We start from the raw sequence: 144179 nt of genomic DNA, 5'->3' as shown, positions 1-144179 counted from the left end.
TAGACATATGTATATGGGGGGGGTGTGGATTGAGATCTGTGTTAAAGAATTAGCCCATATAATTGTGGAGGTGCATGTCTGAAATCTACAGGGTAGGCCAGCAAGCTAGAAACCCAGGGAAGAGTTACAGCTCAGTTCAAAGGCCAATTGCTGGCAGAATTCTTTCTTGTTCAGGGGAGACCTGAGATCTCCTAAGGTCTGCAACTGATTGGGCAAGACCCACTACATCATGAAGGATAATCTGCTTTACTCTAAGTTTACCAGTTTAAATGTTAATCTCATCCAAAAAATACCTTCATAAAAGTATCTAGAATAATGATTGACCAGCTATCTAGGCACCATGGCCCAGCCAAGTTCACTCATAAAATCAACCATCATGAACCTGTGATACCAACCAAGATTAAGAAACGAGCTTCAAAGCATCTACAACTTTCCTTACTAAACACTATAATATAGTTGGCATTTGTTAATATTTTCAAAACCCCTGTGTAATCTGTTTTCATGTCTAGGAATAAAAATTCTTGAATATAATTTAAATATATGAAAAGAAAGCTGCCAACACTGAAATACAGAAGAATCTCATTAATTAGATTGACTCTGTCCAAGAAAAAGTCATGAATTACTGGATATTCAAAGAAATGCAAGCTTATTAAGTACAACTATATATTTCAGCCAAAAATGGTATCACTATAGAGACACCTAGGTGGCTCAGTAGGTTAAGCGTCTGCTTTTGGCCCAGGTCATGATCTCAGGTCCTGGGATCAAGGCCCACATCAAGCTCCCTGCTCAGCGGGGAGTTTGCTTCTCCCTCTCCCTCTCCCTCTGCTCCTGCCCCTGCTTATGCTCTCTCTTTCTCTCTCTCAAATAAATAAATAAAATCTTTTAAAAAATGAGATCACTACAAATTAGCAAGTCAATTTCCTTCTGGATTTGTTTTAATAATCAGATTTAAATGATGAGTAAACAGCACATCAATATTTGATATGGAAATAGGTGTCAAATGGACTTTCAAAATTGTGTTCTCAGGGGAGGTCAAGCACATGCCATGTAGCCTGGTTTTCAATATTGATGAATATAACCTTTCAAACATATGTCTGACTTGGAAAACACTCTACATCGGCGAGGCCCAAATTATTAAGATTCTTCTATGTCTAACAATTTCATCGGGCATCTGGACTTTCTATTCCTAAGACACAAAACTTTCCATTAGTGCAATGCCAGAGAAAAAGCCAGAAAATGTCCCTTGTCTTCCACAGTGAGGGATGCCCCTTTTAGTGTGGTCAATAGAATTCTTGAGGGGAGGAATATTTCAGAAGGACATATAAGCAAATGTCTAGCATAGGAATAAACAGCTGCTGGGTAACAGACCGAGTCCTCTTCGAGGAGGCCACACTGAGGAACAATGTGTAGGTTGATTCAAGTGCAGAACTGTTTCATGAGAGACAAGAAAGAGACAGAACAAATGAGGCAGTTTATCAAAGGGGAAGGGAAGGGTGATTCTAACAATAAAACTAGATTGATGGAGTCTCCTTTCAAAAGTTTTCTCTCCAAAATTCCAAAGTTCTTTTAGAAACATGACTTTGTCCATATGTAGTTTCAGGTCCCCCCCACTTTTTACTACCAGAGAGACAGTAAAAAAAAAATTATTTGAAATCTTTTAGTGTGTTTTACATGCAGGACATGCCCAGCCTTAACTTCTCGGCAACACCGTGCTTAATGCTTTTCCTGGATAACCAATCATCGTTCTGTTCAAGACTCTGTTTTTTTTAAAAGGCTTCAAATAGGTAACATATAACAGAATTACTACAGTTAGCGACACTCTTCTCAATTTCAGTTTATTCCATTCTTCATCCTTTTTGCCTTCAACTGCACTGATTGATGATTGACCTCGCATCTTCTCCATAACGTGTTGGCAAGGAGACTGGGATTCCATTTCCTATTTAAAAAAAAAAAAAAAAAAAAACTGCTGGGCGAGCAGGGGGTGTGGTTTGAAACTCTCTGCAAAGATTCTGCATCTGGATGGACCTCAGAACTGAACAGCTTTAAATATACTGCCCAGATGTTTATTTTTGTTCAGAAAGGCCCCCAAAATTCAGGAAGAGGCATTTTCTGGGCATTTCCCTGAAGTGAGGGACCCAAAATGGAGCAGGGGAGCGGGGGTAGGCAGGAAAACCTGGGTTCAAACTCTTGCTTTGGCACTGAGCAGGTTAGGTTACATAGTCTCATCACTAGTCAAGTGGGGATAACCCCACATGCTTTGCAGGCCTCGCTAGAGACAACGTAAGCGTGAATGGCTGAATGTGGTGCCAGTCACATGGTAGGTACATCAGAAATGTTGGCTTCTCAATATCCGAAAAGGAAAAATTGGGGCAGTAGAATTCAGGTAGTTGGAGAGAATGGCTGCGGGAAGAGACAGCAAAAAGAAAATAAATAATTTATTTCTCATATCGATGCACCTTTTTTATAAGAAGTTTGTCACATTCGCTTCCGGTTTCAATAAAGAGGAGAACGACAGATAACCAAACTGGCTGCCTCTGAGTTCTGCTCCGTCCTTGAAGGCCATGCTGCCTCAGAAAGGCTGGGCCCCTCGGGGTCTTTCTGCACAAGTTGCAGAGACAAAGATGCACGTGTCCTTTTAGGTAGGGGCCAGAGTGGTCTTAGAAAGCCCCGCTGATACCAGCTGCTGATGCCAATGATCTTCCTACTTTTCTTCCACTGTGCCCACCTCCCTGCTCACCTTCCTTCACCCACCAGGCAGTTGCTAAAAAATCCTGGCAGCTCGTTTCCATGCAACATTAAAAGGTTTCTGCCAAAAGGGATAGGAACATCAAAGACACCCAAACTTGGGCCTTTACTGATTGTGGGGACATGATTGCCCACCTCCTTTTGATTTCAGAGCTAAAAGAATCATCTGGCCAAGCAAACCTCCAAGAGAGAAGTGCCTTGCACACTCCGATGCTGGGCCATTGACCGTGCAGGGGTGGATGCTGAAATCCATTTGATGTATTTATGGCACCTACTCTGTGTGATACCTTCAAAGAATGTGATGACCGAATGCCACAAAGCTTCCTCAGAAATGCACTGTGGGTCCAATAAATACATACATAATTTGACATTTCTTTGACATTTATTGACTTCTCAGAGGCTCATGGTATATGGAAGACAGACCACTTGAATGTTAAACAGTATCCTACCGACATGGTTTGAGTTACTGTTTAAAACACTTTTATCGATGCACTCCCTCTCCGATACAAGTTACATAAAAGAAATGGGGATTGAAGTACTGCAAACGTGGATATTGGCAGCTGCTTGATGGTCGATGGAGACAGACACCCACCTCTTCCCCGAGAAGTGGAGAACAGTGCTGCAGAACGTGCTCCATCCCCCAGGAGACTGACCTCCCATCTGGTAAGACAGAAGCCATTACTCTAAAGGTTTAATGGCATCCAGTTCATTTGGGGTGAACTTCACAAACTGCATTAGCCAGTACATAAAGGCTCTCTTTGATATAGGTGACTATTGTGCTATGAATGACGAACATCACTTCGGGGCTCAGAATCAAGTCGAGGATTTCCATTGGAACCACCTGCTCCAAGAGTGAACATAAAAATCCCAAGGAGATGCACCAGGCGGAGGCACTGACATGCTCCCTTCTACCATCTTGCACCAATATGCTATGACCCATCAAGGAAGCCGTATCTCATCTTCAAATGGCTGAGCTTTCTACTGCAGCTCTTAAAAAAATGCTATTTGTAATTGTAACCAGATTGTCCCCCACAACGCACCATAGAATTTGGTAATAAAGGTAATATTCTTCTATAAAACAACGGTTTCATAAAATGATCAGAGCCTGGCCCAGTGTCCTAAACACTTACCTACCCCCTTAAAGTTTGGGATTAGATAAAAGTGCCATGGGGACATGACTGATGTAATGTTTCAAAAATCATAAATGCAGGGAGAGGGATTTTAAAGCTGGATAATGGAGAGAATGGAATAATGCAATAAAAGCTGGCTCAAATGCTGAGTCTGTGATATTTGATTTATTGTTTTAATATAATGCCATAGAGCCATGCTTGAATATACAGCAGTGTTTTATTTATCTGATAGTCGTGATCCTAACAATGGGTGTTTAACAACGGCTCTCCCGGAGTTGGTGACACACACAGATGAGGCTGATTTGGGGACACTCCCCGAGAAAGGTAAGCAAACAGCAAGGAGAGGTTGACAGGCTGTTTCAGGGGTACCTGAGAGCCCTGCTGAAAAACAATTCCTCACCTCTCCTGCATGGCTCTGCAGTTTTAAAAACTGCCACCAGCCCTGCAAAGCTCAGCAAATTGGGCACAAGATGAAGACCTTGGGGAAGAGTCACAGCCCACAGGACTGGCCCTGAACTCTCGGGTTCTGAAGCTGGCAGTGAGAAGCATGGGAAGAGGGTCGTGGGGAGGTGGGAAGAAAGCAGCACCCCCATGTTCCTCATCTCCCTGAAGACCCAGCTCCGCCTTCTTCGAACGTGCCAGAGAAAATACCATGAGCCGTGGGGCCAAAGTCCTGCTTTATTCTGGAGGGCTTTTCAAGTCCTCAACCAAGAGATGGAAAATTCAGCTTGATGTATTGGGCAACATCCTTCTTTCTTTAAAAAAAAAAAAAAAAAATCAAACCCCACCACCTGCAAGCTATTTCCAACAGTTCATTGTCAGACTGGCCATGGCAGGGCCCTTTACTGCTCTTCAAGCAGCATGCCACAGTGGCTAAGAGAAGAGCTGGATTCAAACCCTGTTTATCTCCCGACTAGTTTTGTGGCCTCGTGCTGACCAGTGGAAACTCTCCAAGCCTTAACTTCTTTACCTTTTCAATGGGGATTAAAAGATTACCACCTCAGAGAAGGTTCAGTAAAATATCATCTATAACCAGTAATGATGGAAAGAGAGTGTTTCGGAGGTTAGAATCAAAACTCAATACTTCCCTTTATGATTTCTTCAGTCGGGGACGTTGTGTCTTTGCACTGGGTGGAAGACTGTCTGGAGTGTGGCCCGCAACACATGCACCTGAGATCATAAAACGTCCTCAAATCGCGTCTCAAATATGGTCTCATTTCAGAAATTGGAAGGTCCAGTTCTAGACAATAATCACATTTGACTTGTCTTCAAAACTTCTGCTCTCCCTAAGCCAGTGTCCTCCCCAAGAAGAACTCAGTCCCTCCACACTGTTCTCTTGGGCAGTCTCCTTTTAAATGATCTTAGACCCAACATTATAAATGACCTAGACCCTGACCAGTCTGTACCTCTGGCCCACCCATTCATGTACCTTTGACCTACTTCCCTGCTTCCTTCCCCCTCACCTCTCCTCTCCTCCACCCTGCCCACTCTCCCATATCAGACCCAGACTCAACGTGCCCCCCAAATTCCAACCAGACAACCCCCTCTCCAAGTAGCCTCACTGAAAGCCCTCATGAGGGGAGGGTGGGGGAGGGAGGGATCTGGCACCAGCTTCCTTCAAAGAAATCCTCCTCCTCCGAGCGCCTGGGTGGCTCAGTCAGTTAAGCAACCAACTCTTGATTTCAGCTCAGGTCATGATCTCAGGGTCCTGGGATCGAGCCCTGTGTCAGGCTCTGCTCTCAGCAGAGAGTCAGCTGGAGGATTTTCTCTCCCTCTCTCTCCACCCCTCCCACCGCTCTCGCTCTCAAACAAATAAATAAATAAGTCTTAAATTAAAAAAAAAAGAAATCCTCCTCACAAACCCACTCTCTCTCCCTTTTATACCCTACAGGGGGATTTTTCACACCATCTAACGCCTGCACCCTTGAACATCTGCATATGGTCTGGCATCTCACCTTGGAATTTCATATCTACAGTGTCCTGGTGCTTCTATTCACATTTCCAGTTTCCCTCCTAACACACGTGTACAGAGTGGTCAGCACCTGCCTGGCATACAGTAAGTACTTAATAAATGTGTCTATCCAAAGTAATAATGTGAGTCATAAACTTCAGCGCTTGGCACAATAGCATCAGGTTTGAAACACAGATCAAGGCATGTCTCCACTTAGCTAAAATCCTCCATTGGCTTCCCACTGCACTTAGAATAAACCCCCCTCCCTGCATTCACCTGCCAGGCCCTGCCCACTGCTCAGACATCACCTCCAACCCTGTGCTTCTCCATGCATTTCCTCCAGCCACCCTGGACATCTGCTCTTTCCTGTCTCAGGGCCTTTGCCTTCCTGCTGCCATGGCCTGAATTCTCCTGTCAGATCTCTGCCCTCGGATCCCAGCCAAAGAAGCCCACCTGACCACCCACCTGGAGTAGGTTTCTCCATCCCACCCCAATCCCAGGCACAAATGAGCCCATTCTTAGGAAACCCTTTATTCAAGGCAATTTCAACAATCTGAATCCATCTTCTTAACTTTTCCATGCACTATTATGGACTGAATGTTAGTGTGGTCCTAAAAGGTGTAAAGCCCTAACCCCCAGTGGGATGGTATTTGGAGGCGAGACCTTTGGGAGGGAATCAGGTTTAGATGAGGTCATGAGGGTGGGGCCCTATGATGGGATCACTGCCCTTATCAGAAGAGGAAGAGAGACCAGAGTCCTCGCTCTCTCCACCATGTGAGGACACAGTGAGATGATCATCTGCAGGCCAGGAGGAAGGGTCTCACCAGGAACCAGCCACGCTGGCCCCCTGCTCTCCGACCTCCAGCCTCCAGACTATGGGAAATAAATGTCGGTTGGTTAAGCCACCTCTTATGGTGTTTCATTACAGCGGCCCAAGCTAAGACAGTTTATTATCTCTTCTCTCCCTCAGACAATGAGTGACTCCCTTATTATTTCCATCTAAAGAAAAACATCTCCCTCTTCCCAAATGCACGACATTCTCACAAGACTACTACTTGTGGTAAGGGGACAATAATAACTAACAACGGGTATAAAGGATTTACATGGGAGGCAAAAGGTCTTATGGGTATTAGTGCACTTAACAAACACTATAAGGTAGGTATTTATTATGCTCATTTTCTACTGAGGAAAGGAAGGCACAGAAAAGTTCAATAACCACTGTCAGGATTACACAGCTAATAAGGGGTGGGGTCAGAATTTGAACACGGACTGTCTGGCCCAGAACCTGGATTGTCACCCATCATGAGGTCTGCCATCTTGTTCTTCCATCACCTCTGTGCGCGGAGTGGAGGTCGGCCAAAGCGGAGACGGGCACCCTCTCCCCTCCCCGCTCCACCCACTCTCTGTCTTTCCAAATCCTCAGCACGCCTACAGATTTAAGACTGAATTTTTACACAAATGCAGAGTAGTCATAAATTTATAGATTTAAGACTCTAAGTTTTTACCATTCAAATTCTTCTTAGCTTAATCATCATTTTATGATGTTTCTCTGAAATCTTTCTATCAACATCTGCTTGGCACTAGCTTAACTGCTAGACAACAAAACATGTTAACTGCTTACGTATGGTGTCACCCACATGCCTGTTGTTCACCCATGGGATGGGGTGACTTCGAGATCAAGTCAGTGGGAACTTCTCTCTCTCTCTCTGTCTCTGTTTTTTTGTTTTGTTTTGGTTTGGTTTGGTTTGGTTTGGTTTGTTTCTGAGACAAAGCAGAGCAGAACTACACGAGCAGGCTCCAAAACACTTTTTTTTTTCTGGGATCGATGAAAACAGTAATAGTGACTATTTGGTGAGGACTTCTTGCAGAAAGACAGTGGAATATAGTGGTTTAAAGTGTGGGCTCTGTAGCCAGACATGCTCTGAACACTCACTTGAGATTCTAAGCAAGTTACATCTCTTGATGCCTCAGTTCCCTAATCTGAAAAATGAGAATATATTTATCATAGAATATTCTATTAAATGAGTAAATATATATAAAAGTGTTTAGAACAGTGCTGATATAAAAGTGCCACATAAATATCAGTTTGGGGCAAGCAAGTGCAAAAAAAGGATGTGTCAGAAGAGGGGGGAATCCCAAAAACAAAGTAGGAAAGGAGCTCAACCGGCCGGCAGATTAGTACAAATTCGATGAAACATAACCCCAAGACAATGCATTTACAGATAAAAGGTTTGCTGAGGTGAGATGAAACATTATACCACAGGGCAGAGAGGAAAAGAGAAATGCTCTCATTTTAGCCTGGTACATACAGTCTTCCCCATTGTCTCCCATTTACAATCACAGATTCTAAGTCCCCACACGTCCCTCCTAAAGAAGCTTCCAGCCAGCACAAGAATCACCCTCTGCCATGTCCCCCAAGGTATCCACATCCTAATCCTCAGAACTTATGAGCATTACTTCAAATGGCTAAAAGGACTTTGCAGGGGTGAATAAGTTAAGGATTTTGAGAGGGGGAGATTATCTTAGTTTATGCATAAATAATGAATAAATCCATCACAGGAAAAAATATTAATAATAGTTACCAGTGTTTGAAAACATAATAGCATTGTCTTAGTCCATTTGGGCAGCTGTAACAAAATACCACAGACTGGGTCACTTGAAAAACAAAAAACAAAAAACATTTATTTCTCATAGATCTGGAGGCATGAAGATCGAGGTGCCAACATGGCAGCCTGCTGCTGAGGCCCCCTTTCTGGTTCATAGCTGGCTCCTCACTGTGTCCTCACAGGATCGAAGGGGACAACATTCTCTCTGGAGCCTCATTTAGAAGGCACTAATCCCATTCCTAAGGGCTCCCTCCTCATGATTTAAGCGCCTCCTAAAAGCCTCACTGACTAATAATCATCACCTTTGGGGATGAGGATTTCAACATACAGATTTTGAGGAGACACATTCAGACCATAGCAATCATTAAGCTTTTCTCTGTATATTTTCATTATATTTAACCCTTACCATAATTCCCTTTCTACAGGTGAGCAAACAAGTTTAAAGTGGTTAAGTCATTTGTCCAAAGTCATAAACTAATAAAGTAGCCAAATGGGAATTCAAACCCAGTTTGAGTCCCTAAATAATTACATTGAATTGAACAAATAAAAATATATATAAAATTTACATAAAATTTGAGTTTTCTCTCACTTTCTTATACTTATGAGGTCTACTATCACTTACCTGTTGGCATGTGCTAGCAGAGATCCACGCAAAAGAACTAGAAAAAAATATTAATATTAACAGCAAAACTCAGAATCATCAATGCCTAAGATCAAGTCACCGCTTTAAAAAACACTAGGTAGGGGCGCCTGGGTGGCTAAGTCATTGAGCGTCTGCCTTCAGCTCAGGTCATGATCCCAGGGTCCTGGGATCAAGCCCCACATCGGGCTCCCTGCTCCACGGGAAGCCTGCTTCTCCCTCTGCCACTCCCTCTGCTTGTGTTCCTGCTCTCACGCTCTCTCTCTGTCAAATAAATAAGATCTTTAAAAAAAAATAAATAATAAATAAATAAAAACACTAGGTACTTGGACTTGTAATGTTACTTTGTTTAATAGAATGTACCATTTAGTTATACTCAGTGTTTCTAAGCATTGTAAACTGGAAACAAATACAGAGCGCCCATTTGTCTATAAGTGCCTGCTATGGTCAGGTGCCAGGCCGTGATAAGCGTTTAATTCTCACAACTACACTAGGCTGCCAGTGATTTCTTATTCTTCCCATTTCACACATGGGGAAACTGAGGCAGGGGAAGTTAAGTAACTGGCCTGAAGTCACCCATGTTATGAGCAGCAGAGCCACAGTTGAAACCAACAGCCATCTGATTCCAAATTCTGTAACCCCTCTGAGAGGGGAGAAAACTAGCAAATTCTATCCACTTGCCCCACCCCCCGACAAAAGATGTCATTAGAAGGATATTCCCACCCTCAGTCCCTTAGAGAGACTGGCAGGTAGCAGATCAACTAGCTCTGAGGAGAGACAAGGAGAAGTAGCCAGAGGAGGTGAGACAGAACAGCTCAGTCTGTTGTCTTATGGGGTTCCACAAAGAACACAGTGACTTCTAGGTATGAGGCGCCCTAAGCTAGCACATTATTCATTTTGTCGAGCCCCGAGTCTGTTTGCCTGTGACCTCAACCCCCTTCCATGGATCTTACCTCTGGGGTCACAGGCAGCAAACCTACATCCTCTCCCACCAATGGACCTGACGTGCCTCCCTAAGATTTTGTTTCTGAGCTAACCATACTCCTCTTCTTCAGATGCCCTTGACAGAATTATAGTATCTGTCACCATCAGAGGTGACTCCCTACCTGGCTGTTTCCTAGACTTTAGTCATGTCAACTCATATCACCTCAGCAAGATGGATGCTGCAGGACGTGGAGGGAGAGGCCGGTCAGAGATTTTGTGTTTGTTTTGTTTTCCTTTAGTTACTATTCAAGAGAGTATGATATAATACTCAGTTCTTCCAGTTGCTGCTTCCAGCTCCTGGCCAAGGGGGTGGTGAGTTGAACGAAGGGCAACCGGGCCCCCCCCACCTCCCCAGGGCTGGCACTGCTTATCTGCACACAGGGGGTGATCCATAGCATGGTCTGTACCTGACAGCCCACCCCGTGGGCATGACCAGGAAACTGCCACACTGGAGTCGGGGAAGGGCCCTTGTATTTCCTCCCCTAGGCAAGAACGTTCCTACCTCCTCTAAAGCATTAAGGAGTGGTCCCTCTCCGTCTCCAGAGACATGAGCAAGCATAATTTCTGGGCAAGGAGCTTCTTGTCACAACGCCATAATATCCCCTGGGAAAGGGTCCTGAGCACATGTAAAATGCCCACACTCAGTTAAGCCAATTTATTCTCACATAAAAAGGGAAAAGTTATTCCTTTGAGGGTGAGCTTCAGTGGGGTCTTTGGGTTCCTGAACAGAATTTGACCCGTGATCTCCTATAGCGGTTTCCATTTGTAACTTTTTGGTTCTCCTCTAGATGATTCCATTTAAGATGGCCTCATTCACACAGTGGTAAAATAGAGCTATTGCAGAAAATAAATGACTTATGACATATTCTTCTCTAAGAAAGATAGCAAGGCATTAAGACCTTGCCACAAATGCCAACCAAAATACCCTAAAAGATATCGTGCTAAGAGAAAGGAACATAGACTTGATCTGGATTTCATTGAAACACATATTGACGCAGGATGAAGGATGCCATGTTGTAAGCCAGATGCAAGGCTCCTGACAAGAAATCTCTGACTTTATGCCAGTTTGCTTTAGGTTCCAGGGTCCCCATGGGCTTTGGTTCTGCTGCCATTTCTGACCAGGATGGAACAGTAGAATCAGGAATCCAGGGCTCAAGGCCTGCCTCCGCTTACTTTCCATCTGGGATTTTGCACTCACCCCTGACCCTTCTGAGCTTTGATCACTTCATCTGTGGAAACATTACCTCTTCTCACACTAAGACTTACACCCCGAGGTTATTGTGAGAAATAATGACAGAATCACTACATTGCACAAGTGTAACTGGTGGGACACAATCCGGGAGCAGCTCCAGGTCTCTCTCTCAGTGGCTCTTCTGGTTCATTCTATAGGACTGGCTTTTTCTGGCTCCTGTATCAGATTTAGGGAAAGTGTCAGGATCCCTCAGACACTTTAAAGTACCGTTGGCCCTTTAACAATGCAGGGGTTAGGGGCGCTGACCCCCACCCAGTCAAAAAACCACATATAACTTTTGACTCACCAAAACGTTAACTACTAATAACCTACCGTCCACTGGAAGCCTTACTGATAACATAAACACTCGATTAACAGATATTTTGTAGGTTATATATATTCCATAACCCGTATTTTTACAATAAAGTAAGCTAAAGAAAAGAAAATGTGATTAAGAAAATCATAAGGAAAATACACTTCCTGTACTGTAAAAAATCGCTGTATAAGTAGACTCACTCAGTTCAAACCCGTGTTGTTGAAGGGTCAACTGTAATCAAAGCAGTCTTGGTTGGGTAACTCAAATCTTTGGGTCCCAAGGAATAAATAAAACTTTCCACTTTTATGTTCTCACTCACAACCTCTCTGTGTCCATGGCTGGCTGAGCCGGCTGGCCGCCTGCCTGGGGAAAGATGATGTTTGACTTCTCCTTCCTCACCTTGCACATTCATCCCTTCTCCTCAAATGTGCTAATCGTGGTTTCTGACCCTTTCTGGATCAGAATTAAGGGAAGGAGAGAAGAAAAGGTGTCTCATCTTAGGGTGACCTAGCTTGAGGCCCTCAGCTTCCCTCCAGGGGCTCTTTCCTGAGTCTCACCCCATAGGTGAGCATTTCTTTCCTGTAGCTCTATTGACTTGGGCAAATGTCTCCCTTCCAGCAACACTTGGAGATTCAGACCTCTGCTTGCTCTGGGGTAGTGGGGGGGAATGGACCTCACCCCTGCTGGCAGCCATCTTGGTCAGGATCTGAGACAGCCCCACTACTCACAGGCACAGCCCCCATCTGCTCCACAAGACACACTTCCTTTGCCTAGAGAAATGCAGGGAGTGCAGCTGGCCCCAGGGCAGTGCAATTGTTCCTTCACTCCTTTCTGTCAGCAACTAGCCAGTCAGTCTCTCACGCTGAGTTCTAGAGATGAGTCACGTGCCAGTCCATCGTGTCCACCAAACTGCCAGAGACACATGTTACATTCTCTGGGTGAATTCCTTGCAGCCCCTCTCTCTGGACCTGAGAAGAATCACCCCACCCTTCTCCCTATGGGAGCAACTCACCCCACCAACGACTCTATGCACAACCCCCTTCTCATGTCCCCACCCATACATCCATCTTTCCAGCTTCTTCCAAGCTGGTGGTCAGGAGCGAGTCAGAACCCATGTCTTGCTCACCTCCATTTGTAAGTCTTGCTTATGGTTTTGCATCTGACTTTGGACTGTAGCCTTAATTAACTTGAACGCACAACTGCAATTGGAACTGGTAGAGCTTGGTGTTAATATCTTATTGCAATGAGAGTTACAACGGCAGCCAGTGCTGATCATCACTGAAATGCACCGAGCACTGTACGAAGCGCTTTATGGGTATTCTCTTGACTCCTCACTGTCCCCTATGAGGGAACTTTGATACTTGTTTCACCTGACAGATGATGAAAGCTGAGGTCCAGAGAGCATCTGTGACTTGGCTGGGATCACAGAGTTTGTAAGGGGTGATGGTGAGAATGAAAAGCGGGTCGGTCTGATTCTGAGGCCAGGGCTCCTCCAACCTCTGTCCTCACACTGGAATGCTGGTGAAGCCATCAAATCAGTCATTTATTTGATGGTCTATGAGAAAGCTTTTTGTAAAACCATAAAGTATTCCTCAATTATTTATATTGTTATTGTAGTTATAAAAAAACAATAATTTTTATTATTCCATTCTATCGGTATGGCTTTAGGCTGCTTATATAAGATACATTAAACACTCCAGAATGATTTAAATGGGGGCTGGGGATTGGGAGGTGATAGAGTAAGTGTTACAGTGGCCATTAAAATGTCTTAGACACTAAGGTGCCTAAAAATGGAATATTTAACTGTATTAAGATCGCCAAATTAAATTGGCTGTCTTCCCAAGCATGATCTGTAGCAATTGCCACTTGACTGAACCAACAGAATGAAATGTGGGCAACACAAATGAGGTTCAAGCCCCCCTCTGTGCAGCACACATAGCTTTACTGATTACTCAGAACCCAGAACACCTACGCTTTGCTTTGCATTCACACAAACATCAGAAATATTTGCACAAGTTTCCCTAACCCCTCAAGAGGATTTAAAAAGATAGCTTTCCATTAAAACATGACATGCATAGCGTGTCTGCAGCCAACAGGTCATGAGTTGCTGCCGTGTGTGGGACACCAGCCTGAGCTCTTCATGAGAATGACTTCCTTCAACCTTCTCAACAACATATGTAAGACCATGAGGATTCCTGCATTACACAGGGAGCTTAGGATAAGCACTGTGGGAGGTGGAATAATTCCTTGAGAATGATTCTTGCCCTGGGAAGAGGATACTAGATTATCCAGGGGGTAATCACAAGGCTCCTTGTAATCACAATGGGATCACAAGGATCCTTGAAAGATGGAAGAGAGAGGTAGAAGGTCAAGGTCAAATTCAAGGAGAGATTTGAAGATAGCACATTCCTGTCTTCGAAGGTGGAAGAAGGGGCCCTGAGCTAAGGAATACAAGCAGCTCCTAGAGGCTGAAAAAGGCAGAAGACAGATTCTCCCCTGGAACCTCCACTAGGCACACAGGCCTGCTGACACCTGGATTTTAGCTCAGGACACCACTCATTTGGATGTCGGACCTCTAGAACTCGGAGACAGTAAGTATGTATTGTTCTAAGCCGTTAAATGTAATTTGTCACAGTTCTGCCACAACAGGACACTAACACAGTCACCTGCATTAATCAACCACGGAGGATGGATTTGGACCCTGGTGTGCCTGACTCCAAACTCCATCCCTGGGCTTTCTCACGGTTGCTGGTTAAAATGTGTCCCCACCACCACCCTCAGAAAAATAATAATAATAAAAAGTCTTAATCCCCAGTATCTGTAAATGTGATCTGAATTGGAAATGAGGTCTTTACCGATGATCAATTTAAGATGCGATCATTGGGGTGGGCCCTCATCCAGTACGACTGGGGTCCTTAGAAAGGGTGAGACTTGGACACAGACAGACACAGAGAGGAAGACGGTGATGTGAAGACACGGGAAGATGGTCACCTACAAGCCAAGGAACGTCTGAGGCTTCCAGAAGCTGGGGGGAGACACCTGGAACATCCTCACGCCTTGAGAGGGAGCATGGCCCTGCCAAAACCTCGATTTTGAAACTCTGACCTCCAGAACTGTGGGACAATAAAAGCGGATTGCTCTAAGCTACCCGGCCTCTGGTACTCTGTTTTGGAAGCCCTAGGAAATTAGTGCGCCCACGATGCAAAGCAGCCTCATTGCACTTGAGTCTGGTCTTCCACACGCTCAACCACATCTAACGCTAGGGAGCCTACGGGTAATAAATGGAAAACAATGCCACCTGACACTGGCGTGAGTTTTTATTTTATAGAACACTTTGCACCAGTATGAACTTAACTGGAACACACCACAATCCTGTAAGTGAGGCCAGGATTTCTCCGGGGCGGCTCTATGGGAGCAGAAATTACCTAGTGCTTTCAGACACTGGCCTTCAACAGTCTGTGTCCAAATCCTGCCCCTGTCGCAGACTCGGGGAAATTTCCAACCATCGATGTGCCTCCATTTTCTTATCTGTGTGTTAGAATAATAATCGTTCCTGGCTCATAAGGTTCTCGTGAGAGTTAAATTAGATAACACACATGATGTTCTTCGCCCAGCCCATAATAAGCCCCCCAAAAACCCCACCTCACAGACAGGAAAACCGAAGCTCAGAGAATTTAAGTGATTTACTCAAGGACATATGGCTTCTAAGTCACAAAACCAGGATGAAAATCTAAGTCTCCTAAACACTAGGGCAGAACTATTTGCACTATAATACAGGCTGCCTCTTATTTTTCGTTTTCATTATTCTTTGGGTTTAAATCAATTTGAACTTTTTGTCCTTTAAGCAATTCTAATTTTAATTCTGCTTTCCATGCCCACCCCAGTCAATAAAGATTATAGTTTCCACAAACCACTAATTACTAATTCTTCTTGTCCAAATTCTTTGATGAGACCCTTTATCCCTAGGACTAAGTCACCTTATTGCCCAATAGCAAAGCTGTTTTCTCAAGATAATGCTTTCAGTAGCTAAAACACCAAAGACATAAAAAGGTGGAAGTCACAGCAGCCCCCCACCACCCGCCACCAAGGCACTCGACACCCCCCCAACCCGCCATGTTCTCTTCCTGGGTCCACTTTGCTGAGTGAGGCAGCCCCTGATTATTCACAAATTCTTTCGGTGTTTGTAAATAAACTCAGTGTCCCACAGATTCAAAAGCTGCCTTGGGACCTCCCTTCCACCTTATTATGTTTTCTGCATTTATCCAACCATTTCAGAAACTGGTTCTCCTTAAAATTATGGGATGCAGAATGAAAAACCCATCAGGATTTAATGACCATATTCCAGCTTCTTACCGCTTAAAGGAACTTGGCTTTTTCAGCGCTTTTGCAATCCTGCAAACTGGAAGCAGATCAGAAAGGTAGAGTGAGAGTTTGATTTTTTTTTTTTTAACTGTCACAAACCATCCATCAAAATGAAACTATTGATAGGGAGCAGGGAGAAGGGATGAAGAGTCATGAGTGAGGAGGACTGGACAATATTAAAAAAGACAATCTCTCAGACTAATAAAATACAATTAACTGAATTTCATCAAGCCTTCTATAAAAAATACACAAAGAATCAATATTAGGCATAAAACCCAAAAGTGGGTTGTTATCTCTAAACCAGAGAAAACATTTCATTAGGCTGAAGGATTTTATACTCCCATTGGGAAAATTGCTTTTCCCTGGTACCCCTCCTTCGCTTACTTACAGAAACCCAATTGAAAAGTCAATCATCAAAATCACTTAGCAAATGTCAAAAGGTGCTGCCACTTTCTAAATATATTTGTTCCTTTATGGGAAATGCAGGCCCTAGAAATCCTGGCATCTTGCCCCGTACCGACCCACACTTTTCCAGCGTTTTGCTATTCTGACTTTTTCACAGTTTTCTTTTTCTGTTTGTCTGCTTGTTTTTGTTGTTGTTGGAAACAGAAAGCCCGTTTTATAAGGCTATGAGCAACAGTTTTTCCTTTTAACATGTCAGAGTTCTTTAATGGCCATGCACCAAGAGACCTCCTGTTGCCCAGGTTATAAATGAGCATCACTTCCAGGCCCAGCTCACAGCAAGCCTTTTCCAGGCTAATCAGACGATGTACAGTCATTTCACATCTCGTCTTAGGAAGAACCTGTTGCTTAATTTACACCCTGCCCAGTAACAAAGCCGGTTGGGCGTATGGTCCTGTGACCACAGATCAACAAGGCACGCCCTCTTCTTCCGCCATTTACTAAAACACAGGTTAAGCAGATGCACAAAGACCCCAGGAGCAGAATTTGAAGATCAGATGCATGCACATGCATGCACATACACACCCACACACACACACACACACACACACACAATCAAAGTTGGAACTTACAAAATCATCTGAAGCTCTCAAGTCATAAATTACTGAACCAGAAACAGCATGATCTAAGACTGCCATGCCTGGGTACCAAGGGCCAGGCTTCTAGTAAATAGTAGCCATAGTATATTTGTAACCTACTGGGTACCCCGACATGCACCTGACACGTTTTACCATTCTGCTTCTGAATTCTCTCTTCACTGGCTCACTACGGCAGCTGGGGCAGATGGTTTCATTTTCAGGGCCTAGGGTTGTTAAACTCACATGTGATATATCTGAACACTCTTTGTCAACCTTCGAGTGCTTTAAATAGCCTCCCACAATGACTTGTTCTATTTGTGGACCAGTCTGTGTGTGTATTCACTTATTTAGCTAACTAAATTAACCAGACTGTCTGCATATTTCTAACCTACTTTGTCTCGGCCGTGTGGATGTGTCCTAAAGATGACAGATGGTGACAACAGGGGACAGCTGCAGCCCGGCCCTGGTCCCCAGCAAACACGGCTGCCGTCGGTCTCCTAACAATCCTTAAATTTGTAAAGCCACCTCTGATATCCTTAGGTCCAAACACTTTTCCTGGTCACCCCGCTATTTCCGAAAGAACTTTCCATGATCCACAGGATAAAGGTCTAAATCTTAAAAGGACTTGTAAAAAAAAAAAAAAGAGAGAGAGTTTACTTTGTACTAACATATGTACCTTATATCTGTGTCCTGGTATCTTCTACTAGTGGGTAACCCCGATGAAAGTCTCATTCTGCATCGCCAACCGCTTACACACAGCCTGGCGCTCAGTAAAAACAATGCTTTAACAGATTACATCCACGAAATATCAAAAGTCAAGTTCTAGTTGATACGAAATCACGGGAGAAAAAGAAGAAACGGATTATATCATACAACTGAGTGAAAGTCATGACAGAGCCGTAATGAGCAGGATCACAGCTGGGTGGCTAATGCTATAGACTAAAGCCATTTGATAAATAAACATCCACTGCCCTTTGAAGAATGTAGTTTTAGCCTAGCAAAAGTTGGAATTAGCCAAGCAAACGTGGTGGTAGCCAAAGGACGTTTAGCCATAACATTAAACCTGCTTAAATAACACATGATATAATTAATGATAACAATTATAGTGAGAACGCCAATATACTTTGCACAATAGTAAGAATTATATATTAGATATATATAATTTAGAATATTTTAACAGCATATTCCCATCCATAAAATCATCCGAGTTCCAACCTCCGTGCAGTTTAAATCCCTTTTTTATGCCAAAGCAGGGCAGTAGGATACTTTACCATGGTCATGCTGCCATCTAGTGGACAGACCTTAGAACGGAGGCTCTTCTGTTACCTAGAAATGTCAGGGAAGGACACGGAGGCCCTGAGGTCCATGTCATACACGCATTTTCCTTTAGGGGACCAATTTTTGGAATAGATTTCCCTGTGTATTTGTCTGTGTATTCTTACATTATCCCCTTCCCCTGTCTTAGTAGAAAGATATTTTCAAATGTGTCGGTCACACTCAGCGGACCGGAATAGACCTTTTTTTTATCTGCTTTGGTTTACGAATGAGAAGCTTCCCACAAGAGGAAATGTGTCCCCCTGGAAAGAAGCACCGTCAGTCTGGCGACAGCCTCCCTTTAGTTCAGCTCCATGGTGTGTCCTTGAGAAACCAGACCTCACACTAGGGACAACTTCCCTGGGTTTCTGTTTTTGTTTTTTTTTTTTTCTTTTTCTTTTCTTTTTGTTACTGTCCCCCGACATTTACAAACACTGTTGCGTGACAGACAGGACACTATTTGGAAAGGGACATTTCCCTTTAGTCCCTTCCCATGCATCACAGCACGACTGAGGTCACACCAAGGAGGACAGAGGAAGTAGAAGGGAAAGCAGAGGCTGAGCTCCTTTCTCAGCCTCAGGGCTTGCTTGGGGCTTGCAAGAGTCATTTCAAATCCCTGAGCCTCAGTTTCTCCCCCTGGCAACAAAAGCAGTGGCATTCGAGGATGATTAAAGTACCTCCTGCCTCGGGGCACCTGGGTAGCTCGTCCTCTTAGGCATTTGCCTTCGGCTCCTGTAGTGGTCCCGGGGTGTCCTAGGATCGAGCCCAGCATCAGGCTCTGCGCTCAGCCAGGAATCTGCTTCTCCTTCTCCCTCTGCCCCTCCACCCTCCTCATGCACTCTCTCTCTCTCGCTCACTGTCTCAAATAAATCAAATCTTTAAAAAAAATAAAGTACCTCTTCTCTCAAAAGCTCTTTCAGATCTATCTACATATGTGATTTAACCACCCTGGGAGCAGGGCCAGGACTTTGCCTGGACTGCAAACATATTAAGACAACGGCAGGAATTCTCCGGATTCACCCTCCTGAGTTGCTGTCCGGCCCTCGCTGTTATCTGGAAAGTCTTAGAGAAGAGCGTTGCTTCTATCCACTCAGTGGATAGAGTTGACATGTGGGATTCACACTTGTTTCTGGGCCCTCCATTCACTAGGCACATGGATCTTCACTTTGGGTGCACATTGGAACCGTCTGGGGAGCTTTAACAATACTGACGCCTGGGTTCTATGCAGATTTAACTGGCGTGAGGTGCTTCTGGGGCCATGGGATGGCCTTAAAGCTCTCCAGGTGACTGGCATTTGCAATAAAGCTTGAGAACCTCTGCTCTAGAGAAAACAAAACACAGAGTCCTTGGATATGCACCTTTGCGAGAAAGGGCAGGAGATCAAGGCACCTGTACCCAGCCACCCCGTTCCTTGTCATCCATCACCTTAAGAACTACAGCCCACTCTGGCTTCCTTTAAGCCCCTCTACTCACACTGCTGAATTCCACACCCTGCTAGTTGGCTCCCTGATGTATATGCATGCACTGCCATAACTCTCTCTTCGCCAAAGGAGGATGAATAAAAGTTAAGGGAATATTAAATTCTCCTTGCCTAAGCCTTATTTAAGCACCATAGATGTTTTAAAGAGAAAGGGTAATTTGGAGATGATCTATTCTAATTCCTTGATTTGGCAGCCGAACATGCAGACCAGGGAAGATCATGAGCTGGACACTGGTTTTACGCCCTTGGTACAGGCCGGACTCCTCACTCCTGCTTCTATGTACACTGTATCATTAACGCTTCACTACAGACCGGTAAGGTGGTCGTTTTACAATTATATTGAGATTTCATGAGATTAAGTCACATTGGTAACTCTGGACATAGACTTGCACCTAGACCCATCCAGCTCCTATACCAGGCAAAATCCTGGTGCCAGAACTCCAGGTAGCTGGGTCGGACCTGAAGCCTCAGGGCCATCCCTCCACCACACCTAGGCTGCCCTCCATTGTCCACTTGACTGACCCGAACTCTTTAACTTTATACAGCAACTCGAGTACCCGCCAGCTCTTATTAGAAATCTACGTTAGAAATTTCTCGTCCCCAAATCCCTACGGCATCTTATTTCCCAGCCAGAATGAAATTTCATAATCTGACAACAGGGCGAAATTTGGAAATTGGGATAAATAGGGAAAATCTACACGGTGTGGTTTTTCTCTAGTGGCTTCGTACGCACAAATGTTTTGTGTGCATGTATGTCACGTTCTTTGAAGAAACTGTGTAAACTTTACAGTAAAGTATAAAAAACAAAACAAGGGCCCCCCTATTTTGACCTCTGAGAAATAATCGCTGTTTTCACCTTGATGTTTTTATGCATTTATTTCTAGTTGTTTTTTTACAAATACTTTTTTATTGTCTTTGTAAACTAGAAACATAATGTGTGGATTCTATTTTATATACTGCCTCCAAAAATTTAATATTACATCATGAGCAGTGTCCCCTGTCATTAAACATTTTTTTGCAAGCGTGTTTTTTTTTTAAGGCTTCAATTCCATAGTACGGGTATACATAACTTCTTTACCAATGCTTCTATCACTGGACATTTAAGTAATTTCTCATGTTTCACTATTATAAAGAACCCTGTAATAAATATCCTTACACACACATATTTGTACCTAAAACTATATTTTAAACATATATAAACATACATAATATTTATAAATACATAAAATACACAATATGTTGTTTTACACATTACCTATTATATATAAAATAGCATTTATAAAAAATATTTATATATGTATTTGCCAATGTAATAGGTGAAAGAAAAGGCTATCTTTTTATTTTATCAAGTTATCCATTTTCATAATATCTCCTATGAACTACAACAATGCAAGTCCACATAGTCATCATCAAATCATCAAAATAATGGACTTGGTCGGCTAAGATGGGTTCCTTACCACAAACCACCACGAAGTCCAGCGTCCAGATCCTCCCAAGGTAGAACTGTTTTGCATGCACACACGCGGGGTTGCTATGTTCTTAGAGGCGCCACACTCAAGGGAAACACTCCTGAGAATACAATCAGCCCCCACTGTAGCCATTTTCTCTCCATTTCCTCTGCAGTGCCCCAATTTACCCAGCAGGAACGGCAAGATTTTGGTTTTAACTGTAGGGCAGAATTGGCCCTTCACTGGTCTAAGGCTGTTAACATGACTCCCAGAGGGACACCCCCTAGGGTTCTGCTGCTCTCAGCTCAGGGAAGTCCTGCCGAGCAGGGCATGCCAACGAGGTTCCAGCTGTTGACCTGAGCGACTTATACCCCCTCCCTAGGCCTCAGTTTCCCCATCTGTTTAACTGGGATATTAACTGACTTTATAGGGTCCATAGTACTTTATGAGATTAAATGAGCTCACAGAAAGTAGCAGAAGCAAAGTACAATTCTGGTACCAATTGCAATGTGTGTATGGTGGGGAGGGAGGTGTTCACTCCACCCCCAAGCAATTCCCAGACACCAGCCAGGTGTCCTACAAATCAATTCTGACACTAGCTACCTGGAGATGACATCAGATCCCACAGGTTAAGGGCTAGTCCCACAAGACTGTTTTCCACTTTAGATGCCAATTGTAAGGTTGTCACCTGCACTGACCACCTGGCTGTAGATCAGCAAACCCACGACCCCTTCCTTGGGTTGCATTAACTTGCTAGAGCAGCTCACAGAACTCAGGAAACCAGTTCACTCACGAGATTATCCCTTTATTGCAAAGGGTATTACAGGATGTGAATCAGCAGCCAGATGTAAAGATGCATAGGGCACGGCGTGAAAGGACTCAGAGCTTCCATGCTCTCTCGGGGCACATCCTCCCCCTATTTCCATATGTCCGCCAACCCAGAAGCTCTCCCAACCCTGTCCTTTTGGGATCTATGGAGGCTTTATTACATAGACATGATTGATTAGATTGTTGGCCATTGGCAATCTATTCAACGTCCAATCCCTCTCCTGTTCCTGGAGGCAGGGGGTGTGGGACTGAAAGTTCCAATCTTTGGTTCTTCTGGTAACCAGCCCCCTTCCTTAGGTGACCCAGGGGCTCTCCAAAAGTCACGTCATTAACATAGCAAAAGAAACCTTGATCACTCTCATTCCTTCAAAAATTCCAAGGGTTTTAGGAGGTCTGTGCCAGAAACAGAACAAAGACCAAATATGCATTTCTTATTATAAATCACAACATCATGCAGACGTTGCCTTCAACATACTGACTCCCTCTTCTGCCTGCTAGAAGGAACTTGGGACCTTGCCTCATGCTTCCCTTGGCCGCGCAACTGAGCCAACCAACCCAGAAGGCAACCTCAGGGTCCCCCCTGCCTCTCTCCAGACAGGCTGAGTCAGCCTGGCCTGCAGCCAGCCGGGCAGTGTTTTCTCCTGGGGAACCCGCCCTGCTTCACCCCCACTGCTGCTGGTTCTCCAGAAGCAGGAGCACCAATCATGGGTCCCCATGCACCTCAGCTGTGAAGCCCCTCCCCAAGCAAAGGAATTCACCTCCTCCAAGTCTCCACATCTAGAATCCTTGGGCTCCTTTTACAAAAGATACTCATCTATCAAAGTGACTAAAAAAAGGGACTGTGAAGCTGGGGTCCACAAACTCAATTGAATGCTATCTGGCTACCAAAAATTATAATTATAGAGAATATACAAAAAATAGATACAGTAGCTTTTATGAAAATGCAGACTGTGGAACAGGCTATGAACACGGATTATAACAATGTCAAAATGTGCCTATACATGGGCAAGGGGATCCAAAAGTAGGAAAAGCAATGTTTTGTTAGGATATGAGGACAATGAGTGAATTATTTTAGTTTTTAAATGTCCATTGTTATTATGTATTCTTTTCCATTGTTATAGTGTGTTCTGACAACAATAAAATTGAGTCTCGCAGGCAGGAAGCACAAAATTTATTTAATATCTCTATCTTAAATGGTTAAAATAGAACTTTAGACACTAAAAATAATAGCATTGAGTTAAATACTACAAGCTTATAATAAAAATAGCGATCATTTATGGAGTACTAAGTATATGCATTCTTGACCTAAGTTCTTTTATGTACTATCTCATTTAACCTGAATAACAATACTCAGAGGATTAATTAACCTAGTCTGTTTAAACCTAAGGAACCTGGAGCCCAGAGAAGGGGAGTGGTTGTCCAGGAACAGAGAACGAACAAGAGACAGAGGTGAGGGAGGTCTATTTGACCTCCAATGCTGTGGAAGGATTTTCACTTACGTTGCGTGATTCATTCCTGATAGAGCCAAATATGTAAGAGGTCTTAGTAACATTAAGTTTGGTAAAGTCTTCTGCCTCGTGTAGCAGGCCAAGCATGCCCAAATACTTCATTTGGGTAATTTATATTAGTGGAAAATGCTAAAAAAGCAGATTACACTTTTCACTTTGCCTATCTCTGAAACGCACTTAATAGGTAAACTGTGATACTCATTAAAATGGACTTTTACTGAATCCTAAACAGCTGTGACAGCTTCATGGTGAATTTAAAATTTGCACTCTTTCTTTTTCCACTCTGAAAATACAATTTCTTTGATTCCTCACTAATACACTTCTTATCTGATGAGTGTTTGATGACTCAAACACGGTAGCTGACACACAGTAATGATGCCGTCCACTACAGAGGACCAGGGAAGGGCTTAGTGCCGACCCACGCCAAAGACAGTACTCTGTCATATTACAGATCAATTCACGTCTGCAAAGCCATTTAAGGCTTCAGGAAAACACTTGTCCATTCAGAAACTTGCATGAAACTATCATTCGTCTTATGTGGCCAGTGTCCTAGAAATTCTATGCAAACCAAGAAGCCTTCACTGAATTATTCCTTTAAGCCCCTGAACAAAAATCCTATTGGAAAGGCCCTCTATCCCAAGCCACCGCAAGAAATTATGCCCTCACCCTTTGCGATGTTGTCTGCTAAAATGCAACGGAAGTACCTTTGATAAAGGATATAGAAAGCTATCAGTAGACTGCCACCAGCTAGACCTCAGGAACTGACCTTTACTGCCCACCTGCTTGTAACACACTGATCTTTGTCCCACATTTTTCCTTAAGCTCGTCTTTTCTGATTATCTCTTAACTCAGGCAAAAGACCCATGGGGCATAGTATCCCATGCTGGAAATCCAAAACACCTTTCAAGCACCTTTACCCTGATAAAGAGCTCTAGCTGGCCCAGAAAACCCAGCCCAGGCTGAACTTAACCCCCAACTCACACCTGCACAGGTGGATCATGGAGTGAACCACAGAGTGACGAACAGTGACCTTTACCTCATTATAATGCCAAAATCTCTGCCCAAACAGGAACACAAGCCTCATTTACATACAATGTATGTATAGGCATGTTTCCTTAAGGCACATGCGTGTCCTTATGCCCGCCTCTACACACGATGACAAGGTTTCCCTATCTAAATATTCATCCTAATCCTGAACAAAAGGAACACACACAAAGAAGTTATTCCCCATAACCCCTTTTTTTGCTGCAAATAAAGTTTCTTTTGTGGGACAACTCACCTGGTGTGGTTTCTACCTGTGACTCACCAAGGAGTGAACTCACATTGATTCTGTTGCAGGATGACAAGCAGAGGGAAGAATAAAGTAGAGGCACAATCCAGATTTTTTGCTCTGTTGAGAGTAGAGAGCAATGATGGTGAGAATTTAAGTCTATTAGCCTTGGGCTTTGCTCTTTTAGCAAGAGTTCATCGAGCCTCCAGAACACATCCGGAGCACACCACCTGCACCACCGCACCCCCTATCATCTAGACTAGGGTGGCCCTGCTCCCATTTAATTTCAGTCATCCAAAAGTTTCCTGGCTATTCATGCCTTTCTACCGCCTCTGACTTAGGGTCCGACTTCCACTGAATTCGATAATATCTGGATTGTCTCCTCATCCAACCCTGTTCTGCATGGCAGCAACCATCCCTGGAGCCTCAGGTCCTTCCACCTACACAAATGTCTCTGTCTCTGTCTCTCTGTCTCACGTAGGCACACACAAGCTTACATACATACTACACACACACACACACACACACACACACACAAGCCTACCACTTAGGAAAGACATGCACTTGTGTGCACCACACACTTGACTAAGAATTTCAGCAAACTGGGAGGTCCGCATTGCTAAAATGCAGCCCCTTCAAAGTGAGCGTTCATCATCTCTGTGCAGTAAATTCCTAGAGCTCCTTACTAACAGGGGCACTGGGATGATTAATCTTGTCTGTCCACCTAATTGGGCCAGGAGATGTTCGGATTTCTAGTTACACATTATTCTTGGCTGTGTCTGGGTGGATGGGGGGCGGGGGGGGTGTTGAATCAGTGGACTGAGTACAGAGATTAGCCTCCCCATTGGGAGGGCCTCACTACAACAAAGAGTGGAAGAAGGTTGAATTAATTCAGCTTGACTGTTTGGGCTGAGACATTGGTCTTCCCCTGCATTTGGTGCTCCTAGTTTTTAACTCTCAGACTTGGAATCTATGCCATCAGCTCTCTGGCTTTCAGGCCTTTGAACTATAACAATATCTGCTTTCCTGGGTCTCCAGCCTGCAGACAGCACATCAGCACATCATGGGGCTGCTGAGTCAGTTCCTTATAATAAATCTCTTCATAGATAGGTAGGTGGGTAGGTAAGTCAGTAGACAGATAGATAGACAGACAGACAGATATACGCATACACATACATTTATGTATATGTCCATATTCTCTTGGTTCTGCATCTCTGGAGAACCCTGACTGAGACAACAGAGGCACTGACATTCCACAGACCTCTGGCTCCCTCTCCCACTACTTCCTCTCTTCTTCTCCCCACGTCCTAATATCATGTGCAAAGCTCTTTCAAAATTCCTTTGGTTGTCTCAACTCCTCAAAGCCCTCAGGGCTCCCCTTCCATCCCCAAATGACTTGTCAAGATCCTTTCCTAAAATAACTCCCTTCCTGGGTGTATTTCTGGTGGCGGATGTTAAAATAATGCATTCTTCTACCACCTACATATGTACTTCTGTCTCCTCTGCCTGTTTTTTTTTTTTTTTTTCATGACTTGCTACCCTGTAGCCAGGACAATACACAAAGGTTGTTTTCTGGATTTGATAAAGTCTGGTAACAAAAAGAAGCATTAAATAATTTAAAAATACCCCATTGCTATGGATGTCCCGCTAATCGAAAGGACTTTCTTGGCCACAGGGCAGAACTGTGTATTTCTTGGCTTGGGATCCAAACCATGCTGAGACCCCATCGGTTCCGTGGCTATCAGCTCTATTCAGGGACAGCTGGTCGTCCATCAACCACAAGAGTTGAAGCCTAGAAGACAGATGTTCAATAATCCAACAAGACGGTTGGGGGAGGTGCCAAGTGCATGATTCCGTGTCAAAACAGAGGCTTGCCCAAGACTCTGCTTAGCGGGGACTTAAAGAAAGCCGTGCCAAGCAGGAGGGATTTCAAGATAATTCAGTAGGAGTGGGCATAGAAGGGACAGCTGGAGTGTTGCTTTCAAACCTCCAACCGTCATGCCAAACACCCAAATTGAACAGAGTAGAAAAAAAATAGAACAAAGGCATGAGCGGATGCGAGCCCAGAGTGCCGGGTGTCATCTTTGCTGTGACAAAAAAAGGAGAGAGGAAGCAGGGGACCAATTTCCTGGATCTGTGACCTTACACGTGGGGCCAGTTCTAGGTCAAAGACACTCAAGACGATGTGGCACAAAAGCCTGCCCCCTCTGTTCCCACTGGTTCTGCACTGGGCTTTCTTCCTCAGGCCCCCAGGACATTCTCTCACCTCTCTGCCCATCTTCTTTCCCCCTGTGTTTGCCCTGAAACCCACACCCTGGCCCACGCATGAAAGACCATTCCTGAGGCTTTTGCCTTCATGGGAAAAGCAGAACGCTGCCCACATCCCTTCTGGGCGGCTGCATTTTCACCTGGTTGAGAGGATAATGCTCCCTTGGCACGAAGGTTCCATCCTGCCCCAGGGCACGAGGACAGGGGGCAGGGGCCCGTTACGATGGGCCTGTATTTTGGTCAAAATTTTTTTTCCTCTTCATTCCAGAAATCATTCTCTGCCTCTGCTGGCTTCTTTTTTCAGTACAAAGAGAGCAGCTTAGCCAAGGATTATGGGCAATTTGGGAGGTGCAATTTGCCCGCCAAGTCGCCAAGTCACCAAGAAAATACAACTTGTCTGGCAATAAAGGGACCAGGAAAGAGTGATGGCCTGGGAGTTCTCCCCCAGCAGCAGGGATCCACTGAGGGAGAAGCAAGGCAAGGTAGGGAAGAGCTCTCCCGCTGAGCCCCAGCATCTAATCAAGGGCAGCTCTCAGCCCACACCCCTGTCGCCCCACCCGTAGCATCCGGCTGGCCCGTCACACTTTCCGCCTGAGCCCGCTCTCCCTGCCTCTCTCCAGCCACGCTGCCCACTCCCGCTGTCTCCCAGGCTGCTCTCTCCCCTCCCTGACCTCCAAGCACCAGAACATGCTAGGGCTCAATCCGTGGACCTGTCTTCTACATCAATTCTCATTCCCTCGCTGATCCTGCAAGGACTACCCACAGGCTGGTGACTCTCAAATTTGTAACCCCATTTCCCTCCCCTCATCTCGGACGTCTATATCCAACCGCCCCCCCAACAAGTTCACTTGGGTGTCAGACAGGTACCTCAAATATAACATGTCCCACACAGGACTCTCCGTCTTCTGCCCTAAACTTGTCCCTCCTTTTCTCTTATTCAGCTTAGTCAATAGAAAGGCCATTCTTCCAACTACTCAGACTAAAGTCTTAGCCCTGCCCTTGACCTTCTTTTCTCTCAGACCCTCTAAATCTATCTAGAATGCAACTACTTCTGACTCCCTCATCACTCCTGTCCTGGCACCAGTTGCCCTCCCTTTGCATCTGGACCGTTGCAGGAACCTCCCAGCCAGTCCCCACGTGTCTCTCCTTTCTGCAATGTGCTCTCCAGGAGCTGGGAGTCAGGTCAGACCATTTCTCTGCTCAATCTTCCAAGGATTTCCAATCTCACTCAACATAAATTCCTGCACGATCTGTCCCCTGCTGTTCACCGAATATCTTATTTTTATTTGTAGCACTTAGTCATAACTGCCATAGTATATATCTGTTTTATTGCTTAGAAAAGGAGTCAGCAAACGACAGCACCCAGACCAGCCACCTGTTTTGTAAATAAAGTTCTATCGGAGAGATCCATGTCTATTCGCTTATTATCTTGTCTACAGCTGCTTTAGTGCTAAAATGGCTCACAAAGCCTACAATATTTACTATCTGGCCAGAAAAAATATGCTGATCCCTGCTCTAAGAACATAAAATCCATGGAAGCACGGACTTTGTAAATGTTCAATCAATACTTGTTAGATAAATAATAAACAAATAGAAGTGCAAAGTAGATCTCGGGGTTCCAACAAAGGATCAGAATGTGACCTCCAAATGAGTGTCGTCCTACAAAAAAACAATAATTGTAACAATAAGATAATGGGGGTAGACCTCACTGAAAACAGATCCAAAATTTTTGGATGCTGCAAAAGGTTTCTGCCTCCTAAGAGAGCAGTCTTGAATTTACTTTCAAGAAAGACTATGTTTTGGTTTAGAAAAGTATGTATTAGCGGGTTCTCCCCTGTTGCCCCTGAGAAAGTCCTGTGTACAGTGTGGTGAAGTAAATGATGTTCAAGACCGCTGCACTTAATCATGCAAATAGGGTGTGTCTTTCAGCAGAGATATTAGATGAGGGGAAGGCAAACAACCATATGGTTCCTTTTCTCCTTAGATGCCAAGAAAGCTTGTCCTGGACCCTGAGGAAGGGAGATGCCTGGGGCCTTCCCAGTGCGGCCCGAGGAGCAGCCCCTGCTGCATGGATGCTGTCCCGGAGGTTGGCAGGGAAGGTTCCCTGAGGGGAGCCATCTGAGGACAGGTCTGGGCGCCAGGCAGTTTGTGCGTACTGACATCAGTAGTGGTTTTAAGTTATTCTCTGCGCTGGGTCTCTCGTGCGCTCCTGGGAATTAGAGGAAGAGCTTGGCCCAGGCAAACATGGAAAAGCGAAGGGGAGAGGGCAGTCCATGCTCCCCTGAAGCCAGAATGGGGATGCTAGAGAGGGACACCAACCCAGGGAGCCATCCCACTGGAGAAAGTCACCAGGAGCTGCGGCAGGAGAATGACCACATCACAGGGGAGAGTGCTGGGGCCAGTTGTCCTGAGCACCGGTGACAGACAGTCCCTCAGACAACTCCCAGAATTCCCCTAGGGAGGGGACTCCCATGGTCAAGACAGTGCAGAACATGACAATGTGGATACTTCAAAAGGAACCGTGATCTTATGTTGGATCACAGCCTCAGAAGACCAGGACATTTAGCTTACAATAAAATCAGCAATTTAAAGAACATTATTTTAACAACCACCAATGAATGTTCATGTACTCATTCATTTAGATGTTGACTGAGTGCCTGCCGTGTGCCCATCATTGGACTGGTAATGGAGACAGAATGCTGAGCATAACAGACATGGCTGCATTCTCAAAATCCTGGGAACTAATGGAAGAGGCAGACAACAACAGAAATTAAACAAACATTTATGCACTTGTTATCAATCCTACAAAAGAGGGAAATAGAGAGAGAGAGAGAGAGAGGAAGAGGGAAAGAAAGAAAAAAGGGAGGGAGGAAGGAAGAATGGGTTTTCCAACCTCCCCTACTCCTAAATTCATCCAATCCGTTACAATGTTCTGGTCTAGGAGACATGCCTCATTCACAGTTGGCTGCGTGGGTAACTTGATCTTAACAACCCTAACAATATCCTTCCTTTGGTCAGGAAATGGGCCCCACCCGTTGCAAGCCCTCAGGCCTGTTCCACATAACCTCTGTGCCAAGAACCTCCGGTAAGGAGACCGCTGTCTCTTCACAACCTCATGCACCAGACCAGGTGACTTCTTGGTGACTTTCTAAAAATGGGAAGGTGACCCAACCCCCTGGCAGCCCCATGGGAGTACAGGAAACACCGGTTGTTCACAAGCACACCCGAAGAAGCCCAATGATTCACTGGCAGTCTCACTCAGTCACTGGTGATATAAACATGGAATATACTCCTTTTGGCCAGTAACTGCCCTGCCCCAAGGATCCGCTCTGCGGCCTCCTCCTGCTGGAGAGAAGAGGATTTGAGTAATAGCTCAGCCCAGTTCCCTCCCTTTTTGATCACTTGCAATTATTAGAACAAGATAATTCCAGTTCTTGAAGACATGCTCTCCATTTTGACTCTTCAAACTCCGACCTGCGGCCTGCAGTCAGCACAGCCTCTCTTAGCCTCTGGTTTGGCCTCCTTCTGCTGTGGGGTCAGGGCAGGAAGACCACAAGGAGGCCCAGGTCCCCACCGGCCGCCACCTGTGACCAAGTGTCAGCTCCTTTCTCTTGGTAGCTTCTGCTCTCCTGTGTAACCTTGCTGGGCATCAGTCCCCTTCATGGGATAAGGCTTCAGAATGGGCTCTCAGGAGCACATTCGTGGAGTCTCGAGAGGGAGAGCAGTCCTCAGGTTCCCTTCCCATGGGAAGTCCTGCTGGGTGTATCCTGTACCCACCTCCCTCAGCACCCCCAGAGAAGACCGCACGGGCCCTCTCCCAGGAGGCAGCTCTTTTGCAGGGAGACCCATAAGGCAGCCAGCCAGCCCTCCTGGGGCATGCGGGATGCGTGTCTGTCCTTCGCACGCCCACAGGAGACGTGCAGGTGGCTTCACTGGGCTGCATCTGAGCCCTGCCTTCTCCCTCTGGGCCCTGTCTCTACATGCCAACAGCCCTAGAGCTTGGGCAGAGCAGACACAGTGACTGTCAGCTCCCACGCTAGAGGCAACAGGGATGGTTCAGGACTCTCCATGGCTGTGGGAGTCTCCCATCCCTTATGTTGAAAAGGAGAGGAAACAGTCTCCTTTCACACATGCGTGCGCGCGCGCACACACACACACACACACACACACACACACACACACACACCAAGAGGCTTCCTCTATCCCTGGCCCCAGCCCTCCTCCAGCAGGATGGGGCCAGTTCTCTGGCTGGTGTCTCAGGAAGCCCAGCAGAGAGGGGCTGGGCCCCACCTGCTGGCAGTTCTCTGAGCTCTGGACATGGGGTCTTAGCATCTCTGGCTCTCAGCTGGGGCGCTTTGCAGGCAATTCTAGGGAAAGATGATCCACTGCACACCTGACCCCAACCTGTTACTACAGTTTAACCGGTCAAGACCAAACTGGGTGAGAGCATGAAAATTCAAAACTGTCTCACTGAAAGGACGGGTGAAGCCCAAGAGAGGGTCATCGTCTCCCCTGGCTAGAGCTCCCGAAACTCCGGGACACCTCTGTTGGTGGAAGAGGACAACTCATCTACCAGCAGCTGAACCACACCCTCACTAACAACAGAGCAGGAGGGGAATACCAGCCTTGGCTGTACCAGAAGGGGCACCGGACGCAGAGGGTTTGGTCTCCCTGTCCTCAGTACCAGCCACACCCTAAGTTCATCCCAGAGTAAGACAAGCACTTGGGAACCAGAGACGGTCTTAAAGCGTTGTCAGTCTAACGGAGGAAACAGATCTGAAAGCAAATCCTCTCCCCATGGGGCAAGGAGTGGTGGCAGATGCAGGCAACTCCCCCAGAGAACCAGGAAACTTTCTCAAAGGTATAACATCTGTCCTGAGTTTTGAAGCAAAGCTACATCAAAAGGAACATGTTAGGGGCAATGAGAAGAAATGACATGAGCTTTTCAAACAAGACAGTAAAGAGATGAGTGGTTGCTTTATTATCACACCCCTAGAACCGACGAGTTTCTGAAATACCCTACCAGACACAATAAATAACCACTTCCCAGAGCAGTCCAGGACAGTGACCTCTATCTACTCGAAGAGCTTTGAAGTGGGACAAGAATTAGACTTTTGGGGAGTTAATTCTGACCTAGAATTAGAACCAATTTGTGGAAGTTCAAAAAAGGCAGGCTTAGGGCTCAAAACCACTCATTTCTCGTGATTATAACTCTCCTACAATACAGACATCTCTCTAGACATGTAGGGACACCTGCCAGCAGAGGGGCCAGGCTGATGCTAAACCATCACGGGTCAGAGGTGCTGCGAAGCACCTTCCAAATAACTCAAAGATTTGCTAATTCTACCTTAAAGAGAGTACCATTCATTCAGATGCCTCATTTCCAACATGGTTACTAAACAATAATCTCCAGAGTCCACAGGTCATCAGAACAGGCAAAATCTGCCAAAGAGGACCGCTGGTGAGAAGAGCTCACGTGCCAGATCAGTCACCAGTTGTCTGAGCCTCTGTCAAAGGACTGGAATTCTTGCTCTGGGCCTTTGGTGATGGAGGAAAGAAGGTTGCTGTCAAAAATATAAAAATTATAAGCTTCTTACGTTTATGCCCCGAATGATAAAGAAAGGTGCTTTCTTCCCTCCAAAGTACTGTTTCAACTTTCCACTGTGGTTGTCATGGTGATGTGAGCTGGTGCCAGACTCCTGCGAGGAGACCCCAGCTCCCTGCTGTGGCCCAGTGTGTCTCCAAGCATGGCTGACACTCCCTGCTTCTCTTTGGGGACACTGGCACCCTGTCTGCCAGGAGTGGGCTGTGTCTTATTTTAGGCAAAATAATAAAAGGAGGGAATTTAAACCCTGGCCCTCTGGGTTTTTTAAATAACTTTTTGAAAACTGCTATGTGGTGCATTATAAACACGCATACATATACACACACAAATAAGACCGTGCACATAAACTAAAATCACTGAAATCCGATTCAAAGAGGACTTCTGTTAATATCTTGAACACACTGGAAAATTCTGTGGTTGCTTTTATCTTTTATGTGTGTGTGCTCACACGTAGGCTGCTTTTTATATAAAATAGATCGTAATGTACTTGATCTTTCCAAACCTTAATTTATCACTTAAAATGTCATGCCATGGTCTTTGATCTTGAGCAACAAACATAACATCGAATATTCACTGAGAGCCTAAAAGGAGGCATCATATTAACTCATTTAATTCTCATAAAACCCCAGCCACAAAGGTTATTATGTGTTATGCCTGCTTGGCTGTTATTAGCTGTTTCACAAATGGCAAACTGACTACACTCCAAGATCGCACAGCTAGTTAATGCTAAGTGTCAGGGTTCGGACCCATGCACTCTAGCTTCAAAGCTCGTGGACTTATTTAGCACATAATACTGTCCCTGAGCAAGGCCCTTCTTTCTCAAAGGAGATGGTGCAAATGTACCATCATTTATGTCCTTAGTCCCTGTCTGATGGGCATTTAGATTGTTTGCAATATTTTGCAATTAGGAGCCATACCTTGATAGCAACACTCTGATGCTTGGATACGCTTCTTGCTAACTTCATGAGATCATCTCCTTCCTTGGCTGATATTTTTTTTTTTTAAGATTTTATTTATTTATCTAACAGAGAGAGAGCACAAGCAGGGGGAGTGGCAGGCAGAGGGAGAAGGAGAAGCAGGCTCCCCGCTGAGCAGGGAGCCCGACTCGGGACTCAATCCCAGGACCCTGAGATCATGACCTGAGCCGAAGGCAGATGCTTAACCGACTGAGCCACCCAAGCACCCCTTGGCTGATACTTCTTGAAGTAAGATTGCTAAGTCGGGGGCTGACTCTGCCCTTTATAAAGATTGACTTTCTAGTGGCATGAGGGTGCCTCTTCCCACATCAAGGAAATAAAAATGATCTTTTCTTTCATTCAGTACAATTATTACTTACTATTTACAATTTGTATGGGGGGGCACAAGAAATAAGACAATGGCCATAATCAAATAGTCCCACTGATTTTTAAATGCTTTCCATAGACACTTGAATGTAGACTTTATTCCATGCCAAGGGGTGGTTAACTTTTTCTGGAAAAGAACAGACAGCAAACATTTTGGGATCTCTTGGCCCTAGGGTCTCTGTGGCAACTGTTCAGCTCTGCCATTGAACCATGAAAGCAACTGTAGATAAGATGTAAGTGGACAGGCATGGCTGTATTTGGCCTGCTAGCCTTAGTTTGCCAGCTTCCTGTTCCACGTCCTCCCTTCATCTGTTCCCGGGCCATTATCATGCTCATTGTCTTAGTACAACTGTAACTCCTTTCTCACTATACTTCTTCACAGATTGGCTTTTTTCTTGCTATCCTTGAGTACCTATTCCTCCAGAGGAACTTTGTTTTCTTGAGTTAAGAAAAGCGTATTGCAATTATAATTGGAGTATAGCTTCATTCACTAATAAACTTAAAGGGAATGCCATCTTTATAAAATTATCTTCCAATCTCCGTGTAGGCAAGTCTCCTGTTACCAAGAACTTCCTTCCTGGAAGGGCACAGATTTGAATCTCAGCTCTGTCACTTCCAGGCAGGGTGACTGTGGCCAAGTGACTTCTCTGTACTTCTATTTTCTCATCAGAAAAATGGGAAGAATAGTATCTTTCCTGCAGGGTTTTGGGAGGATGAGATGACTTGCCTGGAACATAGTAAACGCTGTTCACTTGGCGCTCTAAACTTCCCATTATAGCTGTTAAATCAGAGTGGTTATTGCTGTGGGCGTCCCATGCATTGATTGCTAACTTTAGAAACTGGTTCTGAACATATTTTACCACTAAGCATAATGAAAATAACTCATGGAAATTTCCCTAATATGATCTACTACCATTTTACTGTTTTGTATATCCGGAACATTATGAACTTACATCAAACGCTCTTGCCACTTCTACTGAAATCAACATCCTTTCCCCCTCCTTTGCCCATCGAAAGAGAGAGTTACGTTAGCAGATTTCCACTACTGATCCATCTTTGATTTGTTAAAATGAACCTCACTTGGCTATGGTCCTATCCTTTTCTGCCTTGCTGGATTCTATGTGCTTAAACTTTAGTTGGAATTTTCTTATCAATGTTCTTCAGGAAGATTAGGTTCTTAGCTGTTTTTAAGTACCATCCCAACCCATTACTTTATACCAATGTTGTGCTTACTTCCTGAAGGTAATTCAGAAGGTTTACTTCTTTTTTCTCTGCTCTAGAACACTTTAAACAAGCCTAAGAACCATCCGATCCTCAATAATTTAAAATTATCTACGGGAAACTGTTTGCACCTGATGTTTTGTGGCAAAGCTCAATTTCCATCATGATAATTGGTCATTCTCTTGTTTTCAGTTCCTCTTGAGTCCATTTTATGAAAGTCTTTCCTTAGAAAAGCATTCATTGGGCCTAATTTTTCCATTTGTTAGGAGATAACCTGCACTCAGATTTACTGGTTACAGAAAAACTATAAAACTCTTCTAGTTCACACTTGTTTGGTTTTTATTTTTTCCTTCCTGAGGTTCATTGATTAATTTCTAATTAAAAGGAAAAACAGTCCCTTGTTACATACACCGCACTCCAGGCTTTTTGTAGAAGGCATCCTCCCCTGCCCTCCCCCTACCCCAATCAAACTCACTCTTTGACAGTCTTGGAAATGCCATCCAATATAATCAGCAGCCCTCATGCTAGATGAGTCAGAACACAGGAAGGGGGAAAGGGCAAAAAAAAACAATGGGTGCCAGGGCAGGAGCCTTGGGAGGCCACAGGAATGACTCAGCCCCAACCACACCTTCAGGATCACCTGCGCACTTCTAAAATAAGGACCAGTGTTGGACCCCTCCTCCAAACCCAATTAAATCCGATCCTTTGGGGTGGAACCTGGGCATCAGTAGCTTCAGCCTCTACAGATGATTCCACCGCACACCCATGGATGAGAACAACCAGGCTCCAGAAATATGGAGGGAGAGAAAAACAAAACCTTTGAAGGCGTGCAGCCACGTGGCCTCTAACCCACATCGACCACTCGAAGACCTGACCCCTAGACCAAGTCAGTGCCACAGGTCTGTTGAGGGATTCTGTTCCAGACACAATGGCTTAAGTCTCTCCAGATGGGTCTGAGAAACAGGATCATGTATTCACCACCTAACACAGGTTTCTGGCATTAGAAATGCCTCAAGCCAAACAAAAAGGAAAAACAATAAACCTCATACACGGAAATACAAAAATTCTCTCCCAATGAGGTGGAGAAGCAGTGCCTGAGACATAGATACCTCAGAGAGACGGTTCCTGTAGCTCATGGCTCTCCTCTTGCACAAATACCCCATTTCCTTTGGAAAAGAGCGTCAGATTCCTGGGAGTTAGATCTCAGTGACTCTCATCCGTGTTCTAGATGTGATTACACCACAGGATGGCACTTTCAAATGGAATGTATGGCTCAGAAGAAAGTCTGTTGACATCTCCAACAAGATAGGGTAGAAGTTTCCTGAATAACTATTCTCCACGCCACCTCACCACATCCCCAGAAATATACCCAATTATCTTTGGCTGTTCCATAGGTCAGCCTTTTCCTGTCTTAGTCTTCCATTTTTTATAAGGTTAAAATCACGTATCTTTAGTGCTGGGTAACACGTCAGCTACACAGGCTTTTAAAATTCCCCATATTTAGTCTAACAGTTTTATACATCTCTGTGATAATCAGTGGCAACCCCAAAATCTCCAGCTTCCCTAGTAATTCAGGATGGAGTCACACGGACTAGTGTGGGCCCTGACACTTCCTATGTTTGTATCCTTGGGCACATTTTCAAAAATTTTAGTTTCAAGTATTGCCTACCTCATGGGATTGCGACGGATGCAATAAGATACCCGGAGCAAAGCACTTAACACAGTGCCTGCCGCCTCGTAAACACGACCTCCACCCACACAGCCGCTGTTGATTTGTGTTATATTCTGCATCGAGGACTATGCGAGGCACCACGGACACAGCGGTGCGTGAAATCAAACCTGATCCCTGCTTCCATGGAGTTTACAAACTAATTCTCAATAGATACCAGCTGTTATTATTTCAAGATGCTGAGAATGGGAATGATCCTTGCACTGCTAAAAAATAGTGTGTGTGGTACAGCACACGTCTGCAGCCTTTTACTCAGGCTTGCGATTCCCAAATGTCAGGTGTTTGTAGTTGGGTTCCATGGAAAGAAACAATGCAGCACTGAAGGGCCGGACAACTTTCTGACTTCGATTAAACTTGCAATGACAGGGATCAGGGGTGCGTGCGTACACCAGCCTGAGATGGCCCACTGCCTGATCCAGGAAGCCTTCCCAGGCTTCACGCAGGTCAAACTCACTTTGCTGGGTTCTACTGTCTTCCTCTGCAAAACGACAAAGCTGTGGCAGGTGATGTCTCAGGCCCCTGCCAGTGCTAACATTTTCCAGTAAGAATGAGTGTAGGGGGGGTGGGGATGGGGGTCTCCCCTAAAATGATGATTCCGTCCACTGGCTTTAAGATAATAGTACTGAGAATGATAGGCAAAATGTTCTTCCACATATTGAGCTTTTAAAGATTTTAATTTTTTAAGAGAGAGAGAAAGAGCAGGGGGAGGTGCAGAGGGGGGAGAGAGAGAGAGAGAGAGAGAGAGAGAGAATCCTAAGCAGACTCCCCACTGAGTGCGAAGCCCAAAGCAGGGCTCAATCTCACAACCCTGAGATCATGACCTGATCGGAAACCAAGAGTCCAGAACTAAACTGACTGAGCCACCCAGGCGCCCCCAGATTGAGCTTTTAAATAACATTAATAAAATTAGAGACTTGTGCCCTGACATTCATGTTTCCTTTTATTCTTAGTAACTGAACCCCAATTTCATCTGAGATCTCAAGGTGTCCAACGAAAAGACCTGCTTCCTAGCCTCTCTTGTGACTCCAGGTAGAATTTTACCGAATTCTGGTCAATGGCATGTAAATTAGTCTTTCCAGCACGTCTTCTGAAAAGGGAAGGGTCGGGTGCTTTTTTCCTCTCCTGAACAACAATAAGCAAAAGGAATATGTGGGAGTAAAATGCTACTGAAACATGCAAAAGATAAATTTTCAAAAGTCAATTTTTTAACAAACTTTTTACTTAAATATCACCATAACCCTGCAAGCATGCCATATGCACTCTTTTTAGAGGATTAAGTTAATGGCTCTTACATCCTTTACACCTGCCAGAGTGAAAAATGTCATCGCAATTAGACTAATGGTAAGCTTTCAATTCGACATTCATTCACAAATGTTTGTGATTATTGAAGGTTTCTCATGTTCTCCTCAATTCCCCTATGAAAAACAGACCCAAATCCTCATGTTCCAAGTGACATTTTTATTAGAAAATGTAATGCAGTACCCCAAATAGAAAATTTTATCTACTTTCATTTAAGAATTCCAAGATCCACTTCAAGGATAAGACCATCTGTATTAGGGCCCTTCAGAGATGCAGAACCAGTAGGACATATGCATATAGAGATATTTATTTTAAGGAATTGGCTCACACCATGATAGAGGCTTGACAAGTCCAAAATCTGCCGAGCAGGCTGGCAGGATAGAGACCCAGGAAAGCGTTGCAGTTTGAGTCCAAAGGCAGTCTGCTAGCAGAATTCCTTCTTCTTCCAGGGAGGTCAGTCTTTTTTTTTTAAATTGAGGCCTTCAACTGACTGGCTATGGTCCACCCACATTATGGAGGGTAATCCTCTTTACTCAGTTTACAGACTTAAATGTTAATCTCATCCACAAAAATACCTTCACAGAAACATCTAGAATAATGTTTGATCAAATATCTGAGTACATGGCCCATCCAAGTTGACACAAAATTGATTTTCATAGAGTCTTGGGTAGTTTTATTTGCAAAAATAATAACAGTATATATAAATCTGTCACAGTGGGTGTGTGGAAAGAGAGGTCTGGAGGCTCTCTGACCCAGACAGACAGGGGGAGTCTATACCTGAGAAATTGACCTTCAACTCACCTAGTCCTGCACTGAATTCTCAAATTGTTCTGAGACTGTTATCAGTTACACCTAGGGAGTAGCTACGCACATAACCGGCAGAGCAATTGGGAAGAAGCAGGTGGGTAGAAACATTCTGAATCCTCCCATTTGCAAACAACCTGACCAATTCCCATCCCCATCAGAAGCAGGTGAGAAATCTTGTGAGCCTTCAGGGCCAGAAATTATACAACCCCTCCTGGCAGGATACCCCTGTGTGTCCCACGCTGAGCCACCCATACACGGTTAAGATTTAGTGCCATTTGCCTACATTAAAGGAACTTGTATCATCTGTCTGTGCCTAGTGGGGTCTTCCAATTGAGTGGCTGACAGCCTGTTTGTTATCAAACAGAGCAGTAAATCCACTGCAGCGACATCACAGCTCCCAAAGTCCATGCTGATTCCCAAAGCAACATGGTACCACCTTGCACATAAAATCTTTAATGTGGGCTTAAAAACACTTGCCACATTGTGTTAAATACATACCACACAATTCAAAAACATTAATCAGTGCAATCTGTTAAACAGATGCAGAGAGTAATAAACTGCCTTTTCAGTATAATCTTCAAATCGCTTTATAACGTTTTCCGCCCCCAGGAATGTGCAAACTATAAATATCTTGTTGGAACAAATTCATTTCAAATTTCTTGTCCAACAACCCCCTACAATCCCTCAGAGTGTTTGCATTTTTTCCTAGTTCAGTAACAAATTATCAATTCTCTGGAGCATCCCGTTCTACTTTATTGGTGAAGGAAGGGGCAGTGGAGAAAAGGCGGTGGAGAAGGAGAGGGGGGAGGATGGAAGAAAGGGAAATGAATGAGGGAGAGGAGAAAGGGAACACATTTTAGAACTGTTTCAAGTCAGCGATGGGCTTGAATTAAGCAAAAATGGCTATTTTTAGAATAATATGGTCAAATTGTAATACTTCTGACATACAAAGAAAAGTAAGCTTTCTTTCAAGTGAAAGTAAAATATTAACAAGAGAAAAATCAAGTGTTAGGTAGAATCTACCTATGAGCAAAAACCAGAACACTGTGGTTTCTAAATCATGCCTCTTGATTACCTCTTGTTTGGACACCGTGATAGCTTAAGAATATTATGAATAGTTTTGCAAGAGTGATAAAGACAATCCTTTTTATGCAGATCACATACCTTTAAGAATGGAATCTGCAATATGGCTTATCCATATTACTTTAAAATGAACCAAAATACCATTTGCACAATGATTTCCCTTGATGAAGTCATTTTGCCAGAATGAAAATATACAGGGCATTGTATGATCATCTTCGAGTCTGGGAAACAGTGAGTGGCAAACATTAGTGATTTAGGGGGAAAAAAAAGTTACTTCTTCGGGTAAGCAAGATTTGAATGAAACGAAGAAATGCAGCTTTACGAGTTACAGAATGAGAGAGTAAGGGCTGGAAGGTGTCTTAGTGACCAGCCTAGGATCTGTGCTTTACACACCGCAGCTTCCATCTAGAAGGCTTAAATGATTCAGCCCAAGTTTAATCAGTAGCAGAGCTAGCATTGAACTCAAACCTTAGGACTCAAATCCCATACTCTCACCATGGTGCTCCCCACACTTTGAGGTATGTGCTGTGCTCTGAATGTTTGTCTCCAAAATTCTAGGTTGAAATCCTAATGCTTGTTGTGATGGAATGGGGATGTATGTAGGGCCTTTGGAGGTGCTTCGGTTATAAGGGTAGAGCCCAGATGACTAGGATGAGTGCTCTTGGAGGATTCAGAGAGCTCCCCAGCCCCCGCCACCGTGTGAGGACACAGTGAGAACTTTCCGGTGTTGATAAGCTACGCAGTCTGTGGTATTTTGTTACAACAGCCTGAAAGCACTAAGACAGTGTGTGAAGTCAGTCTGGCAGTTTACAAAGCGCTTTCATCTAGAGGCTCTGCTGGATCTGCTTCAATAAATACAATTCATGGTTACCTGTCACCACATATAAATCCAGTGTTTCAAATCAACCTGATCAGAAGTCAGGTTCTCGCTAAGCCCCGAAAGAGGGAATATAGAAGCATGAGATACATTCTTCATACCCCAAGAGCTACAAGCTGCTTGAGAAGAGCAAGATTCCACATGAAACAGCATCAAAGTCATAACGGGATAGGGCTCAAAGTATTCGTGTTAAAGGATTTTGGAAAAGGTCCATGAAGACTAAATATTAAATTGAATGGGTTGAGAGCTCCATCTCCAGCCACGAGAGAATAACAACTGGAACTGGATCGGCCCTTCCTCTCTAAGAAACTGTTTCAGGGAGTTAGACAACAGGCAGCCCAGGGCTGTGATCCTTGCAAGAAGGGAAACAAAAGAGATGAACCCCGTGACCCCCAATTTCTGTCTGGAGGCATCTACTAGATTCCAGTACACAGGGGTAAATACGGAACGTGGGCTTGTGGAGCTGTGAAGATAAAATCCGAGTTCGAGGAGGCTGAGACACACAATGCAGAGCACCAGAGAGAAGGAAGCTCTGCAGAAAAAGAGGTCCAGACGTTGGCAGAGGGCTCCCTTGGTGTATTCATAGCTCGACACCCCGTGAGCTAGGCAAAGGATACATGCGGAAAGAACAGTTACCGGGGTCCCGTTAGCTGTACAACTATCAGGATTCTCACAGGGCTGGGGGATGGTCAAGATCGGAACAACTCTAGTGGAGAGTGTTCATTTCACCCCAAGAGAATTCCCTGCCTTGGGAATAGGGCCATACTACACCTGGAGGAGTGCTCTAGCACCCTCGTGCCCTAGCAAAGCTCTAAAGTATTTTTATTTATTTATTTTTGTGTGAAGAGAGAGAAAGAACAAGTCGGAGGGGGAGGGGAAGGAGGAGCAGAGGAAGAAGCCGACTCCCCGATGAGCAGGGAGCCCGATGCGGGACTCGATTCCAGGACCCCGGGATCATGACCTGAGCCGAAGGCAGATGCCCAACCGACTGAGCCACCCAGATGGCCCCTAGCAAAGCTCTAAAAGCCCCAGAAGAGTCCAGCTGTCAAAGCTGAAGGAGAAAGAAAAAACACGCAATTGTATCTGGAGACTTCAATGCTCCTCTCTCAGTAATTGATAGAACCAGTAGACAGAATATCAGTAAACACATAGAATTCTTTAACAACACAATCAGCCAACATAACTTAATTAATATTTGTATTACAGCCAATCACTGCACAATGTGTACTCTTTTGAAGGGTACACTAAGATAAATTGGATCATCTAAACCCATCTAAACAAGCTTAGATACATTTAAAATCATTGAAATCCAGCAGAGTGTATCCTTTGATCACAACAGAATTAAGTATCAATAACAACAACAAAATAAAATCTGGAAAATCCTCAAGTATTTGTAAATGGAACACTTCTAATTAGCATAAATGTCAAAAATAAAAAGGATATTAGGAAACATTTTCAACTGAATAAAAAAGAGACATCATGACATATCAAAATACGTGAGATGCTGCTCGGTATTTTACACAAAACTTTGCAGTGTTGTTTGTCTATATTTAAAAAAAAATCGCAACCCAAACATCTAAGCTTACATCTTAAGAAGCTAGAAAATGAGCAAATGAAACCCAAAGTAAATGGCTGTACAAGCAGCAGTCAATGAAACAAAAAACAAAGAAATAGGAAAAAAAAATTTAAGAAACCGAAAGCTGGTTCTTTGAAAGATAAAATTGACAAAACTCTTACTAATAAAGATGAAAAGAGAGAAAGCACAAATTGGCCATATTAGAAACATAGACAATAAAATAAGGAAATATTACAAAAAAGTTTATGCCAATAAATTAGGCAATTTATGTGAAATGGACAAATTCCTTGAAAGACACAAATGGCCAAAACTAACACAAGAAATGTAGAAATTGGACACTACATCAAAAACTAATGATGTAATATATGGTGATTAACATAATAAAATTAAATTTAAAAAAAAGAAAAAGAAATGTAGAAATTGGAACCGCGCTGCTTCTGTTACGGTTTCCCAGCCCCAATCCCTATTTTGACCTGCTCTGTGATACTGTGATAACTTCTCTTTTGCCGGGTAGCATAGAGGTACTGCAGGGGCCTTGCAGGAGAGAGGAACGTGCCATCCTTGTCCCAGCATGCGCCTCCTCCTTGCTCTAGTGGTGTGTGGCCGCTAGAAGTATTTGGTACACTCAGTGATGCACCTGTCCCAGGAAGGCTGGGAGAAGCAGTGGTATTTACAGGTCAACAGAAGAAAAGCAACTATATTTCAATGTATGTGCAACAAATAATTGAAAAAGGAAATTTAAAAAAATACCATGTACAACAGCATTAAAAAAACCATAAAATATTTAATGATAAATTTAAAATACATGCAAAACCTGGTCTCTACAGAAAACTACAGAAATGGCTAAAAGTATGGAAAGCCTAAAAATGTGGAGGTGGAGCATGTTCATGGATTGAAGGGTCGATACAAGTAAGAAATCCCTTCTCTCCAAATTGAACTGTAATTTTAATGTAATCCCAAATAAAAATTCTAGAAGCTCTTTGCAGGAATATGTAAGGTGAGTCTAAAATTTATACGGAAACTTTATGTTTACCTATATTAGCCAAAACAATTTTGAAGAACAAGTTGAGAGGATTTAAACTGAGTTCAACATTGACTATAAAGCTACAGAAATAAAGACAGTGTGGTATTTGGCTAAGGATAAACATTAAGTCAATAGAATAAAATACAGTGTTTACTTCTGGATGTACACATAGATAGTCTAATTGATTTTTGACAAAGGATGGTGTTTTCAACAAATGACACTCAAAAAAAAACTGAATATCCATACAAGAAAAAAAAATGAACCTCAAACCTCACCTCTCAGCATATACAAAAAGTAATGCAAAATGGTTCACAGACCTGAATATAAAAGCTAAAATATAACACTTCTAGAAGAAAACAAAGAATGAGATCCTTGTGAATTTGGGATAGACAAAGATTTCTTAGGACACCAAAAAAAAACTTACTTTTATAAAAGGAAAAAAATATGAAATGCGCTTCCAAATTAAAATTTTGTATTCTTGAAAAGATACAGACTTGGAGAAAACTATTTATAAAACATCTCTCTGATTTAAAAAATTTCATCTAGGGGTGCCCAGGTGGCTCAGTAAGTTAAGCCTCTGACTCTTGGTATCGGCTCAGGTCATGATTTCAGGGTCATGACATCGAGCCCCGCATTGGACTCCATACTCAGCACAGAGTATGCTTGGGATTCTTTACCTCTTCTTCTCCCCTCCCCCTTACTCATGTGTTCTCTTTCAAATAAATAAACAAAATCTCTTTAAAAACTGAATCTGAAATATATAAAAAGCTCTTACAACTCAATAAGACAGAAAAGCCAATTTTTTAAATGAGCAAAAGATCTGAATAGACATTTCACAAAATACATGAGTAATGACTAAGCCCATGAAAAGATGCTCAACATCTCATGTGCCTACTACACACCCACACACCTAAAATTAGAAAGAATAATAATATAAAGCATTGAAAAGAATGTGGAGCAACTGGAACTCTCAAACACTTCTGATCGGATTGTAAAATCATACAATCATTTTGGAAAACAGTTTGGCAGTTTCTTATGAAGTTATACACTTTATACATACACTTCCCAAAAGAGCCAGCAGTTTCACTCTTTGGTATTAAATGAAAACAGGGACACCTAGGTGGTGCAGTTGGTTAAGTGTCTGACTCCTGATTTCAGTTCAGGTCATGATACTGGGGTCGTGAGATCGAGCCCTGAGTCAGGCTCCAGACTCAGCGGGGAGTCTGCTTGAAATTCTCTCTTTTGCTCTCCCTCTGTTCCTTCCCCTGCTCTCTCTAAAATAAATAAATCTTTTAAAAAAAGAAATAAGAAATAACATATGTCCACACAAAGACTTGTACACAAATGTTCGTAACAGATTTATTTGTAATTCCAAAAAGTGAGGGAAGAGGATGACAAATTGTGGTTTAATCGGAATATTCTTTGAAATAAGGAGCAAACCATTGATATACATAGCAACATAGACAAATCTCAAAAGCATTATGCTGAATGAAAGAAACCATTCACAAAAGAGTACACAGTGTATGATGCCACTTCTATAATGTTTTAGAACAATGAAAACTTATCAGGAGCAACAGAAATCTGAGATGGGGGCAGGTGAGAAGATATTATTGCACAGGTGCAACACAAGAACTTTCTGGGGTAATGGAAATGTTCCATAGCTTGGTTGGGGTGTTGGTTTTGTGGGTGTATCCACTTATCAAGACTCATTTAACTGTATACTTAAAATGGGAACATTTTATTGTATGTAAATTATACAATAAAGCTAACTTAAAAAATCTGTAGAGACCTGAAGTGGAAATCACTTAGATTTGGTTTTAATTAAAAATTTTTCTCTATAATCTGATGTATTCTAATATTGAGCTTTTTGTCTTTAATAGAAATACAAAACTTCATTCAGTTTAGCCTATGTTAAACCATTACAAATACCAAAATTCTAGCATTAGTCCAGTGAAGTTTTGAACTTTCATTTTAGAAAATTCCAGAATTTACTTTATCGACATAAACAATGGAGTTGTTTCTAGGAGGTCCACTAATGCTTAGATATAAATTATACTGCATGAGAAATACGCTCCCCACACTCAAATATAAACACATTTGTACTTTCATGAAATAAATGCATCTAATCATACCGAATATTAAAGGATGATCCAATTCTATGAACTAGCAGAAGCTTAGCGTGCCCCTTCTTCCACGCACAAAGATAAGAGAACGCATTAGCTGTGTTAGTCCATGACCAGCGGCACACAAGAAGGCCACAAGAGGCACCATGACATGACACACAAGAAAATTGCTCCAGCTTCATCTGTAGACCCACGGAAAGCACTGGCTATGTGGGATTTTCTTCCTCCTTCCAGCCACCTGGGGAAATGTTCAGAGGGTCTTAAGGGTTACAAGACTAAAGGTCGGATTTAAAAGAATTAATAACTGCAGATAACCCAATTAATCTGCTCATATTGATTACTACAGGACTAGCTTTAGAGGTAGTTTATTAGTGAGGCATTTTTGCAATCATCCACTCATCATATCTATAATTCAAAAGCATCATCGTAAAAAGGAAAAGACAAAATACTCTTTAGAGTGTTAAGATTAATGTGTTGAAGTGGTTTTCAAAAAGCAGCACTTCCAGTGTTCTTCAGCTCCCTACGGTGTGGTGTGACCTCCGGACCAGGCCATCCGCTCACTCAGACACACAGTCGGTCTCTGTGATGATTGGGTTACTGCCGTCCACACGATCCCTTGCGTGTGCGATGGAGAAAGCCACCTCAGCATCAACGCCAAGGCTTCGAGGTGTGAACCACCCAAACCATGCCTCACAAGAGGACCGCTGCACAGCTTGAATTTTAGGGGACATATCAGGTCATGTTCAAGATTCATTGGTTTCCCTGGGCATTAGTTCTAAAAATATCTTCCAGAAGATCAAGCAAACATGTATTTCTCTCCCCATTTATTCTTCACTATTGTTAGCCTCCAAGAGGCTCATATATTGATCCATCAAAAGAACTGGCTCTCAACCAAAACCAGAAAGAAAGAAAATCCAGAGTGGTTCTATGGTGCTCCGTGAATATTAGCTTGTGGCTTCCACATGAAAGTTGTCAAACTGTGCAAATTCAAAGGAGTGAGTTCCAATGGCGGCCCAGCCATTCTTCGGGAAACTCACAGGGATATTCATCCAGACATACCTGCCATTCAGCATGCCAGAGGAGAACCGGCCCTGGAGGAAAGATAAAAGCACCCCCTTGAAGACGTATAAAAATGATTCTCTGAGGTCTGTTTCTTAATACGTACGGCCACTCTAGTCAGTGGAGCAAACACCCTTCTCGCTTCAGACCATGGCAAAGCACAATTCCACAGTCTAAGCAAAAGTTGGAAACACAGGAAAAATTCTCTCAGAGGAAATTCTTATCTACGTATGTAAAAAGTTTTCAAGGCACAAGGAAGACCTCAGGATTTCCTTGTACCCCACCAAGATGCTGTAAAACCAACAGAAATGTTAAAACTTTCCATAGCATCATAAAGTTTTAGACAAAAGCCCACTAAAATAAACAAACATTTGTAATTTACAAGTACTTGCGTGCACACACGTTGTCTAACAGCCACCAGCTCTTTGGACGTGGCTCCTGGAGCCAGAGCATCCATTTACTGAAGTCCTTTTTGTCCCCATGTGCAGAATATCACTTCAAAGTTACATGAAGAGCCCACCCTTAGGTTAGAAAAATAGTGACCATCAGTCAAACTGATGATTGGGGTGGGGGGAGATCAGGGGGTAAGAAGGGAAAATATCTACAGAAATGACTTACTGGTCATTGACAGAGAAAGATAAAAATAATTTCTTCAGACAGCTGCCATTCCTGCAGAGCCAAGTGCCCAGCATACAGCGGATAATAAACACTAGCTCTTATTATCATTATTATAGCATGTATATGAGCATATATTCACAGCATATCAATTGCAGCTAAACATTTAAAAGTAGCTAATTTCAAAGGGTAAAGAGCTAAAGATCCAAAGCACTAGGCTAAGGACCAAAATAAAATCTGTTTTTAAGTCACAGAATTACAATGCAATGGGCCTTAATTTCATTCTTTCATCTTATGGAGGGAGATACGGAGATGTGAGAATAAAAGTCAAAATCAGAGATTCACCAGCAGAGCTAGAACCTGAATCTTAGTTGTCCAACTCCACATTCAGGGAACTCACGTTCCCACTGCCATATATGTGCGCAGTTCTCTGCAGCCCTCAAAGTGGCCAACAGGGACTATTAACACTGAGCCAATACTCAGCCACACAGCCTACCTGCACTTCATCCCCTCCCCATGCCCGCCTGCTGGCAGCGCCCTCCAGGCTGCTCCTCACACCAGGCCAGTCACCAGCAGCGTCCTCTGCTCAGTACTCCTCCCACCAGGCACATCTCAGCTCAAAGAGCACCAACTTCAAGAGTCCTTCCCCTGGTCTCTCCACCTAGAGAATCCGGACAGGGGAGCTACTTTATCTCATTGTCCCATGTTTTTCTTCGCAATTTGATTGACTGATGGGTTTTTTTACTGTCTTAGAACAGGAGGCAGCCATCTATGGCCCACAGGCCAGCCACCTATTTTTACAAATAAAATGTTATTGGAATCACAGCCACACACATTCATTTATCCACCGTCTGTAGTTCCTTTCTTGTGACACAAGCAGAGTTGAGCAAAGTTGCACAGACCAGATGGCTCACAAAGCCTAAAATAAAGACTTTGCCAACCTGTGTCCTAGAAGAATATAGGCTCTAGGAGAGCAGGAACCTTGTGTGTCTTGTTCACTGCTGCATCCCTAGCACCTAGTCAAGTATACATACAAGGTGCTTAATAGACATGTATTGAATGAAAGAATAAAAACATTTAACCCTAAAACAACCTTACAGAAGTTATCCCCATTTTACAGATAAGGAAACAGAAGCTCAAAGAGGTGACTAACTTGCAGGAAGTTAGCAGGTGTCAGCAAGGAAGTATGCACACAGGTCTGCCTGGTTCAAACATCCCTACTGCTGGGGCGCCTGGGTGGCTCAGTCGTTAGGCGTCTGCCTTCCGCTCAGGTCATGATCCCAGGGTTCTGGGGTCGAGCCCCGCATCGGGCTCCCTGCTCGGCGGGAAGCCTGCTTCTCCCTCTCCCACTCCCCCCGCTTCTGTTCCCTCTCTCGCTCTGTCTCTGTCAAATAAATAAATAAAATCTTTAAAAAAAAAAAAAAACCCTACTGCTAACAATGCTCACTTCATTCCCTAAGGGAAGAGGGACAGAAAGGAAGATGGGGGCTGTTTTATACAAGGTGGTCAGGAAAGAACCTGAAGGAAGTAAGGGAGTAAGCTATGTAATCAAAGATTTTGGAAAGTCAACACACATTAAAGTGTGAGGCTGGATGATAAAAGACAAAGCAATATAAAGAACAAAGTTCCGAAATAACCTATGCACATGTGATGATTTGTTACATCAAAAAGGTGGCCTTTAAATCATAGGCAAAAGGACAGTCTATGTAATAAATGATGATGGCTATCCATTTGTTTAAAAAAAATTATACTGGGCTCTTCCCCCTTATGATTCACAAGTAAATTCCAGATGTATTAAAAACTTCAACATGGGGGCACCTGGGTGGCTCAGTCGGTTAGGCGTCTGACTCTTGATTTCAGCTTAGGTCATGATCTCAGCTGGGATCTAGCCCCATGTGGGGCTCCGTGCTCAGTGGGGAGTCTGGGATTCTCTCTCTCCCTCTGCCTCTGCCCCTCCCCCCAAAATAAATAAAATCTTAAAAAAAAAAAGACTTCAGGGGCGCTTGGGTGGCTCAGTCGATTAAGCATCTGCCTTCAGCTCAGGTCATGATCCCAGGGTCCTGGGATCGAGCCCCGCATCGGGCTCCCTGCTCGGCGGAGAGCCTACTTCTCCCTCTCCCTCTGCCTGCCACTCTGCCTACTTGTGCTCTCTATCTCTCTGTCAAATAAATAAATAAAATCTTAAAAAAAAATAAAAATAAAAAAAGACTTTAACATAAAAAAATCCGGGAGTAGGGGACCCTATTTCAACTGGTCCCCGGAATTGAGCTGGATATCTACCAGACCACTGTGAGCACCCACGAAACCAGCCTGAGATGTAAGAAGATCTGGATCTCTACAAACAGAATATCGCAGGCAGTTGGTTTTGAGGTAGGAAGCGGGGAGCCGTGATTCTGCAGGCAGATATCGGAGGACAAACGGCAGTGGGAGGGTGCCTGGCCGTGGGGATCTTACACCGCTGGTGAGCGACAGCCTCGCGCTGGGGACGGGGCACAGACTCATAGACTGGTAGCGGCAGGAAAAGGAGCAGCCCCCAGGGCGGAAACCCGGCGCGGCGGGGTGGCGCGTGCGATCTGCAGGCGGCTGGCAGTTTTAGAAGCACAAAGGGCAGAGGCGAGCTCCGACCTGCAGGCAGGACTGGGAGCGCTGCGGAGGGGCGCACAAACCCAGGCCGCTGCAGTTTATAGCAGCACGGACAGAAACGGAGACAGTGTGGCCCGGAGAGCTCAATGAAGAACAGACTGCGGTCTCTCTGCTCGGAGGCAGAGGGTTGGAATCGGTCTCTTCTGCTGGGACTCGCAGAAGAGATGTAGAAAGCCAACAGGGAAAGCCTCCAGAGAACAAAAGCCCCAAAAACTGATTCCCGCTGAGCCCATCCCCCGCCACAGGGGGCAGGGCAACTCCGCCCAAACAGGGTTGCCTGAGTAACAGCATGGCAGGCCCCTCCCCCCAGAACACAGGCTGGTAGAATGAGAGGCCAGCAGCCCTATGGTCCCTAGAAAACAGGTGCATCTTGCTTGGGTTCTGGTCAATGATTTGGACTCTATACATTCCCTCAAACACCCATCAACAGAATGACTAGGAGGAGGAGCCCCCAAAATAGAAAAGACTCAGAGATTATGACTTATGCTGCAGATTTACAAATGGATGCAGATATAACCAAGATGTCCGAGATGGAATTGAGGGTAGCAATTGTGAAGACAATGGCTAGAAAGGAGAAATCGATTAATGGCAACATAGAGTCTCTAAGGGCAGAAATGAAAGCTGAATTGGCAGAACTTAAAAATGCTATCAATGAGATCCAATCCAATCTAGATAATCTAACAGCTAGGGTACTGAGGCAGAAGAACGAATAAGCGACCTGGAAGACAATATAATAGATAAAAAGGGAAAAGAGGAGGCCAGGGAAAAACAACTCATAATCCATGAAAATAGAATCAGAGAAATAAGTGACACCATGAAGCGTTCCAATGTCAGAATAATTGGAATCCTGGAGGGAGTGGAGAGAGAGAGAGGACTAGAAGATGTATTTGAGCAAATCATAGCTGAGAACTTCCCTAATCTGGGGAATGAAACAAACATTCGCGTCCTAGAGGCAGAGAGGACCCCTCCCAAGATCAAGGAAAACAGGCCAACACCGGCACGTAATAGTAAAACTTGCAAATCTTAGAACCAAGGAAACCATCTTAAGGGCAGTTCAGGGGAAGAGATTACTTACGTACAGAGGGAGGAACATCAGAATAACATCAGACCTATCCACAGAGACCTGGCAAGCCAGAGAGTCCTGGAAAGACATATTCATACCTGAATATGTATTCATGCAGCCAAGAATACCTTATCTGGCAAGGCTTTCATTTAGAATGGATGGAGAGATGCAGAGCTTCCACGACCAGCAGAAACTGAAAGAATATGTAACCACTAAGCCAGCCCTGCAAGAAATATTAAGGGGAGTTCTATAAAAGGAGAAAGACCCCAAGAGTGATATACAACAGAAATTTACAGGGACAATCTATAAAAACAACGTCTTCACAGACAACATGATGACAATTAATTCATATTTTTCAATAATCACTTTCAACGTGAATGGCCTAAATGCTCCCATAAAACGGCACAGGGTTGCAGATTGGATAAAAAGACAGGACCCATCCATATGCTACCTACAAGAGACTCATTTTGAACCTAAAGATACATCCAGACTGAAAGTGAAGGGATGAAATCCATCTTCCATGCCAGCGGACCTCAAAAGAAAGCTGGGGTAGCAATTCTTATATCAGACAAATTAGATTTTAAACTAAAGTCTGTAATTAGAGACACAGAAGGATACTATATCATTCTTAAAGGGTCTATCCAACAAGAAGATCTAACAATTGTAAATATCTATGCCCCCAACATGGGAGCAGCCATCTACATAAGCCAACTGTTAACCAAAATAAAGAGTCATATTGATAACAATACATTAATTGTAGGAGACCTCAATATTCCACTCTCAGCAATGGACAGATCATCTAAGCATAAAATCAACAAGGAAACAGCTTTGAATGATACACTGGATCAGATGGACCTCATAGATATTTACAGAATATTCCACCCTAAAACAACAGAATACTCATTCTTCTCGGGCACACATGGAACTTTCTCCAGAATAGACGACATACTGGGTCACAAATCAGGTCTCAACCGATACCAAAAGATTGAGATTATTCCTTGCATATTCTCAGACCACAATGCTTTAAAACTGGAACTCAATCACAAGAAAAAATTTGGCAGAAATTCAAACACTTGGAAGCTAAAGACCACTCTGCTCAATAATGTTTGGGTCAACCAGGAAATCAAAGAAGAACTTAAACAATTCATGGAAATCAATGAGAACGAAAACACATCGATCCAAAACCTATGGGATACTGCAAAGGCAGTCCTAAGGGGGAAATACATAGCCATCCAAGCCTCACTCAAAAAAAAACAGAAAAATCACAAATTCACCAACTAACTCTACACCTTAAAGAACTGGAGAAAAAGCAACAAACGATGCCTAAGCCATGCATTAGAAGAGAAATAATTAAAATTAAAGCAGAGATCAATGAATTAGAAACCAGAAACACAGTAGATCAGATCAAACAAAACTAGAAGTTGGTTCTTTGAAAGAATTAATAAGATCGATAAACCACTGGCCAGACTTATCCAAAAGAAAAGAGAAAGGACCCAAATTAATAAAATTATGAATGAAAGGGAAGAGATCACGACTAACACCAAGGAAATAGAAACAATTATGAGAAATTATTATCAACAACTATATGCCAATAAACTAAGCAATCTGGATGAATGGAGGCCTTCCTGGAAACCTATAAGCTGCCAAGACTGAAACAGGAAGAAATCGACAACCTGAATAGGCCAATAACCAGTAACGAGATTGAAGCAGTGATCCAAAACCTCCCAAAAGACAAGAGTCCAGGGCCTGATGGATTCCCTGGGGAATTCTACCAAACATTCAAAGAAGAAATAATACCTATTCTACTGAAGCTGTTTCAAAAAATAGAAACAGAAGGAAAACTTCCAAACTCATTCTATGAGGCCAGCATTACCTTAATCCCCAAACCAGGCAAAGACCCCAACAAAAAGGAGAATTTCAGACCGATATCCCTGATGAATATGGATTCCAAAATCCTCAACAAAATCCTAGCTAATAGGATCCAACAATACATTAAAAGGATCATCCACCACGACCAAGTGGGATTTATCCCCAGGATGCAAGCGTGGTTCAACATTCGCAAATCAATCAATGTGATAGAACACGTTAATAAGAGGAGGGAGAAGAACCATAGGGTCCTCTCAATTGATGCAGAAAACGCATTTGACAAAATACAACATCCTTTCCTGATTAAAACTCTGTTCAGAGTATAGGGATAGAGGGAACATTCCCCAAGTTCATAAATCCATCTATGAAAAACCCACAGCAAATATCCTCAACGGGGAAAAGCTGAGAGCCTTTCCCTTCAGATCAGGGACACGTCAAGGATGCCCACTCTTGCCACTATTGTTCAACATCGTACTAGAAGTCCTAGCAACAGCAATCAGACAACAAAAAGAAATAAAAGGTATTCAAATTGGCAAAAAAGAAGTCAAACTCTCTCTTTTCGCGGACGACATGATACTTTATGTGGAAAACCCAAAAGACTCCACCCCCAAATTACTAGAACTCATACAGCAATTTAGTAATGTGGCAGGATACAAAATCAATGCACAGAAATCAGTTGCTTTCTTATACACTAACAACGCAACTATAGAAAGAGAAATTAGAGAAATGATTCCATTTACAATAGCACCAAAAACCATAAGGTATCTCAGAATAAACCTAACCAAAGAGGTAAAGGATCTATACTCTAGGAACTACAGAACACTCATGAAAGAAATTGAAGAAGACACAAAAAGATGGAAAAATATTCCATGCTCATGGATTGGAAGAATAAACATTGTTAAAATGTCTATGCTACCCAGAGCAATCTATACCTTCAATGCCATCCCGATCAAAATTCCAATGACATTTTTCAAAGTGCTGGAACAAACAATCCTAAAATTTGTATGGAATCATAAAAGACCCCGAATCACCAAGGAAATGTTGAAAAAGAAAAACAAAGCTGGGGGCATCATGTTGCCTGATTTCAAGCTATATTACAAAGCTGTGATCACCAAGACAGCATGGTACTGACACAAAAACAGACACATAGACCAATGGAACAGAATAGAGAACCCAGATATGGACCCTCAACTCTATGGTCAAACAATCTCTGACAAAGCAGGAAAAAACATGCAATGGAGAAAAGACAGTCTCTTCAATAAATGGTGCTGGGAAAATTGGACAGCCACATGCAGAAGAATGAAACTCGACCATTCTCTAACACCACTCACAAAGATAAACTCAAAGTGGATGAAAGACCTCAATGTGAGACAGTAATCCATCAAAATCCTAGAGGAGAACATAGGCAGTAACCTCTTTGACATCACCCACAGCAACTTCTTCTCCAAAAGCTAGTGAACCAAAGCAGAAATGAACTTTTGGGACTTCATCAAGATAAAAAGCTTCTGCACAGCAAAGGAAACAGTCAACAAAACAAAGAGGCAACCCACAGAATGGGAGAAGATATTTGCAAATGACACTACAGATAAAGGGCTGGTATCCAAGATCTAGAAAGAACTTCTCAAACTCAACACCCAAAAAACAAATAATCAAGTCAAAAAGTGGGCAGAAGATCTGAAAAGACACTTCTCTGAAGAAGACATACAAATGGCTAACAGACACATGAAAAAATGTTCATCATCATTAGCCATCAGGGAAATTCAAATCAAAACCACATTGAGATACCACCACCTTACACCAGTTAGAATGGCAAAAATGGACAGGGAAAGAAACAACAAATGTTAGAGAAGTTGTGGAGAAAGGGGAACCCTCTTACGCTGTTGGTGGGAATGCAAGTTGGTACAGCCACTTTGGAAAACAGTGTGGAGGTTCCTCAAAAAGTTAAAAATAGAGCTACCCTATGACCCAGCAATTGCACTCCTGGGTATTTACCCCAAAGACATAGATGTAGTGAAAAGAAGGGCCACATGCACCCCAATGTTCATAGCAGCAATGTCCACTACAGTCAAACTGTGGAAAGAGCCGAGATGCCCTTCAACAGATGAATGGATAAAGAAGATGTGGTCCATATATACAATGGAATATTACTCAGCCATGAGAAAGGATGAATACCCAACTTTTACATCAACATGGATGGGACTGGTCAAGCAGAGAAAGTCAATTATCATATGGTTTCACTTATTTGTGGAACATGAGGAATAGCAGGGAGGACATTAGGAGAAGGAAGGGAAAAATGAAGGGGGAGAAATTGGAGGGGGAGACAAACCATGAGAGACTATGGACTCCGAGAAACAAACAGAGTTTTAGAAGGGAGGGTGGAGGGGGGATGGGTTAGCCCGGTGATGGGTATTAAGTAAGGCACGTACTGCATGGAGCACTGGGTGTTATACAAAAACAATGGATCGTGGAACATCACATCAAAAACCAATGATGTATTGTATGGTGACTAACATAACAGAATAAAATTTAAAAATAAAAAAAAAATCCTAAACTTTGTTTAGAGAAAAAAAAAATGTTCCTCACCTTGAGAAAGGTGAAGTTCTTCTTAAACAAAACATAAAAACAATAAAAAAAGTGAAATATTTGACAGAACCAAAATTTAAAACTTCTATTCATGAAACATACCATAAGCAAAATTAAAATACACATGACAGGATGGAAGAAAGTATCTGTGACATACGTAACAGACAACGGGTCACTACTCAAAATATGTAATAAATTCATATGAATCCATCAGAAAAAGAAAACACAATAAGAAAATGAGGAAAGAATATGAACGGGTAACTTCAGAGAAGAGAGAAAAATACAAATAACCAATAAACATAAGGGGTGCCAGCTCCCTCATTATCAAGGAAATATAAATCATATCAATTAGTTTGAAAAACAATCCTTAAAAATAGGTAGCATCAAGGGACGCCTGGGTGGCTCAGTCGTTAAGCGTCTGCCTTCGGCTCAGGTCATGATCCCAGGGTCCTGCGATCAAGCCCCGCATCGGGCTCCCTGCTCGGCGGGAAGCCTGCTTCTCCCTCTACCACTCCCCCTGCTTGTGTTCCCTCTCTCGCTGTGTCTCTCTCTGCCAAATAAATAAATAAAATCTTTTTTAAAAAAATAGGTAGTATCAAATATTATTATAACTGCTATAAAATGGATACAGCTTGGCTAGCAATAGGGCAGGATCTGTCAAAATTCAAAATGCTATTCCATTTCTAATTATCTGCCTAATCAAATACCAGCACATGTGTGCCCCAAGAGGCACGTAAAAGACCCTCCCCTCCACCTGCAAGTAAAGCCAGCCCAGACCACCTCTGTTTGCCATGAAAGGGAAGAACTGGGAACAAAGCTGGGCCCATCGAGTGTGGCCGAGTTAAATACACAACGCTGCACCCAAACCAGACGCTCAAAACATATTGTTACCGCCTGAAAAATGTGTATTGTCATTTTGGGTGGTTGGGTAAGACAGAACAATTCAAAAAAGTTATCTGATTTCCATATTTAATTGCTATTCTAACCTAAACCAACTTAGGAAGAACCCTATTGCCAGAGAGCAGCAGTGCATTACACAGAAGTTTCTACACAGCATCCTTTGGATGCATGTCCATCAATAACTCATGATCGCCCAGTGATTTTGACAAATATTTTTAGATGCCATGATCCTACAATTAATCTGGTATCTTCTTTGACAAAAGTATTCAGGGAAACCAACTTCTAAAAAATTGTACTTACCGCTGACAGTTACTCTCGCCACCAAAAATAAATTTATAGGCTCCAATTTATAATCTTGGTTCAGCCAACTTGGAAAAAAATCACTCAATTATTGACTACCAATTACCCCTGAGTTTAAAAAACAGAACCAAAATTTTAAAAAACCGCGGAGTGATAAAGTCAACAGCTGGTGGTTCTCACGCGGGTTTACCCTGACACACAGTATCACCCTGGGGTCTGCTGGTTTGCTGGTATCCTGGCAGATTCTCTACCTGTTTCCATTACTGTATTTATCACACTTTTCCCCTCTCATCTGATAACAGAAAATGCCAGAAAGGCACAAGAATATTTTACCTCCAGGCATTCCGATCAGCAATACTTACCTTAATAATTAATCTGAGTGTATACCAAGTTTTTGCTGTAACGTCAACATGTCCTAAAGCATATATGATCCATCCAGCTGCAACACAAAAAGATTATCCTAACGTGGTATATTTTTAAAATTGAAATTACAGAATCACATAGCTCAGTCGAGGTTCTCAGGCAGCATTTGTATGTAGTAAAGTAAGCCTTAATAAAGATCTGCGTTAAAGAATAATAATAATAATAATAAAATAAAGATCTGCATTTCCAGATCTACCACTGACTCAAAACAAAACATTCTTCATTCAAGCATGCATTCCACAAGCATGTATTGGGATCCTACTCTGAGTCATATATTATATGTGAGCTCACAGGAGAACCAGTGACATAAACTTACAAACCAACCACAGTATAATGTGTTAACTTCTACGGTTCAGGCAGCTTTATACTCGAGCAGACTGGGTATAAAGAACAAGGAGTGGTGGTCAAAGGCACCGTAAGATTTCCAGGGGGCGTAACTGGTTACATGGGAATAGCATGAACTGAGAATGAGAGAAAACAGTGAGTTAATCCGGGGACAGATTATATTTGAATGCCTGAAAGAAACCAGAACAAGATGTTGAGTGGGCAGTTTAAAACACAAGAACAGTGGGGGCTAAAGACCTGGATGTAAATTGCTGGTTCCAGTTCTGCTACTAACTCATTTTGAGACTTTGGGCAAATCAATTAACCTCTCAATTAACCTCTCCTTTGGGAAAATCAACTGGACTGGACCATTACTGAGGAACATTCTAGATGGGTCATGCTATGATTTTGCAATCTTACTCTGGTGGTGTCCTTATAGCCCACTCTTTCTTCATCACTTGTGGAGCCCTTTCCACCTTAGGAAGAGGCAAAGAGTAGCAAACTATAGGGGATAAGGTTTTTTACAAACGCAGGGGGAAGTCAAGAGACGAGGAATCAGGAAGGCGCAGCACCAATACGGTCTGTTTCAACACAGCGAGGTGTACTAACATCAAAGTGAATTAGAATTCTACCAGACATATTCTAAGCACCTATCCTGAACAAAATACTGTTCTACGTAAGACAAGAGCTGTTTAAGATGAATGGAAAAAAGTCAAGCTGCTTTCAAGTTATTAACTAAATTGGGAAACAGGATATTTCCATTTAAAGCAGACCAATCCTTCTCTGTGTATTTCCATAAGCACACTAGCACACTCTTGTAGTCTTGCTTTTTATTTATGGGGTTTCCTGGCCATTCTCTCCCTATACATCCACCTCACCCCAGTCTATGCAAATCCTACCCTGACAGCCTAGCTCAGCTCTACCTGAAAAAACTCTGCACCATTTCCTTTAACCAGCTACCTCTCTAATTAACTCTCCAATTTTGAATCATTTGGTATTTGCTTACATGTGTTGACTCTCTTCCCAGTTAGACGTACAAGCCCCCTGAGGTAAAGCTCTCTCATTACACAGTAAGTGACAAGCTCACCGTGGCATATTTCATAGCGAGTCATGTGCTACAGAAGAAGTCACTTACCTAGATCACCTGTAACTCTGTAGGTTCCATTTGCAAAAATCCAGAAGAAAACTCCTCTGGCGCCTCTAATCAAGATACCACCTTTGTTTACTCTTCCGGCAATGAACACGCCTCCCTTCTCAGGAGTCTCTATGTAAACATCACACGTTACAGTCAGATTGGACCTGCAGAACGAAACTGTTAGTTAGTGCTCTTAATTGTACTGCTCTGGATGCCGCACAAACGTGTCACTTCACAGCCACACGCTTCCAGACTTCTAACTGAGGTGAGTATGTGATTTGCTAAGTCTGTGCTTGTAGCAGGGATGGGCTTCGAGAATCTTCACTGATGAAAAAAATATATATATCTTCATTGATGAGAGTTTTAAGTTTTATGTGGCTGAAGTTAAGTCATTTCATTGCCTCTTTTAATGTTACTGGAAAATAATATTTATTGTTTTTAAGTCTCAACACGTTTCCTGTCTCTCTATAATAAAACAACTTCTCATCCTAAGAATATAATGTTAAAAGAAGGCTTTTTTTTTTCCCTAGGAATACATAAAAGATCCATTCAATTCAGAACAAAGAAAGTTTATTAAATTTCCATCAGCTAAGAGAAGCAGTGTAGGCAAAGCTAGGGGCCCCTAGGAGAACATAAGCTACTTTGGGGCTAATTTTTATCTTTAACCCTACCAAGACTTAAAAACTCCAGAAGAAAAAAAAAAAAAAAACTCCAGAAGAAAGATCCCAAATTATTTCTCTGCAAACACAGAGTCAACTCTATATTGACTCTACAGCAGGGGTTTTCAAATTTGAACAGCACTGAAATCACCTGGAGGGCTTATTAAATTCAGTCTGTTGGCCCCACCCCACAGTGTCTGATTCAGTAGGTTTGGAATGGGGCTCTTGAATCTGCCTGTCTAACAAATTCCCGGGTGATGCTGGTGCCCCTGGTCCAGGAATCCTACTCTGAGAGCCATTTTCCCCTATGGAGCATCTCTGTCCATACAGGGACAGTAAAACCCTGCCTGTCATTACTGATCGACAGGGGTACATCAAAGGAGGGGGAAAATTCAGCCAACCAGGAACTACTAGAACTTTAATAGTGAGCTCTGCTCCAGGCTTCTCTTATAAATGCTACTAGATGCCTTCTGCAATGATACAACCATCCCCAAACCTACATGACCTCTGAAAATAATATACCTCCTACTCAAACTCTAACTGCAAACAGGAAAGAAAGCCTGCACAAAGCCAAGTAATAAAGTGAGCAATTTACCTAAAATATCACTAAGACTGTCAAGAAATATATTTTGGAAATGGGGGGAAAATAGACCTAGAATGATGTGGCTTTTATATTTCTCAGTTTCTTATCAGTGAATTTTGCACAATAAGATTTTACTTTGTAAAGAAAAATATATATATAAAAAAAGAAGGAAAAAAAAAAAAGCTAAAACAGACATGCAACAATCCAGAAAACCCACAGTGAATCATCTTATCAAAGCTGGGCTACTTTACAGGAAAATCAGATGCAAAGTTAACTAAAGCCCAATCTGTCTTGTACCTCCTCCCAAGTAGAGGGAGCTTTTCTCTCTGTAGACTGTCCCCAGCAGGAAACCATGAGGGATCGACATTGCTCCATACATCCCCTCCCTCTGTTCTGGTTCATCGGAAGTGTAAAAACTGTCAGCACCAGAAACTTACTCTATTTAGAGTCAGAGTGGGAGATCTAACCTCTTTTTTTCACATCACTTTCCAGAATAAAGATTCCCACATCAGAACTTGCAGGCGATTTCACAGACAGTGAATGAAACAATAAAAGTGTGGTCTCATCTTCCAGAGCCATAATCTCTTGGTAGTGCCGAGGACGCAAAAACTGGCCAGTACGTTAAGCAAATTTAACCAAAAGGATGCAGAGTTTGGATGTGTGCACTGAAAGGTAATTCTGTGATTTTGTGATTGTCCTCAGGTCCCAACCAAAGCTTACTAACAAGATGGGAGTCTTGAGTAGCTTTGGGAAAGTCTACCCTCTATAGTCCAATTACTGTGCTGGTACTTAACTAAATCTACGGACGATCGAGGAAGTCCCCCTGCAAACACATCCTAAGAACTGATGACAGTATGTGCACACTGAGAGCCGACTTTAAAATAGTGCTACTGGTAAACCACCCTCATCCTCCCTCTCCTCCTCCTAGGAAGGAGACAATGATTAAACTGTGAGGTGATAGTCCAAAGAATATGGGCTACGGCACCAGACAGTCCTGGCCTCTCGCCCTAGTTCTAGAACTTACAAGTATGGGATCTTGGGTAAATCTTACCCGGAAGCCTTGGTTTCCCCACCCATAAGGTGAGGAGGATGATAACTCTGCCATTGGTGGTTACGGGAGGCTCATACCCGTGTGTAGTATGACCGGGTTTTCACTCCCTCCTTTCCCTACAGTAAGGGGGGATTGCAGCCAGAAAACAGAAATGAGCATGGCACATGTGGGGATCTCTGAACAGATGTGGCTACCTCGAATCCAGGAGGAAATGTTGGGAAAGAACATATAATAAATAGAAAGAGCCCAAATTTGAAAGGGTCTTGGAAGTCAGGCACAGGCATGTAGATCTGATTGGGTTGCTGGTGAGAGTCACTGCATATTCCTGAGCAGCGGGTTGCACAATGAAAGCAGGGCTAAGAAGGATGAAAACAGTCCCTTCTTGAAGGGCATCGCTTCTCTTTCCTCATTCTTTCTCATTCAAACCATGGCACTCTTTCCCTCTTTCTCCGCTTCCCCCTCCCGCTCCCTTACCCACTGCAGCAGTAAAGATGATCATTACTACTTAAATAATGCAAAATCTTCAAAGTTATAAAGTCGTTTGGTTACTCTTTGAATGGTGCTCTATCCCCTCTCTCTACTACAATTAAAGAGTCTCTCAATTTTTCTAGAGTCCTAGCCAGAAATAAGAGTTTGGGTTCAGGGAGAGCCACTCTTCTGTAGTATTCACGAGCAAGGAGGATAACAGTTGTTGCAGAAAGTTAAAGGTTTTCTATGGTGGCTGGCTTCCAAACTGATAACCAAAATAATGAGGCCCGTCCCTTAGACAAGTAAACCCAGCCACCTGTCTCATAATAAAACCACAGGTAGCAAATGAAAAAATCACACATCCCACTGGCACGATCAGAAAATCCAGGTAAAGTGTCTACTACAGAGATGTGGGATAAATGGCATTTTTGCTGTATAAAAAGACAAGCCAGCAAAGTTATCCTAAATTAGGCAAGCATTCTTCATTGTACCCCAATAAATCTCCATGGTGCTGTACAGGTTCCAGAAACCAGGTAACTGAAAATTTCTCAAGACTTACAGCAGAGCTTGGAACTAGAATTTGGGATTTCTAATAGGGAGAAAGGCAATAGAGAAGGGATAAAGACTTTGTGCAGCATTCCACAGATAAATAAGTCAAGACTCTTTTCAGATTTATCTTCCCTGTCCGGTTCAATTTCCAAGTAATAGATATGGCTGCTTGGTGACTTGGCATTAACAGTTACTATCACTAAACATGGAATGCTTGAGTTTTGTTTCACAGAATTATACTAGTTAAAAGAAAAAATAGAAAAGAAACACCTAAAACAGGTATAATAAGTCAGTACATTAGAATCCCACAACTGACTTAATAGGGAAGGGGAAGTTTTGGTTTGGTCATTACGTTTTAAGTGTAGAATAAATACAAATTGTCTCTTTAACAAATGCCTGAAGAAAAAGAATTGAATTCACTCATCAAGTAAAAGCTGATTTGCTTTTCACTATTGCCATCTACCGTCACCTAGTAAATAGATTTTCTACGAAGGCTAAAACAGTGTAAGTCTAGAATGGATCCAGCAGGTGGCAACAGCAGATCAATAAATCAACTCTCCAGCAACACCAAAAACAACACACAAATCACAAAGCCTGTTTATAAATAAATATTAAGTTATAACTGGATCCAAAAGTCCTCAATTTCTATATTAAAAGCAATGTGTTCCTGCAACAATCACTATTAAATGGGGCAAATCTGAGGGAAGGACACTGAGGCGGCATAACCACGTGCTGGCTTGTGGCCATGATATTCAACAATTACCACACACCCATTAGGTTCTTGTACAAGGAAGGCCACTGAAAAGTCTTCACTTCAGAACGTACCTGACAATATTACAAGGTTATTTCAGCTAGATCTACATTAAGGACACCAATTTTATATACCATTTGTAATCTCCTATAATACTGATGGTGTTGTATGCATCAGCAGCCCAAGTAATGGGCCGCTGATTGAGAACTTGGCGTAGTGTGAAGCGATGCTCTCCAGGGTCTTCAATGTTCGTAAAGTATTCAAAGACGCCAGTCTGATCAGCAAAATTCGGAGCTTCACTAAAAAATGGGTAATCTGTTCAGAACACAATTAAATTCTCTGGTTAGTATAAAATCCTCCTCTCTGATATTTTACGGCATATTTTGAAACACTTTTGAAAAGTCCTAAATAAGTAAATGATACTTATAACAAGCAGAAGTTTAGGAGTTAGGTTAAAAAAGAGATTGATTTTTGTATCATCATTATTATTCAATACCAACATGATCAGTTTGACAGACAGACTTTACATATTTAATCCATGCAACTGCATAAGAGGAAAGATCATGAATTTTAGAGAAAGGCAAACCCAAGGTTTAAATTCTAGTTCAGTCTGTCTTCCTGGCCAAGTTGTTTAACTACCCTGAGTCTCAAGTACCCTCCTTTCTAAGTGGGCATGAGGACAAGAGAATTAAATAAAAGAATGCATGTAAAGTGTGTACATAAACCAGCACCTAGCCAGGGCTCAATAAGAGATAGTTCTGTTATTTCTAGTATAGGCCAAACGAGGTTCTACATCCCTGGTCACAGTCATCAGCTGACAGAAGATTAGAAAAGGCTCACTATATCAACTACAGAATTTACAAATTACAAATTTTCTTCTATTTCTAAAATGAAGTTGGGCCTAAGCTATCTATCAATCTTTTTTTTTTAGTTTTACTAAACTAAATTACAGTCTTAGAATGACAAAGGCTATAGAAGAGCAATTTTAGTCATAGTCTTACACCTAATTTCACCCATTCATGCTTTTCTAAGTGTTTTCATATTCATCATTTGAGAAATTAAGAACCACATAAAGGAGGGCTACGGCCTGACTTAGAGTTTTTAGTTTATTCTGTAGTCAGTGAAGCATTGTATTTTAGATTTGAAGGTTTAGAATTGCCTTTCAGTTTTCAGGTCATAGAATGAGTAATTCTGGTATTGGGGGAACTTCCCTCTTGTTAACTAGGCCATGTCCCACACAGACTCCTTTACTGAAGACAAGAGGAATTACCTTTGCCAACACAGAAGTGAGCAACAGATTGCAAAGCCATTCCTGGTGGCATAATTCATGGATTCATCTAAGAGGCCACTTTAGAGAATTGCAAGAAAACAAAGCACAGAGCCCCCCCTGAGGGTCCCTGTTGTCTGTGTTATGCAAATAACTGAGAGGACTCCAGTACACAGTCCAAAGGGCCTTGTACTGCAATTAACCAAGATATCCCTTCTGGGGAAAGGGAGCGGAGACCCTGCAACTGTGAGGGTGACCGGGAGGGGGTAGCAGGAGTCTCCAACCAGCCATGCTGGAAAGAGCAGCCCTGCAGACAGGAGGTTCAAGAGTGTTCTCAATGGCAGTCCCCCTCCCTGCTTCTCTCCTACAGCAGTGGATTTGAGGAGCAAAGAAGAGAGCCATCTGACCCTGTCTGTGAGATCCAGAAGCTATACGTCTCCTGGCCAACAAGTTCTGGCACTTACTGAGTGATCTGGGGCTATACCGACAAGGACGGTGCTTTCCAACTTTTCAAGCAGTTTTCCTACATTACCTAAAATCAAAAGCTTTTCTATGGCTTTAGGACAGATCTTCCCAGAAAACCAGGAGAGTGCAAGTATAAATTCCCGGGTACATAATGAGGTGAAGCACCCAAGGGGAGCATAACTGCCCTCAGCACGCAGTCCACTAGCCCTGCGGAAAGTGAAGGACCTTGACCTGCACACTCATGGAGGAAACCAGGAATGGCTTTCGTGAATGTGGGTAACAGGGCAGTGGCAGGGTCACAAAACTTAAGCTTCACCAAAACCAATAGCTTTCATTCCGACAATGACTTCTGTGTTTTTTCTGAAGCTGAAAAATACAGGGCTCTCAAGCTGAGAGTCTCCTTGAGGTAATACCAAAATGAGGTCTCAGTTATCACGTGGACGTTCAGAGCTACACTTTACAGGTGTTCTATCACACACCCATGTGACAGGTAGAAATCTACCCACTACTGCTGGAAATGGAAACCACACTAAGTTTTAGTAAAAACAAACAAAACTTACCAACATCAAAATCATCTTTATAAATTCGTGGGAAGGGCTGGGACTTCGGAGGCAGCGGGTAGCTGCCCTTGCCCCCGGTTGTGAGAGTGGTGAGCGTGAAGAGCTCGTCCTCCTGCAGCTCCAGGGAGAAGGTGCCACTGCTGTCAAGAAGCTGGAAAATGAAAACGCGGAGGTCAAGACCAGGTGCTTTGGCTCATCTCATCTGGGCAAAATCAAGTTCTTGAAAAATCAACTGAAAGAAAAGCCAGACTCACTTCTGCTAAAACTTCATAACCACTCATGAAGGCCACACCCAAAATCAAGGCCTTGGGGGTCTTTTTCCTTATTTAGAAGACCTTATAAAATTATACTTTGTAGATAGGATTTTAAAAGAATTTCCCTCTGTGGAGGGAAGGAGGACTAGATGACACCAAAATTTCTATTTGTCCATTTATTCTTTGCCATTACACTGTAAGCTCCTCAGAGCCTGTTTATATTCAATACACACAAATAAGAGATCTGCTTATTTACTTTTTAGGACTTTACGAAGGGAGAAAAATCCATAAAATCTCACTGATGACTCAGCTGTTAATCACAGAAAACCTTTTACTATTAAGAAAAAAAAAAGGTCCTACTTCTGACATGTTCAATATATATTTCAATTAGCAAGTTAGGTTTATGTCACATTTATGCTTTTGGCAGCTTAATCTTTTTAAGCCACTTTGCCACAAAATGAGGGGAAAAAAATACATACCTCCTAGGGCTGTTGCAAGGATTAAACAACATCCTGTTTATAAAGTGCTTTGCTCAGTGCATGACCTTCCCTACAGAAACACTCCCTATGTCACAGCTGTTCTATGCTTCATGCAGACCTCTGAAGACACTAGAACCCTTTGCATAATTAATGTAGGCATTAGATGTATGCCCATTTTAGGAAATTTGAGGTTTTTTTCTACTTTGAATTCAAGGGGCTTATACCATATCTTTGCTTTAATAATAAATTATTGGTCACATCTATGTAGCACCATATTCTGGCTCAGGTAATACCCCAAATGATATATTCCCTATGGGGAAAATTGATTTTAATGTGCTATTTCTAGCAATTTGTTGTGCAAAAAGCAGACTGCTCTTTTTTTTAGAATTTAATACAGAAATGGTGTTCAATCACTGATAGTGACTAGTGATTCACAGAACATTCATAATTTCCAGGAAAGGTAGATTTGTGTCAATTAGGTGAAGTAATGTGTTCACTTGGACCAATTCACATTCTTTGAAACGTTTCCTGAGGAACTACCATGTGCTAAGCATGATAGCAGGGACCTGGGGTAAAAACTAAAGAAGGCAGGGCCCCAATCCTCAAGGTGCCCAGTGTAGCAGGGAAAATGCTTAACTAGGTAAGCACCTATTCCTAGGTGGCTATGAGCTAGGACTGGTGGGGAAAGCTTCACAGGAAGCAGCACCTGAGCTGAATCTTGAAGAACAACAAAGACATGAGGAGAAGGCATTCTAGGAGAAGGAAGAAGCAAGTGCAAAGTCACAGAGGTGAGTAAAGTGGCATGCCATGCTCTGAAAAAGACAAGAAGTTTGGTCTGTGAGGACAGGCCACATTAGTAGAAGAACATGCATCGAGATATGAAAGCAGTCTTTTACCTCATGAGGTGGTAACGAGGGTTGTGTGCTATGCTAAGGGATGTGAATTCACAGGAAAAATCATTGAGGGACTTTGAGCAATGGATTGACAAAACTCAGATCTGCATTTTAGACACATCATTCTAGTAGCAGTGTAATGGGTGGCCAGACAGAGTCACATTAGAGGCTGGAAAAACAGGAAGTAGTTTCCAAAATCCAGGAGAGAGATAATAAGGAACTGAAATAAGCAGTAGCAGTGGGAATGGAGAATAAGGAATGTGTAAGAAAAACATGTCAGTGATAGAATGCTCTGGACTTGACCAATGGGGGGTATACAAAGATAGGGTGGGTGGGAAAGACAGTCTCAGATGAGACTCAATTTTCTGACTTCGGCAGCCAAGGGCAAGGGCAAGCCAACAAACTAAATGCTAAGAGCAAACACACCTATAAACACACACACTTCTATTATGCCTTGAGGAGGATTTCTATTTTAAAAAAACAACAACAGCTGGTGACAACTTTAGCTCTATTATACTTCAGTCATAAAATCAATTATAAAATTAAAAACTATTAATTCATTAATCAAATGTCTGTCCTCTTTTACTATTTGCAATGCTCAAAATATAGGAATTTATTTTAAAACTACCCATAGAGAATCCAGTTGTTTAAAAAGAAATCTCGTAGATGGTTTTCCAAGCTTCGTATACCACACCTGTAGCTCTGGTATTTCACTCTGAAGAGAAAACACACACAAAAAGGCATAGTTGAGTGGTTCATCATATCCTCTGAGGATTTCCAAAATTAGTACCAGCAAGAATGAACCATTGATAATGTGCACTCTATTCCTATTTGCCAAAAGACCCACCTCAAATCTTAAATAGTAACATTCTGAAAGTAGGCAGATATTGTTCAAATATTTTATTTCCTATAAATGCCACAAATTTTTGGCAAATGTTTAAAAAGATTGATTTTAGTGCCTGTGCTTCAAAAATACTCACTACTGTACCTGTGTAAAACACATTTTAGGAATTTTCTAGTATTTAGTATTAAAAAACAATTTTTATGCAATTAGTAATCAGAAAAGGCACTATAGTCAGAAATTAGTAGTAGAAATTACTAGTCAGAAAAGGCACTGTATTTTCTGTGTTCAAAACTAACAATAGGTAGAAACAGCAAGAATCTGGTGTCTTTTTATGTTGTTGGTTTTTCTGTACAGAGTACTGAAAAGATAAATGCTTGAAAGTTCCCTAGACTACATATCTGATGCTTCTTCTACCAACAAGAACACCTTTGTTACAAACTGACTTTTGTTAAGTGATCTTCAAAGCCCAGGAGAGTTTTAGCCACACGGTTTTGCCTCTTAGTGGCTTCTGTACTGTTTGACTAAGACCAGTCAGCACTTAGAAGACACCAGTGCCTGTATCCATTTATATGCAAATACTTAATAGCTCCTAATAGAAGACTTCATTTATAAACTGCTAGCCTGTGACAAAATATATAACTTCTCAAATCAAAACCAAAATAAAAGTCCCACATATTTACTTACAAAAGAACCTTTAAGAACAAAGGTAGCAAACTGATGTGACACATTGAAGTAAGGCAGAAACGGCCGTATACACTTAGAATGTTTATGGCTCTAGGAGAAAAAAAAATCATGTAAGTTATCCAAATGATATACAAGCCACCTTAGGAAAAGAAAATTAAACATTTAATGCCCCAAGACTAACAGAAATGGCACATATTAGGTGACAAATAAGAGTTTATTTCAAATTTTTAAAGACTTTTTTCCTAATATAACCTGCATTGAAAGTCTACTGTGGTTGCCTAGTCAAAGTAAAGTTCAATGGCATTTTGACTGAATTAAACTGAATTCATGACTAAACTACAGAGTCATTTTGTGGCACACAGATTAATTTTTATATTATAATTCTTTTCCAAGTAAAACACATCAAATAAAATGGAAATGCTTGTATGTTTTCACTGAAAAGGCATCTCATCTAAATATAACCTTCATATTCAACTAGTCAGTAAGTACATATAACAAACAGTTCTCACATTGACAACATCATTTTTTACTGAATAGTCACTACTATGGACTGGGATCAAAAGAATTATGAGACATAATCCCTACTTCAGGGGATTCAACGATCCCAGAGCACTTAAGCAAAAGGTTCTGGGCCAGGCTTCATGGACACTAAAAAAAATTACAATTATAGTTAGAGATTCCAATACTTCATCCTCAGTAAATGATGTACAATTAGACAGAAAATCAACAAGGATAGAGGTGATTTGCGCAATGCTACCACATAGCTTGCCTGGATTGACATCTATAGATCACCTCACCCAGCAACAGCAGATGCACATTCTTTTCAAGTGCACAAGCAACATTCACCAAGGAACACTATATTCTTAGCCATAAAAGAACTTTCAATACATTCAAAAAGATTCAAACCACACAATGTATGTCCTCTGACCACAAGATAATTAAGAGATAAATAATAGAAAAACCTCTAGAAAAATTCCAAAATATTTAGAAACTAAATAACAAGTTTCTAAATAATCCATGGCTCAAAGAAAAAATAGAAATAAAAAGGGAAATGAGAAAGAATTTTGAGTTGTATCAAAATAAAAATACAATGTACGATTTGTGGGATGCCACGAAAGCAGTATTTAGGAGCAAGTTTATAGCACTGAACACCGATTAGAGAAGAAGGATGTGAGACTTCAGCTTCCACCTGGAGAGAGGAAGACAAGAAGAGCTAATTTAAAACCAAAGTAAGCAGAACGAAAACATTAAAGATCAAAGAAGAAATCAATTAAACAAAACTCAGAAAAACGAGAGAATAATCAAGAAACCACAAGCTGATTCTTTGAGAAGATCAATAAAATTGATAAACTTCTAGCTAGACTAATCAGGAAATCAGGATAGAAAGAAAAACACAACTTGCCATTGTCAACAGTAAGAAAGGTGACATCAGTACAAATTGTATAGATATTAGCGGAATAATAGGGAATAACACCAATAACTTTATGTCCAGAAATGGAACAACTTGAATGAAACAGAAAAAATTCTTGAAAGACACAAAAACCAGGGGCACCTGGGTGGCTCAATCAGCTATGCATCTGATTCTTGATTTCAGCGCAGGTCACGATCTTAGGGTTGTGAGACTGAGCCCCATATCAGGCTCCACACTGGGTATAGCACCTGCTTGGGATTCTCCCTCTCCCTCTGTCCCATTCCCGCTGATCCCACTCTAAAAAAAAAAAAAAAAAGACACAAAAACCCAAAGTTCACTGAAGAATACATGGATAACCCAAATAGGCCTGACGGCTGGCTGTACTGGGAAATTCAGGTCGACCTTGAAGCTCTGCTCAAACATGAAGTAAAGCTACTACCAAGTTGCACACGGCCTACTTGAGCACTGACACATAGCCCATGACACAGCCCATCGGCCAAGGCCAGGAGACTTGCCAGTTCCAGACATAAGGAAACCTCTGTACAGTCATGAGCTGGCCACTAAGGTAACTAAACAGAGGCTTCAGTGGCCACATATAATAAAGCTGACAAAGTACAGAATTTGTTCAAGAAAGTCACTAAGCAAATAAATAGCAACAACAATAAAGAGTGACAACCACAAATGCTAGACAGGGGAGAAATCTGACCTCCACAGCTGCCAAAATACATTATGCAATATGTCTAGTTTTCAACAAATAATTATGAGATTTGCAAAACAAAACCACCACCACCACCAACAACAACAACAACAAAAACAGGAGAGTGGCCCATACACAGGAATAAAAGCAGTCAACAGAAACCATGTCTGAAAAAGTTCAGGCATTACTTGCCACATATTAGACTTACTAGACAAAGACATTAAATCGGGTATTTAAATATGTTCAAAAGAAACCACATCTAAAAAAACTAAAGCAGAGTTGTACTTCCAGAATGAAAATGTGAGGAGCTCCATGAAGCTGTGCCCCTCAAAACTGGTGAAAAATATTTTTAAAAAATGGAAATGACCTAGGGTACCTTGATGGCTGAGTCAGTTAGGCAACTGGATCAAGTCCCCACACTGGGTTCCATGCTCAACAAAGAGTCTGCCTGAGATTCTTTCTCTATCCCTATCCCTACCCCTCTGTTCCTCCCCCAACATCCTCTCTCTCTGTCTCAAATAAATAAATAATAAATAAATAAATAAAATTTTTTTAAAAAATGGCAATGATCCTAAGGCCATGCAACAAATAAACATTTATTCAGGAAAATGTACAAAAACTCAGTAAAAAGAGCAAGAGCTTGTGGCATTTAAACCACAATCTATCCATCCCCTGGCTTTCTTAGCCAAGCGGAAGAAACTGCACGCCAAGTAGGTGCAGCCAAGAATATAGGCTCCCTCCTCCCAACTCGCAGCTGAAGGCTACAGTAGCTTACTGGGAGAAGCAGGATTTCAGCATTTCTCACCACCCACCCCCTCAGATATTTGAGTCCAAGGCTAAGTAGCAGCAAGGGAGTGGAGGGCTCCCTTGCTCTGCCCAGCTCCCATTCATGGGTTCTCCTTGGAATACTGAGAATACTGGAGTCCTTAACCTCCACCCATCACCCTGTGTTCCTAAATCAGAGGTGTTACTAAGAGAGAAACAAGGGACCTTCGGTAAGATTAAAAGTTGATTCATCATCGGAAACAACAAAAAGTAACACATTCAAAATGCTCAAAAAAAAAAAACCCCACTGTCAATCAAGAATCCTATGTCCAGCAAAATTAGCTTTCACAAAATGAAGGCAAAATACATTTCCACATAAACAAAAACTGAAAGAATGTGTTGATACCAGACACAACTTTCATAAAATATTAAAATAAGAATTTCAAGCTGAAAGTAAATGATCACACCCAGTAATTCAAATCCACAAACAAAAAGTATAGACAAAGATAATTATGTAATTATAAAAGACAGTAAAAATGCCTATTTCTTCTTCCTTCCCATAACTGATTTTTAAAAGCAACTGCATAAAATAATATGTATATAATCATATTGTTAGGCTTATAAAATATAGAAATGTGATATAACTGCCAATAATAGCACAAAGTAGCCAGGTGAGGAAAAAACTATTAGAATAAGGAAATGTCACCAGATAATAACTCAAATCCACAGGAATAAATAAAAACAATCAAAAATGGTAAAATAAGATTAACATAAATGTTATAAATATACATTTCTCTCCTTTATTCTCTCAAATTTTTTAAAAGACTTAAAATTATATATTAAGCTGTAATTAAAACAGGTCTTGTTAGGCTTACAATAGACAGAGGTTTGATAAACACAATAACAACAAAAAGGGGTAAAGAGAATAGAGCTATATAGGAATAATGTTTCTTTTTTTTAAGATTTTATTTATTTGACAGAGAGCATAAGCAGGGAAAGTGGCAAGCAGAGGGAGAGGGGGATAGGGTAACTGAGTGATGGGCATTTTAGGAGGGCACTTGATGTAATGAGCACTGGGTGTTATATGCAACAGATAAATCACTAAATTCTACTCCTGAAACTAATAATACACTATATTTAACTAAATTGAATTTAAATAAAAAATTTTAAGAAAGAAATACCTCAAAAAATAACCTTCTTCTACCTACAATCTTCAAAGAGCGAACTAAACTCAAAGTTAACAGAAGGGAATAAAGATTAAAGTGGAAATTACCAAAATAAAGAAGAAAACAGAGATCAACAAAAGTTGTTTATTTGAAAAGATGACCAAAATTGACAAACCTTTAGGTTTTCTAAAAGAAAAAAAGGGAAGACAAACTACTAAAATCAGGAATGAAAGAGGAACATTTCTACCAACCTTACAGAAGTTAAAAGGCAATATGTAAGGGAATACTATATACAAACACACGTAAACAAATTAGGTAACATAGGTAAAAGAGACAATTCCCTGAAGAACAAACTACCAAAGCTGACTCAAAAAGTAACATAAAACCTGAATAGACCTATAAGAAGAGATTGAGTCCGTAAACCAAAACTTTCTTGCAGGAAAACTGCAAAATCAGATAGCTTCACTCATGAATTCTACCACACATAATAAAGAATAATACCACTCCTTCACAAATTATCTTTTTTTTTTTTTAAGATTTCATTTATTTATTTGACAGAGAGAGACACAGCCAGAGAGGGAACAGAAGCAGGGGGAGAGGGAGAGGGAGAAGCAGGCCTCCCGCAGAGCAAGGAGCCGGATGCAAGGGTCAATCCCAGGACCCTGGGATCATGACCTGAGCCGAAGGCAGACGCTTAATGACTGAGCCACCCAGGTGCCCCTTCACAAATTATCTTAAACAACATAAGAGGAAGGAACATTTCCCAACTCAGTTTATGAGTTTATTTTATTTATTTATTCATTTATTATTTATTTATTGAGTGAGTGAATTAAGTCAGAGAAATCTGAGAAAGACAACTATCATATGGTTTCACTCATATGTGGAATACAAGTAATAGTGCAGAGGACAATAGGGGAAGGGAGGGAAAACTGAATGGGAAGAAATCAGAGAGGGAGACAAACCATGAGAGACTCTTGACTCTGGGAAACAAACTGAGGGTTGCATAAAGGAAGGTGGGTAGGGGGATGGGGTAACTGGTAATTGGTGATGGGCACGTGATGTGATGAGCGCTGGGTGTTATATGCAACTAATGAATCATTGAACACTGTATCAAAACTAATGACGTACTATATGTTGGCTAACTGAATTTAAATAAAATAAAATAAAATATAAAAAAACAAAGGTATTACAAGAAAAGAAAACTACATACCAGTATTTCTTATGAATTTGGACACAAAATCCTCAACAAAATACTAGCAAATCAAATCCAGCAACAAACAGGAAGATTATACATGATGATGAAGTGGAATTTATCCCAGAAATTAAAGATAGTTTAGCAGACAAAATTCCATCAGTGTAATACACCATATCAATAAAATAAAAAACAAAAACCACATGATCACCTCAATAGATCCAGAAAGGATTTGATAAAATCCAATACCCTTTTATAATAAAAGCACTCCACAAACTAAGAATAGAAGTTCTTTAACCTTGTAAAAAATATTTACCAAAAAACCACAGCTAACATTACACTTAAGACTGGAAGTGTTTCCCCTAAGATCAGGTACAGGATAAGAATGTACATTCTCATGATTTCTATTCAATATTACTAAAGGACAATTAAGGAAAAAAATGAAAGGTACCTAGATTGAAAAGAAAGAAGCAAACTATCTCTATTTGCAGATGACATAATCTTGTATATAGAAAATCCTCTAAGAAGCAATTAAAAAACTATTAGAACTAAGAAATAAGTACGGAAAACTTGTGCGATACAAGATCAATATGTAAAAATCAATTGTATTTCCATACACTGGCAATGAAAAATCTGAAAATGATATTAAGAACACAATTCACTTACAGTTATACCAAAATAATACTCAGAAATAATAACTAACAAAAAGAAGTGCATGAATTATACCCTGCAAACTATAAACACCTTTAAAAGAAGTAAAAATGTAAATACATGAAAAGATATCCGTGTTCACGCACTGGAAAATTTGATATTGTTATAATGGCAATACTACCCAAATGATCTACAGATTAAATGTAATCTCTGTCAAAATCCAAACTGGCCTCATTGCAGAAATTGACAAACTGATCCTAAAATTTCTATGGAAATGCAAGGGACCCCTAAGAGCCACACAGTGTTGAAAACTAACAAAGTTGGAGGACTCATGCTTCTTAACTTCAAAACATATTATAGAGCTATAGTAATTAAGACAGCATAATGCTCCCATAAGGATAGATCTATAGGTCAAGGCAAGAACTGAGAGTCCAGAAAAAACCCTCACATTTATTGCCAATTGATTTTCAACAAGGCAGCCAAGACAATTCAATAAGGACTGAACAGTCAACAAATGGTGCAGGAACAATTAGATGATATCCGCCTGTAAATGATGAAGTTGGATATATATCTAACCCTCTATTAAAAAAATAAAATGGATCAAAGGCCTAAATGTGAGAACTAAAACTATAAAACTCTTAGAAGAAAGCTTAGGTATAAATTTCATGACCTTGGATTAAGCATAATCTCTTAATTATGACACAAAAACACACAGAAAAATATATATATTCGACTTCATCAAAATTTAGAACTTTTTGTACATGAAAGGGCATCATTAAAAAGGGAAAAACAACTAATACAATATTATATGTCAACTATACCATAATTTTTTTAAGTAAAGTTTAAATTTTAAAAAAGGAAGTGGAGGGGCACCTGGGTGGCTCAATCATTAAGCGTCTGCCTTCGGCTTGGGTCATGATCTCAGGGTCCTGGGATCGAGCCCTGCATCAGGCTCCCTGCTAAGTGGGTAGTCTGCTTCTCCCTCTCCCACTCCCCTGCTTGTGTTCCCTCTCTCGCTGTGTCTCCCTCTGTCAAAAAAAAATAAAAATCTTTAAAAAAAATAAATAAAAAAGGAAGTGGAAAACAACCCACAGAATGGGAGAAAAGTCCTATATCTGACAAGGGACTTTTATCTAGAATATGTGAAGAACTCTTATATTTCAATAATAAAAAGACAAACACCTCAATTTAAAAATGGGCACAGGGTCTATAGGGTCATTTCTCCAAAGAAATCCAGACGGCCAATATACACATGAAGGATGCCCAACACCCTCAGTCACTAGGAAAATGCAAATCAAAACTGAAATAAGATCCCACTTCACGCCTCCAAAATGGCTATAACAAAGGTACAGGCAATAACAATTGTTGGTCGGGAGGATGTAAAATTATTTCTATTTGCCAATCATTTACAAAGAAAATCCAGTGGAATCCGCAAAAAAAGCTACTGGAACTATAGGTGAGTTTCGTGATGTTGCAGAAAACAAAATCTTCATACAAAAATCTATACTGTATTACTATATACTAGGTACTACTTGAATTAAAATTTTAAAAACTAGTATTTACAATAAAATTGAAAATGTGAAATACTTAGCCAAAATTTGGTAAAAGATATGAAATACCTGTACACTGAAAACTATAAAATACTATTCAGAAAAATTAAAACCTAAATAAATCTGAGGATATGTCTTGTTAAAGGGCTGAAGACTTGATGTTGTTCAAATATTAATTCTCCTTAAATTGATCTACAGATGCAAGGCAATCCCAATCAAAATCTGAGCAGGCTTTTCTTTTTGGGGGTGAAACTGACGAACTGATTCTAAAATTTACATGGAACTACAAGTGACCTAGAAGAGCCAAAACAACTTTGAAAAAGAACAAACTTGAAGGGCTAACACTACCTATTTCTAGGAATTGTTATATAAACACATGCACACAGTAATCATAGTATTGGTGTAAAGATACATAAATAGGTCAAAGAAACAGAATAGAGTCCAGGAATAATCCTACATATACATGGATAACTGATTTTCTACAAAAGTGCAAAGGCAATGCAATGGGAAAAATAGACTTTCCAGCAAATGATGCTAGAACAGATGGATACCCACAGGCAAAAACTTCTTAAGATACCATAGCAAGAGCATGTTCCATGAAAGTACAAATGAATAAACTGGACTTCATAAAAATTAAAAACTCCTGCTCCTCCAAAGACACATTTTAACAAAATGAAAAGCTACAGACTGGGAAATTATCTTTACAAAGCACATATCTGTAAAGGACTTGGACCCAGAATATGTAATATGTAAAGAACTCTCAAAATCCAACAATAAGAAAAAGCCAACAAAAAATAGGCAAAAGACTTAACACACACTTCCCCAAAGAAGATACATGAAGCCCAAGCACATGAAAAGCTCAACATCATCAGTCATTAGGGAAATGCAAACTAAAACCAAAATAAAGTACTATATCATACATACTAAGAGCTAAAATTTTTTATAACTGATCACAGCAAGTGTTCATAATGATAAAGAAAAACTGGAACTCCAATTATGCTGCTGATGGAAATTTAAAACAGCACAGCCACTTTGGACAACAGTTTGGCAGCTTCCTAAAAAGCTAAACAGAAGCATATCATATTACCCAGCCATTCCATTCCTATGTATTTACCAAAGAGAAAAGAAATATATACCTATATAAAACCTGTGCACAAATGTTCATAGCTTTATGTGTAACAGCCAGAAAGTAGAAGCAAGCCAAACATCCACCAACAAGTGCATAGATAAACAAACTATGGTATGTCCTTACAATGGAATACAACTTAGCAGTAGGTATATCACAACATGGAGGAATCTCAAAATAATTACCCAGAGTGAAAGCAGCAAGACAAAAAACAGTACATATTGTTATGATTCCATACTGATTCCATGGATACAAGACTCTAATCCATAGTGACAAAAAATAATGATCAGGGAACTTGCAGGATATGAGAAGGAGTAGGCAGAGGGAATATTTAACAAGGGACATGAGTGTTCTTTTGGGGGCTCATAGATACATTCACTATCTTGATTGTGAAAATGGTTTATTGAGAATTTACCTATTAAAAGTTGTAAAATTGTGCACTTTAAGTATGTGTTTGAAGGGGATCAGAACATGCCACCAAAAAAATAGGCTACTTTGGTATAAAGATTATTTAAAGTTGAAGGTATTTGAGGGCGCCTGGGTGGCTCAGTTGGTTAAGCGACTGCTTTTGGCTCAGGTCATGATCCTGGAGTCCCGGGATCGAGTCCCGCATCGGGCTCCCTGCTCAGCAGGGAGTCTGCTTCTCCCTCTGACCCTACCCCCTCTTGGGCTCTCTCACTCTCTCTCTCTCAAATAAATAAATAAAATCTTTAAAAAAAAAAAAAAAGTTGAAGGTATTTGAGATTCAAAAGATGCCAAGAAAAAGTCTTCTCTGAGTTTCCTTAGCTTACTCAGAGCAGCAAGTTCTGGAAAATAAGACTGCCACAAATGGATCTACTCTTTAGAATGGATTTACTCCCAGAAAGGAGAAATGGGAATAAAACCTACCCCAAATCCCTTCTACAGAGGGCTTTTATAGCCCTGAAGGAGAGGGAAAGACCACTCTCTAGTATAGACACACAGTGTCACTATCATTCCTGTTTGTTCTCCTGAAAACCCACTTATCTTCCCAAAAAATCATTTATGTTCCATTAAGTGACCTTCTCCCCTTTCTCCATTACTTACTACTCTAGGCATATAAAACCAAATTGTAACCACCCCTCAGAGTTACTCATCACTGGGCATCTCCCACGTGTATGCATGTTGCTTACACTATAAATAAACTTTTCTTTTCTCCTGTGAATCTGGGATTCTTTGTCAGTTTAATTTTGGGGCCTCAGCTTCTGAACCTAAGAAAGTATAGGAAGAAGTTTCTTCCTCCCCTACATGTTGTATATGTCAATTATACTTTGGTAAAGCTGGGGTTTTTTTTAAAAGGAAGTGTTCAGTTGTGTTTTCTACTGTTTTTCCAATACTAAGAGAATGAGTTAATTCCATAAAAAATAACAAAGAATTACCATAGTTTCAATGATGATGGTGAGGTTACCTAGGCCATCAGTCAGAGCCACGTAGCTTCCTCCTTTCTCTAAGTGACCAACTGTCTTCAGGTAATACCAACCTGGTTGAGTAAACTGAGTGGTATGAGCTATAGAAAAGCAGAGAAAGATCCGATAAAATAGTGATGGAAGGGTTTCTTTAAAAAATTAAAAAATAAAGCTGTCTACTGGCTTGAGTCTGATCAAACCTAACAAGCTATTTTCTATTTTAGAGGAAAATACTTGCCAACCTTGTGTTTCAACTTTTGAATAATTATTTCAGTTAAATGGTACAATTGTAGTAAGAATAACTATAGTTAGAATTACTGCTAAAAATAAATGAACCACACTATTAATTCAAGAGTATTAAGGGTTTTTTTTCCCCAAGAGTAAGATAAAGTTATCTCTTCTGAACCTTTGCTCCTCTCTATTTAACCCATCCTAATATAATTGCAAAAAATAAGACTAAAAAATAGTTAATATTGCATTTCAAAAATTAAGCTTTATGGTTTCGAACAAGTTTTATTTACAGAATATATGTTTATTGGGTACCTCCAAAGCTGGCCCTGAAAATGTACTGAGCAATATTCCATGTCCCCATCCTACCACCAAAACACAGCAACAATATTAGAAGAGTAGTTGACCTAGGTAACACGGGACCAATGATTAAAACATTTAAGTGGTTAACCAATGAGGACATACAAATATATTTTTGAAAGTACAATTTAGAGTTTAGAATAATGTCATAATTTCATGACTAACATCCTGACTACAAATCTCTCTGAGAAAAACACATCAAATAAAAAATAAAATTCCCAAAATAAAGGTTTAAAATGAAAACTTCACCTCAAATTCAGAATTTTCCTAGGAAAGCATCCTGCCTTTGAAGAAATGGATTTTTTTAAAAAAGACTGTAATTATTATGTTAAAACAAAATGATCGTGTTTAATTTTTTACCAAAAAATTATAGAAAGAACTTGAATATTATTTGACAATAGGATTTTTATTCTGTTTAAATTATATTTATTTTTAGTATGGTTACATTATTCATGAAAAAGTGGTACAGTGTCATCTCCGCATGATCTCAATGTCCCTTGTGACTAATAACTGACAGTGTAACAAAAATTTTGTTCCTACAGCCCTCTTGATTGTCTTTAAACTATTTTGAAACTCTGTAAATTATAGGTAACTGATGGATGTGTAAATTATCTCCTATCTGGTAAGGACTTAATTGATTTCCTCTCTTCCATGCTATGGGAAACCCAACCTGTCTCCATTTGCAATTTATCTCAAATTCTTTTATTCTAAATAAACGTATACTGTTTTGACTTTTCCTTTGAATTGATTCATCTGCCTGGTTCCCACTTATCACAAGTAGCATAAAATCTTTAACATATGTTCATTTTTATATGCGTGACAGTCATGATTTTCCATTTTTCTTAAAATTATCTGTAACAATACTCAACAGTATAAAGCCACAATATCTCACATAGCTTTTACATTTACTTATTCATTTAATAATTCATTTGATTTTGTTAGCACTCTATTCTCATCAACATAACTATACTAATATAAAACAATAAAATGTCTCCAAGACTAGTTTTAAGACTTTAGATACTCTTGAATTGTAATAAATCTTTACAAATACATCATTTTATTAGCAATTATAATTTATAATTATACATTTATCAACTACTTCATGTATTTGTTTCCATCACCAGATGATAATCCTTTTCCCTTCTCTCTCCTCCCTTTCCTTTTCTTTTCTAAGAGCCTGGTCTTAGGATAACCAAGAATGGAATACAAAAAGTAGTCTAGTAAACCAAAAGGCTCTTATACAACAGTATGGCAAATCTTGCTTACAACAGAGACACAAACTTAGAACTTACACACGACATGCACAACATGCACATGCACACACACACACACATTTGTGTAATCCCTTCTGTTTTCTGCTTTTTCTTCTAGAGAGAAATCTGAGGCATGAGAGATGGAATCTGAACCATACCTGATACCCAGATAGGAGACTCTACTACATAGTGCCCACTCCATGGCTCCTGAGCAGTCATCAATCCACATCGTCCGTAAGGCAACTGTTCATAGTAACTAGCCACCAAATTCCAAGCAATTGTGCTAAAAGGTTGGTTTGATAAAAGATAAATGCCAAAAGAGCTTGTGATCAAAATGTAAATGTCTAGAAGACTGTAGTAAAAAAAAAAAACTTTATTAGAATTTATATAAATATATGTGATGGACCAAAAAATGACCACCCAAAACAAGAAAATATAAGTCACCTAAGTTCATTCACATTTGAAAACTCCAGCGCTGGATCCATCTAGTTATTTTTAATGGTGAATTGCAGAATTAAAAAACACAAATGTATATGGGGTATATAATTTTTGCTGAACGGTGGGATAGCCAGAAGATGAATCATGCCCTACCAGTACCAGACATGTCACAGATATGAGTCAAATACAAATAAAGGCTTTATCCATACCTGCTTTCCCTTCAACAGCTGGCCTTCTTAACATCCCAGTTTCATGACATAGTTTTATGAACTTGACTCTGAGCTGCTGCAAAGTTTTACAATTGAGAACTCTTAGAGTCAGACTGCCTGGGTTCAAATCATGATTCCACCACTTAACCTCTCTGGACCTCAGTTTCCTCATCTGTAAAATGAGGATAGTAACTGTACCTAGTTCACGTGATTGCCGTGAGGAGTCACTGTACTAATGCCTGTAAAGTGTCTAGAACAAGGTTTGGGGTCTAAAACTGCGATGATTCTGTCTCATCTGCAAGGACTAGTGGGTCAGCTTGCTGGTCTGCATTTTGGCCCATTCTTTCAGAATTCTACAGCTGGTACTGAACCCTGAAACAGTGACTCTGTGATTTTCAGGAAAATCCAAGGGGAAAAGGGAAGCTCTAGCCCCTGGTACTGCTGGGTTTCTCACAGCTCAAAAAAAGTAACAGGGATGCCTAGATGGCTCAGTTGGTTAAGCGTCTGCCTTCGGCTCAGGTCATGATCCCAGGGTCCTGGGATCAAGTGCCGCATTGGGCTCCTTGCTCAGCAGGGAGCCTGCTTCTCCCTCTGCCTGACGCTCCCTCTGCTTGTGCTCTCTCTCTCTCTCTCTCTCTCTGACAAATAAATAAAATCTTAAAAAACAAATAAAAATGTTAAAAACAAAAAACAAAACAAAACAAAAAAACAATAACAACAATAAAAAACCCAGGGCTTACCCACAGAATTTCACTTTTTCTTACCAAGTCCTCACTCATCATAAAATGACTTTCTTAGGAAATCAAAGCCTTCTAATTCTGTCAACACAAAGTAGAAATAATAGGTCCAACTTTCAAAAATCCCTACTACCAGTGAAAACTTTAAGAGTTCCCATGATTTTACCCCTGAATTACAAGATGCACAGTATATTCTCTGGCTAAGTGATCGACGTACAAACCAAAAACTACCTGACGAGCATTTTGTTATATACACAAAAGTCTTTAAAATCTATATACCTCTGCCTGCTTCTCCCTGCTTGCATTCCCTCTCTCTCTCTCTCTGTCAAATAAAATCTTTAAAAAAAAATCTATATACCTCTGACCCAGATATTTATTCCCCTTCTAAGAATATACCCTAAGGAAATAATTACAGATGTGTACAAAGATATCTGTATACAACTGATCACTTCAATGTGTACAAAGCTGTTAACTTAAAATAGAAACAACTTCAATTTCTGGAAGAGAAGAACATTCAATGAGGTATATTTTCTACATCAATGCTTCCCAAACTTGTGGGGCATCAGAGTCAGCTGGGGTACTGACGACACCAACAGAGTCTCCAAAGTCTTCTGGAGAGATTATGATTCAGCAGATCTAGGAATCGATATAACAACTGTCTCAGGTGCTTCTTGAGACAAGGCAAGTTTGGGAAACCATATTCTACATAACAGAATATACATAAGCATTAAAAATTATGAAACAGAAGCATGCTTAAATATGGAAAAAAAGTTCATAATTCCCTGTTAAGTGAAAAGCAGCTTATTTACTAAACATTATATAGTATGATCTTAACTCTACATTAAAATTTTATACATATAAATATAAATGGGAGGACATACACCAACATATTTAAGGATGGTTACCTCTAGCTGGCAAAAATATGGGTGATCTTGTATCCTTCTTTGTACTTATATGCAGTTACTAAATTCTCTGTCATGAGCATGCCTTACTCTTAACACCAAATTAAGTTACTAGAACCAAACTCTCCATGATAAGCATCTTTTCTTTTAAAAAGAAAAGAAAAAGAACAAAGGCTATAAAAAGAATATATCAGCTCACATTAACATCATAAAAATAAGTATTGGCTTACTTTTGTTCTATTTATATTGTTTTAGAAAGCAAATTTGAATCTAATTACAGTTAAAGCTTCTCAAAGCATTTAAGAAATGCTTCCCTGAGAAATAAAAAGAATTGTGCTCTGGGGCGCCTGAGTAGCTCATGTAGGAGAATATCCTTTGTTTTGGAAACACATGCTAAAATATTTAGGGGTGAAGTATTATGACATCTATAATTTATAACTGTTCATTAAAAGGTATACCTAACTTATCAAAAATCACAGAACTGCATAAATTTTACTATAAATAAATTATATCTCAATAAGCCTGACTTTATTCAATATAGATGATATTCAAATATAAAAAAATAGATAAGCTTAGGTGTGGATGTAGGTACAGATGAAGCTATTAATAAGGCAAAATGTTTACAATCATCAAATCTAGACTGAGAGAATATGGAAGCCAACTGTACTTTTTTCTTATTGTGTTTTTGAAATTTTTCGAAATAAAAACCTTTAAAGGTTTTCAATAACTTACGCAGTCATGCAGCCGTTGATATAATTCTGATTCAATATGCGGCCCAAGCAACCTGCACCCACATCACTATTTACAGTGCTAAAATCTTCAGAGGACCAAAGCTTCTTCTTAGTCAGCTTCGCATCCTTTACTATGTGGGTCCCAGGATAATGAGCTCTAGAACAGAAAGGGTGGAAATGGGAAAAGGCAGAACACGCCACTTATTTCTATTTGTTGAGCGAATAAAAACACATGTCTTCACCAGTGTTTTCTATTTTAAAACAATGGGCAGCTTGTGGGTAGATGCCACACCAACTAGAAGCTTCTGCTTCCCACTCTTGTGTCTAAGGATGCCCATAAAATGTTGTAAGCCTATACCCACATGCAGAATAGGAAGGAAGATCACCAGTGGATGGGAGATTTGTTTCTAGAAACCATAAAATGGATGGAAGCACGTTGACAGACAGAGATAGCGGAGGAGGCCACAGCCTAGAACACTCCAGGAGATGAATGAGATGGAGAGAGTATTCAGACTTCGCAGAGGAAGTTGAGAGCCCAGAACAGAAGAAAGGAGTATGAAGGAAGCCAAAAATAAGACTAACGAGTCTATTACATACCTACCCCTGAGTAGAGAGAGAGAAAGACAGCTGGGTACTTATCCCCAGGCAAAAACAAAAAGTCAACAACAACAAAAACCCAGAGAGTTATTTCTTGAATAAAAAGAAGAAACTTCCTTGGGTAAACTACAAATTATCATCCCAAAGCAGTGGTGGTTCTTAACCCTGGTGATTCTGCCTGGTGGAGAAGGCAGGGCCAAGCAGGACTTGCTACTGTCATCCTACAATGCACTGGGCAGGTCCTCACCACAAAGAATTAGCCAGTGAAAATATCAAAAGTACAGAGGTTGAGAACCCCTCCCTTATTCCATTATTTAAGAAAAGTCAGTCAAAGTATAAATGTATATTTATTATTCTGAGTAAAATACTGCCTTAATGATGATTTTGGAAGTTACTGATTACTGAATAAAAACAATTAAGAAATTTCAAATGTGAAATAGAAAATAGATGGACAGTTAACACAAGAACAAGAGAGCACGTTAGCTAAGTAACTTTAGGGACATGAGTGTCTACTTTCTAGGACAACAATTATTTACAGAAAATTTAATAACAATATGAGAATAATGGGGACTGGATTATATCATAATTCTAACCTTTCCAGTTTGTTGTCGCAGTATTCATTATGCTTAAAAAATGAAGACCTCTTTTGGTTTGTAGTTATTTAATTCCATTTAGGTCATGAATCTTTCAAGAAAAAGTCCTATTTGGGAATTCATTTTACCTCATGAAGATGAATTAGGGCACAGCATCAGTTTGGCATTTCAGGATTTCATGAGGAAGAAAAGAACATGAAACAGACAATAGAGGACATAAAAAGAAGTATTTGAGAAAAATCAGGTACCAGCAAGATGTGGCAGCATCACTGAACTCTGCTGAAAACAGGCATCTGATTCAGTAGTGTAAACATACACTACACTTACAGAGACCTCAAGAGCAAGCTAGCACCTAACAGGGTTAAGAAATTATTATTCTGGCACTACAGTGCCCAACATGTGAAGTCTGTTACTAATCTTTGCAACAATTTTAACAAATCTTTACAATTTAGTTTCATAAGAATGAATCTAAAATATCCCAGAACTTCATTCTATGATCATGATATTCAGCCACATACTAATATTAAGACTCATCCCATTGTTACTCAGCCAAATGTATGCTTGGTGTATCTCTGGTCAAAATATACTTGTAGAAAAAAGTAAAAGCCTGGGGGCACCTGAGTGGCACAGTCAGTTAAGCAGCAACTCTTGGTTTCAGCTCAGGTTGTGATCTCGATCTCAGGGTCGTGGGATCGAGCCCCACAAGGGGCTCTGCACTCAGCTGAGAGTCAGCTGGAGACTCTCTCTCCCTTTCCCTCTGCCCCGCCCTGCCATGCTCTTTCTCTAAAACAAATAAATAAATCGTGAAAAAAAAAAAAAGTAAAAGCCTGGAAAGTAATACGCTATTGTGTTACTAATATCTCCGGATGTTAGGATTCTGAGTAAGTTCTATCTTTACAAGGTTTCTACGTTTTCCAAATTTTCTATAGTCATAAATTATTTTTATAATTTGAAAAAGTATCTCTTTTAAGTTACAGATAACTAAGAGATCCAAACACAATACTGTTGACAGTTTAAACCAACAGAAATACGAGGTGAGCAGTACATGTATAATTTTTAATTTTGTAGTAGCTGCATTTAAACAAAGCAAAAGGGAAATTTTCCTGATATACTTTGCTTAACCCAGTGTATCCAAAATACTATCATTCAACATGTAGTTAACATAAAAAAAATAACATTTTACATTTTTTAAATATCAAACCTTTAAAATCCAGTGTCTACTTTACACTTACAACACACCTAAATTCAGACTAGCCACATTTCAAGTGTCCCCTAGCTAACTGTGGCTAGTGGCTACCATATTGGACAATACAGGTTTAAACTCTTCACAATTTCAGATATAGGTAGTCAACAATCCTATCTGGAATGGTAGAGCCTCACTATGAGATAAGCTGCTTGACGAGAATCTACATTGATTAAGGCAGGAACACTCAGGGGGAGAGAGAGACAACATTCAGGCAGTAAGGAGAATGGGGCCCAGAAGGAGCAGACCCCAGAAGGCACTATGACTGCAAAACAAGAGCTTCCACAGTGCAGGCCAAGTACAACATGACGGGGGCAGGGAGATCTACGCTTCCTATGGAGGGGGCAGCCAGAGAAATGAAGAACTCCTGAACAAAATCTCAATATACCACAATAACCTGAATTTGGAAACAATCCACATGACCATTAACAAAGAACAGATGGATAAATTGTGACTTATTCCTACAACTGAATGCAAAACAGGAATTAAAATGAACTATGTCTATACCTGGCAATATGAGTTAACCTCAAAAATATGATGTTGAGGGGGGCAGAGCAAGATGGCGGAGGAGTAGGAGACCTGGATTTTGTCTGGTCTCAGGAATTCAGCTGAATAAGGATCAAACCATTCTAAACACCTACGAACTCAACAGGAGATCGAAGATAAGAAGAGTAACAACACTCTGAACAGAAAAGCGACCACTTTCTGGAAGGTGGGACGTGCAGAGAAGTGAATCTGAGGTGATATTCGGGAGGAGAGACGGCGGGGGAGGGGGCCTCCGTCGGCCACATCTGGCAAATGACAGAGCCGCGGAGCACAAAATCGGACCTTTTAGAAGTAGGCTCCGCGGAGGGACGTCGCTCCAGTGGCTAAGCAGGGGATGGAACCCTCGCGGGACAGTGTGGTCTCAGGACCCTCGGGGTCACAGAAAGACCGGGGGTGCCTGAGTGCGGCAGAGCTCCCAGGTATCGGAGCGGGTAAGCCGGCTGCAGAGACGGAGCCGAGGCGCGGGCTCTCAGCTTGGGTTTGCCATAAACTGTGATCCGCGGCCCAGTCGGACCACTGCTCCTCCAGCAGGGACCCAACAAGCGGCAGAGCCGGGGAGACTCCCCTTCTTCCCCCGGGAGGAGCGGCGCGGGAGCGCACCGCAGAGATCTGCTGGGTTTGGAGACTCCACACGGGGTCGGGGGCCAGACACAGAAACACTCGATCACAGGCCTGGTGAGCACGGAGTGCGGCCGGAGACCGGGGAGACGGGAGTGACTGCTTTTCTCTGGGGGCACACTGAGGAGCGGGGCCCTGAGTTCTCAGCTCCTCCGGGTGGAGACTGGGAGGCCACCATTTTCACCCTGGTCCTCCAAAGCTGTACGGAGAGCTTGCAGGGAACAAAAGCTCCTGAGAGCAAACCCGAGCAGCTTGCTTAGCCCCGACCGACAAGGGTGGGGCAATTCCGCCTCCGGCAAAGACATTTGGGAAGCACGGCAACAGGCCCCTCCCCCAGAAGATCAGCACGAACAGCCCACAAGCCAAGACCAAGTTTACCGATCAAGGAGAATGGGAGAACTCCAGCGCTAGGGGAATACTGCACATAGAATTCATGGCTTTTTTACCATAATTCATTAGTTTTTCAAAGTTAATTTTTTTAACTTTTTTTTTGAATTTTTCTTTTTCCCTTTTTCAATCAACATCTTATCAATCCCTTTTTAAAAAAAAACATTTTTTATTTTTCATTTTTAGAGTCATATTTTTATCCCTTCATAGTAGTTACCCTTATTTTTGGCATATATATATATATATATATATATATATAAGTTGTTCTCTCTTTAAAATTTTGAGATACAATTTCTTCTAACAGATCAAAATATACCCTAAGTCACTAGTGTATGGCTTTGTTCTATTCTCCTGTCTGATCACATTCACTCCCTTTCTTTTTTCTTTTTTCTTTTTCTTTTTAAATCTTCTTCTTTCTTTTTAAAAACAACTTCTTATCTTATCAATTCCTTTTATAAAATCTTTTATAATTTTCATCTTTAGAGTCATCTGCCATCCCTTCATTGTATCAACCCTTATCTTATACATATATAAGGCTTTCTTCCTTTAAAATTTTAGCAGGTACTTTCTTCTAACAGACCAAAATATGCCCAAAAGCTAGTGTGTGGCACTGATCTATGCACTAGCCTGATCATATTTGATCATATTCTGGTTTTTTTTTTTTGTTTTGTTCTGTTTTTCTTTGTTTTTATCTTTTTCTTTTTCCTTTTTTTTTTTTTCTCTTCTTTCTTTCCCTTTCTTGTCCCCTGGTTTCAGGTCTTTTCTGATTTGTATAGAGTATATTTGCTGGAGACGTTATTAACCTGTTAGCATTCTGTTCTCTCATTCATCTGTTCTCCTCTGGACAAAATGACAAAACGAAAAAAATCACCTCAGCAAAAAGAACAAGAGGTAGTACCGTCTGCCAGGGACCTACTCAATATAGACATTAGTACGATGTCAGACCTAGAGTTCAGAATCATGACTTTAAAGATACTAGCTGGGCTTCAAAAAAGTGTGGAAGTTATTAGAGAAACCCTTTCTGGAGAAATAAAAGAACTAAAATCTAACCAAGTCAAAATCAAAAAGGCTATTAGAGGTGCAATCAAAAATGGGGGCACTAACTGCTAGGATAAATGAGGCAGAAGAGAGAATCAGCAATATAGAAGACCAAATGATGGAAAATAAAGAGGCTGAGAAAAAGAGAGATAAACAACTACAGGATCACGAGGGCAGAATTCGAGAGATAAGCAATACGATAAGACGAAACAACATTAGAATAATTGGAATCCCAGAAGAAGAAGAAAGAGAGAGAGGGGCAGAAGGTATATTGGAGCAAATAATAGCAGAGAACTTCCCTAATGTGGGGAAGGAAACAGGCATCAAAATCCAGGAGGCACAGAGAACCCCTCTCAAAATCAATAAAAATAGGTCAACACCCCGACATCTAATAGTAAAACTTATGAGTCTCAGAGGCAAAGAGAAAATTCTGAAAGCAGCTCGGGAGAAGAGATATGTAACCTACAATGGTAGAAACATTAGATTGGCAACAGACCTATCCACAGAGACCTGGCAGGGACTGGCATGATATCTTCAGAGTACTAAACGAGAAAAATATGCAGCCAAGAATACTATATCCAGCTAGGCTATCATTGAAAATAGAAGGAGAGACAAAAACCTTCCAGGACAAACAAAAACTAAAGGAATTTGCAAACACGAAACCAGCCCTACAAGAAATATTGGAAGAGGTCCTCTAAGCAAAAAGAGAGCCTAAAAGCAGCATAGATCAGAAAGGAACACAGACAATATACAGTAACAGTCACCTTACAGGCAATACAATGGCACTAAATTCATACTTTCAATAGTTACCCTGAATGTAAATGGGCTCAATGCCCCAAACAAAAGACACAGGCTATCAGATTGGATTAAAAAACAAGACCCATCAATATGCTGTCTGCAAGAGACTCATTTTAGACCCAAAGACACCCCCAGATTGAAAGTGAGGGGGTGGAAAACCATTTACCATGCTAATGGACACCAAAAGAAAGCTGGGGTGGTAATCCTTATATCAGACAAATTAGATTTTAAAACAAAGACTGTAATAAGAGATGAAGAAGGACACTATATCCTACTTAAAGGGTCTATCCAACAAGAAGATCTAACAATTGTAAATATCTATGCCCCTAACGTGGAAGCAGCCAATTATATAAGGCAATTAATAACAAAAGCAAAGAAACACATTGACAACAATACAATAATAGTGGGGGACTTTAACACCCCCCTGACTGAAATGGACAGATCATCTAAGCAAAAGATCAACAAGGAAATAAAGACTTTAAATGACACACTGGACCAAATGGACTTCACAGGCATATTCAGAACATTCCATCCCAAAGCAACAGAATACACATTCTTCTCTAGTGCCCATGGAACATTCTCCAGAATTGATCACATCCTAGGTCACAAATCAGGTTTCAACCGGTACTAAAAGATTGGGATTATTTCCTGCATGTTTTCAGACCACAATGCTTTGAAACTAGAACTCAATCACAAGAGGAAAGTCGGAAAGAACTCAAATACATGGAGGCTAAAGAGCATCCTACTAAAGAATGAATGGGTCAAGCAGGAAATTAAAGAATTTAAAAAATTCATGGAAACCAATGAAAATGAAAACACAACTGTTCAAAATCTTTGGGATACAGCAAAGGCAGTCCTGAGGGGAAAGTATATAGCAATACAAGCCTTTCTCAAGAAACAAGAAAGGTCTCAAATACACAACCTAACCCTACACCTAAAGGAGCTGGAGAAAGAACAGCAAATAAAGCCTAAAGCCAGCAGGAGAAGAGAAATAATAAAGATCAGAGCAGAAATCAATGAACTAGAAACCAAAAGAACAGTAGAACAGATCAACGAAACTAGGAGCTGGTTCTTTGAAAGAATTAACAAGATTGAGAAACCCCTGGCCAGACTTATCAAAAAGAAAAGAGAAATGACCCAAATGAACAAAATCATGAATGAAAGAGGAGAGATCACAACCAACACCAAAGAAATACAGACAATTATAAAAACATATTATGAGCAACACTATGCCAGCAAATTAGATAACCTGGAAGAAATGAGTGCATTCCTAGAGATGTATCAACTACCAAAATTGAACCAGGAAGAAACAGAAAACCTGAACAGACCAATAACCACTAAGGAAATTGAAGCAGTCATCAAAAATCTCCCAACAAACAAAAGCCCAGGGCCAGATGGCTTCCCAGGGGAATTCTATCAGACATTTAAAGAAGAATTAATACCTATTCTCCTGAAACTGTTCCAAAAAATAGAAATGGAAGGAAAACTTCCAAACTCATTTTATGAGGCCAGCATTACCTTGATCCCAAAACCAGACAAAGACCCCATCAAAAGGAGAATTACAGACCAAGGATATTGGTCTGTAATGCAAAAATTGTCACCAAAATACTAGCCAATAGGATCCAACAGTACATTAAAAGGATTATTCACCATGACCAAGTGGGATTTATCCCTGGACTGCAAGGCTGGTTCAACATCCGCAAATCAATCAACGTGATACAATACATTAACAAAAGAAAGAACAAGAATCATATGATCCTCTCAATAGATGCAGAAAAAGCATTTGACAAAGTACAGCATCCTTTCTTGATCAAAACTCTTCAGAGTATAGGGATAGAGGGTACATACCTCAATATCATAAAAGCCATCTATGAAAAACCTACAGCGAATATCATTCTCAATGGGGAAAAGCTGAGAGCTTTTCCCCTAAGGTCAGGAACGTGGCAGGGATGTCCACTCTCACCACTGCTATTCAACATAGTATTAGAAGTCCTAGCCACAGCAATCAGACAACAAAAAGAAATCAAAGGCATCCAAATCGGCAAAGAGGAAGTCAAACTCTCACTCTTTGCAGATGATATGATACTGTATGTGGAAAACCCAAAAGACTCCACCCCAAAACTGCTAGAACTCATACAGGAATTCAGTAAAGTAGCAGGATATAAAATCAATGCACAGAAATCAGTGGCATTCCTATACACCAACAACAAGACAGAAGAGAGACAAATCAAGGAGTCGATCCCATTTACAATTGCACCCAAAACCATAAGATACCTAGGAATAAATTTAACGAAAGAGGCAAAGGATCTGTACTCAGAAAACTGTAAAATACTCATGAAAGAAATTGAAGAAGATACAAAGAAATGGAAAAACTTCCATGCTCATGGATTGGAAGAACAAACATTGTGAAGATGTCAGTGCTACCTAGAGCAATCTACACATTCAATGCAATCCCCATCAAAATACCATCCACCTTTTTTCAAAGAAATGGAACAAACAATCCTAAAATTTGTATGGAACCAGAAGAGACCCCAAATAGCCAGAGGAATATTGAAAAAGAAAAGCAAAGCTGGCAGCATCACAATTCCGGACTTCCAGCTCTATTACGAAGCTGTAATCATCAAGACAGTATGGTACTGGCACAAAAACAGACACATAGATCAATGGAACAGAATAGAGAGCCCAGAAATGGACCCTCAACTCTATGGTCAACTCATCTTTGACAAAGCAGGAAAGAATGTCCAATGGAAAAAAGACAGTCTCTTCAACAAATGATGTTGGGAAAACTGGACAGCCACATGCAGAAGAATGAAACTGGACCATGTCCTTACACCACACACAAAAATAGACTCAAAATGGTTGAAAGACCGCAACATGAGACAGGAGTCCATCAAAATCCTAAAGGAGAACACAGGCAGCAACCTCTTCGACCTCAGCCACAGCAACTTCTTCCTAGAAACATCGCCAAAGGAAAGGGAAGCCAGGGCAAAAATGAACTCCTGGGATTTCATCAAGATAAAAAGCTTTTGCACAGCAAAAGAAACAGTCCACAAAACCAAAAGACAACCAACAGAATGGGAGAAAATATTTGCAAAGGACATATCAGATAAAGGGCTAGTATCCAAAATCTATAAAGAACTTATCAAACTCAACACCCAAAGAACAAATAATCCAATCAAGAAATGGGCAGAAGACATGAACAGACATTTTTCCAAAGAAGACATCCAAATGGCCAACAGACACATGAAAAAGTGCTCAACATCGCTTGGCATCAGGGAAATCCAAATCAAAACCTCAATGAGATACCACCTCACACCAGTCAGAATGGCTAGAATTAACAAGTCAGGAAATGACAGATGTTGGCGGGGATGTGGAGAAAGGGGAACCCTCCTACACTGTTGGTGGGAATGCAAGCTGGTGCAACCACTCTGGAAAACAGTATGGAGGTTCCTCAAACAGTTGAAAATAGAGCTACCATACGATCCAGAAATTGCACTACTGGGTATTTACCACAAAGATACAAATGTAGGGATCCGAAGGGGTACGTGCACCCCAATGTTTATAGCAGCAATGTCCACAACAGCCAAACTGTGGAAAGAGCCAAGATATCCATCGACAGATGAATGGATAAAGAAGATGTGGTATATATACACAATGGAATATTATGCAGCCATCAAAAGGAATGAGATCTTGCCATTTGCAACGACGTGGATGGAACTGGAGGGTGTTATGCTGAGTGAAATAAGTCAATCAGAGAAAGACATGTCTCATATGACCTCACTGATATGAGGAATTCTTAATCTCAGGAAACAAACTGAGGATGTCTGGAGTGGTGGGGAGGTGGGAGGGATGGGGTGGCTGGGTGATAGACATTGGGGAGGGTATGTGCTATGGTCAGTGCTGTGAATTGTGCAAGACTGTTGAATCACAGATCTGTACCTCTGAAACAAATAATGCAATATATGTTAAGAAAAAAAAAAAAGAAGAAGATAGCAGGAGGGGAAGAATGAAGGGTAGAAAATCGGAGGGGGAGACCAACCATGAGAGACGATGGACTCTGAAAAACAAACTGAGGGTTCTGGAGGGGAGGAGGATGGGGGGATGGGTTAGCCTGGTGATGGGTATTAAAGAGGGCACATTCTGCGTGGAGCACTGGGTGTTATGCACAAACAATGAATCATGGAACACTACATCAAAAACTAATGATGTAATGTAGGGTGATTACCATAACAATAAAAAATTATTAAAAAAATGATGTTGACCAAATTAATAGATACTCTAGGATATCATTTATTTTTTTTTTAAGATTTTATTTATTTATTTGAGAGAGGGAGAGTGAGCAAGAGAGAGCACAAGCCAGGGGGAGAGGCAGAGGGAGAAAGAGAAGCAGACTCCCCGCTAAGCAGGGAGCCTGATGCACGGCTCCAACCCAGGACCCTGCGATCATGACCTGAGTCGAAGGCACATGCTCAACTGACTGAGACACCCAGGTGCCCCTCTAAGATGCCATTTAAATAAAGTTTTTTTTATTTAAAATCAATTAGCCAACATATAGTACATCATTTGTTTCAGATGTAGAGTTCAGTAGTTCATCAGTTGCATATAACACCCAGTGCTCATCACATCACATGCCCTCTAAATAAAGTTTTTAAACAGGCAAAATTAGTCTATGATGTTAGGGCTAACATTAGTAGTTGCCTTTGGGACCAGAGGAGGGGCAAATGATTGGAAAGATTTCCAAGGGAACAGCTGCTCAGATACTGATAATTTTCTACTTCCTGACCTGTGTGGTGGTGATGAAGGTATGTCCACTTTGTGACAATTCATTATGCCATATTCTTATGATTTACATACTTTTATGTATGCATGTTGGTATGTGTATGTATGTATGTTATACTTCGTTAAAAAAATTTTAAGGAGATGAGATTATTAGACAACAGAGGTATAGGAAACTAAAATGATAGAATTACAGAATTATTATAAAAAATACATTTTAGAAATGAAGACAGGAAAAAGAAACACAAGATAGAATAGATACTGTGGAAAACACAATAAGGAAAATAGAGGCTAGCAAGGATAAAAGTATAGAGAATCAAACAGAAATAATAGCAATGGTTTGAGAGAAATAGAGAACAAAGGCAAGATGCAAACAAGATCCAAAATGCACAACTGGGTCTTCTAGAAAGAAAACCAAAGTAATGGAGCAGGATAATGACTTAAATTAAAATTTAAATAAATCTTATTGAAATAAGAAAACATTTAAATACAGATACTGAAAAGGCATATAATATACACCTGAAAATGTTAAATAGTATATAACTATTAGACTTTAAAGTTAAGGAAAAATATTCTTTGGATATACAAGAATTGTGCCAAGTCATTTATAAGGAAGAAAAAAAATAAGTCTAACCAAGGCTAATACACTCGAGAATGGCAGAACCACAAGACCGAAGAGCACCTCGTAGAACAGAGTTGCTCGATCCTCTTGTATACTGTTTTGTACTTTTACTCAAGAAATAAGCATCTATCTTGCTTAAACCACATTCTGTTTTGGTCTACGAAAACAATTTAAAACAACTTAAATGATATCCTAACACGTGGAAGCCAGAGATGGAGATGTCTGACATAGTTCAGTGATCCAAGAAGCCAGGTTATAGTTTCAATTATCCCACCATGGAAACAGAACTAATTCCTTATACGGGAATATAAGATAAGCATATCTACAAAAGGATATTTGCTATTCTTGGAGACAGTTTCATTGACTAATATGAGGCTTTTTTTATTATTTCCATTCTGCAAAAATAAGGAATTCCAGGAGCAAAATAAAATGTTTACACAAAAAATAGGAAATACTGTTTAGAGGCCTCAGACTACAAAGAATATAGTGGCTTAAAGAAAAAGAGTTTATGGGACACCTGGGTGGCTCAGTCGTTAAGCGTCTGCCTTCGGCTAGGGTCATGATCCCAGGGTCCTGGGATCAAGGCCCGCATCAGGCTCCCTGCTCAGCGGGAAGCCTGCTTCTCCCTCTCCCTCTGCCCCTGCTTGTGTTCCTTCTCTCGCTGTGTGTCTCTCTCTCTGTCAAATAAATTAAAAAAAAAAAGAGTTTATGTTTCTTCCATTTAATCATCCTAAGTTGAGAGTCAAGGTTGGTGGAAGCAGAGCTTATATCTTCTCCTTGGTCAAATGGTTGCCTCAGATTCCAGCCAGTAGGAAGGAAAAGGGGTAGAAGAGAATGTACCCAATATCCTAGAGTATAAACCCTCAGGTGTTACTTATCAATTGTGCTCTCACTTCATCACCAGAAACTTAATCATATTGTCATATCTTTTTTTTTTAAAGATTTTATTTAATGACAGAGACAGAGAAAGCACAAGCAGGGAGAAGTGGCAGACAGAGGGAAAGGGAGAAGCAGGCTTCCCGCCGAGCAGGGAGCCCGATGTGGGACTCGATCCCAGGACCCTGGGACCATGACCTGAGCCGATGGCAGATGCTTAACCAACTGAGCCACCCAGGCGCCCCATATTGTCATATCTTAACTGCAAAGAACGCTGAGAGTCTTGCATTGGGCCCAGGAAGAATAGGATACGTTTTGGTAGACCACCAGCAGCTTCTTCTGCGTTAGGGTAAGTGAGAGGTCCAAGAGGGTGGGGAAACAACAAAGAAAAGAAGTCTAGCATCAGAGTTCTCAATTACAACATTTTATGTAAGTAACCAATGGAGTAAATTTTATGACATTCAAGGATTAAGAAAGTGTGAGTCAAGGAGAGAAAGACTTGAAGGTGAACATTGCATATACTTAATGGTAGAACTAGACTAAAAGAAAGAGTAATTTAGTACATAAATGTTACATGTTCTTTTTTTTTTTTTTTTTTTAAGATTTTGTTTATTTGAGAGAGAGAGAGAGAATGCACAAGCCAGGGGAGAGACAGAGAAGCAGACTCCCCGCTGAGCATGGAACCCAATGTGGGACTTGATCCCAGGACGGGAGCTGAAGGCAGATGCTTAACCAACTGAGCCACCCAGGCGCCCAAATGTTACATGTTCTGATAATGTATAACTAATATAGCAGACACAAAATAGGAGGAGGAGGAAAGAAAATGAAATGTAAACAAAGTCTGCCAACTCTCTGGGAGTTAAAGGTTACAGCTTGCAGCTGACAAATCAAGACAGGAGAAGCTTAAGCTCATGTAAGAGTACAAAGATTAAGAAATTTCAGTAACTTAAATTCCATTGTAGGAGCATGAGAAGGAGAGAAAGAGGAAGTAATGAAATAAGTTTTGCATTGCTTATAGTAAACCAATACATAATAACTAAATAGAAAAGGAACTAAGAGTATTAGTATAAACGTTTTCTCAACTTCAACACTATTGATATTTTGGCCAGATAATTCTTTGTTGTGGGGAAGTTATCCTGTGCTTGGAAGGATATTTAGAAACATCTCTGGCCTCCACTCATCATGCCAGTACCAATCGCAAATATTTTCAGGCATTACCAAATGTTCCCTGGGAGGCACATTATCTCCAGCTGAGAACCACTGGTATAAAGGTATCAGTATAAATGCAATCAATAGAACCAAAAATTAAACCTTGCTAAATAACAAAAAAGATACCTCCTTCAAAAAGAGCAAAGAAAACAAATCACATAGCAAGATTTTGCATTAGTATATACATAGTGTAAATAATTAAATAACAAGACAATATAGAATAGAGTATATCATTATATCATTAAGTATATATGGTTTCAATTATATCATTAAGTATAAATGAGTTTAAACCAAGCATTAAAATCTGAAGATTTTTAGAGCAGCAAAAAAAGCAGTATCTAAATCTGCTTTATGCAAGGAACACACATAAAACGAAATGATCTCAGGAGGTAAAGAATGAAAGTATGGGCAAAGATAGTTCAGGCAATTATAAATGAAAAGAAAGCAGAGATCTCTTTCTTAGTCACAGGCAAAGCAAAATTCATACCAAGAAGCATAATGAGGCAATGAATAACATTTTCTTTCTTTTTTTTCGGGGATTTTTGTCATCTCTACACCCAACGTGGGGCTCAAACTCATGACCCCAAGATCAAGAGTTACATGTTCTTCCTCCTGAACCAGCAAGACACCCCAGAGAATGACATTTTCTAATTTCAACAGTTACAAAGATAAGAAGATAAGACGTTAATACCCGCCACATAACACAGAGCAACTTTCGAAAGCATAAACTGCATGAAACTGAAACCCACTAGTGAGAGGAAACTAACACTCTGGGTAACCCTAGATAGGTCAAGTGAACAAAATAATTAGGATACAGAATACCTAAACAATGCAATCACTGAGGTAGATAATACACACTCAACCCTTATATCCTGATAGAAAAATATATCCTAATATAATAAGACAAAAAGAAACTCCTGGTAAAGTTTTTGAAAAAAAATTTTTAAATACATCCGGCATTAAATAACCACAGTGTGATGAAATGAGAAAATAAAAGAGCTAAAGCAGTGCTCAGAGGAGTATTTGCAGCATTAGATGCCCACATCAATAAAGATACAATGAATTAATATCCAACTTCTTCATGAAGACACAGCAAAACCCACACCTTCATTTAAATATTTTTTCCTGGCCAAATATATTCAAAATCAATACAACTTTGTGTTCCCTCAAGACTTGAGCTATTTATGAAAGTTTTAACAATAAAGGCAAAAAATTATATTCTAATTTCAATGTATGAAGTATTTAAATACATCTTACTTTTCTTGCCAAAAATAAATAAATAAATAAGCCTAAATCTAACCTAATCATGCCTCTGTCAACTTCCAACAAGAAACAGGAAAGATGGGCAGGTTAAACCAAACTGCAAGGATGAAACTATAAAACCCCAGACTGTGAGACACTTTACAGGACAAACAATCCAGTTTCTTTGACAAATAAAAGGGAATAAAAAGATGGGGCAGCAGGGCACCTGGGTGCCTCAGTTGGTTAAGGGTCTACCTTCAGCTCAGGTCATGATCCCAGGGTCCTGGGATCGAGCCCCACATCGGGCTCCCTGTGCTTCTCCCTCTCCCTCTGCCTGCTGCTCCCCCCTGCTCGTACTCTCTCAATCTATCAAATAAATAAATAAAATCTTAAAAAAAAAAAAAAGATGGGGCAGGAATCAGAAGAGACTTAAATATCAATCAATCACAATGTATGGATTTCAATTGGATCCAGATTCAATTAAAACTATAAAATAGGGGCGCCTGGGTGGCTCAGTTGGTTAAGCGACTGCCTTCGGCTCAGGTCATGATCCTGGGGTCCCAGGATCGAGTCCCGCATCGGGCTCCCTGCTCAGCGGGGGGTCTGCTTCTCCCTCTGACCCTCTCCTCTCATGCTCTCTCTCTCTCTCTCACTCTCTCTCTCTCTCAAATAAATAAAATATTAAAAAAAAACTATAAAATAACAGTAACAAATATTTAATAATATTTACATTTTTAGATGTAGTAATGGTATTATTTACGATAAAAAGAAAAAGAATTCTTATCTTTAAAGATGCATGGTAAAATTTTTATGGAAGAAATAATGTCATGTATGGAATCTGCCTCAGAATAATGTGGAAGGAGGAAGAGAAACTATCAGCAGAAAGAGCTAGGGGTCCCCGGAAAAAGAAAGAAAAGACAAGCTTTCCTGACATGAGAAAAGTCATCTTGGGCCCCCAGCCATCTTACCATCTCTGCCTGACTGGCACTAACTTGCCCAAAGCACATTTCTTGCAGAACTTCCTGAGATATGTTGAAATTGCAGAACAATAGATCCCAGTAGATGACAATTTTAAGGGAACCAAAAAATGTAAGCACAAACAGCCACGATCAAGCCAGGAGATAACCTAATAATATCAGGGACAATAAATCAGAGGTAAATGTTCCAGTACCAGTTCAAAAATAAAGACTGACCTGACGTACTTCTTGAGCTATCTTTGCAGGATCTGAACCGTTTTGAGCACTCAGATACCAGGAACTGATGATGCTGAACCTCATGACTTGGACTCTGTCACTTTAAGATGATTTCTGCCCCTGTTCCATGCTGAATGCCCCACTGCGCAAGCCCCTTCGCCTAAAATTTCCCCAGTTCGTTGTTCGAGGAGACCCTGCTTTGGGAAACATTCCCGTTGTTCTCCTTTACTTGTTGCAAGTAAAACCCTTCCTTTTCTTATTCTTTGGCTTCGTTGTGTCTTTTGGCTCCACATGCACCAAGAGTCGAACCCAGTTTCGGGTAACAGAATGGACAAGTATGTGGATGGAGAACTGGCCATGGGGTCACAGTTATCGAGGCTGAGTGACAGGGACAGGGAGAGTCATGATATTATTCTGCCTACTTTGTGTATATTCAAGATGCTTCATTTAAAAGAAGAAGGTACATGTAGATCAAGTAGTCTTCACACTGAATAAAGAACACATTCCACATATATGTGTATTCTATTTTTCAAATGTTTGTATATGTTATCACAATAGACGAACTTCAAATTCACTTTAAAAAATACTGCTAAGTGAGGGGTAGAAGAAGGGGGAATTGGAGGAAGGTGGTCAAAAGGCACAAAATTCCAGTTATAAGATAAATAAGTACTAGGGATGTAATGTACATCACGATGACTATAATTAACTCTGTGTGATACATAGTAAAGTTGTTAAGAAAGTAGATCCTAAGAGCTCTCATCGTAAGGAGAAATTATTTTTCCTTCTGACTGTATCTATCGGAGATGGTGGATGTTAACTAATCATGGTAAATATCTCACATATATGTAAATCAAATCATCATGCCATATACCTTAAACTTATTCCGTGATGGATATCAATTATTTCTCAATAAAACTGGAAAAAATTTAAAAAGACAGAAAAAAAAATTACTGGAACTCAGGAAGGCCAAGGCCCAGAGGGCTCACTGGCAGAGCTGGACTGAAGAGCAGGGTCAAAGCCAGGCTGCTAAGGAAACATGACAAGAGCCATGGTCAGTGATCAGCCGTGCCATTTACATAAGTGTTCATTCATGGAAGAACTCCCAACCACAGGAAGTCTGCCTCTTGTAATTTCTAAAATTTAAATACTACTCTGTCCCTTAATTGAAACAAAGCCATGTTTCATTACTCCAAACATTAACACAGTTTTTGAAAAGTACCAATACATTTCATTGTCATAGAAAGATCCCAAAGTACAGCTGAACCTTGAACAACGTGCAAACCACCCCCCAACCATGTGCATCTGAAAATCCGAATATAAGCTTGGACTCCCCAAAAACTTAACTACTAATAGCCTGTTGACCAGAAGACCAATAACATAAACAGTTCATTAACACATATTTTGTATGTGTTCTACGTATTATATACTGTATTCTTATAATAAAGGAAGCTAAAGAAAAGAAAATGTTATTAAGAAAATCACAAGGAAGAGAAAATACATTTAAAGTATCATAAAAATTCCACACATGAGTGGACTGGCTCTGTCCATACCTGTGCTATTCAAGGGTCAACTGCACATACATTTCAAAGAGAAAGGAATGAAACATCAGTTACACGTGCTTTAGTTAAGTAAATACAAGAAAGCTGCCTCTGAAAACGTAATCAAGTCGGAAGGAAAAGCAAAAACAAAGGTACAGTCAGGTTTTGAAAGCTAGCAATCAGAAACTGTTAAGCTTTCAAAGCAAAACCTTCCTTACCCTATAACATCAATCACCTCCAAGAGCTCAGAGTCGAGCAACATAGAAGCAGAAATGGGCTCCCAGAGATTGTCACTCGCTATGATTTTCACTTGATTGAGACCTTGATAGTTCAGCATTCTTCTTAACACCTTTTGGAGAGATAAACAGAATGCAGGAAAGTTTACAAATAAGTTTTCAGCTGTTGAATTACAACCACAATAGCAGAAGTATCTTCGAAAATCGGCATCCTGGAAAATAGTATTAATATTATTTCTCAATAGAAACGTGTCTCCTATGGAAAACATAAAGCATTATCATTAAGATAACCTACTTCATGGGAATGTAAAAAGAAAAAAAAAAAAAAACAAGAGGTAAAAATGCTTTAGAGGGATTCTCCCTCTGACCTTAATGGAATCAACAGACTCACAATAGTAAAAAAAAAATTAAGTAAACCACCACCATAGCTGCAGATCATTAGTTTAAAAGAAAAAGGAAACCTGAGTCTAATGTTTCCAATGCTTCCTTCAAATGAAATGAGCACAACTAGAGAGGCACATGAATAATCAAAAGGAAAAACGTAAGCTGTGAAACGTCAAATCTGGGTGGATAAAAATGTTCCCCACCTTCATTATTGGGACCCTGTCATGAAGCCACCACCAACTGCAGGGTCACACAGAACACATGCACGAACCTGGCTTCCATTCTAGGCTCTTGCTGCGTTCATCAGCCCTGTGCTCACAGAAGCCACAACTTTCCATGAACAACCCTATGCTTCCATCTTATACTAGCTCCACCGCTCCACCTCCCACAGCCCCACAACGCCCCCTCCACCACGTTCTCACCACTTCACTGATAATGCCTGCAGCCTGGAGATGACCCTGACTTACACAGACCTGGCTGCAAGTCACCCCATCAAACCCCACAGCTACAGATTAAAGTGTGCCGGTCCCCTAGCGATCACAGAGGCCTACGCGAGGCTCAGAGTCCCCACTTGTCTACTCTTTCACTCTTGCTCTTCCCCCAAATCCCTTTACTCTCAATCATCACTTCTTGGCAGTGTCCTGCCCCTGCCCTAGCAACCAGGGGAGTTCCTATCCACCCCACCTTGAAGATTCCAACCACACGTCACCTTCTCTAATAGCATTCCCTAATCCACCCAGACAGAAGTGTCATGTCAACTCTATACCTTCTGACCATCCTGCATGGGCATTATTCTGCTAGAGAAATTATGACTGATATTTTCATTGTCCATCCGGGACTCTATAGCTCTCAAATGTGAACTCCTTTTGGGCAGCAACAGTATTTTGTGTCCTTGTCTTCTAAGCATGCATGGAATGCCTGACACCCCCCAGTGTTGAGCCAATGCTTGCTGATAGAATAAATGAATAAATAAATGAAAGAAATTTAGTGGATATTACCTGCTTAAAAACATAAGACACTTAAATTTTTTTAAAAACTGAAACACAAAATCTAACACAAAACTATGTTTTTTGGAGGAAACACAAGACAAATAGAACTGGAAAGTAAACCAGAGACTACCTCCACCTGAAAAGTTAACCTGCCATGAGTTTCCCAGTGACAGAGGAGTTATTATTCTCAGTTTTTCCTTTCCTGAAAAACAGCAATAATAGTAATTACCTAATAAGGGAGTAAGTAAGAATGAAATGGAGATAAGTAACTAGGAAAAGCAACCCCAAAAAACACACTTGGCAAATGTTAGTTGCTACCTATTTGCTAATGCTAAGTGAAATAAGTCAATCAGAGAAAGACATGTATCATATGACCTCACTGATATGAGGAATTCTTAATCTCAGGAAACAAACTGAGGGTTGCCGGAGTGGTGGGGGGTGGGAGGGATGGGGTGGCTGGGTGATAGACATTGGGGAGGGTATGTGCTATGGTGAGCGCTGTAAATTGTGTAAGACTGTTGAATCACAGACCTGTACCTCTGAAACAAATAATATATTACATGTTAAAAAAAGAAGAAGATAGTAGGAAGGAAAAATGAAGGGGGGGAGATTGGAGGGGGAGACGAACCATGAGAGACTATGGACTCTGAGAAACAAACTGAGGGGAGGGGGGTGGAGGATGGGTTAGCCTGGTGATGGGTATTAAAGAGGGCACGTACTGAATGGAGCACTGGGTGTTATACACAAACAATGAATCATGGAACACTACATCAAAAACTAATGATGTGATGTATGGTAATTAACATAACATAATAAGATTAAATTAAAAAAAAAACATATAGAACATTCCAATGTAATAGGCATTCCAAAGAAAATAACAGTGAGACTATATATGAGAAATTTTGATTTAAGATGTGGAACTGTATAAAATTTCTGGCCAGAAGAGACTCCATTTCCAAGCTCCATTTTCCTTTCCAACAGATGAACTCTTAACCTGGGCCAGAAGTGGCAAGTTTTACAAGCAATTGCTCATAATATTTCAACAGAACAACTGGCATTCAGACCATATGAGGATGGTAAATTTAATTAAAACATTCCAGGGACAATTTTGTTTGTGATAGCACCAATAAAATAATCAATGAAAGAGTTTTCAGAAATGGCTCAACCCGTCAGCCCCAAATTAGCAGTGTTTTCTTTTCTCTTCTTTATCTACATCATGGAATTACCTCTTCCTTCTTTGTCATAAAAACTCCTTGCCCTCCCCACCAGAGCAGGACACTTTTTTGTTACTCCAGAATCTGTGTTCCCTGAGTTGCAATTATGACACCCCAAATAAAGGTCTTTGTTCTTTTTTAGGTTTGCCTCCTTTTCTCAGCTGACAACGAAAAAAAAAAAGCTACATTTCTTTAAGTCCTAAAAGCCTAACGTGATGCAGTTGTTTTTATAATTATCATAATTCCACAAATAATGAATTTCAAAATAGGGAAATTCGACACAAGTCTTCAGACAAAGGAAATTTGTGGTTCACAAGGAATTACCTATGCTTTAATCAGGAATTTAAATATGATTAAGCTTTTGCTTGAATTTTATGTCACAACTAGCAAACAAATATCTGTACTGTAAAAAACAGTGTTCTTACTACTAATTTCCATGGAACCATAAGGGAATCACTTACTAAAAACTTTAAGATAAAAAGATTTTCAAGTCATACAGACCTTGATATAATTGATGTCAAATGACCTCTCGTTCCAAATCTGCAAAACAGAAAGTCAAACACTCTGAATTGAAAGTTAAAGGTCAGAAAGTAGACATTCCCATTAAGATGCCACTGTTCTCATCATCCTTCATATCATCTAAAAAGCAATGTTTCTTACTTTATGAAATGTCCTGTTCTTGAATTTAAAGATATTTAGAAGACAACATAACTTTTTAAAATTAAAATATTATCTTTCAAAACCTTCAATATTTGGTGGGTATTTTTAGTCACTTATTCCAGTGATTTTTTTTTTTTATTTTATTTTTATTTTAGAGAAAGAGAGAGAGGGCAAGCAGAGGAAGAGGGGGATGGAGAGAATCTCAAGCAGACTCCCCGCTGAGCATGGAGCCCGACATGGGGCTCAGTCCCAGGACCCTGAGATCACGACGTGAGCTGAAATCAAGAGTTGGACGCTTAACTGACGAACCACCCAAGCGCCCCATTCCAAGGATTTCTAAAACTGAAATATCCATTCAATCACTCAACAAACATTGACAATGTAATGTGTGCCAGGACTCTATTAGGCCCTGGAGACCTAGCAGACATGGGGAGTGTTGTAATAACTCTTATAAGATCTTACCCGCACACCTAGAGCCAAGTATTAATAAGCACACTGTAGAAGTAATTTTTTTTAGCCCACATGATGTGCTACATTACAAAGGCAAATTCTTAATGAGGGTAGGTAAGAGGAAGATGCACAGCTCTCATTGGTTTAGAATCAGGCAGGATGAGGTTTTAGAATTGAAAGAGAATTTCCATGACATTTATTTTGCAGCTGAGAAAACTGTTAATAACTGAGATGGCCTAGAGTCTAGGCACTATAATTCATTTTACTCTTGTGATACAGGAAAGTACTTCTTATCAAAGAAGCTCCTCACCACAGCCTGTGAGTTTAAAAGAGATGTGAATTACCCGTTCTTTACCAGAAACATTTTCTAAGTGTGACTTCACCATAATAAAATGCTATTTAGACCCAAACCTACATTTAGTTTCACTACAGGTTAAAAATACCCTGACATTTGAAAGTTCTCAAATACAAACTAATTTTCAATTATGATTTGGAGAAAGATAACAAAACACAAGTATATTCTTGCTTCTGGCTCCCTACAGCCCTTGGCCCACCCTCATGTCCTCTCTCCTCGTGTGATAGTACAATTTATCTGTCCCAGTTTCTATCTCTCTCACTAACCTCCTTAAGAGCTTATTCATCTTAGTATCCCTAGAACATAACAGTCACAGTGCCTGCAACATCGTAGGAGCTCAATACTTGCTTGCCAATTGCATGAACGCTTTTAAAATCAGTTTTGACAGATGGCATATTAATAAGCAAACATGTATGGAGACCACTGTGTATATGTGAGGCTCTGTGAGGTACGATGCCTTCGGCCCACCAACAGACCAGTTGGAAAGACATTATCTTTACATTTTTTTCAATCATTAAAAGGTGTTAAATAACAGTTTAAGATAAGGGTAGGCAGATTTTAGCCAGCCTGCCAAATCCAGCCCACCCACCATTTGTATTTTTTACAACCTGAGAGCCAGAAATGGTTTTTGCAGTTTTAAACGGTTACATTTTAAATGGCTATATAATTACCTACATAATATCCTTAATACTGCCTTTTGACCCACAAAACCTAAAATATTTACTCTCTGACAACACTAAGAAAAAGTGTGCCACCCCCTGGTTTAGGACAACAGAAGATTCATAGAGCAAAATGAAATTAATCATTAAACTGTCTGGTAAATATAATATTCTTGCATGACTAGAGAAACTAGGGAAAGCTCTTAAGAAGGAGAACGTGAGCTGGGTGATACCAAAATCAAAATTAAAAAAAAAAAAAGGTAGTTCAGAGAAGGTATTATACACTTGATAGTTTTCAAAAGGGGTTAGAATTTGGATGGGCAAAGAGGAGGAATAAAAGGTCACATGTAGTTAATTTGTTATCAGATGCCAATAGAACAAATCAGTCTCATGACACAAAATGGTTAGTCAACAAAATGCCACAGAATCAAATTACTTTAAGAAATTACAAATAAATGTCCAAAAGTTAATCAAGTTTTAAATATATTACTAACCCCAATATAATCAATATCCAAATCATGATAATGCTTGGCGCCCACAATCCAGGTGATGACATAATAGGCAGTCAGCTGAAGATTCACATAAGGCCAGTTGAAACCTTTTCCCAGCCATCCAGGGAACGACCACGGCAAGCCTGCAGAAAGGAAAAGGTAAAGGTGGAGTGGGTATACCCATGCTGGCAACATATGAAACAAGGCAAAAAAAAACAAGAACACAGGCGAAGCAAAAAGCCAATACGGATCTTCCTAAAGATTATATACTGTGCACAAATTCTCAAAATCCCTTCCAGTTTATGAACTCAGCAACTCCTTACTGATCCCTAGAATCAGCTTCCATAATTCCAAATGCTCTTTCAAGAAAAAGAAATAAAAACACCCCCTCAAAGATACTAACCAATAGAAAGAAATGAACATACAATTTAACTCAATATGCCCACCACCTGCTATAGGGATATTTAATATTCAATTTCTTTCCTCTGAAGTCAAATCAAAGAATTCTGAAAGGCTTATGCCTAATCATTCCTACAGGTTAAGTATAATACAAATTCCTCATTCACTAGGACAACTTCTTAAAACTTAAGGCTCCTTAAAATACTAATTAGTCAGATAATCAAATTCAGCAAAACTAGTTTGTCATCATATCAGTATAAATGCCAACGACTCAAGAGGAAAATATTTCTTTGTGGTATGATTTAGATCAAATAACCCACATCCTTCCAGCACCTTAATTATTGTTTTCAAGTAAGAAAATGAGAATAGTAGAGAAGCACTAATTACAATTCTAAATCCTAATTCTGTTATTAATACATCAAAATAAGCTCAACAGTTAAGTTCCTCAACTGTTAATATATATCACCAATCTAGTTCACCACTGAAAAAAATCAAAATGAACAAAAGAACAAAACGCTTATTTTTCTAAGCTCAGGAGGAATGCCTCAGTGTGTATCCCATAAGAAATGTGACATTAAAATACTGGAACATTTTAGAACGATGAAATGCCAAATACATTCTAAAGGCCCAGCATGTGTAAGTCTTTGTTAGAACATGGTTCAGCGTGCCAGATTTTCTACATTTAAATGAGAACTGACCTTGAAAGCAGCCCAATGGGTGAGTATGAGCTGAAGTCAATGATGCTTTTTTTTTTTTTTTTTACTGCTCCAAACATTTCTGGAATCTCTTGCAAATTTTGTTGAAGATAAGAGTTTGGCAATCACAAAAACAACCAGAATGGAATTAGGTTCTATATCTGATTTTACCATCTACTAAATACCTGGCCTTAAGTCAGTGGCATAACCTAAGCCTCTACTGCTTCTGTAAAATGGGAAGAGTAATGCCTCACTCCAGAGGCATTACATATAAAGAGCAGAAATAATACCTAAGGGCAAAGAAAGGATCAAACCTGTCACATGCTTTGCTGCTAGTAGGATAATGGTAGTATTAACATTATTAGTACTTCAGTATTAATAGTGACTCCACATACAGAATTCAGAATTTGAAAGTTAAACAGACTGCAAAAGCATGGCAAACTTCACTTCTTACCCATGAGTATAATATTAGGGTTCCGCTTCTTAGCTTCCTTCATTAACCACCACTCATATCCTCGGAAATAATTCTCATCTAATGCATAGTGCATGTGGGAGGGTTCGGTACCATCTGCATGGGAGAGAGCAAAAGAGAAAGGAAACCACCCATTAATGGTGTTTCATAGGGCCACTCTCCCCTATACATATACACATTTCAGAGAAGACATTTTCTGGTTCCAATCCTGATGTGGGACAAATAAGAATGATCTTATATAACTTGAGGATGGATGATCAAAGCGTATTATTTCATGTTTTTTCATTACTCTAACTATCATAAAGGTCTTGAAAAACAAAACCACATCTTTCTATTATAAGCAGCATTGAGAGGTGTTATCAAGTCACGTAATTGAAAAGTCCTAGGACTACATTCTCCCAGGCTTTGGTCTGGTCTTTCTGGGGTTTTCAAATCACCACATTCAACACATGAGTTCAGATCACCTCAACTTCTGGCTTCTCAATCCTAGATGTGAATCTCCGGGCTCCTAAGCCCCATTCTCATACCCCAGGCCTTGAGCCTATAACATGCCCCTGTTACACCAAGACAACAGAGCTTGGAGAGAAAAAAGGAAAGAGTATATATCTGCATACCGCTCTATAAGAAAATTCTATCCTAACCTCCATGGTGTGACAAGGTTGGTAGCTGATATCAGTCCTCATATGCTACCACATTTCACAAACATCTGCCCATGTTAAGAGGGGCTCACAAGGAGAGGGGCCTTGCCCTTTTCTTCTTAAAGATAAACATCAGATTCACAAGAATTACCCATTTCTGTATCTCTACCTCTAATTTCACTTCAGCAAATGGAGATGGCCAACCATTACCAATTCTGTATAAAAGGAGTGGACAATAAAATACATGTCCTATTATGGTAGCTTGGAGGAAGTTTGTGTTACACAGGTTTCTTTTGTTTTTGATTTTCATTCTTTTTTCTTTCAATATTAAACACTAATATGACCACACAGACATATCTCTTTAACAAAAATTACTCCCAAGTCACCAACAGGAACACGCGCATACAGACGATACTATAAAGTTCACTATAATGGAAGCTGGCCTGTAAATAATAAGCTGCATCATCACTGAGAGAATTTTCTTCTTCCTGTACATTAATTGACTACATGGACTACACAAAGCCAATCAAAAGGGTGATAATGAAGATTGAAAATTTAATGGTTAAAAATAATTTTGTTTTTAAAAGAGAAAAAAGCTGTACCTCTAAAATGCTGATGACTTATATGTTTGCCACACTATTTTATTTAAAGCTAATAACATTATAACATTTTACATGTTTTCCACATTAAGAGTTTTCTTTTTTGAACTTCTCAATAAAAATTTCAAACTGTCTCTATGCTCTTAGTGAATATAGTTTTTCTAAAAAAACTGTGGGTTTGTTTACTACTGATTAATCCAACTTTATAAGCAATCTAAAGTCCAAATGCTATTTTTATGAGAAAAAATGAGTATTTTGATATATTTTTAATAGAATAAAAAAGGAACAATAAGATATAATCTATAAGCAATAATCAACATCAAAAATGTTGGTATCATTTATATTCTGATTCACAGCCCCTAAGTTTAAGTATAGATTAAAACGTTGAAGGAAATCAATCCCATTTCCCAAATCTCCTACCTGTTGTCTGCCCATCACCACCTATTTCGACTTTTAGAATATGCAAAGAGGCACCGAAGTTTGGCTGGGGAAGGAAGTAGGAGTATTAACACTGTGATTCACGGCATGAAGGGCAAAGCACATTAAGACAATTACAGATGAGAAAACCAATTTCAAATAAATAGCAACTTATTCCAAAAGTAATTTGCCATTCTTTTTTAAAGCTAAAATTGTGAAGGTGATCAATTCTACCGCTAAAATTCACCATAGCTTCAAAAATACCACAGATGCCATTAAGTAATTATTTTCTCATTACCTTAAAGAGATAATCCAATATTTGAGAACGATAGGGCTCTGGATAATTTACTAGAAGTCGGGAGGTTGCCTAAAAAAAAAAAAAAAGTTCAAAAGTATGAATAAATCAAATCCAATCATGAACATGTTTTCATAGTGCTGATGCACACCACCCAGCAGGCCCATGTTCAGCCAGGGCAAACACTGAGTGGTGGAAAGTCATTTCCCAGGTTATTTGTTTACCTGCCTATATTTTACCCATCTTTGAGCAAATAGGGCTGTTGTTTATCCAATAGCTAAAACTCAGGTTGTAAGCCACAGCAGTTTTCTCTTCTACTGAGATGAGGGTTGGCTGGGAGGTAAGCTAACAAAGTCTATTGATGAACAGCATGATAACAGACTTGTCTTGAGGACCTTAACTCAGAGAGTGGTTATTAGAAGAAATGAGCTTATGTTCTCTATCTTAAGACCATTTGTCAACTACAACATTGGGAGGCCAGGATGGAAAGGATAAATATCAGGTAATTTTCTCCTTCAACGTCTTGCAAGAAATTATTACAAGCAGCAATGCTGAAAGGAAGCACTACTCCCCCGCTTCTTTACTAGAGATTTATAAGTGCTGTTACTATTAGGCATGACCATACAATGATCCCCAGGCCAAACTGTACTAAGGAGACCTCACACAAGATTGGCGTCAGAATGCATGGAAAGAGAGAGGTGGAGGGTGCAGAGACCAACACTTGATCACAACTAACCCATGGCCAATAACTGCTTCAACAAAGAAATCACAAAACCAAGCGTGGACCAATAATGTATCTTCGGGGGAGCAATATACACAAGGGGAATACAAGAAATAGGTTTTAACATGAAACAGTGGCACGCCCCTGGGCTTGGAAGCCAGACAGGCCTTAGGCTCAAAAAACTGACACCAAGGGCAAGATACTTGACTTTTATGGGGCTCAGTGTTCTGTTTCATACTCTCATTTATGCTTCCACTGACGTTCTAGGGGCACCCTTACATCTATCTCCCTCACACCCACAACCTTCCCAGGCCCTGCCACCGAGACACAGACCCATGGAGCTACCCTCTCATCCCTTCAAGTTCAACGCATCCCCAATCAAACGTGGCACTTTTTCCTAAGTCTGTTCTTTCTCCTTTACTTGTTATCTTAGTAAAGGACATCTGCCTAAACCATAAATTTAGGGTTACCCTTTCACCAATTCCCATCCATCTTTAGTCACCAAGACCTCCTTAGTATCTCTCAAATCCATCCCCTCACTTCAACCCTACTTCCTTCATCCAGGCCCCCCTCAATTGTTAGAATAGATTCTATCCTCCACACTACTTGCCACATTAATCTTCCCAAAACACAACCATGAAAGTACTCTGTTTAAACCTGCCAAGACCTCCCCTCTGCCAACAGCTTTCAGGACAAAGTTCAAATCCTCAGTTTTATACCCAAATCTCTTTAACTATTTGGATCCTAACTCTGACACTTTACCCAGTACCACTCTCGAGCCTTCTATCTTGATATATCTAACTACTTTTTCTTTCTTCTGTCTGGAATGCATTCCACACCCTCATTTGGCCAAGTTCAATGCACCCTCTTTAGGGAAGGACCCCTTCCTCTCCGCCCACTGGTTTGATGTAGGTAGTAGTAGTTTGATGTAGTCCTGTGGATTCCTCTGGCTTCGGGTCTACATCTCTACTGTAACTCTTCTAACCCTGCACCCTCCTCACTGCCATACTTCTTTCTCTGTCTCACCTCTGAGTTCCTTGAGGACAGGGACTGTCTTACTCAAGTTCATATCCCCATTTATTCTTATTTAGTAAACATTTAATATCTTTTATGGTATTGTTTGTTGCACTGGCACAGGCAACATAATATAGGAGGCTTTGAGTCAGAAGGAGCCTACATCCTGATTGCATCATTTACAAGCTATGTGACCAAGGGCAATCTGTTGTAAAGTAGGCTATCTTACTCCTTAGAACTCCTTCAGCTGTTCTAAGGCCAAAATAAGATGTATGTAAAGGACACAGCGCAGTAGCTGGCACACAGTAAGCTCTCAATAAATGACAGGCATTATACAAATTGTTTTTAGAAACGCAGTCACTGTTCCCAAAGAGCTTACAGACTGGCGGAGGCTCAAATATTAAAGTAGGCACTCCTTAAGTGAATGAACACTGTATATACACAATAACCCATTCTTGATCAAAGGGAAACAATTCTTTTGACCCTGAATTATGTCATTAGAACAGCGTGTTTGGCTGTTTGGGGGTTACTTTGCGTCTATGCAATCCTATCCTTAATACAGAAAGTGCCAACTTTAAGCAAACACACCACATCACTATGCTATTGCAAGCCTATGTCATTCTCAGTACAAAAGCATTAGTCAATGGCAATAGTTCAGAGTAGTACAGCCAAATGTTGAAATGCACCATCAAGGAATAACAAATTACAGTCACACTCCCTGAAAAAGGCCTGGGGCTGTTTCCAACCAGCCCAGGAAGAAGCCTTAGCACAAGAGCTGACACACAGTAAGTTATCAATAAATGGCAGATATTTTATACCCAAATACATTTTTCATGTAACTTCCTCCTTCCTAATCAATGAAACAGGATGATATTAACCAAAATAATCATGTGCCAGATGCCATCCTAGGCACTTTACATCTATCCTCATGATGCTCCCTCCAGGTTTCAAGGTCTCCCCAGAAAAGAAACTGAGACACTGGGAGGTTAAGTAACCTGTCCATGGCTGTACAAGGAATGGCAAGGCCCAGAATGGACCCCTGACAATCTGCTCTTAAACCCACATTCTTAACTACTGCCCCATACTGCCTTCCCTATCAGATTGGAAGACCAAGTGAGAACATTCCAAATGCTACTGCCATAAACTGTGCTACATACCAGGGACCCCACATAGAAATCTACAGTGATGTGCAAATGTAGTGTTGCAACCATTTTCCTTTGATTAATATTAAGCTTCTAAGATGAGAAACGCACTATACACAGGGACACTATCGTATAGAGTATCCTACTCTGAGTTATGCAATATTCTTCTCATTTTAATAATCTTAAACTGAGTTAATAAATATAAATAACGAAGACTTCCATTTTTCAGCAAGTTCAAAAACTGGATTTAATGCCACAAGTAAAGATACTAGGACAGATGGGTCCTCATTTAATGAAATACTGGCTATTGTAGGCCTAAACCACAAAAATGAAAAGAAGAATGACTGTAGTAAAAAACACACACATTGACCCATTAGTCCAGGTTACTCTGAAATATGCTCCAGCACCTGTGAGGAAGGTTGCAACATCAGAAAATAAAAACATAAAAATCAAGAAGAATAAGTTGGGTTAAGCAAAAGGTTTGTCTCTCCCCACTCCAACACCCCCCTATCCCCCCACACAAAGTTGGAGAGATCAGCTAAAGACCAGGTCATCCATTCTAGTGTAAGCCACAGTGATTGGTTTTTTCTTTTTGTAATGCAAATGTCTGACTTAAGCTTTGATTGCCAAGGCATCCACTTTTCAACAATAATTATGTTTTATGGTATATGTACTTAAAACGCTACCCAAATCTTTTTGGTAACTTGAAACCTTAGGGTTTTGCCAAGTTCAATGATGGAAATTCATTAAATATATAGATCATTGCTAAATATTAAATATTGAAACATTACTGAACACAGGTTTATCTACTTTTGGTTTCCTGTAACAGAGAAGCTAAAGATGTCTGGATCTGTTGGTAAACATGTCCTGTGCTATATTGAAAAACTTACTATGCACGTATTGCATGGAGCACTGGGTGTTATACACAAACAATGAATCATGGAACACTACATCAAAAACCAATGAGGTACTGTATGGTGACTAACATAACATAATAAAAATTAATTAATTAATTAATTAAAAAAGGCATATGCCTCTAGAAATTATGAAATGTATTCATAAATTTGCCAATATGCAGAGTGCTAGTAAACAGCTCACAACTGCTTACTCACTAGTTTTCACTAGAAATTAAGGTTTCTAAGAGTCAGGAATTCTAACAATATATGTAATTAAAAGTACAAGAAATAAGAGAAACAACCTAGGCAAGGAAAGTAGGATGTAGTTTAGCTATGGTAGAAGGTATGGATATGCATTTTTGTTAAGGCAAATGAAAGTAATTTTGTCCTAAAGTAGACAAACTAAATGGATATAGAAAGTACGAGAAAGAAAGAAAGAAAGAGAGGGAGTGAGAATTTTATCTTGTGTAGACAAGCTGGCTAAAAATGAAATAATTTATTATATTTTTAAAATAAGCTTTAATAGTGTACTTCTGAAAACTAAAGCTTAATTTTATTTCAGCTGCTAAAAGGATAGTTTTCTTGGATTACTGGTCTGTTCTTGATAAGACTGTGCAAGGTTTTCATTTACCTTTTAAGTAATCTGCCTAGGAAATAAAAATTCTGTATTTTATCAAAATAACTTCCAGTATCTCAAGTTGTCTTTTATCATGTCTTTGATTACTTAAGAAAACAAGTCTTCTCTATTTAAAGAGCTAAAGTTTTTTGTTTTTGTTTTTTTTTAATAAACTATGTAGCTTTCTGTATTTGCCTATGAAGTCTTTAATTGTAATTTTGGTGAAAGTTTTTTAAATGGATAACTAGTATTTCAGAGCAATCTATGATCCAGTGTAATCAAGGGTTTCAAAACCTTTTGATATTTCTGACAAATTTTCCAGAATCAAATTCTAAATGAAGCCTTTTTAAACCTTGAACTAACTTTGGGATTTTCCACAGGGTCCCTGGAACATCTCAAATGATTTGTTCTTTCTCCTTATTAAAAGAGAGATGTTAAACTAATTAGGCTTATTTGATATGTTAAACTACATGGAAAGCATTGTCAAATAAGTAATGAGAAACACTCTTTAGATTAAATTTGTATGGATATGTTTGACTGATATAAATGTTCCAGAAATCATATGAAATTCCTAGACATCTGCTATGTCCTGATATGATGCTGTCACTTATAATTCTACTTATTATCTTAGAATGTTATATGTCACAGAAATAACCAAAGTTCCTTGCCAATTGCATGGTAATGAACTCCCATAGGTATTTAACATGGCTATTTTTAAGCCTTTAAGTGTTCCCAGCAGCCTTACCAGGTGAATAATGGAAACCACGTATTGTGAAGCCCAAAAATATCAGGATATTTGGGGGACCTTGAGAAGAGAGGCATTCACTCAAGTCTATAGGTATTATAGGTGAAGTATGAAGGCAAGTCCTTGGCTTGACTGCCCAGCCCTGAGAGACTTTTAGAGTCCAATCTGAGATTCCTTATGAAAAAAAAATCCAGCAAAGCACACTTAGAAAAGCCTGGGTGGCTCAGTCATTAAGCGTCTGCCTTCAGCTCAGGTCATGAGCCCAGGGTCCTAGGACTGAGCCCCGCATCAGGCTCCCTGCTCCGCAGGAAGCCAGCTTCTCCTTCTTCCCCTCCCTCTGCTTGTGTTCCCTCTCTCACAGTGTCTCTCTCTGTCAAATAAATAAATAAAATCTTTAAAAAAAAAAAAGCCTATTTGATCAGACCTACATCATGAGATGGCCAAAGATGTTTAAGTATTTCACAATATTACCCAAATCTTTGAACATATTCCTGAGTCCTAGGATCACTGACCTGGTTTCATGTCCCTTTAAGCTTGGGACAATGGCTACGGACTAGACTGCAGACTACTGTCTGTATAATTATTATAGAAGTGCTATATAATCCTACTTAGATGTGTATTTTCTGGGTTACAACATGCCCTATCCCTGACTTTTAACCTAGCAGGTATCCAGGGTCACCACTGACTGATGCCTCAGTATCAAGGTGGACTGTAGTATAAACCGTGACAGTTTTTTTTCTTTTTTGTAATGCAAGTGCCTGAGGGTATCCTCTTCAAAGAGGTATCCACTTCAAAGATGGCTGTTTCAAAGAATCACACTGCTGATCTAGATAAAGAGCCAGGCTCCCCCAGCTGGGACTCCAGCCTTCTTTGTTTTAAAGACCTTGGTTGATTTCAGTAACTGGCCACAGAGGCTGCTTGATTTTTCTCTTCCTGCACTTTAAATTCCCCCTCTTAAGTTTTAAATTCACCAATGAGTGAGCCCTCAATAAAAGCAGGACAGAACACTCAAGCTCCAGTGCTCTCCCTCTCTTTCCCCCTCTTCTCCCCCGGCCCCCCACAACCTTACTGTGTGGTCCCAAGTGTGCCATGTGCTTGCCAGGATCTGTGAATAATAAACCTTTTTTTTTTTAAGTTTCTTGATGGTTATTGCTGAGAACATCTTACAACCATAACAAGAACCATAAGGGCCAGTCCAGCCACAACACCAGCTATCAGTAGGCTGAGATCAGCACAAAACATCCATTCAGCAAGCAAGCAGTCAAGCTAGTTCTGAAATGCATCTAAATATACAAGCTCCATCTGACTCAACCCAACAAACAACCCATTGAAGAGTTAGGCCTTAACATCAAATAAAATTAACTCTAGTTGTGATTTGGGGTAAAATGGAAGGGGATAACACAAAGACAGGAAAAAGGTTACAGAGGGCATGTGACAGAAGCAAGTAAATTTTGTTAGAGCCAAGAAGAATCATGCTACTAAACCAAACTCCCAGGTCTAGAGGCCACATGTCAGCATGATCAGGAAATTCAGACAATTACCAGCTGTGCCCACACAATTTTACACAAAGCTGGAATGGCCCTCCTGTCTCCCTTCACGTAAATCTTAAGGAATGTCCAGGAAAATGAACTCATTCATCCCAACTGTCACAGCCAAGAGAGGACTAAGGCATGCCAGTTAAATGCAGTTAGTATTCTGGATGGGATCCTGGAACAGAAAATGGGCATTAGGTAACTAACTACTAAGGAAATATGAAGTATGGATTTTCATAAGTTATCAATACTGATTGTGACAAATGTACCATACCAATGTAGGATGCTGATAACTGAAAAATGGCTGCAGGGTGTATGAGAACTCTGTATTCTCTTGGAAACTCTTCTGTATATCTAAAACTATTCTAAAATTAAGTTTACTTAAAAGAAAAAGGTTTCTCACTACTCACTATGAGAATCAATTGGTGTACTTGGTAAAATGCAGATTCTCAGGCCCCAATCCAGAACTACAGTCAAAATGGGGAGTGCATTTAAACAAGCATACCAGGTGATTCTTACACACCCTAAAGGTGGCGAACCACCTTGGATGTTGATCCAATGTTTCCCCCTCCCTGTACACAAAAATGGCCACCAAAGAGTTACAGAGGCACTGACCTTTCCGGTGGGCCACTCACCCCACCTTGGGCCTTGATGACTCCCAAGAAACACAGCCCCCCAAGAGTAAACAACCTAGACTACCAGTTAATACTAGCATAGCCTGCCATTAAAAACAAACAAACAAACAAAAAAGTCCCAGACTGACCTCTTACCTTCCTACAGAGGCCTTGAGGCACCTGTCGCGCCTCCAAACAAAACGTATTGTGCACTGGCCCCTCTGAAGTTATAGCCAATCGCACCCTACACTTGTGGTCCAGGGCTTCCGACTCCCCGACCCTCAATGGGGCATCCCCTTGGGAAGAGATATGCTCCCCGGCTCCCTGACCATTTCTGGAGCGACCCTCAGGAATGCCCTCTCTGCGGCAAAGAGAGCCCAGGCTTCGTCGCCCGGGATGAGAGTACCAGCCCCAGCCTCGTCACTATCTACACCTGTCACTTACTCGGTGGACCTCCGCATCCTCTTTTTTTGAAACTAATTGCCTCTATATGTTCATCTAAACGAGCAAGAGCCGCTTCCAACCCTGTAGGAGCCCAGACCTCTGGCCCAGGAGCGCCCGCCAGGAGCCGGGCGGGGACTAGAATGAGTCGAAACGCTGGGCTGCGCCGCGGGGGCGTGTGGGGCGCCCCCCTGGCCACGCCCGCGCATCCCACCACCCGCTGCTCACCCCGCCGCCGCTGACAGCGCCGATGCCATCGAACTCCCGGCCCAGCCCGTCGGAGTCGTCCAGCACGTACGCGCCGCCGGGTACCAGCAGCGCGCACAGCAGTAGGGACACCGCGGCGCGGCCCGCCGAACCTGCGGCGGCCGTCATGGCTTTCACTCGGCGTTGCCGGGAAGCCTGGAGTAGGCGCTCGGCCATTGTGTGGGTCACATGACTCCCGCGCCCAGGGAGGCGGGTCCGGCCGCCGCCATGATGGGGAAGGGCAGAAGGCCGCTGACGCCGAAGCCGCCATCTTGAGTGAGGGCCACAGGTCGCCTACGCAGCCGCAGTAGTGTTGTGGAGTAGCAGAGCGAGCCTTTTCTGGTCGTGACCTTGTTGGGATGGGGCCTTCAAGTGTACTCAGTTCACTGCTTCTCTTCCGGCCTCATCTGCTGGAACACGTTAGCGCAGGGGATGTCCAAGGCCGCCTAGGGAACTCACCGTCTGAGGGCGCATCTGCCACCTGTGGGTCTGTGGCAAAGCAAGAAAAAATACCCAACTTGCAGCCCCTAACTAGGTCCCAGTTCAGGTGTGGCCCTAGTTGAGCCACTTAGTTTTCTGAGCCTGAGTTTCCTTTTGTGTACGATGAAACAAGAGCAGCCACGGGGGACATGTGATTAAATGAAATACAGGGTAATAGGCCCTCAGTAAATCTGAGCTGAACGCATTACACACTTGGCAAACGTTAACTGTCAAGGTTCTCCATTCTGGTAACCGCTATGTGTATTTAGCTTTCAGCTTCATCAACTACCCTACGTTGCCGGTTGACGTGGTTCCAGGCAGATAACCCTAAACTGGTAGGGAAGTTATGTCATGGGATTTTGCCACATTCAGCGTCAATCTGAGATTTCTGATTTTCTTGGTATCAGAGAAAACTGAAGAGAGTGTGGCTGCCGAGAAAGCATTTCTGATCCCAAAATCTCCCTTTGTAGACCCATGGAATTGGTTTTCAGTGTCTTCACAAGCCCTAGAGACCCCAAAATGTCAAAGAGAAGACCGAAAGGCTATATAGGACACACAAGTCTTTATCTTCAGGGCCCTATCTGGAGTCAGATTGTTTTGCCCCATAACTACAGACCTAGACTTAAGTTTCAGGATCACAATTATACTAGGAAGAAAAGTATCTGTGCAGTCCCAAAAACCAAGTTGTCAGGCCCTTCTGCTATCCCTTCGTTCTTAATGAACAATAGCTACGCTTGCTTTTTCTCCTCTTAAATTACTGTAGATCTATTTTGGTTTACCAAGAACAATCCCAGCTTATGTCTATTGTTCTAGTATAATTATTAATAGTGCCCCTTTCACCCTCAAAATGGTTCTGTCTTGGATAATAAGTTATATCCCTATATATGGGCCACTTTTTCTTCCATTTCTTCTTTTTCCAGTACAGCACATGTCTGAACTCTACCTTCTTTACCACCACCATTCTATGATACAAGTCAGGAACTATGCAGGTTCCATAGATTTACCTTCCCAGAACTCACTCTGATCTATCCGTTCTAATACAATATTTTAAGCCAGAATTTGAGCACCAGTGGATGCAAGCCATAGATGATAAAGGAATGCTAAGCTCCCTACCAATTCTGAGATTTTTGTATCTGTGATGTGTATATAACATATGCATAATAATGCAACTAGAAGGAAAACCAGGGTGAAAATAGAAGAAAATACCATACACAAGAAATTAATTGAGAAGTTGAAACCAGTACCCAGCGTACATCATCCTGTAACACACCATTGCACCAGTATTTGAAAGGCACCCCACAAATATTTGTATACTTTGTGGTCTCTGTAGAAGAGGAAACACAGAGTATTTAACAGAAAAAGTGTTATCCCTAGGACATATTACTAGTTCTTATTAGTTCATATACCAAAGTAATTCCTTACACAGAAAATATCTCTTGTTTCAAATTTCTAATCTATGTTCAGGAAACCATTAGAAAAGTTTCTAATAAAAAGGCAATTAAATATAAGGAGGAAGAGAGATCCATGGATGGCTGGACACAGGAGTCAGATTTGCTCAAGAGGTGAGATAAATGAAAATAGCAGTTATCAGACAATCATGTGTTCAGCTTCCCTTGCTCCTGTGGTTTGGGGCATGAGATAAACAAGAAAATGAGTGCCTCTCAGTTCTCAAATTTCAGATGAGATTTAAAAGTAAAGACCGTCTTTGTCTTAAAGGAACAGTGTTTTGGAGTATCACGACTGCACTTCAGCCACCACAAATTTCTCATTTTTCCAAAGTGAAAAGTGTGATTAAAATCAGTTGGTCTCTTAAGATGAGAGATCTTGCCTTTTAATGAAAAGTTACTAATAAAGTCTGATTTTAGTCTGTTGTCTCTAGAAAATGGCTCTACTTTTAGAAATCTGAATCCAGCCCTCAAATTCAAGGGCAGAGGCCAAGTCTTTATCCTCTTTGTACTTCCTAAATGCAGTGTCCAAACCACAGTAGGTACTCAATACGTATTAGTTGACTTGAACTTAAAAAAAAAAAAAAAAATCACTGTGAAAATGGTGTCTCAAATTACTGGGGTGAGTATGGAACTTTTAAAACATACGGAGACATCTGGATAAGTATTTGGAAAAAGATCAAATTTTAGATCTATGCTTCACACGTAAACTGCAAATGGATAGAGCTCTAAATGTAAAATATGAAACCTTACATTTTCCAATACAAAACATGGATAAATTCCTGTGTAACTTGGGGGTCTAAATATGATTTAATATCTCAATACAAAAAAATAAGTTTAATTTTAAAAAATCACTGAATATGGGACAGTCAGTTAAGCATCTGCCTCCAGCTCAGGTCATGATCTCAGGGTCCTAGGATCTATGGAGCCCCATTGGGGTCAGGCTCCCTGCTCAACGGGAAGTCTGCTTCTCCCTCTTCCTCTGCCCCTCCCCCCGACTTGTGTGCTCAAGTGCACACTCTCTCAAATAAATAAAACCTTTAAATATTTTTTTAAATAATAACAAATCACTGAATATAAGGGATAAGGAAAATGGATTATTTACAAAAGAAAGTAGAAACATTTCTTAAAGTTAGAATCTCCTGGGCCATAAAAGAATATAAAATATATTCTTTTCATGAACTATCCTGTAACATCTGCTATTTATCTGATTTTTTTTTTACTTTGACGTACATGGCTTGATTGCAATTATTAATAATGTCATTCTGTTCAGTAACTTCTAAAATATGTGTAGGAATTCTTTTAATTCAGGACTTTATATAAAGACAATAACAATAGTTCAGAGGACAGAACCCACATAATGGAATAAATTATATATTGCTTACTAAACATTTTCTTAAGTAGAACTCAGATAAAAACTGCTGTAGCAGAGAACAATGTGGTACGGCAGTTAGAATCAGCCCTGAAGTCCCAGCCTACTTTACCACTCTCCACAAAACTAAGACAATTCTGGGTGGTAAAAACTGTTCCTGTCTTCATACTAATCTGAAATTGTTTTCCGTTTTTGTTATCTACAGTCATTCAAACCCATGCCCCGTGTGGCTGATTCCCCAGGGCGAGTCTTGGTAGAAGGCGGATTCCAGTCCTTCAGGAATAAAGGAATCAGATTATACCTCTTCCTGCCTCCAGCAGCGAGGGCTCTGGCAGCGACCAGCCTCCCTCAGCCAGTTCCTTGAACCTGAGACTTTGATCGTGTAAGGGTAACTAGATGTATGGACAGCCAAGAAAGCACCCTGGAGCCATGTCAGAGTCCAGAGGAGGAGCAGGTACAGAGGCTCCATCAGAGGAGTCCCGAGCGCCTGCAATAGCAGGGTCAGAAGTGCCATCCTAACCCAAAAGAATTCTCAGCCTCTGTGTCTGCATTCCCCATCGCCCCCCTGCACCCCCAACCCCCTTCCCCGGCTTTAAAACACCGTCTTTGCCGGGGCGCCTGGTTGGGCGGCTGCCTTCGGCTCAGGTCGTGATCCTGGAGTCCCGGGATCGAGTCCCGCGTCTGGCTCCCTGCTTGGCGAGAGTCTGCTTCTCCCTCTCCCACTCCCCCGTCTCATGTACTCTATCTCATTCTGTCTCTCAGATGAATAAATAAAATCTTAAAAAAAAAACAAAACACTATCGTTGCCACCTCTCGTCCTTCCCTTGGTCATTGTGACTGTGTGAATTTGCTCAAATAAGAGAACTCCAGGAAGTTTTGCTCTCCTCCTATGTTTCACCCTTGATATGTCTGTTCTTTGGATTGTCAATACCTTTTTCTTCACTGCTGCCAGGGGAAGAATTTTAGAATCCACCTAATCCCAAATCCTAAGCATGAAAAAAATGAGAGTGCAAGAGGTTTCCACCACTCAAAAGATTTTTTTAAACATCTAGTGCAATGCTGTCCAACAAATATAAGGCAAAGCATATGTGTAATTTGAAATTTTCTAGTACACATTTTTTTAAAAAGCAGATGAGATCAGTTTTAATGGTATGTTTTATTTATTCCCAAATACCCATGTATGACCCAATATGTAATCAATATAAAATATATTAATAAAATATTTTGTGTTCTTTTTTCATACTAAGTCTTCAAAAACCTAGAGTGTATTTTGCATGTACAGCACATCTCGGTTTGTATTAGCTACATTTCAAGTGCACAACAGCCACATGTGGTCAGCAGCTCCTGTATTGGACAGACCAGATCTAGTGGATGCTGGGTCCTGGGCTAGGCACACTCAGTAAATGTCTACCTCTGTGGCTAACGATGAGGCTGAAGAATATCCACTCTGCTAGAGCCACCATAACAAAATACAACAAAACGGTGGTTTAAACAACAGAAATTTACTTTCTCACAGTTCTCAGGTTCAAGATCAAGGTGACAGGAGATTTGGTTTCTTCTGAGGCTTCTCTCCTTGGGATGCAGGTGGCTACATCTCTCTGTATCCTCACATGATCTTTCTTCTGTGCTTGCAAGTCAATGGTGTCTCTTTATGGGCCCAAATCTCTTCTTATAAGGATACCAGTCAGATTGGACGAGGGCCCATGCTAACACTTTTATTGTAACTTAATCACCTCTTTAAAGGCCCTGTCTGCAAATACAGTCACATTCTGAGGCACTGGGTGTTGGGGCTTCAATACATGAATTTGAGGGGGACACAATTGAGCCCATACTGCCTCTAACCATGGGTATCACCCCATTGCTCAACAATAACACCCTATCGAGTATATGGTTGATCTCTGATCAATAAACTTACAACCAAAGTCATTAGGAGAATTTAGAATTTTCTTCATAAAACATAAATGTATACTTTGGTATCCAAAGGAAAACTGTATGTTTTGAGAATTCACAACTGTGCACAAAAAGTCACATAAGACTGGAAGGAGGAAAAAATAGTTCCCCCTTTCTTCTTATAGACTGTGTTAAAAGTGATCACTTGCTCTTCCCAGGACACACCTGACAGGTGCTCTTTTGTATGATTTACCTCATGCTGTTGTGGTTTGGAAATATCTTTTCTTCCATATCTAAATGTCTAAAGTCTCGTTTTTAAAGATACATCTGAATGCTACCTCTTTGTTTCCCTTGATTTATCTGTTTAAAGCAAACATCCCTGCCTCTAATCTCTCATGCATCTTCTTTATAAGACTCTAAGGTTGGACAAAGGTTAAGCTCTATGTGTGATTCATTATAATTTCTATTACAGCAACACAGTGTTATGCTATGGCACAGACTGTGTTTGTTCATAATAGACACCTAATAATTGTTGATAAATATTTGTGGAAAGATTTGCTGAAAGAATACTTAATCTGAAGGTTCAACATAGTACCTCTTTAACCCGCTGCCCAAACTCCATCCTGGGGGATTCAGCCCATGTGTTTAAGATGCTGTTAAAATGCATTAGCCACAGAATCTTCAAGAGATCACATTTGGATAGCAGGAGGAAGGAACTTTTAGTCCAACTTCCTGACCTCCTGGAAGGGGAGAGGGGATGGAGATTGAGTTAATCACCAATTGGCCAATGATTTATTTAATCATTATACCTATGTAATGAAATCTCCATTAAAAAAAAAAACATAAACTATGAGGTTTGGAGAACTTCTGGGTTAGTAAATACAACCACATACTGGGAAAGTGGAGTGCCCAATTCCACAGGACAAAATCTCCTGAGCTCAGGACACTTCTAGACTTCCCCTAGGTACCTTTTCATCTGGCCATTCATCTGTACCCACTGAAAAATCCTTACATAATCTTTTATATAAATATCCCTCATAAGAAACTGATAAATGTGAGTAAAATGCTTTCCTGAGTTTGGGGAGCCATTCCAGGCAATTATCAAATCTGAGGAAGGGATTGTAAGAACCCCCATTTATTGCTGGTTGGTCAGAAGTAGTGGAGGCCCAGGACTTTTACTGGCATCTGAAGTGGGGGTGGTCTTGTGGAACTGAACCCTTAACTTGTGGGATCTAATTCTAGCTCCAGGAAATTAGTAACAAAATCGAATTACATTGTAGGACATGTAGCTGGTGTCTGGAGTGTTGGACAATTGTTTGTTGGTATAAGGGGAAATCACACGTATTTGGTATCAGAAATGTTCAGTGTGGGTAGAAACAGACCATAGTGCCAGCCAGTCCTCCCATGCACCAGCCTGCAGCAAACATAAGCCCATCATTTGTACTCATGCCTATTTGCATGATCTACCTGCAGCATTCGTTCTGTCTTCCTGCTCTCTGATCTTGCTCCCTAAATTTTAGATCCCTGGCTCCATACTCCAGCTGTCAATAGTGTTCTTTGGCCTTCCACCTCAACTTAGAGGCTACTTCAGCAGCCTTGGCTCCCCATTTTGCTTAATTGATTTTGACACCAACAGTTTTGGATAATGGAAGCCCCACAGAAGCCTCAAACGCTGTTTGAGTTCCAAACACTACTCCTTACTGCCCCACTCCCCAACATCAGGAAAGGAGAATTTGGACAACAACATGCTTTCCCACTCCCATCTCAGACTTTATTGCCTAATACTATGGACTGAATTGTTTCCCCCAAAATTCATATGTTGAAGCCCCAGGCGCCCGTGGTGACTTTAGTTAGAGATAGGGCCTATCAAGAGGTAATTAAGGTTAAATGTGATCATAAGAGTAGAGCCCTGATACAATAAGATTAGTGTCCTAATAAGAAGAGACACTAGACAGAATGGCTAAAATTAACAAGTCAGGAAACAACAGATGTTGGCAGGGATGTGGAGAAAGGGGAACCCTCCTACACTTTTGGTGGGAACGCAAGTTGGTGCAACCACTCTGGAAAACAGTATGGAGGTTCCTCAAACAGTTGAAAATAGAGCTACCATACGATCCAGCAATTGCACTACTGGGTATTTACCACAAAGATACAAATGTAGGGATCCGAAGGGCTATGTGCACCCCAATGTTTATAGCAGCAATGTCCACAATAGCCAAACTGTGGAAAGAGCCAAGATGTCCATCGACAGATGAATGGATAAAGAAGATGTGGTATATATACACAATGGAATATTACGCAGCCATCAAAAGGAATGAGATCTTGCCATTTGCAACGACGTGGATGGAACTGGAGGGTGTTATGCTGAGTGAAATAAGTCAATCAGAGAAAGACATGTCTCATATGACCTCACTGATATGAGGAATTCTTAATCTCAGGAAACAAACTGAGGATGGCTGGAGTGGTGGGGGGTGGGAGGGATGGAGTGGTTGGGTCATAGACATTGGGGAGGGTATGTGCTATGGTGAGTGCTGTGAATTGTGCAAGACTGTTGAATCACAGATCTGTACCTCTGAAACAAATAATGCAATATATGTTAAGAAAAAAAAAGAGGAAGAAGAAGATAGCAGGAGGGGAAGAATGAAGGGGGGGAATCGGAGGGGGAGACCAACCATGAGAGACGATGGACTCTGAAAAACAAACTGAGGGTTCTGGAGGGAAGGGGGGTGGGGGATGGGTTAGCCTGGTGATGGGTATTAAAGAGGGCACGTTCTGCGTGGAGCACTGGGTGTTATGCACAAACAATGAATCATGGAACATGACATCAAAAACTAATGATGTAATGTATGGTGATTAACATAACAATAAAAAATTAAAAAAAGAAGAGACACTAGAGTGCTCATGCCAGTGCACTTGCATGCACACAAGCCCTCTCTCTCTCTCTCTCTCTCTCTCTCTCTCTCTCTCTCTCTCCCCCCACCCTTCTATTCCCACCCCACCTGGTAAAGACAGAGCAAGAAGGCAGTTGTCTACAAAACAGAAAAAGAGCCCCTACCAGAAACTGAATAGCAGACATCTTGCTCTTGGACTCCCAGCCTCCTGAGCTATGAAAAAATCAGTTTAAGCCTCCTAGTATATGGTATTTTGTCACAGCAGCCTGAACTGACTAAAACACCTACCATCTACACTTCTTGCATGCCCAAACCACGGAATCGAAATTTCTTTTTTTAACATACGATTTTTTTAATCATCAATAAGTAACCATGATTATTAGAAACTTCTGTTTCAAATGACTTAAAACATGTCATAAACCCAGAGAGTTAACAGAGTATTCAGGTTGTAAAAAGAGAAAATTTCTTGAATATTGACACTTGCCTGAATTGATCCTGATTTCATAATTTCCTCCTACATTGGACTACTGGCACCCATTCTCCATGTCACAACATTCAGATGGACTCAACACTATCTATACTGAATTAGTTACCTGTTGCTGTGTAACAAATTATCTGAAAATCAGTAGCTTAAAACAACAAATATTTAGTGTCTCTCAGTTTCTGTGAGTCAGGAATTCAGGAGCACTTTAGTTGGCTGGTTCTAGCTCAGGATTTGTCATGGGGTCACAGTAATGATGTTAGAAGGAACAGTAATCATCTGAAGTCTTGACGATCCACTTCCAAGATGGCGCACTCAGAGACTCACCATATGGACCTTTCCTCATGGCACAGCAGCTGGCTTCCCTCAGACCAAAGAGAGAGAGTGAGAAGGAAGTCACAGGATCTTTCTGACCTAGTCTCCAAAATAGCACACCATCACTTCTGCTTTATTCTATTCACTAGGAGTTGCCAAGTCTAGCCCACACTCAAGGGGTGGGAAATAAGGCTTTACCTCTTCAAAGGAAGAGTGTCAAGGAATGTGTGAACATATTTTAAAATCGCTACACATATTCATGACACATTTCAGGAAACCACTCATACAACACAGTATTAAATATTGCAGTAACTAATATTTGGTGAATTAATTTAAAGAAGTTAGTATTATAAACCACCATAAGTAATTAGCTCAATTATTGCACATTTGCAAAGATATTTTAGCATCCTCTAAAAAAGCACCAGGGAGAATAAAGACTAACGTTATTTTCTATAAAATTGTGGATATTTCTTTTTTTAAAAGATTTATTTTTTTGTTTTAGAGCAAGCATGGGGTGAGGAGGGGCAGAAGAAGAGAGAATCTTAAGCAGACACCGTGCTGAGCACGGAGCTCCATGCAGGGCTCGATCTCACAACCCTGAGATTACAACCTGAGCCAAAACCCAGAGTCAGACGCTTAATCAACTGCACCAAACAGATGCCCCTAAAATTGCAGGTATTTCTATCATTCTTGGATTTTCACTATAATCTCTGCTCTGCCCATTCTATGGATTTTTTTATTAGCCACAGCTGTGGGTAACAGAACCTGTCTTCACCAGTCCTGATACCACAGAGCCCACACGAGTCAAGCTGGCTCTATACCCTCTCTCCTGTCTGTCCCTAGCCCCTCTGCCCCCGCTGACCCAATTTTTTGCCAATCATCTGTACTTCTCTGCCCTATCCTTTGCACTGAACCTCCTCAGTTATCATAATATACTTGCCTTGGTTAAACCTGGATTCGTGAAATACTTCTTGGATCTTAAATCTTAAACTGTTAGTTGGCTATCCTTACCATACGCACACCCAACAGAACAGATACTTCCACATGGATGACAAAGATGTCCATTTATTATCCTGACTTTAAAAGTTGTTAATCAGCAGTCTGTACACCTACAGTACATCAGAGGAAACAATTTGGAGTTAATATCCTTCTTAACATTCGTGGACATAATAAAGGCCATTAAAAGTTACTTATGTAATTTACAGACATCAAGAAATACATATTAGATCTTCTAAAAAGGTATCTAGCATATTAAAACCTCTAGTCTAGTTTGATAACATATCTCCTTTTTAACTGTTACTATACTTAAGGTGATCTGACTTGACGTTGAAGTCAAAAGCATTTACAAGTCTGAAATGACAGGCTGTTATTAGCTCAAGTTTTTGAAAAATCTGGAGCCAAATAAACTCATGGTAAAATGGTGCGAAATGGAATTGAATCACTGATGAAGGGACAGTGGGAAAAGCAACCAAAGGCAAGAATTCAAAAAAAGGGGGTTTCCTCACTCCTCTCTTTTCAGGAGTTCTGTTCTCCCCCTCACTGTCTCTTACCCAAGCACCCATCCCCGACACCAGTTGTTCTCAAACTTGGGAGCATCAGAACTACTCAGAGCGTTTGTTAGAACACACACATCGCCGGATTCCCACCTGAGCTTCTGACACCCTACGCCTGGGGAGGGATGGGTAACTGTAGCTCTCAAACATGACATGAGTCACGTGACATCGATGCTGCTAATCGGAGACCCACACCTGGAGAATCATGGATGTAAATGATTCCAGTCTCAGGCCAGAACCACAGATGCAAGAAATAGAACATTCTTTATCTTTCTGTAACCCAGCTAAAATGGTGTTTGAATCTCTCATCGCCAAGCTGGTGGAAACTTAATCGCAGTTCATTCGGGGTCCAACCTCACCTTCCTCTGGGTTCTGCCTGCATTAGCCTGCTAGGGCTGCCACAACAAAGTACCCCAGACTGGTGGCTTAAACAACAGAAATTCATTTTCTCACAGTTCTGGAGGCTGTGTAGTCTAAGATCAAAGTGTTGACAGGTTGAGCTTCTTCAGAGGCTTCTCTCTGTGGGTCACGGGTGGCCAGCTTCTCTTCACGTGGTCTTTCCCGAGGGCCCATGTATCCCTGGTGTCTCTGTGTGTCCAAATCTCCTCTTCTGATAAGGACACTGGTCATATTGGATTAGGGCACTTCATTTTAACTTAATCGCCTCTTTAAAGGCCCCATCTCAGGGCGCCTGAGTGGCTCAGTCGTTAGACGTCTGCCTTTGACTCAGGTCATGATCCCGGGGTCCTGGGATCGAGCCCCTCATTGGGCTCCCTGCTCAGGGGGAGGCCTGCTTTTTCCTCTCCTCCCACAAGCTCCTGCTTGTGTTTCCTCTCTCGCTGTCTCTCTCTCTCTCTGTCAAATAAATAAATAAAATATTTAAGAAATAAATAAATAAATAAAGGCCCCATCTCCAAATACAGTCCAGTTCTGAGGTACTAAGGGTTACGACTTCAGCCTATGAGTTTTGGCAGAGGGGTGGAGGGTATAATTCAGCCCACAATGCCAGCTAAGATCCAAGGAGTTTTCAAAGATTCAAATGTAGGGATCCGAAGGGGCACCTGCACCCCAATGTTTATAGCAGCAACGTCCACAATAGCCAAACTGTGGAAAGAGCTCAGGCGTCTATCAACACACGAATGGATAAAGAAGATGTGGTTTATAAATACAATGGAATATTACTCAGCCCTCAGAAAGGATGAATAGTTACCATTTACAATGACACCGATGAAACTGGAGGGTATTATGCTGAGTGAAACAAGTCAATCAGAGAAAAACAATTATCATATGGTTTCACTCATATGTGGACTATAAGAAGCAGTGCAGAGGATCATAGGGTAACAGATGGAAAACTGAATGGGAAGTCATCAAAGGGGGAGACAAACCATGAGAGACTCTTAACCATAGGAAACAAACTGAGGGCTGCTGGAGGGGTGGTGGGTGGGGGGATGGGGCAACTGGGTGATGGGCATTAAGGAGGACATGTGATGTGATGAGCACTGGGTATTAGATCCAACTGATGAACTATTGAACTCTACATCTGAAACTAATGATGTATGTATGTAATATGTTGGCTAATTGAATTTAAATTTTAAAAAAAAGAAAAGAAAAATAAATAAAAGAAAATGAAAATAGCCAGGTACCTGGCTGGCTCAGTTGGAAGAGCATGTGGGATTCTTCATCTCAGGGTTGTGAATTTAACACCCATGTTGGGTGTAGAAATTACTAAAAAATAAAATAAACTTGAAAAAAATAGAACGTAAATGCATAATCTAGGGGCAAGAGGTAAAAATATTTCAAAATAAATAAATAAATAAAATGGGGGGGGGGAAGATCCAGGGAGTTTTCATGTTGTCAATGCTAGAGGATTGTAGCTCAACCCTTGGATCTCAAGGTGACCTTCTATCAATGCTGGCCTCTCCTGAGATGCCCTCATTCCCATCTGGTCTTCAGTAGTTAGCCCCTAGAGGACTCACCCAACTTGTTCCTCATCGACAGCTACAAGGCAGCTCGTGTGACATGCTGGGCCACTGGCAGCACCGTGACACGGGCTGAGGCCTTCCATCGCTTCTGTGTGCCCTCTGTGGCCTTCCAGAAATGATTCTACTCCCCCTGTGCTAGGGGCACGGGGCATCTTGCTGAGGCTGTCTCTGGCCTCTCCCACACACACCCTTGAGTCTTACCGCCTAGACTTCACCCTGGACCTGAGCCACAGGTCCACCCTCCTCCCCAGATCAGACGCCTCATCTGGAGTAACTGCCTCCCCACCTCACCGCAGGGCTTGCTGGGCAGTGGGGTGCAAGCAGTCAGGATGCCAAGTCCCCGTCTCAGATGCCACATCTGAGCTCTCATAACTTCCTCTCTCGCAACCCTGAGTCCCACCCCCACCAGGCAGGAAAACCCTTTTTCTGCTCTTGGGGGAGGGAAGCTCTGCTTTGTCTCTACAGGTACTCTCCCTAGCAGACTGTGCTTCAGTAATTTCCACTCTCCTATGCCACAGAAATTTTTTGAATCTCAAACCCTAGCATTGTCTTCTCCCTCCCATCTACCCATCCACTTTTCTGCCAAGAATTCCTCTTCTGATGCAAGACACGCAAAATAGCTAATTGCATTGGGTGGGGGTGGGAAAAGGAAACAGGTCAGTGTTTCAGAACATCCCCTGCCATGTCTGCTAGCTGCTCGTGAAACTGCACCGAACAGGCCCTGTAGCCTCACAGAGGATCATTCATCGGCAGATTAGGCTCTTGCACTGCCTGCCTCATGGAGAAGTGGAACCAGGCAGAACCACATTCTCTTCCCCTTTCCTCCATGGGTGGACCAAGTGCCCTGCTGCTGGCTACTGCTGGCCTCAGAAGAGCAAACAGCCAGCACATTAGCAACACCAGCCCCTTCAGGTAGTCTTCTGAATAACTGCTAAGTGGCTCTTTCTCACCGTGGAGCTGTTAAAAATGTCACAGAGACTCAATGCCCTGAAATTTCCAACTGTTTGGTAGGTAGCCCTGTGGTTGAAAATACAGTATTGCCATATATTCTGGACTACAAGAGAAGCAAACTTACTGGAGCGCCTGGGTGGCTCAGTCGGTTAAGCGTCTGCCTTGGGTTTGGGGCATGATCCCGTGGTCCTGGGATCTCAGGAGGTCCCTGCTCAGCGGGGATCTGCTTCTCCCTCTCCCTCTGCCCCTCCCCCCACACACTCGTTCTCTCTCTTTCTCAAATAAATAAATAAAATCTTTTTTAAAAAATTTACTATAGGTTGTTAAATGTCTTACTGTATAGAATTGGCCAAGTTTTAGTATAGGTGACTACACAGGTTTTCTCCTATTTCATCAGAAGTGAAAGTTTGATTGTGTTTCTTCTATCTTGTAACTATATCCTTTCTTTTTCCTGAAGAGCAAAAGACACAAATATTTTGATGTAAATATGAATATACCTTTCCCCTAAAAGCAGAAATCTAGTCTATTTAGGCAAAATAAGAGATTGTGAGAGTCATGAAATAGCAATGCCCAGAAGCCACAGATAAGTGGATGTGTAAAACCAAGGAAAAAGGAGAATTTTAGATTAGAGTCACAAGGAAAATGATATCATTACTTTCAGTTTTGTAAAGTCTTAAGGGCTTTATTATTAATTTTCCACATTATACTTAAATTTTCATTATTTCAATAAAAATATGAAGTATTCTAAATTTTTAAGTTACTGTATGCTAAATTACTTTGCAAACTCTCATGTACTTTATAAATGTGAGTTACTTTTGTTATTCTTCTTGAGAAACCCACAAAGGAAGTAGAGAAAATCTGTTATATTCCTGTTATGTCCTGAATAACTCTAAGATTAAAAGTCTTGGTTCTATCACAAGACCATCTTTTCTGCTTCTGTGTGGAAATTAAAAAAAAACAAGAAACCATACCAGCAACATCCTCTGATGTCTGTTCACAAAAACAGACTCAGATTGTCCTGATTACAGTTTTTAAATTTAAGTCAAATTTATCCACCCCACATTAATCCTGTCCTTATAATGTTTCCCCTTCCTTTGTAATAAAAGTTTACAAGGGCCAGGTTCAAATGTGACGTCTCTGACTTTTTTATATCTCAAAAGTTCTGGGAGTTAATTTCACCTTATATTAAACCATTTGTAGATTTGGCAGCAACTGTCCGCATGTTAAAGTACTAAATGAGTTTTCATTAAAACAATTCTGTCTTTCTCAAATAAATTTTCAAGTTTCAAAGAATCGATTTGCCTAAGCCAGTTAGGTCAACTAGGTTGTAGCATGGTTTTTAGCAATCTCTGCTCTCTATTCTGAGAGAGTAATGAAAGGAGAAAATGGTCTACAAAGAAATACTCTGTAGCTAGTCCTGTTGGTCCAGAGAGAAAGAGAGAAAGAAGGAAGGAAAGAAGAAAGAAAGAGAGAGAGAGAGAGAGAGAAAGAAAGAAAGAAGAAAGAGAGAAAGAAAGAAAAAAGAAAGAAAGAAAGAAAGAAAGAAAGAAAGAAAGAAAGAAAGAAAGAAAGAAAGAAAGAGAAGGAAGGAAGGAAGGAAGGAAGGAAGGAAGGAAGGAAGGAAGGAAGGAAGGAAGGAAGGAAGGAAGGAGGGAGGGAAGGAGCGAGGGAAGGAGCGAGGGAAGGAGGGAGGGAAGGAGGGAGGAAGGCAGGCAGGCAGGCAGGCAAGCAGGCAGGCTTCACAATGTTGCCACCATTAGGCAAGGAAACATGCTCATTACACACCCAACATCCATTCTTCCCAGGAAGTTCATCCAGCTGAATCCATGTAGACCATCTGCTCCCACGTCATACATCCAGTGATTCATCCTTTCTTTTTTTCTTCTTTCTTTCTTTCTTTCTTTTTTTGGACGTCTCTTTGAGTACTTATCCATTTTTGCCCTTGTATTATGGTTGTGACTGAACATGTCTTTCTTTCAACGGGTGATGAGGTCCTTGTGCACCATAGCCAGATCCTGCATCAATCCCTGAACAATGCCTTAAGAGTATAATAGATATATGTATAGACAGAATAAATGAATGAGTGAGCGAGTGATTACATGAAATTCTAGTACATATTCTATTAAATAAACACATATAATATCAGTATACATTGTGATTAAGATGCAAAGAGGAAAGTGAATCATAACAATTATACTACAGTAACAAATAAACAAAAACATCTTTTAAAACATTTAGGAGACTTCTTTTGTTCAAATTTGGATAATGTAAATCCTCATTAAGAGGTCACTTCCTCATTGTTTTGTGATGAAACATGAGTGCAATTTCCCGTCCCCTCACTAGGGTTAGTTTCTCATCTCGGTGCAAGCAGATTTATCCAGCTCCGCAGTGGACAAGATCGTCACCCCCAAGAAACATGGGTAAGTGTATGATTAAACAATAAAATAAGATTTTTATGTAGATGACATACTTTGGCATGATTGTCAGTAATGTTCACAACCTTTTATCGAGTTTAGGCTATATGAATGCAATGAAGCAGAACTTTGTAAGAGAGAAAGAAATGAGACTGACACATGGTTTCCTCTTCTCTGAGCAGTGGTAAAAGGATGTCAAAAATGATATTTAGAAAGAGTTAGGTAAAACTACCGATATGCAAAAGAGGAATTTTTATGCTCCGTTCCCTTTTCAGGAAACCTCATATTGGCAAACTGAATTGTTTGTGAAGAAATCTACCAGCTCCCAACTGTAAAGTCATCCTGTGCCATTTCCTGGTTGGTACGATGGTCTCATGATACTTTTTATGTCATCAGAAGTAATGTGAAATTTGGAAATAGGATTTCCAGTATTAATAAGTATTAAGTCATAATTCTTACTTAAAAAGTGGCTATCAGTATCTGGCACATAGTAGTCTTAATAAGCAGCTATTAAACCGATCAATGAAGGGAAGTAAATGTTTCCTATAACCTCTAGGAAAACATTGTCATCAATGATTTGTACTATTCGAGGACCTGGTTAATAATAGATATATTTTAATACACTGGGGATTATCTTCTTTTGGCATTTGGTAAAAATTCAAGTCAAAATTAGAAACTTATCCAAATTTCTCAACACTGGTTCTAAAAACAATTTTGTCAAAATTTTGTTAAAGTAGTAAAAATGATATCTGAAAAGAGGTATGAATAATAAGAACTATGTATTCCATTAAAATCTCAAAAGCAAAAAAAAATCTCAGATTCACACAAATTAATTCAACAACTATTATCTGCAGAGCTTGGTATCATATGTGAGATGTTGCTGTACAAATTACACTCTGAGTGCCCCTGGGGTCTCCACTATGTTCTGGGTAGATGACCAAATGTGATCTCCTCTCAGGACATGTAGGGGATAGCAGAGGATACCTGCAGACTAGCAGTGTGTCATTAGAACAGTACTCTCATCCAATACATAGTGAAGGCCTCCCATGTGCCGTGAACATTATGTGTGTTCTCACTTTGTTGTCACGATAACTCTCTAAAGTGAGTGTTAAATTTACCTGTGAAGACTGAAACTTAGAGAAGAAGCACCAGGGTCACAAACCCCCCAAAGGCTGTGAGAGTCTTTCAAAAAGGCTCCAGAGCCACACGCATAACGACAGCCTCATTACCACTGCTTCTGTTATCCAAGAGAGGACACTCTATCTGCTTCATCAAACTATTTGATCTTGTGATGGTTTTAGTCAAGGCGGGAAATGTTTTTACAGAGAAAGAAATTCATTCCATTGAGAACTTTATAAATCCTCCTAAAATTATGTTTCTTTTATCCATCCTTTTTTCTTCCTTAAAAGAAAAGATGCATACTTATTAAGATGAATAGAGGAGGAAGGGGCACCCACTGCCGCCCCACCCCCGACCCCTGCCTTGACCTCTCAGTCCTGGTCCCAAGGAAGGATATTTTCATGGTTGAATTGTGTTCTTCCCAGACACGTGAGCCTAGTGATAGGTGGGACCCTGTGTAGCCATCGGAGCAGAGTTCCATCCTCCGTAGCTTATTCAACCCTTTGTGCATCTCAGACTTTTTTCTAGTGTCATTTTCTACCTTCACTTTTATCCTTTAGAGGTCCCTTTTATGAGGATTTGGGGGGTCAGTTTTCTCAGTGGTAGTTTATCTTAAACTGTCCTTAATTTTGCTTTGGTTTTGACATTTAATTCCATTGGGTATATAATTATAGGATGACATAAATTTTCATAGCCATTTGGAAATATCAACCCACTGTCTCTTGGTCTCTGTTATTACTTCTGTGAAGTCCTTTGTCACTCTACAGTTCATTCTTTGTAGGTACTCCATTTTTTCTCTCTGGCCCTTTTTTTTCTTAGTCTTGGATCAGCAGATTCATTGCAGTGTGTCTAAGTGAATGTAGATTTCCATCTTTGTTTTTAATCCTATTTGGGATTTGCTGGGTTTCATAAATCTGAGGATTCCATGTCCTTCATCATCTATGCTAGACAGCTGTCAGTCATTATCTTTGCAAACATTCCCTATTTTCTCTCTTCTGTCTCTTATGGAACTCTAATTAAACATATGCGGACCTTTTCGCTTTATCCTCCATGGCTCTTTGTTTTTTTTCCCATCTCTTTAACACCCTGATAATTTTGTATGATTTCCTTAGATCTATCTTGCAGTATGCTAGTTTTCTCTTCAATGAGTTTAAATTCCTTCCTTTATTTCTTATTTTTAAAAAAAGATTTTATGTATTTATTTGAGGGAGAGAGAGAGTACGAGAGGGGTGGGGGAGGATCAGAGGCAGAGGGAGAAGCAGGCTCCCCGCTGAGCAGGGCTCGATCCCAGGACCCTGGGATGATGACCTGAGCCCAAGGCAGACGCTTGATCAACTGAGCCACCCAGGCGCCCCTCCTTTATTTCTTATTAAACATACTTGTTTTGTGTTGTATATCTATTAATTTTATTCTAAAGCTCTTGTGGATCTGCTACTCATCTTCCTCATTTTTTGATGAATCTTACAGTGGTTAATTTGTGTGTGTGTGTGTGTGTGTGTGTGTGTGTGTGTGTGTGTTTTAATGAACTCATATTTGTTAGAACTCTGTGAGGATTTTTTTTTATTTAATATTTTCTATTGAAATATAGTTGACACACGATGTTCCATTAGTTTCCAGTGGACAACATAGTGATTCGATAACTCTATACCTTATTCTATGCTCACCGCAAGTGTAGCTGCCCTGTCCCCATACAACACCATTACAGTATCATCAACTATATTCCCTATGCTGTATCTTTTATCCCCGTGACTTATTCATTCCTTAACTAGAAGCCTGTGTCTCCCACTCCGCTTCACCCAGCTGGCTCACCCTCGTGCCCCCTCCCTTCTGGCAACCATCCATTCCTTCTGAGAGAATTCTTTGAAGCCTAGGTTGAGAGAACTTTCCTCAAGGGATGATTTGTATTTACTTCTTCCAGGTTCCTAGGATATTTGTTTTTTCATATGGCAAACTTTCATTTTTGGCGAATTCATTTTCATATTGTTTATATTATTTATTGTTTGCTTTGGTTTCTATGAATTTCTTTTTATATGTGAGAAAAGAAGTAAAATCTTATCAGTTCTTAAGAAGGTCTATATGCTCCATCTGCAGGTAATTTAGATGATGGTTGGCTGTCAAGATTCTTTATAGCTCATCCCACAGAGCCTTTGATTCTACTTTCTAACTTTGTAATTGCAATATAACATACATGCAGAAAAATGCACATGTCCTAAGTGTACAGCTTGATGAATGTCTACAAACTGAACACGTTCATGGAATGAACACTCAGAGCAAAACCAGAATATGACAAATTCTCAGAAGTCTCCCTCATGCCCTTTTCCAGTCATTACCCGGCCCCTCCCCCAAAGTAACCACTACCTGACTTCTTTTTTTTTCTGATATTTAAATGTTTAATATGATACTTTATAACCAAATTAAACAAGGGTTTGTCCATCTAATGTGCAGCAAGCCAATTAAAACTGTCACTGAGTTTTGCAGTGAAGAAAGGTAGGGTATTTATTAGTGTGGCACCACCCAGAAGAATGGGGAGCTAATACTCTAGAGTCCTGAGCTCCCCAATGGCTGGCAAGTGAGGGCTCTGAAGGGTAAAATTTGGGGCAGGGGTCTTTGAGGAAGTGGGTATCATTGAGTGGAGGCCTATGAGATCGTGCTAGCAGAGGTCTCCTGAGAAGGTGGACACTGTTTTGTTTTGTTTTTGTTTTTAAAGATTTTATTTATTTATTTATTTATTTATTTATTTATTTATTTATTTTTAGAGAGAGAGAGAGAAAGAAACAGCATGAGAGGGGAGGGAGTGAGAGGGAGAAGCAGGCTCCCCGCTCAGCCAGGAGCCCGATGTGGGACTCGATCCCAGGACTCCGGGATCATGACCTGAGCCGAAGGCAGTCACTTAACCAACTGAGACACCCAGGCGCTCTGTTTTGTTTTTTTTTTAAGATCTTATTTATTATTTGAGAGAGAGAGAGTGAGTGGTGGGCAGGGGGAGAGGGAGAGAGAGAAGCAGACTCCCCACTGAGCAAGGATCCCAACATGGGACTCAGTCCCAGAACCCTGAGATCATGACCTGAACTGAAGGCAGATGCTTAACCCACTGAGCCACCCAGGGGCCCCAAAGGTGGACACTACTGAGTGGAGGCCCATGAGGTCTTGTTAACGGGTGCTCTGATCTTGCTTCATCTGGCCCCCTGAAGGTCCTTTCCATCTCAGGAGACTTAGATTCTGAAAAACATCTTTATTCCTTCTGTTAGAGATTTCATTTGGTAAATTTAGTAATTATATATTTAAGGTAGTGCTGATTAACTACTTGTAAGTTAATGGGGTTGCATTCCTACAGGCTGCCTAGCGGGCCCTGCCATGCCCACAGGTGGTATAACCTCTAGGGTTCATTCTTTTTCTTTAAGATTTTATTTATTTATTTGAGAGAGAGAGTGAGCGAGAGAGAGGAAGAGAGAGAGAGCACGAGCGGGGGAAGTGTAGAGGGAGAGCAAGAAGCAAACTCCCCACTAAGCAGGGAACCTGATGCGGAGCTCCATCCCAGGACCCTGAGCCACCCAGGCGCCCCTCTAGGTAGGGTTGGTTCTTGCATCTGGACTGGCAAGATGGATGCCGGCTTCAACAACACATGACTTTTGCAACAATGCAGACATATCATGCTACATATATATCAATCTCACAGTTGGTCTTATCTACATTTTCTTCCTTACCACATTATGAATGGTGAAAGATAATTAATTTCAACCTTGAAATAGTTCACAGAGGATTCCTGAAATCAACAATAGACTCCTCGAAGCTCAGCCTCATGAATCTTAAGAACTGGGAAATTGTTTTGAGTGTGGTAGCAGGATATATGCTCCTTTTAGCCATCTATTTCTCAAATCAAGTGCAGGAAAAATTAGAGCCTGTCTAAGTAAATCCGATACATTATCCATTATAGAAAAGAAATCTATGGGCACATAACAACACATTGTTACTAAGTGTGAGGACATGATGTGAGATGATGATTTTTACAAGTTTATTTGAAGCCTGTGTAGTCTAACAGACAATACGCAAGTGATGTTTTCTAGAAAACATGTGGTCACTTTCTATTCAATTTACAGAGATGATTATTCACAAATTATTTTCTTTAATTAGATCTGTTATTATGGCTAGAAGACTTGTACTAATCTATTGGTGCTAGTATTTCAGTAGAAAATAGAAAATAATTCTCTTCTTTCTCGACAAAGCTGGTCTGCATTGCTACAAAAATACCTCAGCTTTCTAAGGCATTTTTATGCAAAAGGCAGAAAGCAAAATGGTTAAGAGTCAAGAGGCTTTATTTAACATTCCAACCTAGGATTGTGGCCAGAGTTCTACCAATGATTAAATAGGTATTTCCAGGGTAATGGCTTAATATATGGCTCAATTCTTTATTTGTAATATAAGGTTATAATAAATAGCACAGAATTGTAGTAACACATAAATTATAAAAAATATGCATGCCATTTTAAATGGTGCCTAGCACATAGAAAGCCTTTAATAAATGGACCCCTGCTCTGATTTCTAACAGTGTAGATTAACTTTACCTACTTTTTAATCAGATAGTATATATTCTTCTGTGCCGGCCTTTTTCTGTCACTCTGCCTTGTGTTTCTGAGCTTCAACTGTGTTATTGTACGCAGCAATAATTTGTGCATTTTCATTGATGTATAGATTTCAATTGTGTTAAAATTTACTTATCCATTTACTTCTCTATTCTACTACAAGTGCTCATTCCACTTGGGGGATATTACAAATAACGCTACTATGAATATCCTAATTCTAACCCACACCCTTCAGTAAACACCTGTATGTACTTCTGTTGACCATATACCTAGAAATGGAATTGCTAAATCACACGGTATACGTAAGTGTCAAAACAATTTTCCAACCAACAGTATATAAGAGTCCCAGGCGCTCTACATCCTCACCACAACTTGGTAATTTCTTTTTTCATTTTATTTATTCAGGGGGGTGTATAGTTATATCTTGTTGTGGTTTTAGTTTGAATTCCCTTGATGACTGACGAAGTTGAGCACATAGATTCAGCACGAGTTCATGGCTGGTGTGCAGATCGCAGGACTAAACTAAGAGTGTAGACTCAGTCCCCATTCCCGAGTGAGGACCAGCCAGAAGCCATGAATACTCAGGGATTTTTCATCATGGCTCCTCACGGAAACTTGCCAACTTCCCCTGCTGTCTGCAAGGAGCTGTCCAGTTTGTTGTTTCTTATGTTTATTTTTCTAATTCACCTTTTGTGTGAGAGCAGAGGCTCCAGGATCCCCACACCTGTGGGATATAGAGAACCACTTCCTGCCTGTGTGTGTCTGAGCTCTGTCTCCAGCTTCTCTGCATTAGAGGCTCTAGTTACTTCTTCCAATCCACATATGCCTCCAGGACATCCAGAGTTTTTTGCTCACCTACCTTCCTGATCTCAGCTCCCACTTCCTTTTTTCCATCACAGTTTTGTTTTTTTTTTTTTCCTCTCTGGAAGTTTCACCTATTGATTTAAAAGGTTGTTTTCTCACATTTTGTTCATATTTCTAGGTGTGGTAAAACAAGAAGATTTGGGGAATTTTAGTTCTCCACTTTGTTTTAAGAATGACATATAAATAGGTACTCTGAACATGGTTTTTTCTTCTAGCAGAACTCTTGTGACTTGCGGTGGCAAGGCCTCTGTGGTGCTCAGGCTCACTCACACTAGGAAATGGGTGGTTTTGGTGTCATCAAGCACACAACAAGAAGACAAATCTTTTGTTCTCTGCATAGTTACTCTACAGAGGGTCCTGTGACGCTCCCTGTCACATAAATCATCCAAAGCACTAATAGGCCTCGCTAGCAAAGGAATAGAGACAGAAGTATTTCTCTACTCTACTATGAAGAGAAGAATGGGTTCTCTGTTCCTATGTGAATCTATAACATCAGACCTTTAAAAAACTAAGCTAATAAACAATCAGGTACAAAGGTAGACGCTGATGATGACAAGATTTTGCCCAGAATTAAGAATATTCTGCCCTCTCTTTCACAAAAGTACAGGAAAGATAATGTGCCCATGAAGGAAGCGAAGGAAAAACAAAAAGAGGCAGTGTTTCTAATTATTTATGAAGTTTTAGCAAGCTGCTATATTTGAAAATATTTCACTTTATTACATTTCTTGTGACAATATTTTCTTGGCTAATAAGCGGATAGTGAAAGTGCCTCATACCTAGATTGCATACAAAATTAAACATTTGAAATCATATAACTATACAGTTTATCATACAACTCAAAAGCATTTACTGATTACAAACAAATCATTACATTTGCCATTTTTATTAGCTCTGAAATTAACGTTGTAACTTTAGCTTTGTGATCATGTCCAGTGAGAAATAGAATTCCCTCTAATCTATCACCTTGTGGGTAATTCTTATTTGAAATAGAGTAAAATTTCTCAGCTTGATTTCATTCACTGAAGTCAATTAAATAATTTCCCTTTTTAAACACCTTCATTGTAATTTAATACATTTTTGATATCTTCAAGAAATGAAATAAAAGAAGATTGTTTCAAAAGCATGATGCATCTGCTAAACATCTAAACTATTCTAGTTCATCTTTCATTACAGAAACAAAGGCATGGTAAAAAGAGATGTTAATCTCTGTGAAAACAAAGCCTTCTATATTCATGTGTGCACCAATCTCCCGAGTTTTGTGAAGAGAAACAAAATGGGGACAACACTCTGCGGATGCTGAGGGATGACCCCGTTGGTCCCTGAGGGTTCTTCATCAGCATTCTGTGATAATAAGAACGTGGACTTCTGCTCGTCAAAATCCACTGGCCATTGTGGCTAACTGTCAGGAGGCTGGATTCTGACTTCCAACCATTGATATCTTTGTGAAAATTGGTCTACATCCACCCTTTAAAAGCACCGATGAATGAATCAGAACTTTTGAAAACAAAGAAAAATGGACACATTTTAGTAAAAAAGATGTTAAAAACAAACTGGAAGGAGGCAAAACTGACCTTGCTATTTACCTTCTGAGAACAAATGTAGTTGCCACCTTCATACGAGAAAATGAACAGCACATGTATTGAAGAACAGCACGACCTGGATCACTATTTATTTCCGATTGTTTACATCTTTGTGGTCATAGCCAGTGTCCCAGCCAACATCGGATCTCTATGTGTGTCTTTTCTGCAAGCAAAGAAGGGGAATGAGCTAGGAATTTACCTCTTCAGTTTATCACTCTCAGATCTGCTCTACACATTAACTCTCCCTCTATGGATTGATTACACTTGGAATAATGACAACTGGACCTTCTCTCCTGCCTTGTGCAAGGGGAGTGCATTCTTCATGTACATGAACTTTTACAGCAGCACGGCCTTCCTCACCTGCATCGCCGTCGATCGGTACTTAGCTGTGGTCCACCCTTTGAGGTTTTCTTTTTTAAGGACAAGAAGATTTGCCTTCATGGTCAGCCTAGCCATCTGGGTATTGGAAACCATATTCAATGGTATTATCCTGTGGGAAGATGAAACAACTATAGAATATTGTGATGCCAAGAAGTCTAATTTTACTTTATGCTACGACAAGTACCCCCTGGAGAAGTGGCAAATCCATTTCAACTTCTTTAGGACATGTACGGGGTATGCAGTACCACTGGTCATTATCATGATTTGCAACCAGAAGGTCTATCAAGCCGTGCAGCATAATCAAGCCACGGAAAACAGTGAAAAGAAGAGAATCATAAAACTCCTTGCTAGCATCACATTGACTTTTGTCTTGTGTTTTACTCCCTTTCATGTGATGCTGCTGATTCGCAGCATCTTAGAGCATGATGTGAACTTCAGTGAACTTATCTTTAAAGACCATAAGTCTGGGAAGCAGACTTATAAAATGTATAGAATCACGGTTGCATTAACAAGTTTAAATTGTGTTGCAGATCCAATTCTGTACTGTTTTGTCACTGAAACAGGAAGATCTGATATGTGGAATATATTAAAATTCTGTACTGAGAAGCTTAATAACACAAAAGGACAAAGAAGAAGCATACTTTCTATGTCTACCAGAGACACTGTGGAATTAGAAATCCTGGAATAGAAGCAAAGATTTTTTTTAAGGTACACAGTATCATATCATCAAGATTACATTTAGAAGAGGAAATCAAGCATAGGAGGAGACGAAGTGTTCCAATTGAATATTTTAATCCTCTTCAGTGAAAATCTTTTAGAAGTGTACTGTATGGTTCCCTGAGTTTTATTAAATTGAATATTAAACAAAATTTGATATTATCCTAATGACTCTAGATCATTATTATCGATGGCAAATGGTTTCTTTTGTTTGGTGTTTTTTTTTTTATCCATGCTATAACCTTTTAGAGGTTAGTAGATGTATGGAACTCTGTGTCCTTGAATCAGTGAGCTTTGTGTCTGGTTTTCATGATTTTTGTCACTCTTTCATGGATTTCAGACCACCAACTGTCACTTTTCTCAATTGTGTGTATCTGTCTCCGACAACCTCAACTACTACATACTGCTTCTATTCTTCTCATTAGGTAACAAATATTTATTGAGCCCCCTCTATGTACTAAGCTTTGTGTTAAGTACTAGGGTTTCAGAAGAAATGGTCTCATGAAGTCTTATGAAGCTTACATCAGTTTGGAAACCTGATAAGACTTTTTATAAAGAAAAAGTAAATAGGAGTCTGAAGGCCTCTTCCATGATATAAAGCTATGAGCTACATGAACGCTCTTTCAGCTGCTCAGAGACCTTCTTTAGTTTCTTTAAAATCATAATTTTTTTTTAAATTACAGTTGAGCACAACATAGCTGAAATTACCAGAAGTTTAATGTCTAGACAAAAAGACATATTATAGACAACTTATTCCATTAAATCTTACAGTCGGGGACTTCTTTTTGGACTTAGAATATTTAGAGACTCTTGATAGAATATATTCTTTCATGTTTATATTTTTTCATTGTGGAAATTACTCTGCCTAGTTTTAAGCAGGCATTCATTAAGTAAACATTTTTATGAACCAGAGTATTTTTCCAGATTTTTAAGGATTTTTTTTTTTTTTATCATACACTACTCCTCTCCTTTCTCTTTCCTGTCTGTTTCCTATCTGTTCCTTCTACTTCCCCTCCCTGCAAAATGATCTGATAGCAAATGTCTTGGTACCATGTTGTGCCTTCACATTAGAAAACAAACATCCTGGGAACAAGAAAGACTGTATCTTTTCAATAATAAAATCAGTGAGTACACAAACTGACTACATTTTCTATTAAGGTTTTCTGTGATGGTTTAGGTACACAAGAGAAAACCACCTTGCTTTGAGGTCACTTGTGTATTCTCTGTTCTTTGTATTTTTCTGATCATAAATTTTCTGGAGAATTAATAGATTCTGTCTGGTCACACTGAGATACATTCACATATGCTTAAAAGCTAAAGATACACCATTAAAATGAAGAGTAATCAAAATAGTTTAGGCTGTTTGATTAATTATTGATAAATTATTGGCAGGCTGTAAGTTGAATACTTGTAAAACTAAGAGATCCAAACACAATTTTGCCCACATCTGAAAACCTAGATGCTGATTAAATGTCTTGTCCAAGATCATACAGTTAGTTGGAAGCAGAGCCAGGATTGAACCCCAAAATCCTGATTTCCCTCCAGAGTTGCTTTTCCTCCTTTATGTTTATTTTTTTGTTATTTGTTTTTAACATCTCTACCCTTTCTTTCTTTAGGGATGCAAAAGGTTTACATGCATGAAGAATTGTTCAGGAGAGTCATTGGACTTAGATCAGGATAAGGGGGGAAGGAGAGTTGTTTTATTAGTGAAAGCCTCTGGAAATATAATAAATCATATGGATAGTAACTAAGCTCATCTGTTACAGAGACCTGGTTAAGACTTTGCCTCAGTTGGTTATATAAAGAGATGGAGCAAATACAAATTCATGGCACCCTTAATAAGAATGTCCTACCTAATGATTAACAACAGGATCACTGATTTAGAATGTTGTAGGATAGGTT

The 144179-nt window shown here is 40.7% G+C and overlaps 2 protein-coding genes and 1 long non-coding RNA gene across 7 annotated transcripts; 1 reads left to right on the top strand and 2 right to left on the bottom strand.

Annotated features, from left to right (window-relative positions):
• Positions 1–45019: 45019 nt before the first annotated feature.
• On the bottom strand, positions 45020–117456 carry GALC (galactosylceramidase). Of its 4 annotated transcripts, none has more exons than XM_028097917.2 (17): positions 117245–117454; positions 109299–109367; positions 109004–109067; positions 107329–107442; positions 105784–105923; positions 103667–103705; positions 100561–100691; positions 83068–83223; positions 80208–80401; positions 78182–78309; positions 68227–68316; positions 67327–67413; positions 65073–65223; positions 62915–63095; positions 58720–58883; positions 57200–57276; positions 45020–46899 (listed from the first exon to the last, which is right to left on the bottom strand). In XM_028097917.2, exons 1-17 carry the CDS (start codon positions 117437–117439, stop codon positions 46753–46755), a joined length of 2127 nt encoding a protein of 708 aa, XP_027953718.2. In that variant the 5' UTR covers positions 117440–117454; the 3' UTR covers positions 45020–46752. The 4 variants fall into 4 exon arrangements, with proteins under 4 accessions (XP_027953718.2, XP_027953723.2, XP_027953733.2 ...); XM_028097922.2 differs by having other exon boundaries at positions 80208–80332; XM_028097928.2 differs by lacking the exon at positions 45020–46899 and adding an exon at positions 46906–48143 and having other exon boundaries at positions 117245–117456.
• Positions 117457–127185: 9729 nt separating this feature from the next.
• On the bottom strand, positions 127186–130008 carry LOC148163853 (uncharacterized). The gene is made up of 2 exons (XR_015768474.1): positions 129666–130008; positions 127186–128544 (listed from the first exon to the last, which is right to left on the bottom strand). It is a non-coding gene; the product is annotated as an uncharacterized LOC148163853 (long non-coding RNA).
• A 2954-nt stretch (positions 130009–132962) lies between these two features.
• On the top strand, positions 132963–142441 carry GPR65 (G protein-coupled receptor 65). Of its 2 annotated transcripts, XM_028097937.2 has the most exons (3): positions 132963–133042; positions 133312–133393; positions 140773–142441. In XM_028097937.2, the coding sequence occupies exon 3, from the start codon at positions 141223–141225 to the stop codon at positions 142246–142248; it is 1026 nt and encodes a 341-aa protein (XP_027953738.1). In that variant the 5' UTR covers positions 132963–133042; positions 133312–133393; positions 140773–141222; the 3' UTR covers positions 142249–142441. The 2 variants fall into 2 exon arrangements, with proteins under 2 accessions (XP_027953738.1, XP_027953734.1); XM_028097933.2 differs by lacking the exon at positions 133312–133393.
• The last annotated feature ends 1738 nt before the right edge of the window (positions 142442–144179 follow it).

This window comes from Eumetopias jubatus, unplaced genomic scaffold (genome assembly GCF_037043125.1).
Source record: "Eumetopias jubatus isolate StellerSeaLion01/CBP00866 unplaced genomic scaffold, mEumJub1_p1.0 scaffold_7, whole genome shotgun sequence".
In the NCBI taxonomy this organism is placed as follows: Eukaryota; Metazoa; Chordata; class Mammalia; order Carnivora; family Otariidae; genus Eumetopias; species Eumetopias jubatus.
The sequence above is the reverse complement of the archived record's forward strand: the minus strand, read 5'-3'. Positions and strand labels throughout refer to the sequence as shown.

Coding starts and splice junctions, on each gene's coding strand:
- GPR65 (XM_028097933.2), top strand. CDS start 141,223: ATGAACAGCACATGTATTGAAGAACAGCACGACCTGGATCACTATTTA.
- GALC (XM_028097917.2), bottom strand. CDS start 117,439: ATGGCCGAGCGCCTACTCCAGGCTTCCCGGCAACGCCGAGTGAAAGCC. Junction 100,692..103,666: donor TTGACATCAATTATATCAAG/GTCTGTATGACT, acceptor TCTCTCCAAAAG/GTGTTAAGAAGAATGCTGAA. Junction 68,317..78,181: donor CCATCATCATTGAAACTATG/GTAATTCTTTGT, acceptor TTTTTCTCCTAG/AGCCATAAACATTCTAAGTG.